General features: G+C 39.9%; 1 protein-coding gene across 1 annotated transcript; it reads right to left on the reverse strand.

Annotated features, from left to right (window-relative positions):
* Window positions 1-26,473: 26,473 nt before the first annotated feature.
* On the reverse strand, window positions 26,474-114,728 carry pcdh1a (protocadherin 1a). The gene is made up of 5 exons (XM_070983312.1): window positions 114,162-114,728; window positions 105,375-106,187; window positions 102,238-104,424; window positions 47,155-47,374; window positions 26,474-30,435 (listed from the first exon to the last, which is right to left on the reverse strand). Exons 2-5 carry the CDS (start codon window positions 106,167-106,169, stop codon window positions 30,065-30,067), a joined length of 3,573 nt encoding a protein of 1,190 aa, XP_070839413.1. The 5' UTR covers window positions 106,170-106,187; window positions 114,162-114,728; the 3' UTR covers window positions 26,474-30,064.
* Window positions 114,729-130,587: the final 15,859 nt, after the last annotated feature.

Genomic DNA, 130,587 nt, shown 5'->3' on the forward strand with positions numbered 1-130,587 from the left:
AATTAAAAATACAACTTATTGAATGCAAATTCTTCTTAAGGAAGGGAGAAAAAAAGTCTGATCAAAGCATCTCTGACACATGAACTCAATATCAAATCTCTTGTGACACAGTAGTTTGAATCATGTTTATGCATTTTGGCTTGCACAACAATTGTGCAACATGGTCATGAAGCTTTTGCTTCATTTGACCAACAATGGTGTTGCAGCTATGGTAGCAGCACCTTTTTGAGTATGTAATTTAGATATAAAGGCAATTTGTGCATTTTGCAGTCTTTTTGTAACAAACCAAAAAGAAAGACATATGAAAGCAATATGTCTACTACTTTTGCAGTGTTATGTTTTTCCCACACCTTTAATAAAAAGGTTAAATAAGGATAGTAGAGTATTCTAAAGGGCATGCAAAGATGGAATGCAGACTTTACTGAAACAGTATTTATGAGAAACTACCAATGTAAATAACCCCAATGCCATGCTCTCTCAAGGCATATTTACAATTATAGAATTTCACATCATATAATATTGAAAGAAAAACACATTTTACATTCACTCCTTTTTTTAATGTGGGCTACACGAGAGGGTAAAACTATGGTGAGTATAAGACGTGATGCTTCAGCTTCCCTCATTGAACAGATTTGCGTCCCATATGTCTAGGGCAACAAAAGAGAGGCAAACAGAACCTTCAGCAGCGATACAGGAAGCAGACGAGATGCTGAGATCTTAAGCATCTAAAGGAATAGGCTCAATTCCAAAACACAGCTTCAGAGTTGCAGGGAGGAAGTAAACAAGCAAGAAAATCCTACTGGATGGGAACTGAGGTGAGAGGTTGGGTTGAAGAAGCAGACAGAATGCTTAAAGCCTATAGATAGAGACAGTGATATTCAATTACGGATTTTCTAATTTACTTAAGACGTGAATGGAAGGGGAAAGAGGAGGAAGTGAGTTTATTTAGTTGGGATCAGAAAGAAAAGGGTGAGAGTGAGACCTTTATTTGACGACTACTAGACACATGAGGTTAGAGAAGGAATGTGAGACCTTTAATTAGACAAGATCGACAGTGAGAGGTTGTGAAGTCCAATTAGGTATGTTAGAAAAAAAAGAAACGTTTTGAAAGTGAGATCACTCAACTGAATGGGACTTCATTAAAGCTCAAAGAAAGCAAGAGATGGACAGTGTTTTTTAAATCACTATGGGCGACATTTTAGATAACAAGTGATTAGTTCTTTTGTCTGTTTCATTAGTGAATGAATTTCCTGTCAATTTAATTTTCATGATACAGAGCGCCCTATTTTTTTTTTTTTTTTTTTTTTTTTTTTGCCAGAGCAGATCAAGCTCAGTGACCTTGTAAAGTGACAGTCTCACTGAGCAAAGGCAGGTATTTTCCTGCCTGAACCCATTTGGTAATTTAATGGCTTTTTGACATCAGCAGAAGCAAAATGTGAGGGGAGCACACTAAAGGGAAATGTCAATACAAATCGACCAATTTAGCTTTGAATATTATGTTGTCCAATGCTTTCAAATGTCTTAGCAACAGCTTCCATTTTGTGCTAGCTTTAGCTGGGGAAGGCACAACATAGACATCTGAAAATCAGCACAAACCCCTCAGCTTTTTTGATAAATTCCTCAGATTGTGGCCATTAAATAGGTTCTCTCCATGATAAGAATCATATCGTGTTATATGTGGCTATTACTGTGAAGAAAAAGAAGAGGAAAAAAAAACTTCTCAATGTATAAATAATGCTCTAGTGAAAGTCTTGGTTGCAAATAAATAGCTAAAGATCTCATTTGTATGCTATTGGAGGAATAGAATACAGACAGTGGTCTAGAGATGCATCATGCATCAAATCTTATTACTTTATTAAATGATCAGCAGTTAATTAGCCAATTGACAACTGGATGTGCATATGACAGACTGACACTATGACGGCAAAACAAAACCAGATGGCAAAAAAGCTCCTTCAAGCTGATGGGAACAGCAGTCTGGACACTATGACACATTACACATTGAACCTATTGTTATTACAAAAATATTGATTATAGCCGCTGGAAATGAACATCCACTTGAACATAAGTAACCTGTGCTGTCTCATGTTTAAGTAAATTACTGAGGGGTTGGGTTACTGGATGAGTATGGATATTTTATCCCGACAGTCAAAGTGATCTTGAAAACAAAACCTTAGCTGAATAATAATAATAATAATAATAATAATAATAATAATAATAATAAGAAGAAGAAGAAGAAGAAGAAGAAGAAGAAGAAGAAGAAGAAGAAGAATTTTTGTATAGTACGAAGTGCATGATGAATATAAAAACAGGGATAGAAAACTATTGTGAAATGAGACAGAATAAAACCCAGTTATTAATAATAGACAATGCGACAAACCCCTGAATAATAGTCACCAAGTTGAAATGGAGAATACAGAATGCATGAAATCAAGTAAATGCGACATTTTGACAGAAGTGCAGCAATGCATAGGTGCAAGACAAAGCAGAAAGGCTTCCAGCAAGTCATAGCAAGTTAATGGCTTAAGTGAAAACATAACATTTTAGATTTCCTTTGATAATATTTAGTGAGCAGTTGTGTCATCCACATAACTATGGAAACACACATTGTGCTTTCTAATAATGTTACCAAGTGGCAGTATGTGTTGTGAGAACAATAATGGGCCAAGACAGCTACCAAAGGAGATGTCATATTTCTCAGACACATGATCTCCAAGACTCACATAAAACTTTCTCCCTTTGATGTATGTTTTAAACCAGTTTAACACAGTCAGAAGACCAACCAATGTTCTCAAGCCTGACTGAAATTCCTGCAGGATGTTATTTTCTTTAAGAAAGGAGTTAATTTGCACTGAAAGTATATTTTCCAGTAACGAAGGGAAGGTTGGATATTGGCCTCTGTTTGGTGAGTGCATTACCATCTAGGTTGGGTTTCTTTAGTCAAGGTTTTATAAAGGCTGCTCTGAAGGCATCTGGGAAGATGTCTGTATGTTCAGGGTCAACACATGAGATCCTTGAGTTGGACTCACAGCTCAGTTAATGCCGTAAAGGAGAATTTTCCCATGTTTACTTCTTTTTTTACAGGATTTGTCGAGGTCATCTGTGTATACATCAGCAGCAACGCTGGCTCTGATTGGAGCTATTTTGGTCATTGGGAAGGGGGGCGGTGTTGCACTTACATTGGAAGAAGTTCAACTGACAAATCAAACACAGACATTAAAAATGGTTATATTTTTGATATTTTCTTTTGATGTGTTTTCAATGAGAGAGTTCTGATTTTTTTCTTCATGTCCGTCTTTTTTCAATGACAACTGTTTTTTACGCTGTTTTTTTTTTTTTTTTTTTTTCAATGTCACTGGTTTTCAGTTTCAACTTTCACATGGAGTTCAAAAAAGCCTTCTGACATAGACACCATCTATCCAGCTGCCCTGCACTATCCAGTCAAGCTGTGGCAACCCGAGGAAATCGTGCACTGTCCAATTGTGTAATTGTGCAATTCGACATTGTGCACTACGCAGCAGGGTAGCTCAGCGAGACCTAATGTGACACTGTGTGGTTGTTATGGTCAAGAAGCTTAGACTCATCTCAATCTTGGGACCTGTGTTCAATTCCCACTAAAAGCAAAGGGATTTATTGAATTCAATTATGCATTTAGGCCAACAATAACTCAATTAAAAGAAAAACAAAGACAAAATTGGGACCGCCACCATAGTATTGTTCATTCCATATTATGTCCTGTTGTGGTTTTTTCCTGTCATTAGCTGGTAGTACACAGCCGTGATTCCTCTGGAGACCAGAGTTTGAGGGTACGCATAGTGTTCTGACTCATAACGCAAACTGTTGTTCAAAAGGAACATGCTTACCTCACTTAGTACAGTTTACAACTTTTTCAACTGTGTTCCAGCATAACCCGTTCATCAGGGACCAGTTTCTGGATCCATAACACCTGCACTATTTTTGATTGCTGTTACTGGCAGGCACTGTAACTACTAGTGCACCTCCACTCATTTCAGATGAACTCAAAGTCATTTTGTTCTGGAAAAACGCCTGTTTTCAACCAAGTATTTTGGAAAATAAAAAGAGGCTTAATTTGCAGCACACAGTGTAACAGTGTATGCGAGTACTGGGACAGGAATTGGATCACTGAAGAAGTTGGTGGTTATAAGATTTCTTCAGTATCATTGATTCAATGATAGTTGTCAGTGCAGCCAGTGGTACACAGCAAAAAAAAATTAACTGTTAAATGAATGAATAAAAATGAATACTGTTAGCTGTTAAACAAAAGGTCAGTGAACTGACCTTTTTGGCTGCTGCTGCAGAAATGTGTAGCAACTATTTCTGAAGAATAAGCAACGGAAACAGCATTGCATAAGAAATATGGCAGTTTAAAGTTAAGGCAACTTCTGAACCGTAGCCCCTGAATACTTTGAAAGCATGAAAAAAATTGCTTGTAGTGGGAATTTAGCCCTGTCTGAACATTGAAAGTCAATGGTTTAAACCACTAGGTTGTGAGAACTGACTAGCAACTAGCCTCATTAGTGTGTGCAACCCGACCCACAATTTCCTGGTGGGCGCGGCTTGACTGGATAGCGCAAGGCAGCTAGATAGGTGGTGTCTGTGACTGTGAGGGGAGGGGCTAATAAAATTTATATACTGGCATACAAACGAGAAAATGTCACTTTTCTGGACCTGAGATCTATTCTGAAGCTTCTGACATGACTGCACTGGCTTCCAGTTCACCTGAAACTCCCAAATCAGAAGTATGCTAAGCCACTCTGCTGTTGTTTTTCCAAATAGAACTGGGCTGGCTTGGGCAGACTTCTGCAAACGGCAGCTGGCTTGACAGCAGTCTCGGACATGGCCACACATCTATGGCTAAGACTTTCATGAGTTCACCTGCACTCCAAAACCACATGTCTGTTTGGCTGTTCTAGCCCCATAGACCCCCTATCAGCAAACCATCACACAGAGAATGTGCAAAAGTGCCTTCCTCACTTAGGATTCTCTCTTAAATTGAGTCTAAATACTGTATTTATGAGAGAGTCTGGTAATGGCCGTGCAGTGAATGAATGAAGTCCTTATCTCCCTGGAAACCACTTTGGAATTCTTATAAGGTGAACTAATCATTACCTCTAAATGAAACATTAGAATGTTTGCCCATAATAATTTCAAAGCAGTGGGTTTAATACACTTGTTTACAAAAAGAGACCAATATCTAGGTACCAGTTGATCCTTTTTTTTTCCTTATGCAAGAGCAGAATGCACCCCAGATGTATTTTCCAAGAGACTGCCAATTTGGAGAAACCTCCATCACTGATTAACTGGCAGTTTGTATTCTTGACAGAGTTTCTCAAAGGCCTCAAGGTATTGCTGTTATATAGATTTTTTTTTCACCAGAGACATCAACTTCTTCTCCAGTCAATATGTAAGCTACTACTTACTTCTCTGTCTGCATTTACAGAGATGACTCACCCTGCCATGGTCCCTCTGTGCTCCCGTGGCTCCATTCAGTATTGTGTACAAGGGCATCCCACTCAACCTCATTTCACATACGCAGCTCATTCACTGCAACAAAACTTCTCTGTACACTCTAATTTTCGATTTACATTTCAGAGTCTCAACTGGCCAGGTACTTGACAGGCCTCACACTTTTAAAGCAGGGGCTGGCAATGTCGGAGAACCCGGCAAGAATAAGTTAATATCCAACCAAAAAAATCCCATCCCCTACCTTCAGGCCTCCTTCCAAAGACATTCCCCCAAAATACATGAACATAGAGGAGAGGAGCACAGTGCATCGTTGTCATCAATATCCAACAACTTCATGTCTTATTCACGTGTAAGAAAACTAATGTTATCATAATGAATGTAAACAATGACTATTGTGTCACTTCAAGCCCTTCAACTGTTTTGACCTCTTGCTTTATTCCAACATCTTTTTGGTCATAGCCTTTCTGCTACTGTCTTTTCTTGCTTTGTTTAGCAGTGTAAGCTGTTTTAGACATAGCAGTTCGCTCGAACTGGAAATTTTGGGCTATTCTTTCTCTGCCATTCATGTACAATTAGCTCACTGTAACGCTAGTAATATATCCTCCTCACCTTGTGCCCTCATTGTGTGTTACCAAAGTCCAGTCATGCACAATGAGCGTACGGGCAGAGTGAACATAGATTGGCAGGTACATAGGTCAACTAGCAGGTAGGTCATTTCATTCTAGTTGATGAAATTATTGGCTAATGAACTGAATGTGACTAATATTTTGTTTGGTTTTATTCTTAACAGTTTAAAGAATAGGAGCATGCACTGCAAAGCAGTCTGAGGTGATTACATGGGCATACTAGGCCTACTAGCCAGTGGGTGAGGGTCGGCAATATGGCCAAAATTTGATATCAGGGTATATGCAATTTTATCATGCTACAGTAATTGTTCTGTAAATTCTATTAAGAACCATATACCGGACCATACGTTATCAAGTGTTTTTTTTTTCTTCTTTTATTTGGAATTTCCTTATAAACAAACTGCCTCACATGAGACAACACTCAAGTTAAAAACAGAAGTCTCAAAACAGTAACACAGACTGTCTTTCCAAATGGAAGCAACACAGAAAACAGATAAACACAGATATAAGAGAGGTGCAGTGTCACCACCAACTGTCACTCTCAGGTCACGTGAGAACATCGTGAGCAGTCCTGCTGACCAAATCATGTGACCTTTGAGGCAGCTAGATTTCTACATTGCGGTGACCACCCCGTATGAAGTCTGGTCAATGTTGTCAGAATCAGATCTGGATATTGTCCAGAGTTGCCCTTCCACACATGGAACATATTTGTCCATGTCGGGCATGTTCTCTGGAAATACGAGAGGTTGAACCTGTGTAGGAGGAGGATTCATCCGTAACGATGACTGTCTGCGCGACTGATGACACTGGTGCATAGTCCTCTCCATGGATATTTCCAAAGGCAGAGATGAAGCACCTGTGCAGCCACTACTGAAGCAATACCCAAAGACAGTCACAAGGGACAGGAGGAAGAGCTCCAAGTCAGTATGTTACAACATTCGCCCATGACTTGAATATTCACAGGCTAAAGACGCTGCATACTGTTAAGTTTATAGGCATTTCAGCCCTCCAAAGAGCCTGGAGAGTTTGATTCAATTCACTGGATTTAGGAATTGGACAAAGGCAACATATAAAGAAGAGAGCGGCTGAGACCTTGGAGACGGATAATAAAGGAAATTTCCTGGCAATCTTAGAGACCATACCAAGGCATGACGAGTCAAGAAAAAGGTTGAAGTCTATTCAGAATGCCAAATACAAAAGCAAAGCAATTCAGAATGAAGTTCTCAGCAAAGCCTTAGGTCTCGCCTTGAGGGACATTGTGTACTTAATACAGTAGGTGAGAGAAGGTCTCAGCGAGACAAGTGCAGTTTTTGAACAGATGTTTTATAGCCTTCTTAGAAAATGAGTTAAATGAGCTTGACAGACAATTCTCTAAAGAAAACAATAATATCATGACTGGTATCCAGAGCTTGAATCCCTCGTTGCTACAAGAGAATGCTTTGTTTTTGTTTGCTAAAATGTATAACATTAACAATGAGGATCTCAGAAAGGACAGTGCAGTTGCATTGTGGCATTACTTACATTGTTTATCAAACCATACAAAAAAGTCCTCATTGAGCTATTCAAGCTGTACACAATTGCAGTTACAAAACCAGTAAACACAGTTTCACTTGAGTTTCTCCACTGTGAAATAACTCAGTATCGAGGCTTGAAGAGCAATATAGCTGACAATGAATAATTATGTAATTGAATTGTAATTGTAAAATCTACTCAAATCTTTCCAGTCATAATGTCCAGAAAAAATCATTCCTAAGTTAGATGCGAGAATATTCTGGCTGTATGTCAGCCATCCCTCTCGCTCCTCTCCTGATATTTCCACATCTGACTCTGATCTGAATTGATTTTCAACAAAACCAAAGTTGGTGGTGATTATTGCAGCGGTGAATGATGAACCAAGAAGGTTTTGGCAAGGTTTTTAGGTTTTTATTTTCTTTGTCTCAAGTTTGAATTAATGGTGTTATACAATGATAAAATTATTCTTTCTGTTAATGAGGTTTGGTGGCATTTGCGAGAGCGACATAGCGGCTGTTTCTGTTTAAACAATAGCATCTTACTCTCTAAAAAAAAACGTCTATCTCTGTAGGGATCCTTTCCATAATGTTGGCAGACACTTATAATATCATCAAAAACAGACACTTTTAGTGGAGTTCATTGACGGCGTCAACTCACAAGCTGACGGAAAATCACTCGAATGAATCTTAACCTGAGTATTTCTGTTTGCTTCCTGAGATCCCGAAGAGGAGTTTTTGTTGAGATAAGGACTCTTTCATTGGTAGTTGAACTCGTGCTTTGTATTGAGCACTGACTGTCTCCTTGGTAGAGGTCTGATAGCATTTTCTAGTTCAGTATCTAGTTATCATTGTGCATTTTCCATGTTTTTTATGAGTCTCTCCACACTGATATACGGTCATAAATATAACATTATTTTTGTAAAAAAGATAAAGATCTTTTTTTTCCTTTCAAAGGTGATAGTGTACCCTAAATCCAACTAAAACAACTTTAATGACGCCTCAACTCCTTCACCATACTCTTAGCTCATATGAGCCCTCAGACTTCAGCTCTCATTTCAACACATTTAATTGCTTACACTCTATTTTGTCCCCTTTATCCCGTTCCCACTATTGCAGCTTTTCATACTCCATCTCAGCTGCTCCTTCATACAAAGTTAAGCCAGCAATGGAGTTTACTCCAGACATTATTAAGCAGTGCAGTTTAGCTCAGCATCAGCTTTTCAGCAGCCAGCAATCCCACTGCAATGTCTTCAGAAAATACTCTCTCTCTCTCTCTCTCTCTCTCTCTCTCTCTCTCTCTGTTGAAGATATATGACCAAAACACAATGTTTCCACTGCATTTAATAACTCTAAAGCCAATTAATAAAATCAAGCAGAAAATGGCTGCAGCACTGCACATCTACTGCAATGTCCTTGAAACCAGTCGTAAACCACAGACTGCAGCACCAGAAATAAATTTCTGATCATAGGACCAGAAGTAAACAGCTGACTACACAACTGGAAACAAACAAGCAGCAATGGGACCAGAAATAAATGACTGACCCACAGAGCTGGAACTAAACTGGTGATCACAGGAGAGTAGATAGATGACCAATTATCAAGCGGTGAACAGGCAAAGCTCCAAGGGTTTGACATCCGTGAGCTGAGTGTGTATCCCCCTCAACAAGCCGGTGCCCTTTCGGCTGCCTCTTAAAAGACTTGGTCGCTGTGAATTTGCTGTCTACACTGACTGTCCCTGAGGAGGTGGGTCACTTCCTTCTAAAGGTTACATTCTGTCACTTCAGGGGAGAGTGTCAGCTGTTTGTGAAGATTACAATCAGCTCGTGATTAATGTACAGTAGGTGTGTGTGTGTGTGTGTGTGTGTGTGTGTGTGTGTGGACAATGACAGACCAATTAAAGGTTTAGATATGGAAAGTACAGTATAATACACATAATGATTTTTTTCACACAATATGGAAATGACATCAATATGTTTCTGGCTTCTGTTTAGGGTAAAAGTGTAATGCAGTAAGGAAGCAAATGGCATCTTAGATGTTAGATAATATACACTTAGCTGCTATCTAATACTGATCCCAACTGAAAGCTCATCTCAGTACAGATAGTGCTCGTCGATAAATGTCGGACTGTGCTTGAACAAATGTTCAAAATATAGTAAAATCCAAGGTCTCTAGCACATTTTATCAGCCCCAAATAACCAGTATTTAAGGCTATGTTAAAATTTGGAACTTTCAAACTCATCAATGGATTATGAACAAAATCAGCGTGGTTCAAACAGTGCAGCATGTTAGTTATGAGACTGGTAAGCACTCTCAAATTAATCTGGCAATAAAAGTAAATTAAAGGTTTCTGCAACCAAGTAACATTAAGTCTCACACAGAGATAATATGGCATTAGGATAATGAGTCAATCAATTATTTGGATCTGCTCGAGTGACATCGGCTCCCACCATTCAGCAAAGTCAACTCGTTGCCTGCAAAATGTCACTGGCTGTTTCTATGTCACACAAGATTCCACCTTCACAAACCTAAATACCCTCAGAGAGAAGACACGTAAAGGAAAAAGGAATTACAACATCTCCCTCCTCGAAGAAAGTGAACCATACCCAATTATTCTATCACCTAGAGGCCTCTAGAAAAAGTTGACGAATTGTATGAGGCAGGTTATTAGTTTTAAGTGTCAGATGATTGGGCTGTGAACCCAAGGAACTATTACAAGGACTAATAGAGGGAAAGCTAAAATTCCTCCGAAAAGCTCCCTAACAAGCATTCTTACTTTTTTAGTCAAATATAATGAAACAATTCAAATGTTGTAACAGCTTTCTTTGTCAAATACCTCAAAACTTTCACATTGCAGTTGATGCACCAGGCATGATGACACAGGCAGTGAGAAGAATAACTTAAGTGTGAGAACTACTACTGTACTTTTAATTAGATTTTTACACTAGATCTACATTAAAATTACCATTTGAAGCTACTGAAGGTTACTGTGATGCTATGAATTACTCACCAAGAAAGATTCAGCTAATTAGACTTAATATTTAATTACAAATCACTGCCTGTAAAATATAATAAGCCAAGACTATCTTCCAACAACAGACTGTAATGCTTGAGGGCATTACAGTGTTCTACACATAGCTCCTGTTTAACATTTCATTTCTTCTGTTCTTACAGAGGACTTTGCATGTGTCATGCTATTTTACTTGCGAGCAAATCTTGAATCTTAATGAATGAACATGCTCTGAAACCTTGATCTTTTTTTCACTCCTTCACTTTTTAGAGCAATGAGCAATAATGCTTTTGACTCTTTAGCACATTATCTGGATGATATTTATTTATTTACCTATTTTTAGTCTTTATTGGAATCTTGTTTGTGCCTTGTTTCTATCTCTTCTACTTCAGGACAGACATGCATATTTCATGCTCCCTGTCTGCCTCTGACTTCATTTACCCCCCTTGCTTTTGCGAGGAGCCTATTCTGGCCCTTTTAGTGGTTCTTTACAGCAGCTCGAATTACTCAGCCACATATACCTCTTCCAATCCCTCCTCCAATCATTTCAGCTTAGGCTACTTTCCATTCTGATCTCTACCTGGTTTGAACTGGGCAACATCAGTCTCAAAAATGTTTTTGCCCATAATTGCACTTGACAAACAACCCGCTGGCCCTAGTAACTGTTTATTGACTTGTCTCTTTACAGTGTGCTGCTGCCCCTCATGGTGCAGTGCCACTGAAGCTGTTTGAGAGGCATAAGGTGCTGGCTTGCACCCATCCCCACCCAGGTGCCACAGTGTGTAAATGCAATGATGGATTTCAAATGTCTTGAGAGCTGCAGGGAATGCTGGTGGTTACACAAACTATCCCATAGCCAAACAATCTGAACTTCTGTCCCTGCAGGGTTTCACTGGGCAAGATACTATTTGCTTACATATACTATGGCCCTCTGGCAGCAGCAGCAGCAGCAGCAGCAGCAGCAGCAGCAGCAGCAGCAGCAGCAGCAGCAGCAGCGAGAAAAGGCTCAATAAAAAGATGAAGAAAAGGCTGATTTGTGTTTGCAAGCATGTATAGCGTGTGCACTTGTGTGCCTGCTTACTCCAGATTAGTCCAGTTGCATAAGGCCTGTTATTGATATGGCTATTGCTGCTTTTGGATAGTTTTCACAGTCAAGAAAAATATTCAGGTCTTAATGAAACACCATGAATTTTCTAACCATATATGCATGTTTCCAATAGAGTTCAAGAGTATCTTACTGAAATCCAAGTGGAGAAAAAAAAACTTCCACCATGACCTCTGATGTTGACAGCCTTTATTATTCTGCCACTACAGATAGTGGCAGATATTATAAATGCACAGTTTAGGCTTCTAATGGAAATGAGTATGAGAGAAGGGAGAAACTGCTAATGTAGTTAAGACATCTGAAGACGTCCATGTATACGCTGAAAACGTCTTAGGCGAAAGCAAACTGTGCTAATTCCATTTGGACCTGCAGTGGTGGCTTATTAGATTACTGCTTAAATGTCATGTTTATCAGGTTTACAGATGTAAATGGAGAGTATTAAATGTATCCTTTAAGGATACAGGGAGGTAGTGAGTGAGTGAGCTCGCCCTTGCTAGCAGAAAGCTTGTGTAGAGTTTGGAACAGTTGTAGCTGATTTAATCTAAAATCGCTACTGGCCCAAGTGCCTTTGAGTATGTGGGTGGTTTACATTAAACTACATGAATATTTGGTGCTGCAGTCAACCCAAAAAGTATTTGGATAATGAAATACTGTTTGATATTTTGGCTCCACACTCTTTCTACTTCAAATGTTCAATGAGATGATGCTAATGAGGTTAGTTGGTTTTAATTTTAAAGTGTCTTCAAATTCAAATTAATTTTCAATGAAGCACTTGTTCTTTCGCTTTTATTTTACTGTTCAAGCCATTATGTGCATGTGGTGCCTGGAGACACAAGTGCCTCTCCATGAACAAGGGGCTTGTTGTGAACAGAGGCCAGCAGCATTGAAGCAAGGCTCACCTGTTCAGCCTAACAGCCAACTCTGATCTGCTCTGCCCTGCCAAGCTACACCACAACCAGCTGGTAGCAATCTTCAATTACAACACCTGAGCCGCATTAACTCATCAGCCCCGACCCTGAAAGCCAGCAGGTGCATGAGGGAGAGGTGCAGGGGGCCCACTCACGACTGTGGACAAGACTTGGCTCATGTCAAAGGAAATTAAGTTGTTTTATTAATTTCCTGTTGTGGAGAATTTTGTTCCCTTTATGTGGAAATTGGAGATTCATAGTGATGGAGTAATGGAGCTACCCAACGTTGAATGAATGAATGATACAAAAGCAGTGGGGCATTCATTATGGCTTTTAAGAATGCTGGATTTGCAGAAAACTCTGTTGAAAATGTGGACATTTTAATTTTCCATTTAAGTCATAAACCATTCATGTAATAGGAATTTGCAGCTTATGGTGTAATAATAACTCTAACATAATACAGTTCCCATTAATGTAATAGATTTTACCTGCCATTGATGTGACAACTTTCATCCTCTCCGCATAACAAATATTACATTATTGGATTTTATTAGCCAAAAATGTATTTCAGTACTGGTGACAGTATTTAATTACAAAAGTTGAGATTTTTTATGTATAATAACTAAACCGAAGCTGTAAAAAGAAAGTAACTGCATGTCTTTCAACATTTGCATATTTGGTTTTAAACTAAGAAAGTGATCATTTTAAGTAATAGGAAAGCATTAACATCGTGGGAAGTTATCATGTTAGTTTCGTTTACAGCCTTTAGTGTTGATAGGATTATTTTGTAAGAAGTAAATCTTCAAGATGAGCAGCCTGTTACAGCCTGCACATATTATTACACCAGTAACATGCAGCAAAAGTCAAGGATCAATTCCCAATGGCATTCTTTGAAAAGCAACGTGCGTGGGAAGAAAATAACCTGTTCAAATTCACAGGGTGGTAAAAGCACAAGAATATTCTGACCAATTAATTCTCACAATCAAAGAATGAAATATAGCCACAGTGTACTTACAAGAGGTGTTTTTATATTGATATCCTTGATTAAAGTAAACCTCCTGTCCTTCAACCTTACAGTGATTATGTCTTTTCTTTGTAAAACAAATCATTACAACAAACTCAAATGCAATCTCACTCAGTGCTGTGGCATCATAACAAATCCTTGATCTTGGTGGCAGTGTGCCACATCACTTGAATTAATTTTAAAACACTCTCAGACATTGCCTGTATTCAGACGAAGATTTATTGAAGTGAAGATATTAACGCTGAAATTTATTTTCTGGCATTTTCGGAGAGGAACGGAGGGTGACAGTTAAATTTGATGGTTCCGTGGACGGTTTAAGGGTTTGGGTGTTTGAGGAGTAGATTTGGCAGTCTGTCTTCTGGGTTATGATGGATTAATTTAGTTCATCTACAACCCTGATTCCAAAAGAGCTGAGACGCTGTGCAAAACATAAAACAGAAGTGTTGCTTAATCTATTTGACATGCACCGAATTGAAAACAGTACAAGGACAAGATATGTAATCTTTTACCTCATAATTTCTTGTAAATTTATAAATATATGCCTATTCAGAATTTGATCAGCATGTTTCATGATTTGGTATGAAATGGTCATCCTGGAAAGTCATTCACAAGCACGGATGGAGCAAGGTTCACCACTTTGTAAACACATGATTGTATAAAAGGAGATTACTGCATGGGCTCGTTGTTGGTGAAGAGTTTTATTTACATTTTTATGTGTCCCAACTTTTTTGGAATCCGGGCTATATAACTACAGACGGTCGAAGTCTCCAAACCATAAAAACATCCTAAAGATGGGTTGATTAAATTGTCTTTGAGATGGATGTTCTGATACTGTGACATTTTATGGTCCATTGCAATGTTCAAGACTGCATGTATCTTAAATTGTTCTGAAATCAGCAATCACATTGACCTGAGTCTGTTTGAGGGCTTGTCGCTCGATTACAAAAGGTCTGTCAACGCAAATGGATAGCTTGTAGGTAATTCAGTAATGACTGAGAGTGTGCTCAGGTGGGACGTAATAGAGTGTTAAATGAGTGATGCAAGGCTTCACAGGCTCAGCAGACTAGGGAGAGGTTGCACCGACTGCTTTCAGAGGCGGCTGATACAAGTACAGTATGGGGCCTTTTTCCCTCCGTTTTTAGTATGTGAGAGAGCAACTGACAGGCAAGATTAAATTAATGATGATGTTGTACATGAAACATACCAAGTGCACTTCTCAAGAGTACTTATTCACTTAAAGCAAACGTCCTGTAATGATGATTCAGTTAAATTTACTTCATCAATTTTAATGCAGTAATAACATCCTCAGTTAATCAAAGTGAAAATGCTGGGCAGTAACATAAATTGCTGAGTGTGATCAGACTTAAAGACTTTTAACTGTCATTTGCTCCACCTATATCATTTATATAGAAATGGCCTTGAATGGATGAGTAAAAACCGCTCTGTCTCTTTCTCCAGTCCTTGAAATAGTAGTGCACACACACAAGGATGCAGAGTTGGATTATTCACTCATGCAGTTTCCTCCTCCTGTGAGATAACCGTGACAATGTCTTAAACATTGTTTTGCTTATTTGAGCACAGAGCAGGCTTGAAAAAGCATCACAGGAACAACACAGCGTCTGCATGTTACATTTGTATTTGTGGTGCTAAAAGACACAGATTTTCAAGTCATTCATCAGTATAGCAACCATAGTGCAGGCTTTTAGAAGCATAGCTCCCAGGTGCATGGTTTATTATATAGAGAGCAGATGTAGCTTGAAGAAACATTGCTATTTGAAAGTATTTAATTGGAGACTGCATTTCAAGACAGCCAGCACTGCCGCTGGTTTTATTCTAATTGCCAGCAGCAACGCACTTAATGAAGCGAGTGGTGAAGAGTGTGGATAAAAGAGTGAGAGTGACCAGGTTTCCAAGGCAACAGCAGCGGTGGCTGAGTAGTGTTTTCATCTTGAGGAAAAGGCTACAGGAGAGCAGTGTTTCCCTGCAGTGCTTCCTGCAGCTCCATAATGAATATCTATACAGTAATGGATATATTCGTGCAAATGTTGCAGAGCAGAAAAATGTACACAAACCTGTAGAGTGCTCTACAATCCACCAGAGGAATAATTTTCCACCAAACATCAAGATTTGACTTGTGTAGTCCATTGCTGAAATACAAGAGTGCTGAAATACAAAAGTAACTCTGCAGGGAGGGAGCTTTGGAAGCGTTCTGTCTTATGATTTGAACAAAGAAATGGGTCATTTTTTGCCCTGCTTATCTCACAGACCTATGTCAATGCTTCTTTTTTTTTGGAATCCAGAAGGTGTCCATTTGCACTGTTTCAACCACAGATGCCCACAATGGATCATCATTACCCTTGCAATACAGTTCTGAAAGCTAACCTGAGCCCAATTGCCCCAACAAAGTATCAGCTTTGGGGGTTTTGGTGCACTCCTTACTCGGGTCGTGTTCAGGGTTGGTTATTTTCAAATATCATTTACAAAGAAATGGTCTGTATCCATGTGTGTCATGTATTCCAAGTAGGACACACCATGCCCAGCAGGAAAAGAGAAAGAGAGGCAGAGCATAGCCGATGTGTTGCATTAGCCTAACGGTCAGTAATGGAAATGGAAATAAAGCAAAAACTTGCTGAAGGCACATCTCAAAATCCCCAGTGATTCAGGGAAAACTTCTACAACATAGGAACATTATGACCTCGTATGATCTATGATTATGACTGTACAAAGTTACTGGCAAGGTTCAGCTGGGGAAGACACTCAGAGTTTAAGCAAGTCAGGGTCTAGCTATTAATGGGAAAAGTGAATATTTAGCTTGATATGGAGTAACAGAGCATTCCAGAACAAACCCAAGTGAGAAGTCTGCCACAACTAAAATATATTTAAGGTACAGTTTTCAAGTTTTAGATGGATTTATTTGTCTATAAATGTCGATAAAAAAAATTGACATTTTAGTCTAATTTTGTTTCCACTTCCTGTCTAATTCTCAGTGGATAGTGGATTACTATAGTCCTTAAATCTATTTCTTACAGGAACTGAGAATATGAAATAACGTTACCGAATGCAAGATACTTCTTTGCATTAAAAGAGTAATTCATTAATTAGTTTTTATTTGTTAATTTTGTTTTAGTCTAAATTATTAACACTTGTTCATGGCAAATTATTGTTAAGGTTAAGCAAATATAATGTTTAGGGAATGATGAACGAAACCATTTGTAGACTCATCCACCACCATGACATCTACACTTGTACACTTACACTATTCACTGTGCTACAAACAGCTTTTTCCTGTTTTGCCCCTGAACATAAACACTTGCTGGTAAAAGCAGACAATAAGTACTTTTCTTTATGTGGAGAGGAGATAGTGAGTAAAGCTGATGGTTTATCAATATAAGATATTACATTTTCACTGCTATTGTGTCCCAGCGGGCTGCAATTTGTGTTATTTCACTATACTGTACATGCATCATACTGTAAGAGGACTTGAAAATTGGCTTAAGAGCTTCTTCTTGGTCTTAGTTTTGCCATATTTCTTCATCACAGAGGAAGAGAAAATACAATGCCATATTGGTCTCCAGTCTCAAATTCTGGTTGATTTGCCTGAGTTTGATATTCCTGCTTTTTAAACTTGAAAAGAAGCTCATGTTACCACAGTTGATGCCAGCCTAATACACTGTAAAAGGAATACGATCTGTAAACTGAATAATAACTCAGACTTCTCATGAGATATGTATGGAATTACTGACTCAATTTAACATCTTCAATTCGTCATCTTCCTGGCTTCATCTTTATTGCGTTGTCAATTACTACATGGTCTCCTGTCTCCCTCACCAAATTCTAGGTGACTCTCCTGAATAGCAAAACACTTCCATGAGTCAAAAAGCAGATAATAACCATAATACTGAGACAGCACATCCCTCAAGTAAGAGGGTCTCCAGCAGAACATAGACACATTAATAATTGATAGATAGAAAGCCAGCACTACATGGCAATTTTGAGATTCCCAGTGCCTGCCACAGGAGAAATTTCAAGCAGCAAATAGGTCTTGAAGGTGCCAGTTATATCATCTTTCAATGCTACAGTGAAGTGAAATGCTGAGCAAGACTAATAAATTAGAAAATTGAGCCCCTTACCCTGAGTTAATATTCACTGGAGATTAGAAATGCTGTAATGTCTAAGTAACAATTTAACCACTGTTACTGAAGTCACAAAATATCTGTAAATTGTAAAAAAAAAAAAAAAAGCTCCGTTCAGGCAAATTCCTCTAAAACATGCTGTAACAATAAACTCTGTTGGAATGCAATTACCAGCACACTTTACTACTTTTGAGTTTGCCTTTTATACTTCAACATCTCGTTAGTAAAAGATATAGGATCCCCGGTCTACCAGGCTGCTATAGTTCATAGCATGCACTGTCGAAATCCTTTTACAAGATTTTTATCTGTTTCTGTCATTGGAGTGGATGATGTGTTACGCACAGCAAGCTAGCTGCCCCATGACCAGCTTTAAGGTTGCATGCTATTGATAATATTGGCTTCCTCTCACTCCTTAGGAAGCAGGGTAGGCTAAAATTAGCAGCAAGTTAAGTATGGCGTCAGAGCTGATAAATTCAGTAAAGTTACTCATGCAAGTGTCTTTGTGAGAAGAGTATTGGAAAAGAACCTTGGAACAGAACAATTGTGTCTCTGCAAGCTCTTGGAACTCCTGCACATCCACCCTGCTGCTTGGAGTGATACTAACTAATTAGATATGAACTACTGCTAACATCATTATTATTGTTAATGTTGCGACATGACAAAACATAAAGAGCAAGGCAGAAAGTGGTTTGTTATTCTTCCCATCTATTGACACAAACGCTGAGTTTATACTCACATTATACACTGTTAGAAACCAAAGATTCACTTGAATCAGCTGATGCAATGGAGTTCAAGAAGCAATCACAACAGGAGACCCAAGAAATGTCAACAGCAGAAAAAAACAAGTGTTTTTAAAATTGATGCAACATTGAGGCAACTCACTAATAACGTTTCTCGGTGATCCAGAGATCAATTACACCCCGACCAAAACAACCTGGTTACACTGATAATGGTCCAGACGATCCACTGCAGTAAAAATCTAAAATCCAAAACATGAAAATAATCCACAGAAAGGTGTTTCCTCCCTTCAGATTAGCAGGCGATGTGTCCGTCTTCCGCTTGTCTTCTGTGTTTTCACCATCACAACTTCCGGAAATGTATCCCGCCAGTTACAGCTTCTTCTGTGTGCAGATGAAGCCGATTGCAACTAAAGATGACTGACGCTCCGAATAGCCAATGAAATTCTGAACTCGCTGATATGACACTTCAGTGGTTTAGATACAGCTCCAGCACCTTAAATGAAGGGTTTCAGTGCTAATAGGGATATTACACACACTTTCAAATGATGAATAAAGTAAATGGCCTCAATATGAAGATATAAAGCCAAAATATGGGTACACCTTAAAAAAGGAATGCAGTGGGCGAAATTTAGATTTCATAAATATAAATAAAGATATTTAGATAGATTAATATATATATATTTTTTAAGGATGCCATTGGAGAAAACTGTTTTAGGAATGTTTGAACACTTGTTTGAACACCTGGCAGTCCCACCCAGTCAGTGGGTACAGAAGGCTGAGGCAGTCCAATGATACGTGCTGGAGAGTCTTGCATGAAGATGAAGAGCAATCTGGCAATGGGTGACAGAGAGCTGCTTAAGTACTGCACTGATTGGTGATGAGTCTCAGGTGTGTGCTCAGGTGATACGGTCGGAGGGCGTGGCTGAGTGATGAGTGGTCCAATTGAGTGTTTTTGACAGCAGTTATCACAATGTGTGTTACTTGTGTGTAGTGTTTGGGATGTGTTACTGGTGACGTGAGTTCTGTGGTTTACTTTCTACTGAATTAGTTGGAGGTTGGGTTTATTTGTCATGGCGAATGTATCTGTAAGGATTTTGGGAGTTGAGATCAAGTAATATTGATAACTATTTGTCCTTTTTTTTTAGTAGGGAGTGATGTTGTCTGATCAGTGTTATTAGTAAGTTTAAAAATGTAACAAGGAGTTGATTGGCTTTGCAGTTTCTTTGGCTACAACAGACATTTGGAGATTATTTTCTTTCTGATTGATTTTATGTGACTGACTAGAATATTAGTATTAGAGATGTATTAGAGAAATGATTCCTGGTCTGTACCATAACTGTGGATAAGTTCTTCAAAGGTGATGCGAGCTGAATTTCTAATTGTACCCGGAGATGAAGTAGTTTGAGATTTCATTGAGAATTTACTGAAATGGATTCTTTTAATGACACTTTTTGCATTGTGTAAGTTAAGTGAGATGTCATCTGTGTATGGACTTGTTCTATGGTCGTTTGTTGGTAGAGTTTATACTTTCAATGCCACGCTCTGGACAGCTGCAGCAAGGCATTCAATGTAGTAGGAGAGATTGGGAATCCTTGTCTTATCCCCTTGTGCATTATAGAATTTGGTGATGTTAATCAATCAGTTGTGACTGTGGCCATTGGTGATTTGCACAGCGTCTTTACTCAGTTAATAAATGACCCTCAGACCACAAATTTTTGTGAAGGAAATGTCCGATGAACTTGATCAAAAGCTTTCTCTACATCTAATGAACCCACTATCGTGTCCTCATTAGACTTGTTTGAGCTACCTGGTGAATTATGTTGATTTTTTTATATATATATTTTATTGCATGTGTCTACCTTTGAGTTTGATCTATGTGTGTTACTGATGAAGTGACACTTTCTACTCTAGATCATAGTGCTTTTGGTGTGACTTTAAAGTCTGTATTAATTAAAGATAGTGATAACTGGAATGAATGGTGGAGTCTTCACTGGGTGTCAGTATTTCTGTAATGCTAACAGTGTTCATATGAAGTGGGATTCTGCCAGTTAAGTCTGGTTAAGTCTGGTTCATTGTCTGAGATATATATATATATATATATATATATATATATATATATATATATATATATATATATATATATATATACTTTATGATAAAATGTTTGAAAGGTATTGTTTCTCTCTTTTAGTGACATGGGGTCGTCACTGCAGAGGATTTTATAGCTTTGATATTGTTCTTTTCTATCTGTTAAAGTTATTTTGCCAGATACTTCCTTCGATTATTAAGATAATTAATTGGTGGGCTGTCCAGAGAATCATTTGTGTCCATGAAGGATCCTTACAATCACCTTAAGAACCTTTCAAATTCTGGATCTCTGAAGAGTCAAACATTAATGTGCCATCTGGAAGACTGTAAAAATGCTTGCTGTGCTCACTTATTATAATTGAATGGATTGGTGTATTAGTTACATCCTATCCCAGAAAGCAAAAATCCATTGAATCAACATTGAGATATGGTCATGGCTTAAAATTGAATCAACATTGATGTCAGACATTGAAAGTAACATTGAAAGTGCTCGTTATGATCAACATTGAAATAATGTTGAATTTTCAATCAGTCTAAACATTGATTCAATATTTATTCAACTACATCATTTTCAACATTGAAACAATGTAGAATTGTCAATTAATCTGAACATAGAATCAATATTGATTCATTTATAAATGCATTGAAATTACATTGATTCTACATTGCAACAATGTTATTAATTAAAGGACCATTACAGCACTTTTCAGCCTTCATCTGTAGGTTTTAAATATGCTTCATGCAAGGCAAATTGCATGAAGCATACGCGATTTGAAGCGTCATTTTGCCGGGCGACGCGATGCGCAGCGCGATGGACGCCTTGGCCGCGAAAATCGCTCTCATCGTGTCGCCCCATCGCGTTATCGCTTCATCGCTCGAGTTGAAATAATTGAACTTTTGCGGCGGATTCGCGTGAAGACGCGCCGCGACAGCCTATCAGCGTTGAGATCGTCATCGACATGCTGACGTACGGACGTGGTTGACGAGAGAATGAAATGGCGGAAGAAACGTTGTTGTTGGGCAGGCTTGTCGAGCGACACGATGACGCCGCAAGGGGTTTTTGTACCAGCGTCAAAACTGGAGCTTCTGGCGCGACGCGATTTCATTTGGAGCGTGATTAAATAATTTTCATTGCGTTTGGTGGGAACGTAGCGTTAGCCTGGCAGGGGGCAAGTAAAGCCTGGTGGCCCGCCAGGCTTATAATACACTGGGGGAAACCCTGAACCCTCAGCGTAGCCTCTGCACACGGACACACTAGCGTCAGCTAGCGTTATCTAGAATGCTAGCGCTAGCTAATGCTAACGACGCTAATAAGCTACAACCTCACGGTAATAATTCACAAAGTTGACATGCTGGTGAAAATACATTGTGTTCTCATTAGGACTTACCAGTTTGTCTTCTTTTGTCACTCGAAGGTAATAAAAGCCACTAAAAGCTGCCAACCGCTGCCAACTGTTGACTGGTTTGAACTGGTTTGGTCTCAGGAAAGAGCAAGTCTCGTGGGCGGGGGCACAGGTGCACAGCCACAGCATGCCATACAGTGAAACCTTGTCTATTTAATGTTGACATTTCAACATTGAAAACCCAGCATCTATACAATGCTGATTCAACAACATTTTTTCAAATGCTGAAATGGTAGCTCCAAAAATAACCAATTTCACCAAAATTCAACGTTGAGTCACTGTATTTTGCTATCTGGGAAGGTACATACAAGTTTTTCACTGCACGGCAATGATTTAAATAAAGTTAACATTAAGTCAAACAATGACTGCCAGGTGATGGTATCCGAACAGCAAAATAAATGATATTCTCAATGACTTACCAGTTTGTATTGCTCGCACACAGAGAAGAACTTTAGACACGGATGGTTGAATTATGGCAACTACAAGCCACAAAAGCGCCTTTGAAAAATGAAGTCCCTTGAGATCTCACTGGTCTTGCAGAGGGAGGGAGGGAGGGGGCGAAGCAGTATCAGCACCACACATTGAAATCATGTCAATTCACTGTAGGGCATTTCAACATTGAAAAGTCATCATCTATTCTACATTGATTCAACAACGTTTTTTCAAATGTTGAAATGGTATCTGTGATTAAACATTGAATCAACATAGCTTTTTCAACCTCAACCAAAAATAACCAATCTGACCAAAATCCAACATTGAATTAATGTCTTTTGTTATCTGGGATATAATTGAGTTACTGCGGAGGAAAAAGTCAATGCAGGAAAATGAGTGATGTAGCAATCCAAAATATGAATATTCATTTACTGTTGGATTATTTATATGCTAACTGTTACCAAGTCCTAACTCCTTCATATATTGTTTTATTGTCTCAATGGATGTCATTTCCTGCTAATTGTTGACTGGTATATTGTTTAGTTAAAGCATGTTTGTTCAATAGAAATGTGCAACGGTAAGGTCTGTGCTAGGAGTAGACAAGTGTCTGGACCCAAACGCTGTGACTCAAAAATTCTCCAGTCTGGATGAGTAATGGTGAGGAAATGATTGCAGGTTTCTCCGATGACACACTCTAATGAGTATTTGCCTCAAGTAGTGTTGTTTGTGTTAGATTATGCAAGCTTGTGTGTATAGAGGTTGTATGTGAGTGGGTATATGTGTGTGAGGTTGAAGAGATCTTTGATTTTAGCGTGCTGTTCATGGTTATCATATTGGCAATTTCAAAGCAGAATACCATCAAAAAAATAAATAAATAAAAAAATACAAACAAACATAATAAGCATAGTGCAAAAGAAGAGAAATGACATGAATTTGAGGGGCGGCTGCATAGGAGTCTCGAATTTGCATGTGTTTGAGAAGGGAGGGTGTGGGGGAGGAGGTTCAAATCATGTTATTACAGTCACTGATGGGTAGGTGTAATGTAATGTGTTAGAAAAGCCATGGTGTTATATTGGGGTCACAGTAAAACTATCTTTCACTGTGTAATTTGTCTACAATAAAATTTGCACATTACTTTTGTCCATGCTGTTTCATGATAGGGTACAGAACCAGTGTGTAGGATTTAGTGGCATCCAGCAGTGAGGTTCCAAATTGCGACCAGCTGTGTTTTCCTCGCTTCACCCTCCCCTTCCAGGTGTGTGGGAGAACCTAAGGTGCCTGCAAAAATCATGAGAAATGTGAAAAGGCACCCTCTAGAACAAGTCTTTTGTTGCTCCATTCTGGCCTACTGTAGATACATAGCGAGAACAACATGGCTGATTTCGTTGAAGAGGACTTGTTCCCTCTGTAGCTAGAAAGAGCAACGATACATTGAGATAGCTCATGTATTTAGACTGTAATCAGTGGCACTATTAACTTAACTGTTGTTAAGTGGAAAAAAAGCAAACCAAAAGAGTCATTCATGAGTCGGTTCACTAGTGACAGGTGAACAAAATGAATGGGGTTACTTTAAAGAGCCAGTCTTCTCATCACTATTTAGAGAGACTTCCCTTTCCAGTGGTCTTCAAGGCACTCACTGGGGGCCAGGTCTTTTGAACCCATCAACTGAATCCCTCTCAAGCTGCTGTCTATTAAGACACAGCTTCTGCTTGCCTTAACATGAGTTAAGAGGGTGAGAGACCTTTGCTCTCTTGGTCCATCCAAGTCACACACTCATCAGCCTGGACAGCTGTGCCATGCTGAGGCAGAGCCCATCTCTCAAACCTAAAAGCATTGGGAGTTCCAGGATGGTACATGCATTGCAATTATGCCCTGTGCTTGCCAAAGCAGGCAATGTGCAACGAACTGGTGCACCGCAACACACAGAAGCTCTTGGTCTCTTATGCTGTCAGAAAGGCTGGTAAAGGGGCTGGGCAATGACATTTGACAAACCTGTGTGGAGGAGATTGTGGTCGGCACCCTGTAACTACTGTATATGCTGGGTGTGTTGAGGTCTCTCTTAAGGTCAATTTTGAACTCTCATCCCAGTGACCTATGACTTTTGAGCTGTCCTCCATTAGTCTGCCCCTTGCCTACATCTTCCACTGTGCATTGTTCTCAGCAACGTACACGCACAGGTATTATTCCCACTGCACTGTGTTATTAATATGTTGTTTGGTTTATACATGGCTGGGTCTAATATTGAACTGAATGTAATATTTGGAGTAAATTTATTCCATGATGGAAGGCAGTGATCCTTAACACCTGCAAGATCCAATTAGTTGTGAAGAGCCACTTCTGTGTTTCCATTTTATATTGAATGTCACCTTTTTAATGTGTGAAAAGCCATCATACACTATTGACATCACAGAAATCTTTATATAACACAGCTATACATTGACTGAAGTCTTAGCCAGAATGCTCACTGGCGGCTATGACTGAGGATGACGTTCCTCTGAGTGTAGATTAACAGCCTTACACAAGGGAGATTGTTGCCTTCATTTCCACAAGAGTTAATATCAACAGTTGTGTCGGCCAGTGCAGTTTAGCAGTCTTAGAGTGTCAACAGCATAAGTAGAAGTAAATTAAATATAGGTGCATTTTCAAAGCCTGAGTGCTGAATATTCTACGCTCGTGAATTATCTGCTTTAGCCTTGCTAGCAGCTTGGCTGTCTGGCAATGTCAGCTGGTAGATCCACCACTTCGCCCAACTGAAATATTTCAGCAACTATCAGATGGATTACCATGTAATGAGGTTAAGATATTCACAGCCTTTGTGAACCTCAGTGATTCTCTGACTTTTAATCTAGCACCATCATCAAGTCAAAATTAATTTTTGTCCAATAGTTTGGTTTATGACCAAATACCTTCATAGCCTGTTGGTTCTACTTTGTGCTAATTAGCAAATCTCAACATGCAGACGAGCGAAACTAAGATGGTAACTGGTGAACATTAATGAAAACACTGATGTTTCATGCCTAAATGTTCAAAGTACAGACTGTGGTGCCCCTTGTGGTGTTAAGAAAACACATGCATTGTATGCATTATTTTGATCATTACAGTGGACAAGATTTTTCTTGTCATTTTTAAACCCCAGGTGAATTAAATTCTGTGCTTTTAAAATTCCTTCGGCCAAGAAAATGCAACCAACGAATACTAAAAGTTGTCGTGGCACATGGTGCTATATTCTCTCTGATCATGTGAGAGAGAATTATACGGTGTGACTACATCACCAAAGAGTGACTCTTCTTGGGATCTGTTTGTGAAAGAGGCCTCAAATTGCTTAATTACTCATGTTACATTACTCTAGTTCACACGTTATTAAATAATATGGTATCTGCGCAACAATGATTAAGTCAATTAAGTTCACAACTTATGTGCTAATGATCAAACACAGTAGAAAGACATCAAGCGTGAACATCCAGACATAGAAAGAGTTCCCCTTTCACTGAATGCTTTCAACCGTAGCTCATTGTCCATTAAAACAATTCTATTCTCTCTGACTTTAAGCAAAGACGCACAGACATCTTGAAATTAACATCACAAGACAGTGGTCTTGTAAGCCTTGCACTAAATGCGGAGCAATGGGCAGCTCATCAATGCTTTAAAGAAATGTTCTGTATTAAGCTGAGTGCCTGATGGTGACTGTGTACTTCTGGCACATTGTTTTTCTATTTGAAGCAGTGAACGCAGGTCCTGGGACTCTCCTACTTCAAGCTCTGGAATGCTTCCCTCTCAACATTCTGGGGCTTCCTGACTTAGAAATGAGGTGCTGGTCCCCGCATGACAAGAATACTAGTTCTCCTTAATGAGCCTGGGTCCTAGAGTGAGACACATTTTACACAATGTAGCTCCAAGGCTGCAGAACCTTGTATAAAAATGCAACAGCCAAACTCTTGTTTAACACTCAAAAGTGATGAATAATAATAGAAAAGAAAGAAAACACTGACAGCATTAATTTTTTCCCTGAAGTGATTTTATTACAAAGTTCATGAGGACTTACAGTATTACAAGAGAATTTGTCAACATGCGAAAACAGAACAAAGCAGAACACAGGAGTTTAACAAACTGGTAAGATAAGACAATCCACTGTTCACAATAAACATAAAAACTGATTAAGTCCTCAGGAGGTGGGAGCCGGTGAATGACTACAGTGCAGGCATAGAACGGCCACATTCACACTGACTCAGCAAAGGTCAATCCAACCAAGGCAAGATGTGCACATCTCAAGAAAACATGTTACAATTTTTATATGCCATCGGCTTTTCTCAGAACTTTTAGAAAGCTTCACTTGTATGTACATAAAACTGTACAAAAACATGGCATCACAAGCATTTTATCCTATATAAATATACCAACAATTAGGATAACAACTAGATTCTCTCTTGCAAAGACATATTTTCAAGGCAATTGTCTTTGTTCTAGATGTGAAAAAGATGAAGTGTTCAGTTAATTTCAGTTCGTTTGGGAAAGGGCCTTTTGAATATGAACCAGCACTGACATTTCAGAAAATAAAAGAAAAGAAAAAAGAGTAAACAGTTTCTACCAATTATCTTTGGAATTCATGCTAAAATCATTGCCTGCCTGACAGCAGACTCAGGGTTGTGGAGATCTATGTACACTACACCACCAACAGATTTCTTTATTTTTTCACACAACCAGTTCGCTAAGAGTCTTTGATCAGTAAGGAAAAAAAAATCCCTTGCCAATTTCAGTACAGTAATTTGTCCATCTGTCCACAGAAATGTTCACCATACGATACACACTACAGAGAGGCAAAAGATACTCAAGTGAATCAACATTAAATCAATGTTAAGTACAAATTAAACATTATTCAACATATTTTTGAGCGTATTAAGGTGTTTCATGATGTCCGCTTACTTTGATCAAGGAGAACCATTCGGTGTTTGAGAAGAAGTAAACACAGTTCATTCAGCATGAGTTCAAAAGAAAGGTCAAACCTGGTGATGTACTGTTCCAGGGGTGAGTAGCAGGGGGTCATTATCGGCTGGAGTCCCGCTCATTAAGAAAGGGGGGAGGAATAGGCCCAGGCTTGTATTTATTTTGAAGAGGACTTAAATCAGACTCCTGTCATTCCGTTCAGAGTAACCCCGTTTATTTCATGTATTAGTGATCAAAAGAGACAATTCTGAAGAAACATCCCATATTCACTGAGCGTACTCAGGTTAAGATTAAACCCCAGAGATGAATCTGGATGCGAAGCAGTTGTGAATCTGAATTGGGTGAAAGCATTGAAATAGATAGAGTTGTGATTGAGGCTATGTGACGCTGGTTTTATCACTCATTGCTATCTTTCTCACTTGTCATTAATTCCAGGTCAGTGATCTTACCCGCTGCTCTGAGTTCGTGAAGCGGCTATCCACAGCTCTGAGAGGGGTGCTTGGGGGAGCCGTGGGGGTTTAATCACAGTGTATCATGGCTGTTGTTTGAATTTTATTTCAGTCGCTAAATGGCTTTGAAAACGGCATAATGTGCTTTCTCCCCCTCAAGGCAGGATAATCGCCCACCTTATTTAATCATGGCCATGTCCAGTAATTTCCATATGTTTCCAGTTTAATTATTCCAAACGCAGTTTTCAATGGCAGCATGATGAGGTAAGTGCTGATAAAAATACCCCTTTTAACTGATTGTAGCTCTGCGGGTGGATTTGCATTATCTGGTGGGTGCCTTGTCCTGGGGGTGTGCTCACACATGCCCAAACTCAGGACTCATTACTCACCCTAATTAGGAAACGTCCATTCTAGGCTCTTCCACCCTTACTCAGAGACACAATCTCACTATTGAAATACTCTGCAGAGGTGAAAGGTATCTACAAATCTAATCAAATCAATGTTTAAATCAAAGGCACCAGCCAGCTCTATGATGTTCTAAGGCAGGCTAGTGTTGTCATCATTAACATCCAATTACTGACTAATACATAGTGTCCTTCAGACATTATCCTTCAGATTCACTTGTAAAATCTTTGTAAAGACAAATGAAGCCCACAGGCATGGCCTATTTTTTATTCTCTGTTCAATAGCCAGAGGAGGGAAAATGCCTAATAATTTATTAAGCATGTTGTCCTCAATACAAGGAAAATCATAATTAAGTGGAGTTGCAGTAAATCGAGCCAGACTCCTTCTATCTAAACTTATGTCTAAGCTCAACAATTTTCTGCATTTGCAGACATCAATTACTGACAGGAAATCAAATATTTCTTTTGAAATCCTTCAATAAGCCTCTGAAATTTCTTGCAACCCTTATGTTTATTGGACTTGAAGGTCCACATTGTCCATTAATTCCTTCAGTGGGTGCACTGTGCACTGAATTCACCTCTGAAGAAGTATATACAGTATCAAGTGAGAAAAACAAAGAACACACTCTCAGCACAGAGCTCTCTTGTAGTTTACATCAGTGTGACATTAACTTCTATAAGTACTCCATCTCTCCAGGGGCTCTCCACACTTCAAGTGCCCTTTCACGAATAACTCCTTTCATTAGATCGACAGGAGTTCTTATGGATCATGGAGGGAAAGGATTGTGAGTTAACACATAGAGCCCGTCTGATTGTCACGATAGAGAAGAGCCTTTTGCATGGATACACTGGTTTCATCAGTGGGGTGAGTCACCGGGTTTTATGTGAAAACCCAATCAGAATGTGTCTAGTGAGCAGAGTGCTCTGCGTTTGGTCATTATGACTCCGGGGTACTGTGGCCAAGTCAACTGTTTTCATGATGAACGATAGGTCACAGTGCTGAGAGTCAGTGGAACATAATGTCAGTTTAAATGTTGCCACACAGCTTTCTCCACCAGTGGCAGAGCTCTACAGGGAGCAGAGGTAAAGGCCATTCTACTATGATTAGGGGTCGAAGGTGTGTGTGTGATTGTGTGGAGCGGATAAATGCCTACTACAATATCGAGCTCCACTTCTGGAGATGATTTCAATCAAGTCTAAACAGCAGCAGCAAAGAAAAGCTTAAATATGCTAAAATTCTGAGGCAATTTTTTTTTTCAGCTTATGCCAGACAAAAATATATGTAGAACACACCATTCAAATGTATTTACAGCACTGTACATTAAGATAGACCATTTCATTTGATTGTTAGTCAAAAGTGTTACGCTTTCTGATAGGGCCTGACCGGCTGTCTATTAAATTATATCTATTAATGGCACAAGAGCACTGATCACAACTTTCAAATTCAAGAGATCACTTCACAGAATGGGACTTGGCTAACTACAACAACATCAGTTACTACTCAGGTAGCAATAACCAACTGTATTTCCTTTTGATCAGTCTGAATTGTATCCTTCAAGATTTTGTATAAATAAATGAGTGAGTGCATCAATTAACTTTGTGGAATTCTTAATAAATATGCTAATAAATTAATAATTCAAGGAGGAGATGACAAAAAACAAGTGTTCATGCCAGTGATTGAATGAGTCACAGCCTATTGTTAACTACAAAATGGGCATTGGCTTTAGCATGTGGACAGCCTGTTTCTCCTTCTGAAGTGGGTGTATCTTTTCTTCATTTGTGCGCCAATCGGATGATGATAATTCCTCACAGGTAAATTTCTCTTTTTGGAGTGTGGGCAGAAGGGGAGGTGGGTGGGAACTCAGAGGCCACGCTCAGGGGCATCTCCTCTAAGGGGCAGTCCTGACTGGCGTCGTGACCACTGTTGGAATAGGCACTGCGGGAGGGCGGAAGGCGCGACCGGTGCTCCTCGCCACCCAGCCTGGCGCTGCCATTTGCCAGGCGTCCCAGGCTCCCTCTCTCCTGGTAAGGCACGAAGGTGGAGAGTTTCGGGGGGTTCCTGGTCTTGCGTACAGGGGAGGGATGCCCGGGCATCCAGCAGGCGTCTGAGTGGCCCAATTCGCTGCACTCGGTTGTACAGTTTCCGGTCATTGCCACATCCGGGAGGGAGCGGATATCTGTGGGCAGGAGAGAGAAACCAGCACCATCAAATAGTGATAAGCATCTGTACAACATTAAAATGTAAAAAAAAAAAAAAAAAAAAAATATATATATATATATATATATATATATATATATATATATATATATATATATATATATATATATATATATATATATATATATATATATATATATATATATATATATATATATATATAAAAAAAGTCGTAAAAGGCATTTGTGAACAGAAATGGTGTCATCTGAAACACCCCATGAAACCCACCCCCCTCCTTGATGTCTTTGCAGCTGTTGCTAAGCAGTCAGCAGCAGTTGCTATGTAGCTGTTGCTATGCACTGTGTAATGAGCACTACTGTGTGTGTAGTCCACTTGCTGGTGGGATACATTCAGGAGATGGCGTGCTGTGTCTATGTCATTTAGAAATATCCAATGGCAGTTTGTCTTGTATGTAATGTTTGTAATACATGGCTGCAATGCAAAAACATTAAACTGCAATGTATAGATTTGATCTGATTGATGTGATTTATACATTTTGAATGTTGGCCCAAGCAGGTGTCAACATAAAGAAAGATGGCAAGAATGGACAAAATACTACAAACACACACTGTCTACATGCAGTTTTTGGATACAGAGGGAATCTGGTTCCCTTTGGGCAAAAGCATTGTTGAACAAACTATTGATTGACAGTGCTGAAATGAGTTCCCTGCCCTTGATTATCATCCATTTTCTATTCAACTGTTCCTAATTAAATAAATGGGCCCATGACCCACTGACCTCATTTTAACATACACGCTGTGAATGCTCCAAAATAAGTTTGCTTCAGCCATCACTCAAGAGTGCCACACGCTTTCTGAAAGTAAAAGTGCACTCAAGAACGCGCGTATTTGTTTACCAGAACTGTGCAGCTGGCACCCAGAGTACTTGTTAAGCAGCCCACCTGTTGACAAGCTAAACATACAGCCCAGGTTTAATGGAAATACCACTCAATTTATCTTTGTTATCCTTTCAGACTCAGACTTGGACAGCCAAATCAATGACTGTGAAGAGAGGAGCAGAAAACTAAGATCTGCAAGTCTGTGGTGTCACCCACATGTAACTTTTGATTGCTGCGATAAACGCATTACTGTAATGCCTCAATGCTGTCCACGCCATGAAAGAACGCGTCCATCACCGATGCACTGTCTTGTTCTCTGGCTGCAGGACAGTGTGTGAAAGAGAGGGAATGTATTCGGAGAGAGAGCGGAGAGCTCAGAGCTGCACACACAAGCTGTACAAAGATGTTGCTGCATGCGAATGATGCAACCACAAGAGCTGACGTATTAGAGGCTGTAGCGAGAGTTCACAGCTAATAGAGAAAATGCCAGCTTGACAGTAAGCCTATGAGACGTACCATCAGTATTGTACTCATGACCAGTGGCAAGATAATTATCCCACAAAATGTCAGACCACTGAGGCTGGAAAAACTGCATCTGGCCCACCAAGGCTTCAATCAATCAAAAGCCAAAGTGAGACAGCTTGTATGATGGCCAGGCATGATGTAAGATTTTAAACTGTTCATTAAAATTAGTGGAAGGTACTTGTTCTCATTTTACTTATTTACGTCTAAAATATCCATTTCTCATGGGTAATCCATATACAATTGTCCCATTGTTTAGAAAAGAATGCATAGCTTGATCTATTGTTGCTGTTAATCTCATTGTTCCAATAATCCCAAATTGCTAGATGTTTATGCTATTTAATACATTTACTTTACAATTGAGCAATGTTCTGCCGTATTCATGCTTAATTATATCATTATGCTTAAGTGGCAAATTCTCTCTGTTTACTAGGCCAATGTCAGTGATTCTTTTCAAATGAATGAACGACACTTTTATGCCTGATTAAGAAAGAAGAAACTGAATTTGGAGCTCTAAGAAAAGACAGGCAACCCAGGCAAGAGCGGGCGTGTGTGCATGTGCGTGTGCGTGTGTGTGTGTGTGTGTGTGTGTGTGTGTGCGCGTGAGCACACTGCCTCATGCATGATGATTGGAGTTTCATTTTCTCAGCTCTGCTAAGAGCGTTGTCTGTATGCATCACTGCAGTGAAATGGACTCTTGCTACAAAAGATGTTCATAGGAAGAGAGTTGGGGAGAGGGTTGCACAGTCGTGTAGGCATCCACTCCAAAAGGATTTCACACTTGATTAAAACCTCTCCACAGCTTCCAGGAGGTTTATGCCACACCAAGCGGCTTCCTATAAAATTCAGCGTAGCTGCACATCTGAAAATCAGTGTACAGGGGGAAAAGGTACATTTACACAGGTTTTCTAAAACACTTGCCACGATTGGGCATGTTTCTATCTTTAGGAATTAGAAATTGCCTTTGCATGTGTGCATATGAGAGAGCTTGGTGTGAATACATGCACAGAGAACTCACAGTTGGCCAGACAAAAATGCAGAAACGGTCCATATTTGCTCATTTAAGGCATCATGTCTTGTTGGACTCATTCAGTTTCACAAAAGAAGGGATAAAAGACATAAAGGTTAACAATGATTGCCACATCCTCACTGACTGTCAGTTCGGTAATTGACTTTAGGTCGACCGTGTTTTGAGAAAACATCATTTGGACTTATGTAATGGAATGCCAACTAAAAGAAAACATGTAATGTAAAACGATACCATGCACCAGTGACAGGAATTAAAGCACATTCTGAACCGTACTCATCATCATCAGCGGCCATAAAATCAGCAATGACAGCTAAATACATCGTCTCGCTTGCCAAAGTCTGCCATTTTCTTCCAACAGTGCCAAAGCACATATCACACGTCATCAAGAGAGAACATAGATGCTCTAATGCCAGCTATTTTAGTAGACCATTACCCTGTCTGTTGGTGTTTCATCTAAATTTTATATGGTTTTATTTAAAAAGTAGCTTTGACATATTGTCAGGTCTTAACAGACAGTTTAATAACATGACAGGTCTATATTCAACTGCAGCCTGTCGATTTGGATGAACTGTTACTAGATGCTTCCATTAGCGTTCTATACTGCAGATTATTTCCATTCACACATGCCTGCTCACAAAAATTTTTCAACATGTAACAATAATAAAGGACTTATCGGGCTTTGACAGCATGTTTTCAGTATCATTTCTGAAAGCACACAATGTTACATTTGCGTGCACTGACCTGCCTGTCACACTCAAATCTATCTCTATAAAAATCAATACTGATAATTATACTTCTCCTGTCTGCCTTTTGCTGTGGCTATTAGCCATCTGTAGCTGTAGTACCCACTTACAGTGTGGCAGAATACCGTCTGCTCCGCACATCAAAACACACTCCCACACTTGGCTGGAACGATCATTGTTTGAATATTTGGTGGCCAGGATGAAGCAAATGAGTCAACCATGGGGTGAAGGAGCAGCCAAAGGCACGGTGGGAAAATTGGTATTTTCTCACCCACTCAAGCCTGTTTTCTCCTCTACCTATACCTGAAATAAATCTGCTCACAGTCTGTAACAAACCCTTTAGACTTTATAGTCTTGTATGTCATGGATGGAGAGCCAAGGTGGACAATGGAGAACAGATGGGCAAACCACAGCACTATTATGCCAGTGGCTGGAACAGGCTGACTGGATTTAGAGAGCTTGTGATTTGGTTTTGAGGAGCGATGACATTTCTTGCTCTTCTGTGCAAAAGAGAATTCTTCTCCTCCACACATGGAGATAGATTGCACCTGTAGCCTTCTCCTTTTATACTGGGGCAGTCCCATCTGCTTGCTTAAAGCAATATCATGAAAAAAGGAAAAAATAAAAACAGTAATTTCCACCTTCTACCACCTTCAGCACCACATCAACACCTCACAGTGAACCTTAGCAAAGCCTCTAAAAGCACCTCCACTGCAGCAGCATAACATGCACTCCACAGTGCAGTTACAGAGTGGGGGTACACACAGAGCTTAACCCCCCGGCTGACAGATACATGTGAGGGGTGGGTTTGCATGCTGCTTGCATCAGGGTGCCAGTGGGAGGTGTTGAGTGTCTGAGGCAGGCTTCCTCATCGTCTGATCCCCTGCCCACGGGCATGGGGGAAGCTGCCTCTTCCTGAGATTTCACACTGCTCCTCTCTGTTTGATTGCAAATGCTGCCTCTCCCCACAGGCTGCTTTCCAGCGTGTGCGCCACACCGCTATGATCGATGGCGGACAAATATGAGAGACCCACTGCTCATGGAGGGATGGCGGGGAAAAACAGCTACTATCGTTTGGGAGTGTGTGAGTGATATTAATGGTATATTTGTGGTCCCTGCTAACAGTTTATGTGGTAAATGACTAAAAAGTTCCAAGAAACAAAAGGAAAAAGAAGAAATATTTCCAGTGTGAGCAGATATTAGTGTCTGACGCTGGCTATCAGTATAATAACTGGGTGTGAATGTATTCTATGGTTGTCATACTCCGTGAAGAAAAACAAGAAACCGGGGTTTTGTATTTCTTTAGCTATGACATGTCAAGTCTTGTTATTCATGTGCTCGGAACAGCTTCTCACAGTAAGCAGAAGCTACCAAAAACAGTCTTTTTTTTTCTCCAGAGGGGAGCATTTTTAAGAGAGGAAAACTTGCTACAAGCACACAAACATAGTGTTGACACGCACATGTACCTTCCTCACTGTAATGGAATACAAAAGAACAATGGTGGAGTTTGTAACCTTCGACTTGTACTTTCACATCTCACCAGCAAAATTAGAATGCGCGGGCTTGAAGGCTTTACCACCTTGCCTATACAGAAAATGCCATGAGAGATGAAGCCGCAGTTAACCATTTAGTCACAACACTGTGGTGCTACACTGTAGATCACTGCATTCATGCTAAAGCCCTCACATACACAGCATCACCTGCCTTCTTAGGGAGCCTTGTTGGAAAAGGGGACAAAACGTGACAACACGTGAATGCATCATTCTACACAGTCCCGCAGATAATTCCATCTCTGGTCTCTAAGCACAAATGGTTGAACCTTTTGGTGGAAACACAATCAATTCTCGGTCAACCTGTGTACAAGAAGGTGACGCAATGATACGAGCTGGTATTGAGGCACAGGCGTCAAAGTCTCCTTCACGCATTCAGTAAGGTCTGAATTCTCGGCTTCCTGAGCAGGCGAGCCTCTTCCTGACAAAGGCTGATGAGTGGACATGTCGGCCAGAGGCACGTCAGAAAAAGCAGCTGTAGATGGTTCAGTGGGTGATGGTACACCTCCTGTCAGTTCTCTCGCCATCCACCATTTTGTCTTAGAGTTCCTTTATTTGAAGACTGCCTTTTGTATCACTGCATTTGACAAAGCCTTAGCACCTGCTGACAGATCACGCTATGCACCAGCTCCTCCAATTGAGAAGTTGATATGCGATGTGAAATGTCAACCAGTACTAAGGCTTTGTCAGACTGTGACACACACAAGGCATCTTCAGATAAAATAGATTCAAAACATTGGTAGAGGACTGGGAGGAAACAGCTCTAAATGATGATATAGTTGCTTTTGTAAGTAATATAATCGTTTCTCTGCTGGTGCACAGAAATGTTTGTGAAATGCTTGTGTGGAGAACAGCTTCATGGCTCTGCCCACAACAATATGTTTGGCTTGCTGGCCAATTACTGACTGGAAATTGCATTCTGAACCTTGACAACAGAATATTGATCTGCAGTGGCTGCCAATGGGAAAAAATAAAGCAAATTATTTATTATGAACATAAGAGATTCAGGTTTATGATTATCATATAAGTCCAGTTACCGGTTTCAAGACTATTCCTCAATTGAATTTGTTCAAACAAGACCAGTTTTGGTTTTGCAGTCAATAACTGGGACTGCAAGGGAAAGCCAAAAAAATGCAAAATAGGTCTCTAAATCTAATTATCTACCTATCAATTGAATATATTACACAACACACAGTACAGTATGTCTTGACCATAGACCCACTTTTACTCGAGTTAACTCAAGAAGAAAAGATGCCTGCATCTTTTTGACTAAATCTTTTATTAGAGCAGTCAGCTTGGATAATAAACAGCATTACTCTATATGCTGGATCCAATCTCATATTCATGCAGAGAGGGCTTCAGGGACTCACAGAAGAATGTGCATGTTGAGTCTGAAAAGCATTAGTTAGACATCAGTGCCTAAATTTAGAAATTTGCATTTGTTCTTTAGGCCAATGCAGGTATTATATTAATGCTGTTCATTTAAATCTTTAGTGTGGGCTGCGCCACAGTTGATGTAGGGTGTAATATGAAACACGGGGATGCTGATTATGATTAAAATACAGCTTTAGTACAAAGAGCCACTTTATTATACATGTGTTCAGTATGTGTAAATACAATTGAGCATAATATATGTGGACAATATTAACCGTTTGGCATTGGGTATGAAAACATCATAGTAATTTGCAAAGTTACACGATAACAACATGTAAAATTGATTGCAAGGACATTTTAGCTGCCACAGGTTTTTATGGGGAAAATGATTTTATAAAGGGTTAAAAAAAAATCATATATTCATGCTAGCTATGTGATAACCTCCTGGCATTATTACATTTAGACTCACTCTGCTTCTTCTACTCTCTGATTCTCTCACTCTTGAAATAGGAAACCTTGCATTTCCCATTCAGTTTTCTGAGTAATTTAATTAGAAAAGCTCAAAGAAATGTAGACTAAATCCCTGTGGTGTAGGGTTGTGACTGGACGCTCAATAGGCTGATAATTTTTTTTTTTTCACTTTTTTTTTTTTTTTTTGCAACTCTGTTACTAATTCTGCACAAGTCTAGGAAGGAGAAGAAGACAAAGTGCAAAATGTTAAGAATACATTTCTAGCCGAATTGACCCTGCTTTGCTTTGCTCTGCTGTGATTGCATGTGCATGCCAACAAGCAGCAGAGGTCTGTTTGTGGTGCAGATTAGCTAATAAAAGAAAACATGTAGGACTTTATTTGGCTAATAATTGGTGACAGCAGTAAAGTTGGAAATGAAGATGGCACTGAGAAAAATCAACACCAAAAATACCTTTTTGTGAAGTTCATGACTGATTTAATGGGAAATATTGTCGTGATAATTAGACAGACCGTTTTATCACCAAACCCTTCTCTGATTAATGTGTGACATTTACTTGAAGAGTCACTTGTCTATTCCTGTCTCACACCCAAACGTTCTTTCTTCTTCATGTCTGAATGTCTCTTTCTTGGTCCCTGCCTTTGAAGCTTTCTTCCCGCTTTAGGCTTTCACATTTGCACTCTATGGCCCTTTCTCCAGAAGTGGCAGCGCTCCATGGCCTCATACAAGCAGGTAGAAGATGATTCATTTTAGTGAAAAGGGAGAGTTCAGTCTTACTCTTAATGTTCGTTGCATTTAAGCTTTTTATTTCCTTGAACCCATATTTATCTAGAAACACTTAGAGGAATGGGCTTTTTCAACTCAGGTCGCAATATGTTACTGTTGTGCTTTTATCTTTGTTTGTCGCCCACATGCTAACCTATCTCTAAGAGGCTCCATTTAACCCATTACAGAATTCCTTCTCTTGATTTCAGCAGAAAGTGCTTTTTATTTTGTACTTAGACCAGGAGAGAGGTGAAACATGGTCATGCCAAATAATGTGCGTACAACTCATTTACAATTTAACTGCCATCAATACAAAAAAAATCAAAGTCTTCTTTCACATGTGATCTACAGCTCCAATTATCAAAGGAGGATTTTTTTTCCTCTAAGGATTTTCCTCTGGAGTTAAGTCCTATGCACCACTTTCATGCTCACTATCTTTCACTCATCGATCTTATTGACATGTAAAACGGATGTCTTCCATGATCCATTTGTTGTTTTTCCTCCCTTTTCGATCAAGATGTTATCTCCTAATTCTGCCTTTGATCTCCACGTTCTGCAGTGTGAGGCATCTTAACTTGGGAGAGATAACATTAGCTGCTAATTAGCCTACACCTGCAGAGTCTGAATAGAAAATAGAAATGGCGAACACAGAGAGTTTTAGACTGTGTAGTGACATACTATCGACATTTTTCCATGTCTTGTGGACTGCATTGCCCTGCCTCTGGCTGCGGCTGCTCCAGGACCACTCTTATCATTTGATCATACATCATATCTTCAAAGTAGGAACCAAATGATCAGGCTCAGGCTGCTATCAGAGTGCTATGTACTCTGGACATATTCCAGGCGAAATGCATATATCAGCATGAGTGATATAAAGAGATAAATGTGATAAATGTTAATACACAGATTTGAATAATAAAGTCACAGTAGGTACATCGTTCGAAAGTATGGACAAACATCAGCATAATCTCACAAAATCCGATCTTTAGAATCATGTAAGCAGTCCACGTAGTGGCTAAATAACGACCCCGGAGAGGCAAAGCTTTATTTGACCATTTACTGTAGATAGAGAGTTACTGCATGACTGACAATTCTCTGGGAAAGTCAGCATAGTAACGCAGTCAGATGGAAAGCTCTGTTCCCACAATGCTCTGAACAATACAGCTATGCGTTTGGAGCAGGACAATTCAAATTTATGACATGATGAAATATGAAAATTGCCTTTTGTGTAGCAGAGAGGCAACAGCAGCAATTTCCCAATGCTGCTCCACCCGTCTATACCCTCTGCTAGACGATAGCTTTTCTGACAAGGCTTTGATTAAAGGAAAGGGAAAAAATATCACATGGAATCAAGAATATGATTGAATATGTAATTATTAAGGGAAACTGCAAATTTAAGTCTTTAAATATGGACTTAAAGAGAAACGCAAAACGCAGCAGGCAGCAGGGGGTCATCATATTGGCTTCTGAGACCAGCATGGTTCCACCCTCCCCTGTTGTTTCTTACTGATCCACTGCATTCGGCTGCTTGTGTTTGTCTTGTATAAGCTTTAGCATGATGAAGAAGGGTCAACATTCATATCACCGATGTTATTGAAACCCTCCAACAGAAATCTAACACAGTTGACCTAATATTTGCTCAGATATGGGAGTAAGCATGTGATGGAGAGACAGGAACACTTGCATCTGGGAGGCCAAGTATTTCGGGTAATTGAAAGAAGACCATACCTGCACTTATGTATTAAAGGGGCATTAAAAAGGCAGCATAAATGTTTTATCACATTCAAATGACATATATGGTCAGGACATCCACTACTTTGTGAGATACTAGAATTAAAATTTAATCAGCTGATTGGTAAATTGGGTCATGTACACAGTGCAGTAGTCTGCATCTGTCTGTGACCCTGGGTTAGCATGGCATGGCATTATTAAACAACACTAAGCATATTCACTATGCTTTTGTGTCATGCGAATGTGGCTTGTGGTGAGCCAGGCTGGAGTGTATGGGAGCCACAGCAATTATAACAATAAAGTGGGAAAGCAGTAACAACAAAAAAAAATACAGCAAATGCACAACAAGAGTAAACATTGCTGTCGTTTTTTTTTATTGTGGCTGCACTTGCCATCTGTTTTTCAGTGCCTGTGGCGGCTGCGTGTTTGATGGGTACCTCATCTCCAGGCTAGATACTGTTAGAAAATAGACAGCTCATCAAGATGAGTGACAAGTGTTGGGGCCTTACAACATGACCATCTGAGAGGGAGTTACCCAAAGGGCAAGAAGGAAAAAAACGCATAATTGCTTTAAGTAAAATAGACCTTTGGCGGCGACCAAGGAACTGCATGAAAATCTACGTGTCTCTGTTACAGCTCTGTAGTTTGGAAGGAGCAAAAATCTGTCACAATTTTACAATGAAGTCAAGTACGCTCTCTAATTAGAGCAGAGATCCAGCAGAAATGCATGGTGGAAAGAAGCTACACCATCATGCAAAATTCTGTCAGAATTACTCTGCTTTTGGCTTGAGAACAAGGGCTCTGTCGGGATATGTTGAGCCAGAAAGTGAGTTTATAAGTGTGCTTTCAAAAGCCACAATTTTTATAACTAGTGAAGTAGTCACTGAGATGGGATCAAAAACCCTGTCGAAACCTGTAAAAATATTCTGATGAGTTTGCATAATGTGGCAGCAAAATGTTAGTTATGTCACCTCAAATGCATAACGCTGCAACATGCTTGGCCATGACGTTAAGCAATACTAATTCGAGTCATTTCTATTTACCTTAAGGCATGTAGAATATTGACTGCATGATATACCATGTTAACACAAAACTGCAAATTAAGAATTGATCCATTCACCAGGAGGATATTTCATTTGTTGAAAGAAAAAAAAAAAAAAAAAAAAAAACGTCCTGCTGCTTTCCATTTACTGTAGTGAGACCATTTTCTGTTTCACAGTCCTCACTGAGTTTGTAAGGTCCTTGAACTGCAGCGAGTTCTCAGATATCTTCAGCTGACTGTAAGACAGCCTTAAAGCAAGAGCGGTTCCATTCCTTGGTAACATACTGGAAATAAGGAAATGCATGTCAGACCCATACAGTACAATTCCAGTCCCTTAAGTGCCATCCATCATTGAAGGGCAGAACACTAGTTAGAGGGAGGTTCAGTGGCCCTCGGTCCCCATCACACTATGATGGAGAGAAGACCCCTGGGGCCTTTCTCTTGATGCCGGCTTGAGCTGCTCGACCAGCTGAGGTTGAAGTGGATCTGGCCCCTAGCCAGCATCCCCTCCCTGATGCACAGCGCTCTACCTGCTCTACGAATCACATCTGGGGTGAGGCTGGGTAAGACCCACTGAGAGCAACAGAGCTCTACCACCACTTTCTATTTCTGCCTCCATAATTATCCTTAAAGTTTTAACTCAGGGTCCCAGGGACCTGCCAGTGGACTCTCAGCTAAAAGGAGCGTCTCTTACAGCCACAAGCTACACAAGGCTAATTTAAATTTTTCTCCATGTGTCTTTATAAACTTGTACTTTCAAGGCTGCGTTTACACACACACATTACCACCTCCAAACCTGCTGCTTCAGCATGCTGTTGCCCAGATTCACTGGCGTGGCAAGAGCAGGCTGCATGCTATCCAATTTTTGCCTAAGTACAGAGAGCCATCCACTTTTGTTGGAGCAATACATGAGAACATCTAAAGCTTAGGGATACTGGCTTAGGCATACTGGCTCACTCATTCATTTTACAAGCTTAGTGCTAAAACCGGACATTTTCTGTGGCAGCATGGTGTTAAAAGCACTATTTACGGAACCTAATGTGTGCTCGTGTGTGTACTTTTCTTTTTGCACATAATTCAAAACACTCATCTGGGTTTTCATCCATGTCATACACACGTAGATAAGAGCCGAGAAGCTTGTGTAGATCTCAATTAAAATGGAGAAGAATCTGTCCCGAGAAAATGTCCCAGAAATCTTTTACGAAATCACTTAGGGTTTTTTTCCCCTCTTTGTCATTATTTTGACGTTTTCATACATTTTCTCAGCATTTTTTTTTAACCCTGACATGCAAAACAACACCAAAATACAAAGACTGATTACAAAAAAAATCAAATGAGTCAATCACATATTCAAACTGTCACAAAGACAGCCCAAATAAGTTTCAAGCTCTGACAAAAACATGCTATTATCACCGATGTTGCCATAGTCTTCCAGTCAGATGGACACAATGATGAAACTACAGAGAAATCACTTTCATGTGTAAAAGAACATAGTATGAAACTGAATGCAAGCGGCGATTTATTGGGATAATGGGATTTCTATTCTGGTTCCATCTAGATTTCACATGTGGTGGCAATCTCTGCCACACAATAATATGTCAGTTCACTAAAAGAAAACAAGCCAACTCCTTACTTGGCTACAGTTAATGGTCTGAGCTGTGATACATGTCCTTTCTCTCACATGGCCCTTTTCAAAGGCCTGGCCTGTCTGCAATCATTTGACAAACACTATAATGTGTGCAGCCAAAGTTTGGGATGAGTGTGTATGTCTCATTGTTAGCAACCACATGAGCGAAAGCACATTTTCAGATTCAAATTGGGCGAAGGGAAATCTAGACACATTCAATACTGTGACGTGTTGACACATCATCAGTTCCATTTTGGATTCAGATGCATTGTCCCATAAAGACATTTGTAAAAGGGCTATAGTTAACCATTGTCCATGGTGTCAAAGCCTAATCCAGGTTAGAGAGTTTAATTCTGCTCCAGTTAGGCTCTTCCAGTGACCTATTTGCTCCGAAATAAAATGACAAACAATTGGGGGGCAACAAACAGCAGCGGCTGATGTGAGCAGAGAATAATGTGTGTGCTAGAATGAGCTCGGGATTATAAGCATATTACTCATGACAACTTGCCTCAGGGGACCACTTGTAAGGACTCTTTTTCCACAGAAGCTTCCACAAAACTGCCAGGCCCATGACCTGTCCCTTTTCGGGTGGTGGCAGTTCCAGCAGTGGCATAGGCTACTGCGCTGGTACAGCCTGGTGTGGTGTCACTCCAGTCAATAGTACTAACAAGCAGGGACTCTGACAAGGCACAATGACATCTGTTGGAGGAAACCCACACCACTGCATCACCACACTATACTGGCAACCGGGCAGGGGACCAAACTGGCACTCATAGGACAAACGAGCCACATTAGTCTGACATTGTGCCTCTCTGTCTGCCCCGTGTCTTCCTCCACATCTTTCCTTATGCTTTAGACACACAAACCGCATATTCACGGGGAATTCAGGATACTGAAGAAGCAACGGCTAAAGCGGTGGTACCCTGTATGATACTGATATGGCAAGCACTGAAAGCAGAGGAAAATCCCTGACAGGAGTTCAAAAAGAACAAATATACAACACTACATGCATCATCTGAGAGATCTAAGGCAGGAAAATCAGACAGCATTACTAAAGAACCTCATTATCATGCAAATGCCATTTATTCCATTTTATCTCACCCTTCTCAATAGCCCATATGGCAGTGAGTCCGCACAGAGGAAGACACAGGGAGACCTCACGCTGGGCAACCGGCCACATCAAAATTCCTCCATCTGTGGTCAATTGAGTTTGTGTGTGTCTGTGTCTGCGTCTCTGTGTGTGCACACTGGTAACTGTCTTCAATCCACCTGTGTCCTATCGGTGCTAGCCCTCATATCGTAGCCAAGATGCCTAACCACTGATCCGGGGAAGACTGATTATTGCCTAGGTTGGACTGGACATGACAGGATTGCCAGTCAAAGTTGTGTCCCAAGAGGTGGAAAGAGGGCTATCACAGGTCCTAGATGAGTCATGCCCAGGCTTCATAGGCAAAAGAAAGTTAAACATTTTATGTTTTGTGGCTCCAGGTGTGTGCTGGGTCTTAATACACACTTGATGGATTGGGTTGAAGTAGATGTAGTTTTCTTTGTTAGGAAATGTAAGTGATGGAATGAATTGAGACCAAATCAAAATCAACTCTGGGATTGAAGATAATTAGAGGTGACTGATGTTGTGTTGTGTTACTGATGTCTTTATAATAATACTGTAAATTGCTTTGATAGGACCACCAGTCAAAATCTGGTCAGCAGTGTCTGAGATATGGACGATGGACAGATTGGCGCTGACCAGGCCTTGATCTTCCTCTGATTTCACTGTGCAGGACAAAATCATGCATCTTGACAGTAACCAGACGTACAAGATAAGCAGTTTTCATGCTGTCTGAAGCAATCAATTTAAAGAGAATTAAAGAGCTCAGTGATTATGATGAGAGTCTATTAAAGTAAAATAGCACTGTAATCAAAATGATTTCGAGATTTGGGGTGTGATACAAAACCCTCCAATGCAAACAAATACATGCATGTGTGCATACAGGTGCACACGCACGCACGCACGCACACACACACACACACACACACACACACACACACACACACACACACACACACACACACACACACACACACATGCATGAATACATGCACAAGCATCCAATGGATAAACATCTCTGATGAGATTAACCAACAGTTGAGCAATGTGCACAATACTCGCGTGAACATAAGAGAGGAAAATACACATGGGGAAACTGAAATGGAGTGCACTCTAACACAGCCTGAAGACAAGTGGAAGGAGGGAGCAGCTTGCTCAGGCATCCAAAAAAAGAACTCCAGAAATTAATTGCTGCAGATCAGGCAGCATACATGACATATATCAGAAATTTTATTACTGTAGTTTGAATCTACTCTTAATTCCAAAGCCAAGCACCATGAGGGAATATGTTGATGTCTGCTTCAGTGAACCAGAGAGACTGTTACAGACCACATACTCTTCCCTCTCTGCCATTCTGCCCAATAAAACAAGGTCATATTACTCCAGTCTGAAAGAATCCTCAGAAGAATACGCAGCACAAAATTCACCAACTGATAGTAATACTGGTAAATTAATAACTAAGAATATATTCTTTGCTAATAGCTAATCTCTGGCTTTAATATCCTAAACAGTAGCATGTTTTGAATAGTCACGTGGACCGGGATGCATTCTCACTGGAATGCCCATCAAGCACCAGCTCTAGAAGCTGACCTCAAAGCAATCAAATCCTGACTGATACCATAATTTCAACAAACAGCCACAAATGAATGTAAAATGGAGCATGTACTACATCCCTCTCCACTGCAGACTACTGACACTTTGTCAAAATGTAGATTTGCCACTGTCAAAGTTCAACTTGTATTACAAAACACACATCCATGTCGATATTTCCAGGGCCCAGTGATGCAAAGGCTGACAGTCTGGGGTTCATATATTGTGTTTTATCCAACTTAAATGGAGTGACACATCATGCTCACCTCCCAATTTTTTGCCTGTCAGTCATCTCTACTGCAATGAATAAAGCTCCGCACCAGTACAACCTGTCACTCTGTCACTCAAATGCTTAAAAAAAGACTTCACGTCACTATTCAGGTGGAGCTGGGGAGCTCTGTCTCGTTTGATTTTTCTGTCTAATCCTTCATTTTATGTGGGCTCTTTGTTATCTCCCTGAAGAGGGAATCACATTTTAATTAGGTCTATCCTTGGTTAGCAGTTCATCTTCGCATCTCCCTGTCCTATGTACTCATCCTATGGGCTTTGCTTCCTTGTCAGAGACTCTTAGTCCCCGCTCCCTGTCACAATCTAACATCTCCCCCATCTTGTGCCATCTTTTCATTCTTTAACTGCTCCATCTCCACTCACAATCTTGCTCTCCTGCTGCTGACAACAAAGAGCACCCTGTCTGACAAACCCTGTTTTCTGGAGATGGGAAAAACACAATAAAGAGCCACACAAACAGAAAAAGAAAAAGAAAATGCATATATTATACAACCTAAGTGCGGAGTGCAAATGGAAATAGTCAACTGTTGGCTCCTGGGCTATAAACAGCTCACCTGCATACGAAGTGACTGAATCTATCTATTAAATGGGATATTAAGCAATCTCTGACCTCTATAGGTCCACAGGGAGCCGCAATATTGGCAGGAAGTATCCTCTCCGCCACACCCACCACCCCCTCCTATCCTGAGTTACAGTGTCACTAATTGACACAAACAAAAATAAACAATACACATTTGCAACGGAGATGAGTAAGCTAGCTAATGAGATCCAACACATCTGTCTTGTAAAGAGGCAATGCATCACAACGCTAAGATACTATACTAATAATAGAAGTTTGTCATATGCTGTTTTGGCGTGACGGTGACACATTTTAGCCTTTGATCCTGCAACGTTCTGCAAAAGGGAGTGCTTGAGACTGAAATAGTTCCCCCCCCACCTTCACTTAAAAATGCCAGAAATCTCTCCGCACCCGGGATGTACAGTCCCATTGATAAACAGTACATCTATGTCTTTTTCACTGACACTGTGACAAAGTAACTGTCAAAGCTGATCTGCAGCTTTATCAAGTCTTTGCTGACATGTGCCCCATTTTGTACACTTACCCTTAAAAATCTATACCCCATGCAAGAAAGGCAGAACCACACACGTTTCGGAGATACAACCATGCATTAATACAATGAGGTAATAATATACAAATATGAGGAGAAAGGGCGAGACGTTCTAGGCGAGCAGTGAAAGTGACTGATCTAGAGAGCAATGCAATGCAAAATGCTAAAATGACATGGAAATCCACCATGTGAATCACTTGTCATAGTGTCTTATAAGACAGGTAATGGATTATGCTTGGCAGCTTAAGGCAGCAAAATTGTTATCATGATACACAGTTCACTTGCAGTCACAGCTTTGGCTATGTCTTTTCTTTTTTTTTTCTTTTTAATATGGACCTACGCTGAGACCATCAGTGTTCAGCCTGTGGATTGATTACTATTCCTAGAAATTAAGGCTCCTGCACACCTAAGCTGCAATGGTACTTGGGTCCAGCAAGCAGCAAGGAAATGCTTTGAGTAAACACAGTGATGCCTGCACAGATGCCTCGGTTCAGATTTATTTAGAGGGCAAATGCTCCATTAGTTGGGCTTTTTAATTAGCACACTTGTAAGAGAGGGTCATTAAGGATGTCTGACAGACGACCTGCTGATGAGGAGGATGGAGACACTGCTAACTCCAGCCCTGATGCCACACACACAGACACATGCACGAGTACAGATCTGCTTAAAAACCAATAACATCTCACACAGTCATCGACAAACACAGCAAGTCAACGTCATGGGTGCCACAACATTTCCACTCTAAAATGGCCCACAGAGCACAAACAAATCTCCCACAAATATCTCTATCGGCAACAACACCACACACACACACAGAGCCTATTAGAGTCATTTACATTTCAATACATATTCATAAAGAACACCGCAGATCAGAAGGGATTGTCATCGTACCATTTTCAGGGTGCTCGGTCTCTCCAATGCTGCCATCTGGAGTGGTTCTCTCATAGTGGTCCTCAGGCAGGGTCAGGGGTCCGATGCGGGGACCAGACGATGACTTGCTGCTGGGAGTCTCTGATTCCTCCAAGCCGCTGTCATAGTAGCTGTGCTGAGAGGCATCCTGCAGGTCCTGCACTGGGTTGGCGGTGGAGAAGGTCACTCGCCGATGGGGATGCTAAAAAACAGAGAGAGACGACATCTTCAACACAAGGAAAGCAGTTTGGAACTACACCTCACTTTTTCTGTGTTTGTGCCATGAAGACACCCAGCAGGTTGTACAGCAACAGTTACGGTTCAAAACACTACCATTTAAGACTGCTGTCTGAATTTTGCCGGCCTTATAAAGTTCACTCTTCAAGAGTCAGAAAATAGGATTAAATATTAAACACTCTTAAATATTAAATAGTCTTTTGCACTATCATTATTCTGAAGATTGTATAAGGTAGAAATATATGAACAGAGTGAGGTTATGGACTTGAATAAATTGAATAAATTGAGACCAGAAATACATACACTATTAAAATATCCCATACAATGCCACAACATTTAAATATCTAAATATGGGGCATGTGTTTAAGTGTGTTGTATGAAACAGTCCTGTATGTGTAATGATTAAAACCTATTTGTATGCAGTGCATATTGAATAAGAGAATGCACTGTACGTGTTTTGATTAATGTGTCTACAGTATCACATTTTTTATGGACACAATCCCACCATGCTGTTAATGTATGTGATGTAAAACTCTGTACATCTCATCTGAGATAGCAGGTACAAAGTTCATTTATTTATCATTTTACAACACCAGGTTATATAATGAAATGCTACTCGTAGTCCCTTCATGCTACTCATAAAACAAAAATTATATAAATGGATGAATAAATAATAAGTCATAAAAATAAAACACTTTTTTTTATGGTGGAGTGCAGCGGATGAATTGAGGAGTCTCACAGCCTGAGGACAGAAACTGCTCTGTGGTCTAGTGATACGGCAGCAGATACTCCTGTATTGCTTGCCAGACGGCTGCAGGGTGAACAGACTGTGGGTGTTGTCTTTTACTATCCACTGGGGCTCCTCACTTCGCCTATACCACTGATGCTCAGTAGGTGGGTACCAATGATGTTTTGGGTGCTTATAATCACCCACTGAAGAGCCCGTCCTGAGCCACAAAGCTCAAAGCAAGCCAGTTTGTGATGTTTCCAGTCAGGATGATTTCTATTGCTTCTCTGCAAAGGTTAACAAGAACTTGGCATTTCTTTACAAGGGTGGAGATGTGAGATGACCATGGCAGGTTCTCTGTGACGCTGATTACCAGGAACCTAAAACTGCGCACCTTCTCCACCTCAGCTCCACTGATTTAGACAGGGGTGTGTGTCTTTGCCTACTTTTTTCTCAAATCAACAATCAGCACCTTGGTTTCGTTGATGTTGAGCAGCAGGTTGTTCTTTGTGCATAATCCTGCAAGATCATTGTGCAACTCATTACTCTACATAGACAGTAATTTTGTACAGTAACTTAAGACTTAAACGTGATATATTACATTTTAAAAGCAACTTGCCCAACACTGCTCTACAGTCTCTGCCGATGTCTCTGCTTTGCCTCCCTGATGGCAGCTTTCAGTCTTGCTACGGCAGTGTTGTATACTTCCTTGTCACCTCACTGAAAGTCAGCTTTTCTGGCTTCCTCTCTCCATTCATCCAGGCTTTCTGGTTGAGGAATGATTTTATTGTCCTTGTGATCACCACATCATCTACACATTTGCTGATGTATGATGTCACTGTTGATGTATATTCCTCAAGATTGATGTGGTTTTCCTGGTTGGTAACACCACTGAACGGTCTGTGCACTGAAAACAGTGCTGTAGAGCTGCTGTAGCTTCATCTGTCCACATTTTTTTAACTTTTACTTGGTTGGTTTCACCTTTTTTATCAGCTGGGAATAAGTAGGCATGAGAAGCATGGAAATATGATCTGATAGACCAAAATGGGGACGGGGGAGGACTTTGTGACTGCCAGGAATGTTTGCGTAAATATGGTCCAGGGCATTTCTTCCCCTGGTGGGGATGTGGAGATGCTGTTGGAATCTATCATTTCATTTTTGCCCGCACCATTTGGCTGTTGCCCTGTGACTGTTAGGAGTTTCACAGAATAATCAACTAGTTGAACAACCAATAGTTGACACTGCACATCATATCAAGACATCTAGACATGCACATCAGACAAGCATGCTGGAGGTTTAGTCCAGTCAGATTGCAGCTCTTTTGTTAACAGCCTCTCAGAGTCAATCAAAGATTCTGCTATTTCACCTACCCCCAGGTTGGTACTGCCTATTAGCCAGAGGTAGGCTGTGAAGTGGAATAGCCTCAGGTCCAAGCTGGGTTAACTTAGCTCTTATCCCAGCTCTTTTCCATACCTTCCTGGGGCAATCGCATCGCTTGGGGTAGCGTTTGGTCCAGGTGGTCTGGCTGGGTGGTCAGAAGATGCCGCGGGCAGTGACTGTCTCAAGGGCCGATGCGCCTCCTTTTCTGACATTGATGAGTGTATGTTTTATTATTATTAGTAATACGTGCTTCGGTAATGAAGGTGAAAAATTAAGAACTTGTACAAAAATATAGAAAAGTTTGAGGGAGCTACTGGCTACTGCATCTGCAATGTAATGCTGTCACTATGGTTATAAGATATCAAGAAGATAAGATGTGAGTGTGTGTGTGTGTGCATGAATAAGCGAGCACAGAATCATTGTGGGGCGCTTTGGATGGAAAGTGCTGTATTGCTCCTGATGAGCAGATGGCACCTTGCATGGCAGCCTGTGCCATCAGTCTATGGATGTGTGTGTGAATGGATGAATATTGACCAGTGTTGTAAATTGCTTTGAGTGGCCGGTAGACAAGAAAAGCTCGGTATAAATACAGCACATTTAGCATTTAGCACAATGAAATAGGTGCACCTTCAGGATACAGAATGTGAAGAATACAGACAATGAATGTGAATTATTGGTTGTCCATCTTATCAACAGCTCCAGATGGAGGTAGAGTAGACAGAAAAAAATAACAATGTACATGCCATGTGTATTATTGTCAGTCATTTTCACAATTATACTCAGAACACTTACATGGATAGAGGTAGACTCTGTATAGAGATGCAGGAAGAGATTCCTATGTATGGAGACAATATCTGTACAATTGTACGAATGTGAAAGCAAACATTATAAACAAGCGTCATAGGGTGTCGCACAGATTGGGAACGTGAAAAGTAATATTATTAGTCAGACAAAAGTTTCATTCTCTAAATCTGCCACTGCTAAATTAATTCTGATGACAATGATTGGTACACTAATCAGTAGCCCCAGTGAGCTACTTCCTATCTCCATATTTTAATATTTCCCATTTCCACAGCTTTTGATGTTTAACCGAGTGGAAAGCTAGACAATATTTCTGCTGTTTAACTAAAGAGGAAGCCTAAGAAGATCTAAATAAGGCTAACAAACAGAACAAAACAGAGCTTTGGAAATATAGTTTGTGACAGTCACTATTTGGCTGGCATTAGACTACATTAGATCTCCTCTCGCTGTTATATACTGATGAGATTTGATGAAAGAATGAAAATACTGATGAAATCTTAAATTTGATAGCTTCAAGTGAGGCAGAGCGGCATAGAATAAATCATTCAAGATCACACCCTTTATCAAATTGAATGGCTTGTAAATACAGTTAGGAGACCATTAAATTTCCTCTTCCAAAGATCAGTTTACTAATGGCTACTTACCACCAATCCACAACAGAAAGATGACTCCTTACAGCGGACAGGCAATCGCACTCTTCCCCCCACCCCCACACATGAGCAGCTCTCGTAAAAGTCAGGAAAGCACTGATACAGCAGAACAGGCCTGCCTCTGCTGCACAAGTCAGCCCAGATCAATACCACGGTTCTGTGCTTTCTACCATTCAACCACTTTTCTGGCAAACAAATCCATGCTAGAAATCATTCGAACCATCAGCCTTTTAGTACATACACACCAGATATTGAGAAATGCTTTTAGAGCTTAGGAAAGTGCTATCAACACAGTGTCCTTAATGCTGTTAGTGGGCTTCAAAATGCTTCCAGAAACCTGTTCATCTCCCCATCATCTCAACCAGTCATATTTTTCTCACTGCACTGATGCACTTCTTGGTCTTTCATCTAAACAATGATGACTTGAGTTCTGGTGTGCATCATACTGTACGTGTTTCACCAAGCAGTACTACTGCATCAATAAATCATACAGTTATGTGTAACATTTATTGGTTGTTGAGCTACATTTTCAGAACAAAAATGAAAGATTCTTGAAACACAACCAAACAATGGCTTTTTTGTGTTTCTGATTTGGATGCTTGGTGCAAATGAGAACAGGAGGGCAATGCGAGGTTTTGAAGCATAAAAATATGACATTTGTTTTCTTTCTATTAAACATGCTCTTTGATTGGTGCATCTATACACAGTAACATGTTCAAATGAAAAATGTGCTTATGAGCAGTGCGTCGAGCGGAAAATACAAAGTAAGAGCACACTGTTTATCATTACTCACAAAGAATTTAAATTGCATTGATTGTTCTCATTCACATTTTGAAAAGACCACAGTCGGAAGTGTGAAAATAGACTTAAGAGGAAGCCTCAATAGAGAACTGCACCTACACACCAGACAATAGTGAGTTATTCTGCTATTGTTTCTTTGATATTTCAGTACCAGACCGGACAAGACAAATCATATACTTCAATGGTGCATTCTTAAAATGTGATTGGAGGTTGTCGAGGCTCTGTGATTATTTAAATGTGAGGGGGCATTTAGTTGTTTAAATATGGATTCTTGCTTAAACTTCTCCTCAAGGCATCACTCTAGAGAGTCAGCATGTTTCCTGGGTATGATAACTAGCTAAGGCTGCAGAGATGGGAAATAGATTCTCCTTTTAGTCAGAGCACAAATCCTTTGCTAGGCCTTGGGGGCTGCAGGGATGCAGCAAGACGGAAGGATGGAAGGGGAGGCTGAGCAGGAGCGGGGAGTTGGTCAGGCAGACATGGGCCACGCTTTGGCTAGAGGGGACGAGCAGAAGGATTAGATTCTGGGAGACTGGAGGAGGGAGAGTGGGATTGTTTGGGCATTGTGGTAGGAATAAGGGGCTATGGGGCTGAGAATGAAAGAAGGGACATTTATGATGACATCTGAATTCATAACCCCATTTAGATTGGGCTAAAATGGCCTCATTTCTACCCCGCATATTACAATCCCGCAGATGGAAAGAAACAGCAGGACGCTGTCTTTACAAGGGCGCCGAGACACATTTTAATGTATTAATACACAGCAATCATCCGCTAACTATGTAGAGCCCCTTTTTCTCTGTCGGACTATTATACAAACTAGTGCCTCAGAAACATTTCAGATGACACAAGGTCACAGTTGAATATTTCCATTGATACACTGGTATGCCAAAAGCCAGAAAGAGAAGCTATCACATGGACAGTAATGTGGTTATTTCCTATTCATTAGTGTATACATGATTTCATGATTTATACAATGGCAAGCCACTTCATTAAGTTAATAAAAATATTAAAAGAAATGCTGTATGTCCACTTATTTGCCTCAAGCTATTCAATGCCAGAGATCATAGTCGTACTGGAGTTACAGTAGCGACACCCCAACCATCCCATGACCTTAACTGATGAGACTGAGCTGCTTTAATGCCTTGAACATAATGCTTTTGAGAAAAAAAAAAAAAAAAAAAAAAACCCAGCGCACTGTACACCTACACTGAATCACCGCCTTGCCTTTATTTCCTATCTGCAAGCTCACAGTTACCAAATAGTGGCATTTGAAAAACAGTCAGTACTTGCACAAATTGCACTATGAATTATTTGAATAACTATGAATCGCATTTATATGAGTGGTTTGCACACCATCGCCTTGATGCAAGTTCGCTCACTTCTTAAAATTCCAGTTTACACAGCAACAACAAAAGATTATTTTCTCCACAGGTGAAAGAAAAATGTCTGTATCTCATGACCATGGCTTTTAAAACTATTTCAATTTTCGAAAAAGTTGAAAGTGAAGGCAATGTGTTGACTGTGATCAATACTTCCTTCTTTATGTGGATAAAGCAACATGCAATAGCCTAAATATTTTTTTCCACCCTGAGGGAGTGGAGGGCTTTTCTGGATTATTTGATGACAGACAGAATGTCATATTAAAAAGCCTTGTCACGGAAAACAAACATTCTCTCGGCACTCAAGGAGAAAAGGTACACTAAAAGCCTTTTGATGTGCTTGCATTTGAGGTTGTTATGTAAGTTGAGTGTACTCATTGTTAATTAACAGAACTATTGATGTAATATAAAAACGTCCATGAGAAAAGACATTTGATTTCAGAAGCGCTGCACCTTCTCTCCCTCTCATCCTCCAATTGATTTGTACAAGCCACTATAAAATATAGGCACATGCCTGGAGTACGTATCTAGCTGGGTGAATTCTAAAGATCTCCCTTCAGTTACTGGTGAATTGTACAACTTCCGAGTTTCCTACATACGAGGCCTGACTGATATTATCAGATATACCCTATCATAATATGACATAACATAGCTTGAAACAACTGTTTATGGTTAAATTGATAAGGAGCAAAATAGTCTGAGGCAGAAAACGATACGTGATGATATATGTGAGTTAAATCATGAGCTGAGGCTTAAGGACACAGAAACCTTCTGGTCGGAACTTGAGTTCATTTTAGGCTATGTTGAGATTGGCAGCCCATATCAGATTTTTGGTGCACTGAGACATCAGAATATATATTTCATTCATCAAAACAGATTTAACCCGCATTCATGGGTGGTTTGATATCTGATTTAAACACTGGCATTCAAATGGACCTTTACATCAGTTGCATTTTGACACATAACAGTGACGTCAAGTCCAGAGAGCTGTTAGCTGCGTTATCTGGCTGCGACTGCTGCAAAAAACATACATCAACCACCTCTGTCACTAATGTTGTCTGGTGTGATGAAAGACTTCTGCACTGAGACAAGATATTGCTATGGTGTGAAGAGTGAGAGGATACATCTCCATTATTCACCCAGCCTGCAGCTTGCTGTTTTTGTGCCTGGATCAGAAAAATGCACCACCAGTTTGTGAACGCACTCACGCCTATGTCTTTTCCACAGCAATTGATGCAGATGGGATATCGTTAATGGTTCTGTCTAATCACTTGCAAATAGCAGTCTGGACAGTCTGTCCGAAAGATTGGATTTGAAGTTAAAAAATAATGTTTTTGCCTGCAGCTTGAATTAAGGAATATAAAGGGATTCCTGGGGCAAATAGCTGTGCCTAAGCAACAAGGATAGCATTTTGGTGACTGTGCAGCATCTCTATTGTCACTGCTGATTTGCACCACTGATCCCTGATGGGACAGACCCCACTGCTGTTGTTCCAGTTCCCAGTCCATTGTGAATGCCCTGGAGCTACCTGACACCACTCTGCCGTCAGGTGCCCTGTCATCCAGCCAAGCCTTGCTGATTGCCAGTGCAGAGGGCTGCTGGTACTTATGCAGATGGGAAAGCTTTTCCATCTTCTCTGCCACTTTTTCAGCAGACTTCCAGCAGAGTCGCAGGTGAGTTAGATTTAGTCTTTGAATCTCTGTCCCACGCTTCCACTTGCGTTTGTCTTCTGACTGATCTGTGCGTGAACATTTGGCGATCAAGCTGGCGACTGCATCGTCAGTTCTTAAACGATCTTGTATATAATTCCCTGGCGTTCTGTATTTCACAGTAAGCAACAGCTTCATGGTTAGTACAAATGGTGCGACTACATACTGTTTAAAACATATAGTGTAGCGGCAGCAGAACATTAATATAATAAAAGGTACATTTAATAAATCAAACTCAAAAGATGATGTTATTATTAGAGAAGAAAAGTACACTGGTGGTTCCTCTACACAAGTCCCCCCCTTTGATATGAATTTTAATAATAGTACATCCTCTAATATCTAACTTGAGATTTAAAGCTTGAGGAAGCGTCTCATCTTTGAGGCGTTAACCTCTGAATTTTAAACAAAGTGCTCGATACCTCTTCTATGTCACATTGATTACATCTTCATTTCTGCTGCTCCGGCTGTTTGCTAAAACATATTTGGATCAAAGCAAGAAATTGCATTATTTTTATGAATTAATCATGAAAATAATCATTTTTAGTCATCAATCCAGTTATTTATCTTCAAATGACAAATAACAACATGTACGAGATTGGTGTAGAAAAAATAGATGAGATGCTATTTGCAGTAAAACTCATCTAAATTTCTCCAGTTATATTTCATTGCTATGAAGACTAATTTTTTCCATAAGATGAAATAATCCTCAACAGAGCAAGTACCTTGCACTGCATTTAAAGAGAATATCGTGTTACTTCCCATGTCCAATGGGTAACAATGTATTTGTCACACTTAGCTTGCTGCCAAATGTTATATTCAAATTTTTATTACACAGAGGTATTGTTTAAGCTGAGTCACTGAAGCAAGTTAGACATGCTGAATATTCAGAAATTCAGTTGGAGGAGGAAAGACCAACAAGCACCTGACTTTCTTAATTTTGAAGAAGACACATGAACGTAGATAATAACCAACTAAATACAATCATTACTGTGTTGTATAGCAGCATGGGTGCAGTTTGCTAGTGGACAATGTGGCTTCTGCAAAGACAGTTCGGGTGCAGTATCTTTTCTAATCTTCAGGAGGTAAAGAATGTGTGCTTCCCACCGCTTTTCACTGGTTGTGAGGGTAAACAGCTATAGTATACTCAACTGGAATACCTTTGAATTCTCAAGCTGCAGGAAACCTATGTGGCCCTGTTTATCAATCCTGAGTTGAGGTATGTTGTATGTGAACTGGAGCTGGAACTCAGGCTTTCCTATTGAATCACAGTTATGTGTCTCTCAGATATTATGAAATGGGTTTTCTGCCCATGTTAAAGGAAACGGCTGATGTCTCAGTGCCCCTGTGATATGAAAAATTCAATTTAAAAGGATGAGAAAAAGAATGGTGCACGGCCTATTTTCATTCCCCCACACTAAGAGATATGAGAATGATGTTCTGTTGTGTGGAGGAAATGATGCCAATCGTACTGCAGAGAAATTCCTTCATAATTCAATTCAATTTCTTCTAAATCCCAATGGCAAGCTCCTCTGCCAAAGAGAGGCAGAATGACAGAGACAAAAGGGGAGGGCTAGAGACTAAGATGGAAGAAGGACTAAAGATTGAGACTGAAACAATGGAGAAATAGAGACAAAGTCACAGAGAGCAGCCACACTTGCTGAAAGGTAAGAGGAGGAGACAAAAATACAAAGGGGAGGGGAAGTGGATGGAGGAAAAATGCTTTAGCCGTGATTAATTTTGATCACTGTGGCATTTTAAGTATAGCCAACTAATTTTCTCTAATTACTTCTCCGCAGCGTCTGACAGAAGCAGAGAAAATCATTTTTTGTTGAGATCTAACGGGACAAACTGCTAATTTTTGTGAAGCGGCCTTCAAGCTGCTCGACTGGTGTACAGTAAAGCTGCGGCATATACATTTTCTGTTATTCTAAGTGTAGCATCAGCTACAAAATGTGCATGTAAACTCTTTGATAGCGACTGAGAGTTCCCCGAGTGTGGGACCAAGAATTTCCATTTAGTTACAATGTTTGTGAGCACATCCTGGCTCTGGCATTTGGGGCGTGTATGCAGGAATCAATGAGCTGCTGCCTCTGAAGGCACAGGAAAAATGAGCTGCACCAACAAATATGACAATGAAGAAGTGCACCTCTCAGTGTATGCAGCAAGCATAAAACCATAAAGACTGAAGCAGTTGCAAAGGAAATGCATATGGAACTGTTTTTATTTTCCACTCCACCATTATGTCCTCCATTCTCATCCCATCTACTGCTCTCTCCTCTCTCTCTCCCCCTCTCTCTCTCTCTCTCTCTCCATGCACACACACAGACACACACACACACACACCCACACAGTTGTTTTTGTAGGTGCAATAGCTCCAAGGCAAGCAGCGTGGAATTGGAGTCTTCAAAGAGTCTTGGATTATCAAAGAGACACAGCTACCAGAAAACTAGGGGACACGCTGGAGAGGGGGAGGGAGGAACATAAGCGAGAGGCGGGGAGGGGGAAAGAGTGCAGAGGAGTCAGCATGGGTTTGGGTGGAGAATGAAGTGATCAGACAAGGGAGGGGTGGGGGTGAGGGGTGGCTAAAGACCAGAAGTCCCTTTGTTCACGTACTGTTAATGGAGAGGGAAAAAAAAGTCTGGAGTGAATGCATTAAAAAACAATCACATAGACCTTAATGGTCTTGATAGGCAAGACTGAATTCACATTCTTCACTGTCTGTGCCACCACCTATTCTGGAAGGTTTTTTGTTTTTTTTCCTTTTTCCTTACACTGAGAATTTCCTTTCAATGGGCGCACTGGCCTTGAAATACCATAATGTTGTCACAAGAAAACCAAGTATTACTGCAGCAGACCCACCATGTGTGAATATAGCTGCCACATCTAATGACAAATCTGACTGTTCACACCATTCCATATGACAGGATGTGGGAGTGCTGGTGTGAATGCATCACCCTTCGACAAAAAGCTCTCCGTCAGCCCCTCTGTCCCACAATGAGCTATGGGTGTCTTTTTTCCCATTACAAGAACACATCTCACTATAGAACACATTTCAAGTCAGTGTATGAAACGGATTCTGGTCGGTTCACTGCTGTCAGCCGCGGGGCATCATCCAATAATGATACTGTCCCACTGCCACAGCTACCGCACGTAAACCTCCCACCTTCGCTGACCTGGTTTGAACTAAATTAGACTTATTTATTGTGTGGTGAAAGTGGAAAATGCCTCAAACAGACAATGTCAAAAACAAACCAAATCCAAACAGTAGTCTTCCTCTCTGTGCACAATTCTTCTTGAAAAATGTGGCTCTTGGACTTGAGCAAAAGTGAAAAAAGTGATTTTGGGAAATGCCATGGCATTGTTTTTCTGACACGGGCAGAGAAGCATGAGTATGAGAGTGAGGGTTGTGTCACTGCAAAAATTGCATCTGCACCTCTGTCTACACAGACCACAGGTGCAGGTGTTCTGCGCTGGCTTAATGGCATCAGTTCATGACAGCACACATTAACATGAACATAACCACAAAACTGCAGAATTCAAATCCAGAAAGTGGAATCTGGACTGCTGTTTCTGAGCCACAGTTAGCAGATATAATGCAGCGTGTGGATAGTACACATGCAGAATTAAGAAAAGAATTTAGGTTGAGAGCAGAGACAACTAAGGAAACTGATTAAATACCTGCCAGTCTAAGCGACCGTACAGCAGACTGTTATTTTAACACAGTTTTTATCCATTATCTAATAATCATTTTGTGTGTGCTTCAGTCAAATTACTATTGATTCATTAGTAACAGTCATTTCTTTGAGTTTGTGTGGGTGTAATGTAAAAGTCAATATACACAATGATCCAGAGCTGATTAATAATACACAATATATTTTGTTTGATTGGTATTTTTCTTTTCTGACACAATGTAATAAAATGATGGAATGGGGAAACAAATGTAATATTCTTTGGTGTCAAGAGATTTGGAGGGGAGGGATAAGCTTCGGGGAAGTCAGAGAAAGGATCAGTGGTAAAACTTAATTGGGAAGGGCACAGGATTAAAATTTTGATTGGTTTAGGGTTTAGATGGTGATGCCTTTCTACTGACTCTCATTGTCTCAAGCTGTGGGGACTAAATATGCTAATATGAGCTCATAAGAAATCTTATAGAATGATTTTTAGAGTTGGCGGCTTGTGAGCGGTGTGCTATTACACACACTGGAAAGGAATCAATGCTCCAAAAAGAGAAACAAAAAGTAAGTACAGCAGAAATGGAGGAGACAATATAGAGGAATAGAAGAAAAGAGAGTCAGAGTACAGCACAGAGAAGATGGAAAGGAACTGCAGAAGATTTTCTCTGCCACAAAGAAGAACTGAAGGAGAAGGGGGACAGCTCGGCACGGCGGTTTGGTAGAAAAAGAAGCAAGGTTAGAAAAAATGTCATCAAAGACAAGTGATTTTATGAAGATGCCCAGATAACTAACAGCAGGAGGGTGAAATTCCACCAACAAAATAGAATTAATATCACCAAGGAGGTGCTTTCTTGATGGTTCCTGTTTGGGTGGGTTTGCTGAAGAGGAGTTTTTCACTTTTAAGAATCAGACCTTTTGACCCTTTGTTGAGCTGTAATAATGCACAACAAAAGTTTTGTCAATGAAACTTTGAGTTTTAAACACTGAATAGCTGCTAAATTTCACCAAGTTATTCAACTCCCCATCAGGTTCTTAGCAGTTATATGAGTTTTAAACATCTTTTTAGCATCTATTGAATAGCTACATTCTAACACTTCTTTGGTCTGACTAAGGAGTCATGAGATTTTGACCTTAAAACTTCATTTATACAAATGGCATTTGTCGTCTGTGTTGTTACTTTTCAACACATCGTATTAAGTACACCATTAGTTGAGTATATAGTTTTATTTCCCCATTGTACAGGGTTCAACTTCAGGTTGACTCATTCAGAGTTAAAGTTTCATCAGTTTCTCTTTGAGTGATTAATCTGTACAACACTTGGTTTGTTATAGTTGCTCCTTAGACCCACGTATTAACACTCCCTTGGAGGCCAAAGTATACTTGCAACCTAAATAATTTCCAGCAACAACAACAGCAATTGCATTTACAAGTGTTGTGAATTAGACTGACTACATTGGACCCTGGAGTGAAGCCAGCGGGGTGCAGGGTAAGTGAGAAGCATGAAAGACCGAGACAGACTAATCTTTGTTCGTGTTAGGGTAAGGGCTGGACTGTGGTTCTGTTTACGAGGTTACAGGCAACAGTCTCCTTTATGCATGTCATGTTTTCTTGTTTCGCTTTTATATATACAATATAATATATACTATATGACCCTCGTGATAGCTTGCAAACTGCAAAGATAGCAGCAGTTATCTGGATATTTTTTAGTTGTGAGAATCATTTTCTCCCACCACAACTATGGATTCACATCACCACCCGTGAAAAACACAGTGACAGTGATTTTAATACTTCCAGAAAGTTGGTTTCAACTTAAAACCTGACACAATCTGACCTCTGCAGGATATTTTAGGTGGCATATATTTGCACCGTGTGACTCTGTACCTCTGAAGCAAGAACATCACTTTCCTCTTTTTTGAAGCTCCTCTGGTGAGAATCAGTCAGTGCTGCTCTGGCGTGCAGTTCACTCCTTTTAACGGGAATGAAAAGGAGCTGATTTTACTTAGTTATGATAGATGCCAACTCTTACCACAACTATGACATGTAATTCATCCTAATCTGGCCTCTATTACTGAACTGCAGGTAAAAAAATCTTTGGGTCAAGCCCAAACGATCTGACACTGCTAACTTGAGCCGTCATCTAGGCTTGAAGTTTGAAGTCCCTCATTTTCTTTACCAAAAGCAAGAGAAATCAAATTTTACATAAATATCTGGCATTTTGTCAGATCACATCTGGTCATGCTCTATAATGATGCAGAGCAGACGCTTTGGCAGCTTTGCAAACGGCGATATCTGTGTGTGTTTGGCCCGTGGGTTCAGAGCCCTCTAATGGTCAATTGCAACTATATTTTTTATTTTCATAATGTCCCTGGGGCAAGTTTCCAATTCAATCTCCAACAGCTGTGGTCCTAAACAAAACTGAATTAAAGGCAAGCAGGATTTAAAGGCAATACTTTAACAGAGTGACATGAAAAAGGAGGAAAGTCAATGAACCAACTTCCCCCCATGGTGGCGGTGAGGAGAAAGAGGTCAATGAGACACACTCATTTGGACCATTTGGATGCATGCTACAGCAATAAATATCAATTTCTACCATGTTTTTGGTATCAGTTCACAGCCTTGTTTGACATTTATTATGGCTGATTTTAGCAGTTTACATTTTCAGTTTGTTTTAGCTTGTGAGCAGTTGCTTCAACTTTTGTGAAACCAATCAATATTTACTGTTTTTAAGCCCAGAGCAGAAGTTGCACAGTCACCACACCTTAATAGCTGTCTGTGGGCCAGTATACAGTTCACTTTGTCCGTGTACTCATGTCAGCAAGGAATGGTAAGCCCAATTGAACAAGGTTTATGTCGACCACCCACATAAATGTTCACATCCTTCTTGAAGTACATACTCATAGCAGACAGTAGATCATCAATTAGCAGTATTTTATTTATCTTCATCTTTTCTCCATTCCTTATAATATTCAGTAAAATAAGCATCTTCCAAATGGTCTCTCACAACAGACGTATCAGGAGTTAATAATGCCAGAAGGGAAAGATAGACAGAGAAGATGGGCTGATGAGGGAAGCAGAGAATCAGACATGAGAGAAATTAATCCTCAATATCCACTCCCTGCTGGGTACCTTATTGCCTCTCAAACTTCCCATCTTCAGAGTTAATATCTCTATTGCTGCAGCATCTGGCTGAGAAGCATGCATATACTTCCATTTGTTTGAACTGCAACATAATTGGATTGGGGAGAGGGATGAAAAAGCCTTCAACCATACTTAAAACTTTTTTTTCTGGCTATGCTCTAATATGTGCACGATTCTGTGCTTTAGCGTGTGTGCGCATGTGGACGCACATGTACATGCGTTGCTATTAATAGCATCTCTCATGGTCTCGCTTGTCTCGATTTGTTACTCTGCATCCGAGATGTCCCGATTGGCGATACATTCCGAGAGTTGGACGATTTCGGAAGTGTGTCTGCATCTCATTCTTGCACTCAAAGTAATCCTTTCGATGCAACTGGATGGGTAGCCCTCATGCTCCTCCATCTTATCAAGGAACTGAAAAATCATGCTTAATTAGATTCATAGTGACCTTTTTCATCTATGGCTACAAGCGCCCAGTCACTGCCGAAGCAGGATGTGTTCTCAACATTGATCTCTCTGCAGACCGGGGGATTGAGGAGAGCCCGGCGTGGTGAAACGAGGCAGAAAAACAACATATCAAAAATCATCAGATGAAGAGATTACTCTGTTTGAGTGAGCTGCTCTGTGTGTTGAGGTCTTTAGGAGTTTGCGTGTTTTTGTGAGAAGAGCTCCGTAATCCACCTACTGCATCTCAATCATAATGCAAACAAACTCACAAACAAGTATCGAGTCCTGCCCTCTGTCTCATCGCCCATTTGCCAGACATGCACATGTAATCCATCTGCATTTCTCATTCCCAGATCCTACCTTGGATCGCTTCTCCTTTTACATCCCACCACCCTGCTTTCCCCTTTCTGCAACAGCAGTCTGCAACTGAGCAATGATCTTCCTGTGGGCTTCAAACAAAAGATGACTTACAACTTCCATCCAGATCCAAAAAAAAAAAAAAAAGAAAAAGAAAAATAGATGCCCTGCTGAGGAAACCAGAACATGGTCATCTGCTATTTTCCAGGAGAATGTCTGCTTACAAATTTTCAACACACATGCTTAAGTTTACACAGCGCTAAATGCCACTCATACCACCAAAAAGAGAGCTTTTAAGACCTCTAAGCAAACTGCTTTGACCATAATTACATAGTGCATTCTCATTTTGAAATCTGAAAAAAACATTAGCAGAATTTGCCGTCGTCTCTCTGCAGCTGTGGCAATTCTGTGGGGGAATACACTAAACACAGTTGATACAGATATGGTATGATATTGATGACAGATTTGATTAATCTACTGATGGAATTTTGGTGGAGTGCTCCACAATGGGCTTTAGACAGGGCCCCTAAGCGGAATATCTAGTATGAATACTCTATTGCCATATCCTTTCAGAGCTCATTTGAGTCATATCTGACATATTTATGGCTCATCATGTCATATCGTAGCCATCAGAGTCCAAGCACCATGAACCATTTAAATACTGTGGGCCATGCTGTCATCTCCTGTTAGTAACATATGTCTGATAGATGCATAAGAAGAGGCACTCAACTTGATTCTTTCAAAGTGCTGCAGAGAAGCTTGAGCACAGAGTTGGTGAATTTTCTGGTAGGAATGATTTTTGCAAGAAGGCCTATTTAGCTGAATAAACAGCTTTATATTAAATGTAATGTGTAAGGGGCAGAGATGCTGGCAACATAGGAATGTACACCAAACAGGAGCCTGATCTGGATACAGAATGGCACAATATCTTTTAAAAGAAGTACAAGTTAAGAGTTGCACTCAAGAAATCTATAATGATCTTTTGTGTGCACCTTAACAGAGTTGCCTGGCAACAGAACTGGAGCTCTGCAGTGAATTTAAGTGTCAAATGAAATACATTTGTAATCCAAAGGCAACATGGATTAAATTTTAGACAGTAGGAGTACCTCTTGGACAAGATTTCAATAGCTAAGGTGGGCAAAGTGAATTGGGAAAAGCAAATAATTTTCTGCACCTTAATAACATTCAGAACGGCAGCACGCACCTGAATATTGACGGCTGAATGAGCACAAAATAAGCACAACTAATTAACTGTATAGCTTTAGAACGGGCTGTCTTAATAGATACAGTATTTCTCCCGCCTTCAGCTGGAATCTATGAAATAACACCGGGGTGGACATGATGCTGATAAATCATGATAGCATATAGATCAGTGTCATACCTTTTTTCCTCTGAATTATTGATCAACTCATACGCAGAGCTGCTGTTTGAGAACATTTCCTGATAGCATTTGGCCACTAAAAGCCGCTTGATGAATATCACATCAAACGGGGGTTCGAGGAAAACAATGCTTCTAATATGCTTTATGTATGCGCGAGACAAAAATCGGAGAAACACGCTTGCTGCCCCCACCCCCACCCCCACCCCCACCTCTGTCTCACACACACACAAATAGATGCAAATGTTTTATAAGCAATCTGCTTATTTTCTGCTAAACAATGTTAAGCATTTACACAAAGGGACCCAAATGAGGCTCTGATTGAAGATAGAATCAGTGCCCAAGCAACCCATCCCAGAGCCTCTCAATCCCGCATATGCATGATTAATACATCAAACAACATCAATTCTCCTTCCTCTTCCACTTGTCAATGAGACCCAGACACACACACACACACACACACACATATATAGACAAACCCCCACACGTGCACACACACCCACGCACGCACAGACACAATGTACCCAAATCCTTACAGGACTGCGCATGAACACACAGACACTGCCCCCTCCATCATGGTTAATACATCAAACAGCATTAGCTTCCTGGATTCCTGAAGCTTAGACAGACACGGTTCTGACAGCCCATGATTCCTCACTGGCTGCCTCCCCCTCCAGCTTCCCCACTTTCTTTATTCCCTATGAAGTCTGTTTGGGTGGTTACAGAACATGCTGCCAAAATAGATTCACTTACATATTACCTTTGCTTTTTGTAAGCTTGTATAATGTCATGTTAGAAAGCCATCTCCACAATAACATGACACTGCAGAGGAGCTTTAGAGGCTTGCGAGATGTAACAATAATAACCACAAGCCCTGATCAACAAACTCTAATTTTCATACGATTTCCATATTCTTCTGACATCAGCAGGTATTTATAACCACAGATATTCAAGTTGCTTTTATGACATCAGTTCATGGAGGCCCAGATCAGCATAAACCCAACAAGGCCATCAAATGCATTCAGATCTAACCTTTACAATTCAAATATTTTCTTTTTTCATTTTTGGCATGTCATACTGTAGCATCAATGATGGCTCACTGAATGAAGAGAGCAGGTGGTCTTATAGATCCTGGTCTAATAAAATGGACATTCATCAGTATATCTTTAGCATAAAGTGCTCTGTAATTACCATGAGATGCCCTATCCATACAACGCAATCCTGCATACGATGCATTTGGTTTTATGGTGCTTTCAGTGGGATATTGATTGGATTTTGATTTTAGAGATCCGAGCTGTTGTCTTTGCATACATTAGTGAAGCAGAATCTTTGCCTGTCCTGTAATTAAACCTCAACCACAAAGGAAGTATGAGTTGCACTATACCTCCCCGAATACTATCGACAAACTGCCACTTTTTGTGATACTGTCAAAATCAAATGAATAAACATGCTGTTCCCTCTGGTCTCCATCTGTTTTTAATTTCACTGTGTACTATCACAAACACTATAGCAGGCATATCATTTCTGAAAAAGACCTGCAATTTAAAGGCCAATATTGACCTTATTCCAATACAAACAACGCCATGCTGTTATCTGTAAACTGCCGTGGTATCTTCTGTTATCTAATCTTTTTTTTTTTTTTCAGACTGAACAAGTGATTTACGAGTGAGCTTCTTAGGCAGCAAAGACAGATGCTGTGCTGATAGTTTTCCACAATACTTTCAATAGCTTAAAGCAGTAATGTTAAGGCACTTAGCAGATTGCTCCATGATTTTGAATGGTATCCAATGAGTATAGCTCCTCAATAAATACAAAAACAAAATGAAAGGAGGTTGTGTGTGTTATAGATAGCCTACTGGGCTGCTGATAGTGTGGCTTAAGTGCAGAGAGACTCACATGTGGTCTGCTATACTGCAAATCCTCAAAAAGAGGATAAAGAGGCTTTAAAATCACATTTACAGCACAGGAGCAGCATCCCACTGATAAATACAGATCATGGTATTTGACCCTGTCCATCAGCGCAGTGAAAGGCTCATGGCTTCTACTCTATAGAGTCATAAACCAGCCTTTGTCACTAACAGATACAGGGCAACACTTGGATAACTCTAAATAATGGCTCCAGTTTGTGAGGCCAAGGGAACAACTGGGGGCAACTCAACTGTGATTCTTGATTTTCCAAGAAGTTGTGCTCAGTGATTTGACCTTTCAGTTGATCTATTAAATAGAAAACATGGTCTTGATTGTAACTCTCAGACTTGTGTTTTGAAAAAGCCAGAATGCAGAGTCTGTTGTGAAATATGTTGTACTGTATGTCACACAGATCAATAGGCTTCCTAAAAGCCAGCGTGCCGTATTTGTTCCCTCATAACATTCAACAACAACCTTAAATGTCAATACTGATCACCATCTGCTAGACATTTTCAATACTACCTGAAAGGAATTAACTTCACAAGATTACAAGAACCCAATGGTAGCAGGGCTATGGGTCCTGCTCCTATAGTCCTATTCTTATTGCTGAAACCAATAACCAATATTATGTTTCTAAGACGCTCCTAAGGTAATATGAAACCTGTGACCTTTATTGGGCAAATGCGTCACAACAGGCTTTTTGGTTAATAATACAAACAAGATGCCAACTGTGTGATTATCTTTGTCTTTGCACAAAAAAAAAATAAACTGCATTTTAGTCATATCTGGCAGAAGATAGTATTTTATATTTATTGATCATTATCACTGCGCAGGGTTCCAAGTGAGAGCTGTTTATGAATTCATAGTTCTGTTGTCTTGGAGAGAAAACACTCTCAAAGCTATAATGGAAATAATTAATGAATATGGAAGTGTTATTTTAGGGATGAGTTTGTGTGTTATAAGCCCTGAAGTTTCATTGATTGGAAATATTTTATTGTACCCACAATAAAAACTGTGGATTTGGCTCCCAGCTGTCTGTCTACCCATTCATCATTCACATTAATTGGTCTGATTTCGACAAAACAGCAGAAAATAATGCATGGCATGAATTTGAGCATTTTCAAAATGAAACGATCTGGCTCGAACATAAGCCAAACTTCCCAAAGAACATGCATGCATGCAGAGACAGAGCCCCAAACAGCTGCATCTCATTTCATAGAGATCCACATTAGCTTGTCAGAGGGGAATTAAATAATTAAACTGGAGGGGAAGCACCATACATGAGCTGACATCTCATTTTTTTATGTGACAGATACACAGCACAGAAAACTCACTGAAAAGAGTAATGTCACACACTGGAGCATTTATAATTTGCAACTCTAGTCCCTTGATGGGCTTTTATAAAAACAAAACGAATATACAGTGCAATGAAAAAATACATACAAAACACAAACTCTGAACAGAAAATACAAATAATAATGAAAGTGAAAGAGGAGTAGAGAGAATTCTAGGGGCATTGCTTGCCTGATCACTTCAGAAACAGTTGAAAATTAGCTTTAAAGTGGTCCCTGGTAAGGAGTTCCACATATTTACCCCATGAATATAAAAAATTCCCAAAGTAACTGAGCTAGAAAGCCTGAAAGGTTTCACCATGTCCCTGAGCACATGGAGCAGTCACATAAACATTTCTAGATACAGTAAGTTTAGCATTGCAAAGTCAATTAAGCTGCCATGATTAATGCATTGCAAACATGGGAATAATGGGGTCTTATTGGCTTGCCATCTGAAATCTTTATAGCATGAGATCTGCTGACAACTGATTATCTTAAGAATCTTGATTATCGTACAAGATGCTTGTTATTGTAGGGGACACAATTGCCTGGATGCACCAAACTACTGTGAACATGAAATGATTAATAGAGCCTACTGTACGGAAGTTAGCTTTTGCAAACTTAACCACTATTTCTACCTGTTTCTAGATGAGAATCTAACATGAGACCAAGCTATTTTTATATGCTTTCACAGTCAATTTTCATTCACTGACTTTAGGCCAGAACCAACCCCTGGGTAAAAAGCCAATCTACCATTTCCTTGGTGTCAAGTGTTAGTTCAACTTGCTATAGATTGCAGAAGCTGCCCCAATGTTATGCAACAGGATAGCTGTGGTGGTGCTAAAATCCAAATACTGTGGATCATCAGACGGGCCTCGGTTGATAACCGTGTTATTTGATGGAGATAATGAACAACCACTCCAGGAATTCAGCTGTTTTCTTCCCTCAGACATTAGAGGCATATGAGAAAAAAATAGCTCTATTTCCCTGGTGGCATTTTAGTGACATTTTGATGTGAAGCGTCTCTGGTGAGTTGGGCAGAAATCTAGTATACGCTCAAATAAAAAATCTTCTGCGTCTGATAACCACCTTGTATCATCTATCTGAGTTCGATCGCCGAAGCCAAAATCCAGATGCCCACCCCGAATCGATAAGAGGAAATTGAATGTGTGTTCTTTACCTAATCTTCATGGCGTCTGTCTCATAACTAAAGTGTGTTTTCACGTTGTGCTGGTAGCTACTGCTGCTCCTGGGCTGATGGAAGCGGTGGCAGGGAGGTTAAGTTTTAGCGTAAATACAGTCACGGCAGGTTTTCACGAGTGTTGGAGGTGGTTTGTCATGCTTTTCCACTTTCCAAACCTGAATGAGAACAGACCTGGATGACTCATTGGCACTACAGTAGTAGGTTCGTGCCTTATTTATGAGAGCTGGTGGTTTTCTCCCGCGTGTCTCCTAGGCCCAGTGATTCATGAATGGACTAGACAGCCTGAGCCTGCAATTGTGGAGGTGCACTGGGAGCAGTGGATATTGAGGATTAATTTCTTTCGTGTCAGACTGTTATTCCCAACCCCCATCAAATCCATCTCTCTCTTGCTCTCTATCTACAATGACTTTCCCATTTCTTAGTTTAATAGTGTGAAGCACAATTATTTGTCCACTGCCTGACAAATGGTCTGAATATTACGATAGACCAAGCCTCTGATATACTGTACTATCATAAACTGTATGAAAAATAGTGGATGAAACCACCCTGACATCAGCCATTGGTTTGCGGACTGCAGTTTTGATGCCTCCAGTTTGCCATTATGGCCGTCAGAATCTTTTTTTTTTTTTTTTTTTTGGAGCCACAAGTGACCATTTTTGGACAAGGGAGTGAAGCTGGAGGGATATGCATTGGCACGCCTCTATCCTGACTAAAAACTCTTGGTAGTGACTTGTCAGTCACAAGGTAGCTACACCCTAAAGCATACTCTGATTTATTGTCTATTTTACTCTAAATGGGACCATAATTTACAAAATGAACATCAATGTGAGAATTTACTTTAGGAATCATGTTAATTGATTTCTCCGGTGCCATGGTGTTCCCATGTTTCTGAGGGACAAGTTGGAGCGCACATGGAACACCATGGATCATGGACTACCTCACCAACCAATCGCTTGAGGATACATGAGGACACAAGACTGAGAGCCTGCCATGGTTGTCTGCAGCATGGGGACCAGTTGTGGCTCCATTCCTCTTCACTGCAGACTCCACCTGCTAAAGTTCTCCGACAAATGTGCAATCGTCGGCTTCATCACTGCCTCCAGATCAATGCAGGGAAAAATCACAGAGCTGGTAGACTTCCGCAGGACCAAGCAATGTCCTCCTGAACCAGTGAACATCCTGGAAACAGACCTTGGGATGGCAGAAGCTCAAAAGTACATGGGTGTTCGCCTGAATAATAAAAAGGACTGGACTGACAATACAAATGCATGATCAGTTGAGGAGACTCTTTTGGAGTGCGGGGGCAGTCCTGAAGACATTTTTTTTTTTTTGCTTCTATGGTGGCAGCAGCCATCTTCTGTGAAGTCTGCTGGAGCAGCGGCATCTCGACTGCTGACAGGAAGGGACTACACAGAAAGGGATAAGAAGGCAAGCTCTGCCCTGGGATGCCCCCTTGACTCGGTGGAGGTGATGGGAGAAAGGAGAATATGGGCTGAGCTATTATCCCTGATGGAGAACATGTCCCACCCCATGCAGGACACTGACAGCACTGGGCAGTTCCTTCAGTGGCAGTCTGCTTCACCCGCAGTGTGTGAAGGAGAGATACTGCAGGTCCTTCCTTCCTGCTGCTGTCAGATTTTACAATCAACACTGCTTCCTGTAGACCATACATATCGAAACAGACAAATTCACTCATGTGCTATATCAACGTAATGCCATCAACCATTGTCTGTTTTACTCTATTTTCCTTATTATATTGTTTACTGATTTATCATTCCTTTTGCCCTTTTTTTTTTTTTTTTTTACTGATTCTTCTTACTATTTCACTGTCCCATTTGCTGCTGTAACAGTGCAAATTTCTCTGCTGTGGGATAAATAAAGGATAAATAAAGGATCATCTTATGTTATCTCTTATCTTAATAAATCAAGTGAGAGGTAAGCTCATTCTGTCATAAACTAGGCACAATCTGATTTCTTTTTGCATCCAGTGTAGTTGGGCCATTACGAAGAATGCAGGCTTATACTGTAACACTTCTGTGTTGGCTTCACTTCACTCAGACCAAGTGCTGTTCACTATTCATTATACTGTCTATGTGCAGCATATATAATGTTGTGGGTGGTGGTAATGATTTACACCACCACCAGTTAAATTCTAGTTTGTTTCTTAAGCACACATAGGGTTTCATTACTTGCACAGTAGAGCTGCTGACCTAATGTCCTGCACAGTGATGCTATCAAAGGTTCAAAAAGTGAAGGAAACAGTATATTTGGCAGAATTAAAAATGCAACTTTGGTCAATTAAGTCCTGGCTAGCATGATCTTAGAATTATCTCACTGATCAAACTGCATTGTCCTGGTGATCAAATAGGGAATAACCATTGGCTTAAATGCAGAGAACGATGCCACATCCTGTCACATTTGGAACTGTTAGACAGTTAACTTGAAATGTGGTGCGTGTCTCCAGTTTCAGTGACAGAGTAGGTGTCCAGAGGAATCTTTGAAATAGATGAATATGTCCTGGTTTCAACAGTACGTGTCCCCAGATATTCCGTTTTGGCAGATTGTTAAATATTCCTTTCTGCGTAATGTTCCTTCTGCATCCTGACCCACAAAAATCAAACCATAAAACAAACAGCTATAACCCCATGTGGGGCTATTTCTGCAGCTGTTGATGGTTGCTCAGCTGCTGACATGCCAGTCAATCACAACAGAAATAGTTTGAACCATCCTCACGACATTGATTCTGAAGCAACTCCTGCTGTCTGACAGGAGAGATTGCTGACATTTTGCATTTCACCTCACCAAAGGCAAACTGTTCAACAAAGACCTCTAGCTAGAATTCCTTTATCTTTGGCTCATACTTGGCAACTTATGATATTCAGAAACAAAAACGACACGGGCTCTGTTACTATATCTCTGCTGCAAATAAAGAGAATTTTAACCTATTTTGAAAGTGTAATGGTCTGCATGATTCTAGTTCATTTCTTTGTTCCTAAGAAAATCTATTATCTATTATGTACTATAGGAGTACAACTTCGTGGTTACTTGCATTTTGTTACATGGGTACAGATAACTACAGGATGTTGTGCTGCACTCAGCTAATGAGAACAACCAGTAGAAAAGATTTCTAAAGGGCCAAAAAAACATATTTGCATTAACTATATAAGAAGCAAGTGCTGCACAGTTTAAAAGACAGATGACGCTATTTTGTACTGGCCCAGGCAGTTGTTGTTATTAGAAAGCTTCCTGGCTGATCAATGTGTTAATGTGATTTATAAAGAACAAGAAGTATTGAACTTGGCAATTTATAAGGGTTGTACAAAATGACTGCAGAGAAGCTCTGTGCACACCCACAAAAACCCATTTTGTGCCACTGGTAGCTTTGATCTGAGAGAAAACAGATGCAGATCTGCACACATCCTTTACATTCTAATCCCATTTTGTGGTATAATCTGTTCTCCCATAGTGCTCTCATAGTTCAGCAGTCATTGTCAAATCTTGCTATTTTGACTCAAGAGCACGACATATCATGATTCTATCTCAGATTTCAGCAGATCAAGGTTGTCACCCTCTGCTTCACATTATCATTTCTGACTTTGTTAAAATGATTTCCTGAAAAAAAAAAAAAAAAAATTACAACGCTAGGATTTGACACTCAGTTATGAAATGAAGTATTCAAGCTTTTTGATGCACCTCTCTGGCACTGTTAATATTTCAAGATCAGCTACTGGCTTGCTGAAAGCTGGAGCTCACAACCCTTGAAACAATGCTATGTACACCTGTCTTCTTATGTTGTCATGGTGAACATGGACTGGTCTGTACTATATTCAGCGAATAAATATCTAAGCAATTTACTCACAGACTACGACACCGTGAGAAAGAGCTCTGAAGTGCAATGTTACCTCCGAACACGTTTCTTTTACTAGATATGGTTATTACGGATGGTGTGTCGAAGGTACAATGGAGCAGATGCTGGCAGTGTCAAAGTGCAGACTACCAACATCGTATGATAACAATAACCTATTTTTGCTAGTTATATAACAAATACTCAATTCTAGCCACAGCCACAGCTTCTAGCCTTGAACACATAAAAGAGTAAATATGGATTATGCTGATGATAAAGAGAATTCTTACTGGGGTCAAGTGAAAGGTTTTCACTTCGGTTGCCAGTCACAGTAACAACATTATCCAACTTTGTATAATGTTGCCTCAGACATGGAATGACATGTTTCTACTGTGGCTCTGCTAAAATGAATGTCACATTAGACAAGCATCTCTACGGATGATTTTTCATTTTTGAGAGATAACTCCCACTGGAAAGAAAAAGAACAGTTTTCTTCCGTCTGCAGTCAGACCTAACTAAATAGCCAGGAGGGTTATGATGAGAACATAACCAACAGTACTCGGATAGCCCTGGAGCTAACAGTGGGTTTATCATAAGATAAATATTAGAAGAAAGAGATGGAATAATTCCAAGCAACTCGATGGCAGCAGAACAACATGACCCAGCCACTCTTTCACATCATGACGTCTTCTCTACAGCCAAGCAAAATAATAAGGCAGAATTTCCTTTCCTCTTCCTCCCATGTCTCACTCTCTTGCCCTGGTGCTCCGTCACTCACTGTCTGCGGTCTGTTGGGTGTAAGAGCATGTCTGACACATTTCCATTAGTGGAGAGACTATTCAATTACCATAGCTCAAGATATTTAAACCTTACCAATTACTGAACATCTCCCCTTTAAATTATGCATACGCTGAGCTGATAAGGTTGTGTGTAGTGATTTCTCCTTTTGACACTTTGCAGTGTGTTCTGCTGTGTCAGACGTGCTCCCACAAAAAGAGAGAAAGCTACATATTTGTTTAATTCACACGTCCGTGCAGGCCTTGGATTCCACGATTATATTGGACATCTGCAGTCTGTATCCACAAGTGTTGTGGCCTAAAAGTTGCAGTCAACAGCTGAAAGGTTTTTTTTTTCAGTGTGAAAAATGTGAGGATGGTCAAATTTGTAAGCTTTAACAATATGCAGTACATGTTTCTTGGGTGGTAAAGTGCTGATTTCGCAGTGGGCCTTGTGATCACAAAATTGCTAACGCTTGTTAGTTTTCTCTTAAACAAGTACTAATCATTGGCTCCAATTTTTTTATGCCATATCCACTCGACAAATTGTGCGTAGGGCCTACTCTCCAAGAGCATCTGATCTCTTCTCTCGTATCCTAGCAACCCCCTCCATTTCAAACATTACAGTAACATTCACACATCCTCCTACTCCCACATACCTCTCCCCACTCTCCGTCTATGCTCTCCGCACCTGACCCAATACACAGGTGAGCAGCTTACTCCAATCTCCTACTAGACTTTTTCCTCACCTTCACCACAACCCACTCATTCTGGCACCTCTTCTGCAGAGACACATGCATAAAATAATGAACACAAACCTAAATGTCCCTCTGCTTTCCTCTGTCTCTTCTCTAACTGTGTTCTACATGAACAGGAAAGTTCTGCATTCATAACACTTTGGTTACATGCTGTTTAGATAACGTGCAAGTGAGATGTTTCTATTTTCAAAATAGCTTTCTTTCATACTTGGAATTAAATTAGGCATCCTGTCTGTACGTCAGATGAAGAATGAGGTATGCTGCATTTAGAAGGAGAATCTGTCAAGTGATTGGACAAGAATTCAAGGAAATGAAAGACAATGTGGCAAAGTTATAAAGCATCTGCAGGAGAGTGACTAAGAAGTTTCAGTGCTAGCTGAGTCATTCGAGTTCTATAGTAATTGAATTATTATTGCCATACAGCTGTTTAAATGGGTATACGGATGATGTTTATGGGTTATATTGTACAATTCTCTAAAATATTTGTTCCTCCCTATTGTCCTCCCTTCCTAATAGATAACATTTTTCCACTTTATTTCTCATTAAGTGTTGGGATAATTTAGCAATGGAAGCCCATCAATGTAATAAATCTCTTCTTTCTTTTGAAGCAAGTTGCTTTTTTATTTTCGGTGCTATTCAATATTCCAATTCACTCAAAATAGTGAACACATTGTATATTATTTATCACTTTCCTACCCATGTCTAGCCCAGCCCTGTAGCAGCTTTCCTTTAAAAAGCAGTTTTTTAATGCTCTCAGATATCATCAAAAATGGATTTGGCAATAAAAAACTGTCAAATTCTAAACTCAAATTTCTGTTCTGCCACACATAAAATATAGCCCTCCGTATGTGTCCTGAATAAAACTCTTATTAAACATATTAAGAAAGTGTATAATTTCATCAACAGGTCTAATTATACTAATGCTAATTATAGATTTGACTGAGACAATGTTAATCCAAAAAGTACTTAAATAGATTTGATCAATAATGCAAATATGCAATTAATTGGTACTAAAAGCTTAGTTAGATTATATTCTTGTCTCTCAATGTGTGGATGTGGGCAATGGGAAGCAGAAATCCACGAAAGAGACATTACCTCCACACTCCAAACTGGGTCGGAGTCAGACAGAAAAAAACTGATGAGCTGTGTCATTCGCTCGTTAGTCCTAATGAAACAAAAAACACACGTGTCATTGCTTTCTGCCGATGATGTTTGATAGCTACCCACAGGTCTGCACGTGACATCTGAAATTATACTGTCAGATTTACAAAACAAGCAAGGCAATTGCAGAGCTTATTGGTAAGATATTAGCTAAAAGGCCTTTAAGTTCATTGTTAATCTGGCAGTACCTTTCACTCAAAACATGCCTATGCTTAATTAATAACTGTACATGAACAAAGTTTATAAGAGACATTGTTGCAGCAGCGGCAGCATGCTGCCACACTGAGATGAGTGTCACTAACATATGAGTCCTGACTGAGTCGTGCATGTTTCAAAATGTCAAACACGTTTAATGTGTCACTGTCACACACTGTGCCATAGCCAAAGGGACAAAAAGGTGGTTAGATCACCTTCCAGGTAATTCTCACTTAATCCATGTGTTTCTGTGAGATCCCTTCATCTCCTGAAGCAGTGGGTACAGTAGAAGCTTTGACCTTACTGCTGAAAAAAATCACAGAAACCCTTAATAATCAGAGCCAAGCCCAAGGAAATACTGGAATAAGTCCTGAAATGCTCAAGGCAGGTGAACAATTAAGACCATAATCCTTTGCAGGATTCTTTACAACAAGGAATCGCTTTATACCAAAACTGCAAAAAGTCGGGGGCATCAACTCACCTCTAATCTTATCCTGGAGAAGATGACAAACCAAAGGACCATTTTGGTAAAAAGAGAAGGCTGATTTCAGGGAGGGGAAGAACTAACCACTGACATTTTTGCATAACATCAGATATTGGCACAGAGCTCTGACTCACATTGTTTTCATAGACTCTTTCCATACCAATATCCTGGTGGTATGGGATTCTTGACATACTGTAACAGCAAATATCATCAAGATGTAGATTAGAGGTGTCAAGTTGTCTGCAATGGGGCTGTGGCATATTATTAAATACATGTCAAATGTAAACTGAAGGTGTGAGGCGCATTCTCTTTCTCAACATATTCAATCATCACTGTTGTGACTGGAATGAGAAAAACACTTGAAAGTGCCAGATGCAGGAAAAACACACACAAACACACACACACACACACACACACACACAAAGACTCAGAGTGTGCTTATTTTGTCGTCCTGCTCCTCACTGGACATTTTGCTAAACAAAGTAAAGGCTCACTACAAACTCATAAATCATCTCAAATGAGTGGAGAAGATTAAGGACTTTCATAGAACTGTGTCTCCAAGAAAGCAGAAAAATTGAAGCCAACGGCAATGGTATCCTCTCGTGAAAACCTTATGCCTTTCATAAGAATGAGGAAAACGAACTCTGTTATGCGTTATTACTTGTGAAATGAAGGAAATTAATTGAATTATATTCAAGTCATAAGGGTAATTGTTTCTGAGTCAATGACTGTTTCCGACAGTGAGACAGACAAGCTAAAAGACACAAACAAGCTCCCAGCTGGAGAGATGTATGCACAAATTCACAGAATCAAGCTAATTGCAAATGGCTATAATCGAATACATACCCTGACAGTATTAAAACACGCTGAGCTCCACTATCTCTGTGCTTTAATCACACTGATTTTTATCTAAACCATAAACCAAATGAAATTATCTAATTATCAGAACGAGACATCTCGCACACCTATGCAAAGTTGACATTTTGACTTAATCAGCGACAAACACAGAAGGACTGAAAAAGGAACAGTTCTTATTCTAACCCTTGCTTTTCCCTTGAGGGAATAATACACAGTTTGCAATGCTAAGCATGGCTCACACGTGAGGAAACTTTATTAAATCAAAGATGGCTCATCCGTGAGGCATCACAGGTGTCACACAGACACATGCAGGTGCAGCGTGTTCCAAAAAACATGGTTCACATTTCTAACCTTTGGTCACATACAATGCTATGCTGCAGGGAGGACAGGTTCAAAATTACAAGTACATACTGTCTAAACGCAACCAAGTGCCAAGCAAAGTCATGATATGAGATACAGTGCTCTGCTACTAATAATAATCATTAAAATTAAAGAAATGTATGCGGAGTTAGGACCAAAAACATAGTATTAAATGCATGGAGATCACAAAACGCACAGCCTTTACGCAGCACTGTAGTCAGACAGAAGGCTTATCACACACTTGCAGCACATTATATTGATGTAAGACATATGCTTATCAAGAACATACAGAACCACTATTAAATGCATACACTCTTTCTAACATATTCTGGGGCTGGGGGGCTCTCAAATACACCCTAGAATGTTCAAGTTTCTGATACATTGTATTTGAGCTTATCCATCTCTGCAGACAGCCTGCTACCCAGTTAACGAGGTGGAAATAGTCAAAGGGAGCACACAACTGAGAAACGATATAAGAAGCTTCTGTCAGATAAAAATATACTGTTGTGAATGCGTGTACTGTGATATAGAGTATATCACCAGTGCAGATCAGGTAATCATGAATCTGTTTTTCGTTCTTTCCTTTTGGCTCACCATAAGCTTAAAAGCAAATTACTGACTTCATTTCCTAGGTAAGCATTTCTGGCCACAAGAAGCCACATGGGGAGAACTGCAATACCTGCGTGTGTGTTCTCCTAGAGGTAGTGGAAACTTTCAATAACTTTTTTGTAATCATCAAAGCACTGGAACTGCCCCTGGTAGGGTACTGCAACCTAATACCTGATGACTGGAGATAGCTTGAAGCTTTCAGTATAACTACTGTTCGGTCTAAGCGCAGTCAACATGAATGGTTGCACAACTGTAATTGGTGAAATGAGGACCTTGGTTTCCGTCTAGCATGCCAGTTTTGTTTTGCCTGCTTCCTGAATTGCACATGGCATGTCTTCAGTCTCTGTTAATTGCTTGGGATACAGGGCTTTGTCTTTGTCGGCTCAACAGTGAAGGGGCATTTTTCTGTCGCCTGCACCTGTTTGGACTTTGTTCTGCATTAGGAAGAGAAGGCCATTAGGGCCTCTTTTTTTTAACGGTATAAAAGATATAATTAGTCTTTATTTGGTAGTCAGTGTAGACACAGAGAGCAAACTTGGGGAGAGAGTGGAATATGACGTGCCACAAAGGTCCCATGGCCAGGAGTCAAACCACAGACATTGCAGTTTTGACGTATGTAACATAACATTCAGCTATCGCCGCACCTGAAGCACATTTTCAAATGCAGAAGAAGTTGACCTACAGCAGTGATGAAAAACAACCATGTTTGTTCTTATTGTGTTCGCTAAGTATCATAATGGTCTAGGTGGAAACAATAATTAAAGGGAACAATTTTGCAATTTTGCAAATTTTGCAAACATGTAAAGGCTAATTTTGTTGCTTGTTTAACCTCATTCATACAAACCTAAATTTGACTGGAAAAACACTTCTTTTAAAATTTCCACATCAAATTCAACTTTTATATATATATTTATATATGTTTTTCAGTGTTTAATGTATTTACTGTATAACAGCAAACTGCAATTTTGGGAATCTTTGCAACCTCAAATCAAGTACAATACATGGAATATATTTATACTTGTAGTGCCTTTAACTAGTGACACAGTAGTCCACAATGCTTTGCTCTACATTGCATTCGCTGATGCACATTAAGCAGTCATGCAATGTTGCTGGAGCTGCCATGCAGGTGTTGATCTGCTCAACCACCTGAGCAACTGTCATCCCACATGCAAGTGAGTCATTCCTCATGAAAAAACTGGCGACTGCCAGCTTTCAGCGCATCCAGAAATGTCAATCCCTATAAAACGTAAACACAACTTAAAAAGACACATTGTCTGCCCTTGGCGGCATATTCATATTGTATATGTGTCCTTGGAACTCTGCATGTTTTATTAGAGAAAAATAGGTGAAGGTGCTGTCCAGAGCACTGCTTTTAAATGGGATAAAGGAGCCAATATGATTGGCCACAGTTGTTAAGAGTTCCTAACAAACCCTCATAAACACACATATTATGCATTAAAACTGATTTATTCCTATTACAACCCTTCTTCCATGTGCACACAGGAGTGCTGCATCCCTGAAGCCACAAAAAAAAAAAAAAAAAAAAGGTGTCGCCACTCCCCCTACATGCTGCATTCTTGGCTATGTTTTCTGCACTCTGACTCACAAAATTTGCACCCATGGACTCCTTCTGACTAATCACCTATAAAGCCTGAACCTAAGAAGGTAAATAGGCTAAATCATATTCATACCTTGATGCCTGACTCAGAACTCAGAACATATACTATAGCACAGATCCTGCTTGTGCATATAAAAGTTTATTGCCAAATTCTGCCGTCATGTCAAGGGGCCACATTACCCTACTTTAGTTTCTGCACACTGATGCAACACCTACAAAAAGGGGAAACGGTATTTTAAAACTAATGCCTGTTTCTTTTCCTTTGATTAATAATGGCTTAGTTAATTAAATTGTAACTCGGTCTTACCCCAGTTCCAGTACTTCAGAACATCTGAGAACTGAGCATCTTTTATTGGGCATTAGTAAATTAAGAATATGTAAGTGTATATTTGGTCTGTGAAGGTTAAAGAATTATGCATTTTTAAGTAAAAAAGCACATTAATTATGTTCTATCTTCATCTCACCAAATATCTATCCTGTCTTTAAGGGCTCTGGGACTATTTCAATGGCGAGGGACTTGCACTCCAGAAACTAAATGCTGCCTGAGAGGCTGAGTTCAGGGTGAGACAGTCCCATAAATAAGCTGGAGTAGATGGGAAAGAAAAGCAAGCTTTTTAATAGTTATATAATATGCGTTCTTCATGCTGGCAGATACTCTATTAAACATATCACTTGACAGCAAAATATGCTAAATATAAGTGCTGTCAACAAAGTCAGTCATATGTAATCTAATACTGGATGGCAAAGACTGAATGCAAAGGTACATGCTCAGCGTTAAGGTAATGAATAAATTTATCCTTGATTGTGGTTAATATTTTTTTTTCACACTATACTAGGTTTTAAGTACTTTCTAAAATGTGGTCAAAGTCTCAGTTCAATTCACCTCATGAATGCCATGGGCTTAAAGCAACTTTTTTTGCAGCTCATTATGAAAAAGGCAGAAAAGTGCTGCTGTAGCAAGCTGTTTTGTGGAAGAATTTCTTTCTCCAGGTGAGTCTCCATTTAATATGACTTTTGGGGATGTGGGGTGCTTTTGATTCTGAATACATTGCTTTAGTTCTGAAGTTAAAAACAGTAACAGCATGCAGCAAGCAAACCTGAGAAGAATCTCAATTTACAATATGAGATGCACATTTCTTTGATTATAACATATTCACAATGTGTGTTCACAGAACAGTGACCACAGCTGCAGCAGATGCATGCTGTTTGAACTGAAGTGGAAGCTGGACAATTGTCCTACTGTAGGATGCCCTCAAGCTCAAACTGTGCAACCATGGAAATACCAATGTGCTTGGCAAAAGAAGCCTTAGATGCAAACCCACTCCAGCTGTGTCACCGAACCTCTCAACAGCTGGATTCCAACACTCGAACCTTGGCTGGCCTCTTTAATGAAAGGGAACCTATCTGCTGCTGTTTAAGTGCAGTGTTTTATCACGCTGAGTCTAGATCGTCAAAAAATATATAAAAAGAAAAAAATATATAGATATTCTACAGATGCGCTTATCAAAGAAATAGCAAGTAGTGCTATGATCTGATCAGGGTACTTTCTTCCTGCTCAAATGTGAAGCCCAACTGTGAGCAAGACTTCAAAGGGGAAAAAGAGCATTTCACCCTTCTGGTTGCTAGCTAACTCTAATTAGATTGAGCTACTGTAGCTAACCTGCAGCAACAAAGGGGATAATAAAGGTAGAAATAGAAATGGACCAGTGGAAGCTACTGATCCTTTTTCTTTTGTAATTGTTGACAAAGTGAAACCAAACTACAGAATGGAGCTAAAGTTAATGTTACCAGGAGACTCCAGAGGTTTTTTACTTTGCACTGTTTTTTTTGTTTGTTTGTTTTGTTTTGTTTTGTTTTGTTTTGTTTTTTGGAGCCACATTCACACTAGAGAGTGCTCTAAAAAGACCTAAATCCAAAACCTGAGCCCGATGTGTACAAACCCATGATAACTGTAAATACCTAAATATGTAGATGTGTTTCAAAAAGTGTCTCCATAGGTTGAAAAAAAAAAAAAAACTGTTGCTGTTGTTGCTTTTTTAAATATGTTACTATAATCTTGTTCACTCTTCGTTGCCAGGGTACCCAAACACACATGAAAAATGTTTGCCTTAATATTTTACAATGACAATAGAGCTGATTAAAAAACAAAAAAAAAACCAAACAAAAAAAACCCCATTGCATCTGCTTGGCAACAGTGTGCAAATTCTTGGCCCGTGACACAGTATAATTCAGTTTAATAGTATAAGAAGGCTGCCAGTTATTCTGACCTCGGGATAGCAGAGCCTGCAATAATTCTTGTGGCAAATAATTAGTTTTATCACACAATGACATGGGTCACCCATAAGGGCTTGATTATAACAAGAGAACAATATAAGAAAATGTGCGGTTCAGTGGAGCTCTCAAAGGGGATTGCTTCTTCATATCTTGTCAAATTCCAGATGACATTTCATATGACTGCAAACCAGAAACAATCCTTCCCTGTATGAGCTGCTGCAGCCTCTGAGAGTCATTATGTTGAGAGCTGAAATTCCACACTGCAATGCTTTAGTCCTTACTCAAAGTGCTGTGTTTGTACTGACACTTCGCAAAAAGGGAGAAGAGACGGAAATCAGATTTTTCAATCAATGCTGTTTGCAGGATTTGCTGGAGTGAAATATGCAAATGTTGTATAAATGTGTTAACAAAATATTGAAATTGTATGAAGGCATTAAGAGCTGTCTTGTTTGCTATTAATCTTTACCTCTAACTGATTGACAGTTTTTATTTCAGGTTGTATTATTCTTCACAGTTTCCATTACCCATAGCGAGCTGTTTTCTTAATGGCACTGTATATTGTGCCTGCCCAAAGGAAATGGTGTGGCAAACATGCGCATTTTGCTTTTTTCCACTCTGACTCCAATCTGTATGGTATTGACCATATGTTGAATAATGTAGCCTGCTATTTGTTATTCCAATTACATTCGGTACACAGTATTTTTTAGCTCTGCCTGATGGATTTGCACTCATCTAATGTGTGCAGCGTACTGCTGCTTAACAGACTCAGAATTTGCATTATAATGATTTAGAACACCAATGCATTTTTAATGCTTATAAGCAAGAGTGTGCACTGTGGCTTTTTTCACAGAATCTGTTTACTCCACCACTTAACTGTGTATATGGTCATGACATTTGAAGCAACTCCTTGGAATAAAATTTTCCCCTACTTCTCTATGAAATTAATCATGATGAAAATGTTTCTTAGCTGAAACACAAAGACATGCATTTAACTAGATTTTGAGGTGAGCCGCTGCATTAAAATTACACTGACTCTGGTAATAGCTATGGCGCGACTGATCTGGGTGTAAGCTTGCCTTTAAGAGAAACTTCTAATTAATAGTTTGCCTCTTATCAAAGTTTTTGAGACCCGATGTTTAGATACTGATCAGCTTTTGACAAAACTTGAGGGATTTATGCACGTCACTGCTAAATTTAAGCATTTTCAAAATTACACTGATCACCTCAAGGGGTGCATTAAAGCACTCATTCCCTCTTCCAAGCATCACACATAAGATCTCAGAAACCACAGATTTTGACAAAACTCGAGGAAACAATGTCAAAACTGCTTCAGAGCACTTTTAGATGTAGACATAATGAGTTCAAAGGGCGTGCTATGCTTGCCATTTGATTATCCATATATTAATAAACTGTAGTGCCGTTCTAAAGATTACATGTGGAAGAACAGGGAATGTCATAATACATTCATCCTGCTATTGATTTGTGTCCAGCAAATATGTCCTACATTAATATTCAGACCAGAATTTAAGTTGAAGAGAAGGGCAGCAAAAACACACAAATCAACCAACCATACTATAGTTATGCAAGCATACAATATCCGGATATTTGCATATAATTTCAGTACTAGACTGTCACTCAGTCTGCCTATCCAATAACAGCAAGTGGTATTGTAGCTCAACAAAAATCTTTCTGTGGATCTCCATGTGAAAGTATGCATCTGCTATTCCTTTTGCATTTTCCTGCTTCTTATCATTTAAGAGGCCACCAGCAGTGCATTAGAAGGTTCATACTGTATGTGAAATACCAACACACGGCGGCTTAACTCACACATTGCACCCACAATACATGCAAGACGGTCAGTCGAATCTCTTAAGGTATTAGGGTGGCCCTAAGCCTTTATCTTATCAAGTTTCAGTCTAATACACAGGGGGTGGGGGCGGGGACAAAAGGAAGCCAAGCAATTAATTGTCTTCTCTGCTTGGCATCTCATTTCAACACCCCAGAAGGTCTATTACAGGAGCAAGACAGTCATTAAACCTCAACAATAATCACTGCTGAGCTGTGCCTTCATTCTTCGTGCTTCTTCAGTGTCTCCTGCTTAATGTTACCTGGCTATGACAATTCCATCCAGAAGCAATAAAATTTTGATACATGCACGGCAATTTATTGCGTGTAAATGGCATGTTAGTCGCATCAGTGACATGAAACAGAAGCAAGTAATTATTGTGTGCTACAATCAGTCTATCTTTTAAAAGGACTAAATAATCCACTAAAATTGCTGCATAATAGATTGCAGTTTTTCTTTCTTGTTCCGATGCAAAAACCTCCAGTACTTCTCAAGCAACGGAGCCAAAAAAAAAAAAATAGGGGAAGGTAATAGTGGGTGGCAGCGAAGTGAAAGAGTATCAAGAAGAAGAAAGAACAAAAGTAAACTAAAAAAAAGTAGGATGGGAAACTGAGGCTGAAAAAGAGCTTGGTAGGTGAAATGAAGACTGGGGTTGAGGGCTCTCAAAAAGAAAATGGTGGGGGAATAAGGAAGAGTCTGAGGGTGGGAAAGGAGTTTGAGAGGAATAAAACTGGCAGTTGGGGAAGAGGAGATGGTTCATTTGTCATTGTCAGATCAGTTTGTTTCTCCTTCATAACTGCAAGGACGAGATCTGGCCCACAACCCAGCCCCCGATCCTCCCCATTCTTAAGCCAACCACCCATCACCATCTATCCTCCAACCTCTGCCAACACCTGCCCTCGCTCCAATCACTGGAGATGAGGATGCAACCCATGCTACAGTGCACTCTGTACACACACAATTTTGTCTGCTTGCGTGGACATGCTCGCTGAGCTTAATCGAATGCACGTCCCAGCAACAATAGCGACCTATAGCCTGGAGTAAAATCATCTATCCAAAGGCATGTCTGAATGATATTAGCATTCCTTTCAGAAGCTAAATTAATCAGTAATATGGGTTTTCCATGCATTCGAAGTCTTTTACAAAGCTCACATTTTAAATAGATGATGAATGTTTGATTTACATTGAATATCATACGAATACAGAACAGCTGCTTATAGCTCAGTTTGACCATGCCCTCTCTTTCTTCTCTATATGTACCTCCTGCAATGGCGCGGAGGAAACATGCTGATCTAGCACTCCTGGATGCATCACAGGCAGAATTTGACAAACTTTTATTGGCTGAGTGTCTACCCCAACCTGAGCCCTGTAATGAGTACTGTGGTGGTGCCTCCTCAGTAAAAATCTCTCAGTTGGAGGTTAAAAAACACTTTCTTTGGCTCATGAAGCGTGGTGTAGTTGGCAGTCATGCTGCATGTTCAGTCCTTGGTGGGTAATGTGTCTATGCATCTTTCACTAGTTGTAATTAACCCGAATTGTCTGTGGTTTGTAGGTAAGTCTGCAATTACTGCACCTATCTGCTGCTCATGCGGTTATCTGACAAGTAATTCAGTTTCCAAACGATAAGAATGGTCATGAGTGTTTCCATGAGGATACCATTTGTTACTTTCCGGTCTTTCTTTTCTTTTACTCGAACTGTGCTTTTCTTAGAGCTGGACTTTTAATGTCTTTTATTTCTTCACGTTCCTTTGATTTCCTTTCATCATTCATTCACAGTTACAATACTAACTGTGTGATGGATGATTCATCTATCCTTTATTTTACACCCATATAATATTTCTATGTATGTGTACTTTAACAATCATGAAAAACCAAATGACTATAATTACTGTAGCTATATGCAACAACTCATGTTCTTGTCTTTAAGGATATATTAAATATTTAAACAAATATAAAACTTTTTTGAGACATTTGCTTAGTTACTGAGAGTTAAATGAGAAAATCAATATTACTGCATTCTACACATTTGATAAATACTGCAATAACGTTCTGATAATTCTTTGGCTGTGTCCAAATTACACCTTCATTCATTTATTCACAACTGCTTTTATGATAGAAACTTGATATTTTACTCAATATCAAGAATTAAATTGAGATTTCAGACACTTACTGATCAATGTATTTCCATTGATAGTACACATGTAGAATGTTCATTTTCATATCTATAAAATGGTACACATTGCATTGTGGGATTTTTATATGCACAAAAATGACACGTCATTAATGACGAAGTGTCTGAAATCTTGATTTATTGCTCACTAAAGTAAGAACAACAGCAGGGGGTGGGGTAGGATAGATATAATGCACTTTATAGCAGAAAGAGTGTGATTTTGGACACAGCTTTTAAGTTTGGTAGATGCTGGTGTGTGCAGAATGAGACTCGAGGGTCAGAACGCCACACAGAGAAGCAGACTTGTTATTAGATACCGATATGACACACCGGAGGGACAGCAGGAGGGCAAGAACCGAAGATGGAAATGGTTTGATTTCTTCATTTTGGACTGTTTGTTTGGGCTATTTTACCATCCATTCTTTTATCTATACAACATTAAGATTAGAGCAAGCTGGCCAAAGCCAGAAGAGGCCTACAAGCCAGATGGCTACGATTACCCTCAGGCTCACAAGAAGATGTCCAGCAGCTACAGATAAGTCAAAGCCATTGCCCCCGGCCACAGAAACAGAACACACTCACAGAGGGACAAACTGGAACAACCTCACCTCTTGAATTTCAACATAAATTTCCCCCAGTAGATTAACATAAACTGCATGAAAACAGCTATGTGACATGCTGAGTTTAGCTTAGCACAAAGACTGGGGCAAGAGGGAAAGACAGTCCTTGTCAAAAGTTAAAAAAGAAGAAATTTGTTCCAAAAACTCCGCAAATATCTTATTTACGTTATTAGCGAGCTAGCAAGCTAGTTACCATTACATCTAAAAGGTTTTAAATAGTCACATAACTGTTGTCAGACACAGTAGCAGCCACACAAGATGCTTTGCACAGCCAGCCGTAGTTGGTGAAGAAATAGTTCCACAGTGTTCCAAAGCTAAATGCTCCCAAAACCACAGTTTTCTAGTTTTGTTTAGGGCTGCAACAACTTGATTCAAAAAAGAGTTGGCAACGAATTTGATCTCTGATAAGTTGGGTCTATGTTATGATGGACAGCAACCTCTCCTCAGGGGAGGGGCAGTCAGCTAGACCAGTGATCCCCAACCCCCGGGCCGTGGACTGGTACCGGTCTGTGGGTCATTTGGTACCGGGCCACACAGAAAGAATAAATAACTTACATTATTTCCGTTTTATTTATTATCTGAGTCTGAACGATGCTTTATTTTGAAAAATGAGGTTTCTCTCTGGTACATCTCGGTCACGTGACACATTGCCACTGAAATTGTACAGTCAAGCTAGCAAAATGAGCAAAAACAGACATTGTTAGAAAGTTTCTTTGCGAAGGGAAAAAGGCCCAGTGAGGGGGCAGAGGATGAGCCTACGACTTCAAAGAGAAAGAAAGCTGCATTTAACAGACAGTGCCAGGACTCCGACTTAAAATAGTTTTTTTATTGCAACAGGTGATTCCCACGCACCAAGCCCGCTCTGCATTATATGTGGCGATCGACTCTCTAATGAGACAATGAAGCCTTCAAAACTGCTTCGCCACTTGCAGACCAAGCACCCTGCGTTCCCTCGTTGCAGAGAAACAAGCTCAGGGCTCCCATTGATTGAGCGTTAAGGTCAGTTAGATTTTTCATGCACTTTTTACAAATTTTTGTGGTGTATCTGTATCATATTTTGAAGGCATGTTTAAGCATTACCATAGCGACCAGAAAGCATTAGGGGGCAGAGCATCGATGTATAAAGAAAGCAGAGGGGCAGACGGTCATATCATTTTATTTTGATGTATTTATCCACCACACCTCAATGGTCGGTCCGTGAAAATATTGTCTGACATTAAACCGGTCCATGGCGCAAAAAAGGTTGGGGACCACTGAGCTAGACGATGCCATTAGATTAGTTTTGTTTGTGGAAATGCTGGAAATAATGAAATTGATCTTATTTCTTTTTATTCAATTAATAATCGAATCATCAAAATAATAATCTACAGATTAATCTATTGTTAAAATAGTCCTTAGTTGCAGCCCCACATGTGTTGAAAGCAAGGTGGAAAGAAGACAGCCTTTATGACTGCAGGCCGTGGGCTGTTTCCCCTGCTTCAAATCATAGCGCTAAGCTACAGCAACACATCACAGAGCTTCCTCTATGCACAGAGGTGACACTGATGTTCTCATCTAACTCTTGGGAAAACAGCTAATAAAAACATCCTAAAATATCTGCGTATTCCTTTAAGGTTTTTTACAGGTGACAAGCTGTAGCCTGTTAGCATGTTCACAGGGGCTGCTCTGGCAGCTTGATAGTGATAATAATTTACTCAAGGAGATTGAAGCTACTTACAATCATATCTAAATGTAAAATGAACTAAGTCTAATTGCTTAATAGTCGTCGTGAGTGTTGGATGTGTCAAAAAGTTCTCCGGTTTAATGAAAATTTGACACAATCGTAATTGTCCCATGTCACAAATGTTAATGAAAATCTTGGCTGTTCCACTAATAAAGTAAAACCTTTGTAGGAAATTTTGATGTAACCTTCTGATTCACATTGAAAATGTTGAGCACGTCAACATTAATGAGATTATTTCCTTGTGACAATTTTCTTTTATTCCTCTTGTCTTTTCTTGCTTCAGTTAAAAGGCATAGGAGCAGTGAGGTCTCTGGAAAAGTAAAATGAATGGCCACATTACTGCAGTCTTAGGCCCATTCATTTGGCTTTCACTAGCTTATGCATTCCAAAATCTTAATGTTAACACTAAAGTATCTTTTTGGATTAGATGTTGGTATAAAGTCACACCTGTCAACACCTGTTTCATACAGCCATTTCTCATTTTTCTTTAAACATAACTGGGCTGGGACCACGTCACTGTTAATTTTTTGCTCACTTACTCATAAGTAAGCTCTTGGCCAATTAATTATATCATAAGTTACAAGATACATACTGCAAAAGGCCTTTCCGAATGCTAGGAATGCAATGTCATAGGTCCGTAAGAATTTGAATTTACATAACTTCTTTCAAGCAAAATATTCATGCAATTAATAGGTTCGTAAGTTATAATATCTGTCGCAAATGACACTGTAAAAGACATGAATGTGACAAAGAGAAAGTGATAAAAGAAAGCAAAAGAGGAATGAAGAGAGTATAACAACTTGTAATGTGTAAAGAGAAATGTGCTCTGTGGAACACTTAAGGCGATGTGGTTTCCCTTCTTAGGAAGTTCATCTACATTTTTCTAACACTGTAAATAACAATGCTCATACAAATACCAGAATATATTATATTATACTGTATATACAGAATTATGAATGGATTTTTTAGCATGTAACCCTTTATGGGCAAACAAGCAATGGAAAACGAAAGCAACTGAAGTGTATTAAATGTACCATGTAAAATAATCACTTATACAGACTTGTGTAATGTGTGTAAAAACAATTCAACGAATGCTTTTCTTTTTCATCTGTTCATCCATCATCAGCCCTTTTTAAATAATAACGTACAGCAATACAACAAAAACAAAAAAATGTAACGTACTTGAGTGAGTGAGACGAGGAAAAAAAAAAAAGATGAGTTCCCCAATTGCTGCTGTTAACGAAAGCATGGAATACATCAAATTAATCATAACCCACAACAGCTTCTCACAAAGAAAAATGATTCCTCAGAGCTAATTAAAAACCATTAATTAGGCAGTGCTCCAAACTGTGTGTGGCTAACTTTGTTTGACAGGAGTATGCGGTGGAGACATATAAATATTTAGCTGCTGAGGATGTTTATTAAAATGTCATAAAAATCTCCCAAAAGACCACCTTTTTAACCACAAAAATGCACCAGAAATAGCAATTTATGGCCAAGTCAGGGATTCACCTTTGACTTGATCTTAGATTTAGAATTTCAAACTCGCTATGAAAAATGTTTCTGCCACTGGAAGATTTGGGTCAGACTCATCAAACGTAATAAGCAGTGCTCCGATCACATGACAGGCAGTATGCTGAAACCTCTCAGCTGTACGCAATTGTTCCAATCGAAGGAGGGTGAAAGAGCTGCCATTTGCTGAAGAGCGTGCTCAGGCAGTTAGAAAAGACTGAGTGAAATCTCAGCTGGGATCTGCTTTAGCTAAATAATGCTCATGCTAATTCATATTTATTGTGATCATTTGCATTAAGCGCTGGTTTGCTGAGTAGAAAAATAATGTCACACCCATACAGTTAAAAGAGCTGTCATCAAACATAACTTGGGCATGATTCAGACGTACTGACATATTACTAAAACTTACATTTCTGCAGCTATGTCGCAACCACCTGACAAAAAATGCTTGACACATGAACCAGTGCTTTTTGTGTAACAGTATACGAGGCATGGTCCTGAATAAATGTCCTAAGGAAAACATGGTGTTTGAAAGACAAATCAAATAAGTTTTACACCATCTGTAACTGTGCACCTTTGTGGCTGACTGGCCTTAAAGGTGTCTCTGGGCCAGAGCACTTGCCTAATGGACCTTAATGGGTTTTATGGTGCACTGCAGGCTTCTAATGGGGTAGTATGTCTGATGGAGATGCTGCTCTCCAGTCCTCCAGGGTCCTGTCTAGGTTCCTAATGTGACCTGAAGAGAAGAATACATAATGTATCACAGTCTCTCCAAGTCAAAGGTTAATACCCAGAGTTAAAGAAAGTGGAGATTTTTGGGGGGTGAAAACAGGGAAATGTGAGGTTATAAGAATGTGTAAGAGCAAAAGACACGCAAAGAGAAGCCAGGAGTTAAAGCAACGGGGGAAAAAAATACCATGGCATATTATTGAGGGACACTTTGGTGTTAAGCTGCTTATTGATAAAAGCACTAATCTGCCTGGCAGAAGGTAAGGAGGCTGGGATGTGTGGTGATATAATATCTAAGCTAAAGGCAATGCCATCAGGGAGCTGAGCCTCCACACAGCTTTACCTAAATGCGTTACTCATTTTATTTTATTTTTTTTACATAAAAGACGGAATCTGACCATGTGCCACTCGCGGAAAGATCATAAGCTCGAGGAAAAATGAGAGCAGACCATTGTGAACGAGTGGATTTTCATCAGATATTTCATCAGACTTGATCGATAGGGAGAGACAGTCGGTTTTTAATACATATATAGATCACTAGCATCACTATAATTATTTTCCCTCTACATCAAAGAGCAAGTCAGCATTGCTGGGCATTTTGATGACATCAAGAGGGCTCATGTTTGGCAAGCAGGGCAACCGCACAGAAAGTTCATTTACAACTGCCATTCATCAGGAAGGCTTCTGTCACGGGCCCCTCTGGCCTTAAATCGATACATCGTTACATTACTAAATTACTAAAAAAATGTTTTATGTATGTTACACTTAAACTGTGTAAATGTATGAAACAGTTTTTGGGATAAGTGCTGTTAATTATTAATCTTGTTTTGGAGGGGTTGGGGCAAATGAAATCTACCACATGGTTACCAGGAGATTGGTTCCAGGTCAGCAAAACAACCAGATTCAATGAGCCTGATGCCAGCAGATCTCTATGTCTCCTCATTATTTTTCATTAGCAAAGGCTAATGCTGACAACATGCCAGTGAGGTTAGCATGGCTTCATACGTATAGCTAGGCCTGACCGTTGCTTTTGGCAGTGGTGATGTTGGCATCGCCAGTGGTTATATCAGCTGTTGTTAATTAATGTTAATTCTGTAACTGCTACACTTTTGTTGGTTGGTTCATATCCTCTCTGCAAGCTGCTGACTGTAATCTGCCAAAGACACATCACTCTTGAACATCACTCTATGTGCTGCAATGTGAGAGCGCAATGTAACTTTTTAAGCTTATCAAATCAATATTTTTAACCTCTCAGACCTGAGTCACGACCTCCATTATTTGCATCTGGCAGAGAAAAATCAAGTATAAAAGTCAGTACTTGACAGCTGGTATTTCAGCATGTCAGAATAATCAGTCAACAATCATTTCATACCTTCTTTTAATGTTGATTCATTTTGGAGCTACCACTAACAAGTCGTATTTCTGGCTTCTCACCAAACAAAAGGTGATGACAGATGTAAACTGAATCTTTGAGGTGAAGTTATTTATAACTTTACTTGCTTGCAAATGTTGAAAGCAATAGTGGATTTGAAGATTTGCTAAGTGGATCTGATACTGGACTTGAATGTGATAAAATGCTATCAAACCCCAACCCTACCTTGCCATGTTGCACCAATCCTGGTATATACAATAGTGCCAATAAAATCTATCCAAAACAACTGGAAGTGACAAGTTTCACACTAAGTCAGTCTTTTCTTACACTGAAATTAACAGTATTCACCCAGTGGTATCACACTCTGTTGGCACACTTTACAAGTTTTGTAATGCCTTGTTAAAAAAAGAAAGAAAATCACCTCTTGCCATTGCAGCGAAGAATATGTGGAAAGTTATAGATCTCAGTTTTTTACTGGTAACTGGGAGAAAAGGCTTTGCAGATAGCAATAGACAAGAACATGAATTATACTTTTGATACTGACTTTACAAAAGGTTGCGGCTCCCTCTGGTACATGGTCTTTGCCCAGAATCTACACCTGTCAGCCCTGCCACACTAAAGCTGGGCCAACCAATCTTCAAGGGCCAAATCACTCAATCTAAAGCCCCATTTACACCCGATATTAAAATGGGATCTGTATCTGGCTAATAAACGATCTGATCTTGCCTTTGCATTTACACCTGGTATTTTAAAAGCATCCTCATTATCCTCACTGAGGATTCCTTCCTGTCCCGACATTTTCCTCATTATCCCCAACGAGGATAATGAGAACATGAGCATAAAATGAATTAGGGAAAACTTTAGAGAGTTTGTGAAGCCCTGCCTATAAGAAATTGTTCATTATTTGTCCCCTCTTGAAAATTCAGCAAATGTAATACGTTAAGTTATTCCTTTGTATAAGGCATTGTGTCTGCTTGGCCCGTTGTAGTACTGGCGTGGAGGCTTCTCTGTGACTACATAAATTATGCCTTGTTGACAGCAGATAAGTACCACGCACCCTGTTACACAGTTATTCCTTAGTGTATATTATTCATTTCCCACCCATACTGCTTCCATTTTTTCACGCAGATCTGTCGAACAGCATCTTCTGGTGGTTTCGTGGGACAGAACAGACGTATAATCAGTCATTAGAACCGTGTCTCTTTCAGCCTTCTCGTTCGGTCGCTCTTTAAATTCGAACAACAACCTACATTTCATGTTTGCTAAAAACAAATATCTGTATCAGTGTTGCGTACAGATGCCAGTACGTTGTATGCATTGGTTTTACACCCACCTCAGATCCAACAACAATGCTTGCCAGACTACCTTCAGATGTGGTCAGGCAAATACGACCACAACATTCCTTATTTGGAGAACGTGTCCTGATACAGATAGCATTTTACTACCAGGTGTAAATTAGTTCCAAGAGTAAGGTGCAAATGAAATCAATCCTAATGTCCTCATTCAAAGAATGGTTCTCTCATTAGGGCGAGCCTGCTAATTGAAGTCATTTGCCTCTCCGCTGTCTCTCCTGCCCTCACCATGTGGATCTTCCCTCTAGTTAGAGGCTTTTTCACTGGAAGCATTTTGAATCAATATCTCCTCTGTTACCTAGAGTAATGTGAAATGTCAAAATATTCTGCTCACATGACTGCTTGAAAATAATTTCTCATCATTTATTCTAATTTCTTAATAAAAATAAGACACACAGGAGAAAAATAAGAGAGTTGTGGACAGAGTGCAAAATGCATGGCCACTGGGCAGTGAGGCACTCTATATCTAAATAACTAAATCGAAGAATTAATGAAAAGTAAATAACTATATACAGAATACATATAGACAATCCTTTCCAGTACAGTAAATCTTGTCAATGTTATTCATACTGTAATTCTAATAACTCAGTAATTTATGTATTAATTAGACACATTTTTCAGTAAAAGCCCAATTTTACTTAAGCCTGATGATAAGTAGCCTCTTGCCAGATGTGCACTTGAGGTGCTGAATATGTAAACCCAGGCGTGTCCAACTTCATATCCACATCATGATTCATGGATTCTAACTTTGAGTTAAGTCAAATTTTAATCTTCTCTCCTCAACGACCTGGAACCCACCAAGAAGTCTGGCACTGCCATTAGTCTGCTGGTGTTAAACCAGAAATCTGCATGCTAATGAGCATCACATACATCAAATAGAATTTGACTGGTTAAGTCACAAGAATTTATAGAAACTCTGCCCCTCCAAGTTTCGACAGTTGATTGGCCTGCGAATAGTTAGGATGTATCCTGATATTTAGGCACTCCAGTCTTTAAGTCAACATGAAACAAGACAGCATCAGAAGGGTACATGGAGGATGCCAAGAAATTGCAAATGTGCTGAGTATAGCAGGCAATCTGTACACCCAGCGTTTCCGCATAAGCCTTGATTATTGAGCTGTGCCATCTTTTATACTGTGCGGAGCCAGATCGCACAGCTGACATCCGTCTCCGTGTACTGTAACTCAAGGTAACACACACCCCTCTCTACCCTGGCAAGATACTTCAAAGGATGTCTGGGGATGTTATGTGAATATTTTTGGCCTCAATCTCCACCAGCCTAGTGCAGTTTTTAATAGCAATAAGCAGACACACCAAAGAAGATATGAAGGGGTGGAGTTTGAGGATTTTAGGCACTAGCCCACTGGAGTTGGGCAGTGAAGTGACTAGATCAGTAAAAAATAGAGTAGTGAGATCAATTTGTTGTGGTTGTATTAATGTTATTAGTTTGAATTTGGTCATTATTGATCTCTTTTTGTCTGTTGTAGTGTCGTCTTGTCCCTTACTCAGTTTCTTCTCACATAGGTTCTACAAAGGTAGTGTTTGCAAAAAAATGAAGACACCTAAGTTTTGGATGAGATCTGTTCTGTGTGCTGCTTTTCGTGTTGTTGTGTTGGCTAGCTACTTTCGTCGATGAGCTAAATGTCTAAAAAGATGCCTGCCTGCAGTTGCTTAAGTCTGGCTGCTGGAGCTATGGCAGCAGTTCCAACAGGCAGGACGGCACAAATCCTTTGATTTTAAGGCCGAGCTGAAGAAACTGAATCAGAAATGAACAACAGAAATGTTATTATATTGCCAACTTGCCTGATGAGCAATAGGCAATTCAAGAATGTTTCGGATACGTTTTCGGTCTGTGTTTGTATAAATTAGTAAGTTACTGTTAGCATGACGAACAACATCAATAGAGAGAAAGAGGAATGCGGTTGTCTATAAATGTTCATGTTTTTAAATAAAACTTTATTTTTTTAAATTGATTTCGGTATTTTCTGTAAATATTTCTATGGGTACAAAAGACAAAATCATTTCAGGATGTGTGAAGAATATTTTATTATGCTCTAACTTAATTACTGTCCCAAGGGGAAGTTACCAGTTCAGGCTTCGTGTTCAGCCATCCTAAACAAAATGAAATTAGAGGCACACGGTATTTAAAGGCAATGCTTCAGCAGAAAATAATGAAAGGGCTCTGGAGTCTTTGGCTTCATTTTCTAATGGGAAAGAAAAGAAGTCTGGATGGGAACAGCTCAAACACTAACAATTCACAAGGCCTGTGTAACTCAAAAGTGTAATGCATGATGTTTAGTATTTTCCTTTGTCTTTTTACAGACAACTCGTGGATGAGGAAAAGGACTGGGACTGGAGCACACGGCCTGTTTTGCAGCCTGTAATTGTGTAAACAGACTAATGTTTCAGCACTACAATGTCTAACTGTCAACCAGGACAAAGACATGAGACAAACACATGCGCAGTCCATCGAGACGAGGTGTACAGTTGAACTCTGGTTGGTGTTCTTTTGTTCCTGATGTGACTAGACTAGACTGCTTGTACAATTAAAGGCTGTAACTCAATCAGTGTGCTCCAGTCCCTTGTTTCCCCACAGAAGTTTCCTGTCCTCAAAATGACAAGCATCTTGTCCAGCTGGATATTGCTGGAAGATGTGTCCTGTTTCAACTTGTACTAACAATCTAAACAAGCCTTTTATTATTTATTCTTCTGTGGTACTATCTCAAAGTAACACTTCTCTAAGACCTTATTCAGTCAAGCACACATTATGTTCTTCTTTGTATTATCCTCTATTATATGACCTGCAACTAAGTCCCTCACCAGCAGCTGAATATGCAGACAATGTTATTCCAAAGGTGTCTGTGATGGAGTCCAATTCTGTCTCACTCACAAACACTTCTATTGCTTTTATCTTATTTCAAATGCTGACTGCAGCTCAGTCGCACACACACACGCATGGCATTACATCAAGCAAGAGTCACTGTGCGTCCTGCATCGTCTCCCTCCTCTTTCCTCTCTTTCAGGTTCATATGCAGACACAGCCTCAGACTGTCTCTCTCCTGTCTCAGTATATTCAGGAGTGTTCCTTTTGCTGTCAGTCCTCCCCTGCCCACAGTCTACATCCACTGTAGATCCCTTGACCCTATCAACTGTCTACCAAGCAGCTCCTCATTAGAAATGAGTCCCAGTATTTGTAGAGGATTGCTCACCGCTAGGTTAAATTAGCTATCAGTCCAACCATTACTCTCGTCACCTGTTTGTCTGTTACAGTACCTGTCTGAGGTCTGTCTTCCTATTTGCCTGCTACCTGTATGCTATGCCTGATGCCCAGTTGCTTGAATCCAGTATTAATCATGGAAAGGTGGAGAGTGTATGGAGCACCATAACAAACAAGTCCACTGTGCACAGTATTTTGTGCCCTTGTGTTATGTGCTAAAGTGCAAGATTCTCAATTAAAATTTATTGAAACCAATGAAAGTTTCCCCCTGAGAATCTGCTCCTGCCATCTTTATGACTGTTTGATCCAGCCATGACTTTGGCTCCATCAAGTCTGGATCAAAGTACCTTGCAGTCATTATTGGCTCCTGGTATTATACAGTCCCATTAGTGTTTCTTTCCATGACAGAAACACTGCATTGTCTAAGCCAAAAATAATAATAATCTTCCAACAAGCTTTTCGGTGGGTGTTTTAAAAAAGTACAGTTACCGTACTCATGTGACCGTTCATATATACTGTACTTATTTCATTATAACATTACATAAAATGCAGAATTCAAGATAAATTGTAATATGCCTAAATGCTGCTGAAAAACCTTAAAAATAGATACTTGCACATTATGAAAGCAACAGCCACTGAATGTATGGAGTCACTCACTGATTTAACTGATGGTATGTAGGTGTGTGTGTGTGTGTGTGTGTGTGTGTGTGTGTGTGTGTGTGTGTGTGTGTGTATCTATATATATATTATTTATATATAACAATACACTGGGAAATTGTAGGTGTTTTCTAGGAAGTTCAGTTACATAACTGTACTAGCAGCAATTCTCAGAGGTATTATGTTCCAATTATAAAAATACATTGAGTACTAGGCATTCTGTATTATGAACTATGGTCACTAGACTATATTTAAGTTGGTTTGGCAATCCAACATGTGTAGCACAGTATGGGCCAACATTTGCCAACAGTGCTGTTTACATGTGAAACAGCAGCAGTACTGGTGACCAAACAATTTCAATACAATACAGTGTACAGCACAATGTATGGAATCACACACTTATGCTATAAAACGGTAAAAAAAAAACAAAAAAAAAAACATGCAGCACAGGCAGGGTAAATTATTCCCTCATCTACAATGTTTTTTTTGTTTTGTTTTTTTTTTAACCTCACTTTCCTTCTAGCCTTCCTTTTCTGGGTAATCATCCAGGGCAAATATGTAGTACACAAAGAGCTGTGTGTGTGTGTGTGTGTGTGTGTGTGTGTGTGTGTCGTGCCTGTTTGAAAAATACTGGAAGGCAGATTGGAAACAGAGATAAGAAAAGATAGGAAAATAAGTCAACTGCACTCTTTGCTTTCCCAACTAAAATGCAGATGGCATATTTTCGATGATTTCTAGGTTTCACTGGTCTTAAGTACAGGTAAGAGTGAATAATGTGTCACAGTCTTGTAGAACAAGTGCAAATTTTGCCTCTGGCCTCATCTGTAATACACCTCTGCCGAGTTCAAACAGCAGTATTGGGCTAAATTGGGCTAATCCCAGCTCAAAGGGATGCCTAAAGTTCACAAAGTGTGGGCCCTGCTTAACAAAGAAGCAGGTTAATTAAGACTCACAGTGACTCACTCTATCCCTTTTCCTGCTCGAACAATCCACTGGAGTGGCTTTAGGTAACTGCAGAAAGGAATGGGGATGAACGAGTAGCCCACAGGGGGACAACACTCATCCATTTTTGATAAATAAAGCTTTTGAATAGTGTGACTGTATATTAAGGATGTATTTACTGCCCTTCAAATAATCATGATTGCTGTGTAAAACAAAACTCTACGTGTTTCATACCACTCACACTGCGTTTTGTTGTAATGTAGGATTCTCATTAAGTGAAGTGTGAAAAAAGGTGCTAGCTGTTACACCCAAAAGGACTAATTATCAGCTGTAATGGCCAATGTGAGTCCCAGGTTTCTCCAGCAACCATCATGCAATATCACACATTCAAAGGTGACAAGGGGGGAACTAAAAACTACTGAAGGAGCTTCTTGCTGCAAGGCTTACCATGTCTATATATATATATATCTCATATGAATGTAAATGAACAAAATCACTCGTAACAGCTAATTTGAATGAGTAAATTGGCATGCATGCTTGTGTCATGACATATTGCTCATATAAATATTATTAGTATTATAACATTTATATGATGTAGTGTTAGATTTCAATCATAATTCAGCAACAACTATTATTTCCCTGTCTATTGTCTACTGTAATTTATTGCACATGACGGGCTGTAAATCTTGCATTTAAACAACATCATTATTGCCATATTGATATTTATTCCTCAAAAATATCCACACTTTCCTGTGCATAAATACTGACCGAGGCTCAATAACAAAATTGCAACATACACCTGGGAGTGGTTTAACTTGCCAAGACCCTGAGGAAAATTCCCAATGTCCCCACTTTAATTACAATATTACCCAAACAGGTGCAAGCAGTATGGAAGCAATTGTAAGGACCTTTGTTCAGTACAGGGAAACTGCAGCACCCTATCGTGGAGACAGCTCATCCTGTTTGTTTCAATCCAGTATTTCATTCTGGGTTTGTTTGATGGTACATTTGCGCATGTTTTTTTTCTTACCAAAGAAATTGGCTTTCTTATCAGAAATAGTAGACAGAATGGCTCAGGTATATTTTTACTTTCTAAGTGTTGTTAGGCTTTCACCACTTACTGTAAAATACCACTCTTTTTTTAATTTGCAAACATTTCCTTAGCGTTTGCTATAATACAAAAGAGTGTTGACAAAGGAGCGTGGAGGACAGGAGCCTGTCTATATCAGCCTCACACGGGCTGTCATCTTTCTCTCCGCTCGTGTTGCAGCAGTGCTACATCTGCACAGAGGCTTTGGAACATTCGGCGGAAAAAGGCACTGTCCATGGTTCTGAATTTCATTGGTTCTAGACACATACAGTACATGACAACCGCTGGTTACGACTGTGGTTAAGGGTTTCGGATGTCTAAGTCTATTCCTGTCTGTTTTTTTCTTTTCTTTCTTTTTTTTTCTCTTTTTTGGGAAAAGGATTTATTATGAATTTGCTGTGAGGCAATGGATATTTTTTGCCAAACTGCCTTCAACTGTGTTTAGAGGCAGTATGTCTGTTGTACTATATTAGAGCCCGGAAATGGCATTTCAGGAATTCTGTTCCAAAGTGGGTTAATCTAAAGCAATTACAGGGCTGAAAAATTCTCTACAGACTCTTGGGAGCAGATCAAAATGTTTCTGAATTGATAGCAGAACTAGCTCCTAGTGTAGGAAACAAAACAAATATTGCTTTGCACATATAGCTGGCACATGCTTAGATAATGCTGTGATCAAATTAGAACATCTGAAACATCTGTTGGGTTTTGGCACCCTCAACAAGCCATTCTATACTATACAGCATTTAAATATTATGATATTCAGCCTCAGGCTTTTCTCAGGATGGACTGATGGTGCAGACATTCCTATAAAATGAAAATATTCTCTGATGAACAAATCAATTATTTGTTGGACAAACCAATTTATGTGTGCAGTATACATTACCTAGAGTTAAAAAGGTGCAACAAAGGTACATCTAAACAGATATTAGGGCACGGATACACCCACACAATATAGTAAGCATAACACTTGTCCCTGTTATCAGTCTATGTACATTTGTTCGTGAAATAGCACATCCTATCAAATCTGGTGATTTTGCCCATGCATTCATTTGCAGACATATTTGTGAATTAGGGTCCTCTATATGGACCCTCAGGACACAATGCTTCCTGCTGTCTCTAATCTTGACGTGAAACTTAAATGACTAAATGTCTAAACCCAAACCTGACCCTGAACTGATTAATTCTAACCAAAACCCCAAAGACACACACACACAGAAAGAGAGATACCTTTTACAGTTTCCAGATCAGACTTTAGTTTGTTGAACACTAACTCAGATTTCCCCCAACAATATACTGGTATTCATAAGTAAAATGCCTCTAATTTAAGCCTTGGAGAATTAGAGAGAAAGAGTGAAAATGCTGCAGACAGTTACAGAGCTAAGCTTTGAGGTACAATCCTTTAAAAAAAGTTTTATCAAAAATGCATATTACATTATGTGCACTCATAATCTGTTAACACACAAGCTGTCATTTTCAGACACAATATCAAGAAGTTTAGTACAAACCTAGACACCTGACCAAGTTCCCAATGAAAAGCCATTGTCAAGTATAGCACAGTTAATTAAAGCAAGGACACCACTCTACATCTGTCACATCACTTGGCAGTTACTTTAATTATATATTTTGGTCAATCTGTTCTTCCTGATGTGAGAGGGGATGCCATACATGAGACAACATCTGCTGAGGTATGTCACATGAGCTTCAACATCTGTCCATGTTTTTACACAGCCTGTCAATCACTGGAGTCATGTCTCATACGCATTTATGTTATCGTATTGAGAAACCACAAACATTGTCAAGAGCTGAGGGCTCACATCTGTGCTGCAGTTACAATTAACACTCTTTAACTAAGCCGCAAATCTACGCACAAACACAGAGATTGGCACTACACACAAATACCCAGACACACCCTGTGGCTTTCAGTCATTTTGGTCCCTTATGTTGTCCATCAAGGAGACAGTGGTGACTGTTCTCTAAACTGACTCCACCCACATAGGCTTGTGATCACCTAAGCTGTCAGCTAGCATCTGCTGAAACTACCAGCCAGCCAACTGTGAGACTGGCTCTGAAGACATCTCCACAGAAAATGTGTCACCTGCACATGTTCAGAACGCAGTGGCATATTTCCCATTTATATGTTTTTGCTAATTTTTATGTGGCAAACTTTGTCTGCAAAGCCTCAGGGAATGTCAAAGTGTTTTGTATGTATGTCACTATGATTCAATATATAATTCATGTTGAATGAAATTAGATGGTAAATGACCACATCAAATATTTTCAATGGCAAAATGACCATTTTCAGAAGACTCTGCAGAGACATGATTATTGCATTGTTAACTCATCATTATTTGTGTAATTCACAAACATATTATTTAGTACCCAGTAAAGATCTATCATATGAACTGCTGATCATGGGTGGACTACATTTTTTTGAGAGGCAATGCCCCTGTAGTAGGCAGTCTTTGGATTGCTCTTTGAAGTTACGTGATGCTGTTTCAACCTCCTACTGACACTGGGGGATTTTTCCTCATGAAGACTGAAAGTTCAGTACAATAGTTACTGGGAAAAGGGAGATGGATTTCAATAGTCCACGTAGCTATCTTAATAAACCAATGGGATCACAAAATATGGGCATTTTGCTGTGCTATACAGAACATTATACTGTATAAGGATAATAGCAGTCAGCCTTATCCCCCCCTGAACACACACATACACACACACACACACACACACACACACACACACACGCACACGCACACGCACACGCACACACACACACACACACACACACACACACACACACACAAATACATATCTACACTTGTCTAGCCTAAGACACACATTCACACACTTGCAGATGACACAGAAACCTAGAGACACACTAGCTTTCTATCCCTAGACTCTACAATTTTTCCGTTCGTAATCCCCTCTGAGTCTATTAATATTTCTGTTTCCATGGCGATTCGAGCTTTGCCAAATGTTGTACAGATAAGGGGAGATAAGAGCATAAGGAGCAGAGAGATAAGAGCAAGTGACCTGCAGAGATCAGAGCACTAGAGGTCAGGCAGAAGAGCAGAAGTAAGTCTCTGAGAAATGAACCTTCGCTGCTCAACTCTACCGCCAACCTGATTAAAAAAACAAAAAATGAAGGGCCGTCTAAGTTTTCTATTATTGCAACACCTGAACATATGTGTGGAGTTCAGAATTTTTGCATCAACTTCTTTGTATATCCAATTTCACCCTGCAGAGCAGTTACATGAGAATAAAACGAGTAGTATGACAGCTTGTTACAACAGTCAATATTAGGAGAAATAAGTGATATCATATTTTGTCTACAACCATGGAAAAGTTTAGCGACAACCAGAATTTTGGTGAATTCCATGTCATTTAATTTTAAACAAGTTAGAAACAGTTTAAATGGGAGCAGATGTTTGGTCTCCCCTTAATGTGTCATTGCTCACATTATGCACAGTTATTCAGATAATGAAATTGTGAATAAGAACAAAGTGACAGTAAGAAATCTGCAATACATTTATATCATTTTCCATTTTATGATCTGGACTCACAGCATTACAATAGCAAAAGCCATTCAAATTATTCAAATTTGATAGCATGTTATTGTCTTGTAAGTAGATCATGATATATTACTGTATCTGACAACATAATCCCACATGAGGGTTGTTCATTCTGTAAGATGTTTTAAAAATGTTGCTACCATCTGTTCCTCTAACAGACCACATAGACAGTACTTATATTTTGTAAGGCATAACATACCTGTTTGTTGTTGTACTTCGGCTGGCTGGTCTTGTAGCTGTAATCTGAGTACTGGTCTGAGCCGGTAGAGTTGTCATCTCCTCCCGTCCCCACAAAGGTGTTGGTGGCAGGAAGGTCCTGGACAGCCTGATGCTTCTGTGAGGCTGAGGGGGACTGGGCCTGCAGCTGGATGGATGGTAGAGGGGAGTTGGAGCGGTAGTGCCGGCCTATATCAGGGCTTCCTGGCGAATATGTTAAGGGCAGGTGTATCCTGGGGCTATCATTGACTCCATCAAGGTTGAACTTGAGACTCTTTTGAAGACTGACCTCCTCTTCTTCTCCAAGTGGTTTTGGGGACTTCTGGGGTTTTCCTTTCCTTCCTCGTTTGCCTTTGGCATTCTTTGGTGCCTGTTTGGGTGCATATAAGTCCTTTGTTTCCTTCTTGCCAGCCTGATACCCACTCTTAGTTTCTCTCTGGATGCGATGTCGAATAAATACCACCACCAAGATCAACATGACAACACCTGCCACACCAGCAAGGCTTCCAAACAAAATATTACTTCGCTGTGCAGCAAAACCATTGTCAGGATCACCAGCAATGTCCCTGTCCAGTGGAGTGTAAAGACTGTGTCCAACTAGGGCCTCTACTAAGCTGACATTTGAAATGGTTTCATTCACATAGATGTGGACCAGGGCAGTGGCATGACGTGCAGGCTTCCCCCTGTCACTCACTCGCACCACTAGGCGATGTAGTCCACCATGTTTTCGGGTCATTTCTTTTGCTAGAGTGATCTCCCCACTGGAGGGGGAGATGCGAAATAACTGGTAAGGGTTTCCACCAGCAATACTGAAGACCAGCTCTGCATTAGGCCCACTATCCAGGTCTTCAGCTTCCACAACCTCAACATGACTGTCTGGGGAAGCGAGAGGTGACAAGCGCCTGAAGGATGAATTGGAGGGCTTAGTGATAACAGGGTCATTGTCATTTTCATCCAGTACATTGATGGTAACACCCACATATGAAGATCTGGGTGGCTCCCCTCCATCCACTGCTTTTAGACGAAAAGTATAGCTGCTTTCTTTCTCTCTGTCAAAGGAGATGCTTGAAAGAATGGTTCCTGTTCCATTTTGAACAACAAACTTCCCTCCATCAGGCTCTACAGAGAGGTGAACACGAGAATTCTCACCTTTGTCCACATCCAGGACTGTCACCATGCCAACTGGACTGAGGGGAGGCATATTTTCCAAAACTGAAAAGCTGTAGCCACTAAGCATGAACTTTGGGTCATTGTCATTACGGTCAAGGACTTTTATGACAACAGTTGCTGTTCCTTTATGAACAGGTGACCCTTTGTCTGCGGCAGTGACCCGAAACTCATAGTTTTCTTTATGCTCACGGTCAAGTGGGCTTCGTGCTCTTACTTCACCCGTATTTGGGTCAATCTCAAACAGACCTTTGATGGATGAGTCTGCCACAATATTATAGAGGAGTTCTGCATTGGTGCCGCTGTCAGCATCCAAAGCTGTAACATCCAAAACCTTCTCTCCTGGTTGGTTTTCTTCTGCAAAATCTACCTCAAACAAGGTTGGGGAGAATACTGGGGAGTTGTCATTTACATCAGTCACCTGCACCTTCAAAGAGTTTGTACTAGAGAGTGCTGGATTTCCAGAATCCACAGCCACAATCTCTACTCTGTAATCCCTAACCCTTTCGTAGTCAAGAGGAGTGGTGGTCTGTAGGAAATATTTCCTTTTGTTGTCACTGGATGAGTCGCTGGCAGGGCGGAGCTGGAAGGGTACATCTCCTGCGACCACACAAGTGACCACAGCATTCTCTCCCTCATCCTTGTCAGACACCTGCACCAAAGCAACGGCTGTTCCTACTGGCATGTCCTCTGAAATGTTAGCCACTCCTTCACTGTGTGTCACAAGGCCAATCCCACGAATCTCGACAGCTGGAGCATTGTCATTTTGGTCAGTCACCTCAATGGTTACAAATGTCTTAGAGCTTTTAGGTTGAGGACCCTTATCCCTTGCCACCACATAAAAGGACAAGCTGCTGATTTCCTCCCTGTCCAGTGATCCTTTGACATAGATAATTCCAGAAGATCGATCAATTCGTAAGAGTTTCGGCACTGGGTCTACTGCTTGGTGAAGGGTGTACTCAATTTCTCCGTTAGGACCCATGTCCGAGTCATTTGCTTTGACCTACAACAAAATGAATTCTGTGATTAAAGGCATGATACAGTATGTGCTAAAATTTGGGGTTAGAATTAAAGGAACTCTAGGAGTAGGATTTTCTGTACTAATCATTGGTCAATGAATAAATTAATCGGATTTCAGATCATTTCAAAGCACAGCAAGTGAAGCTTTATTAGGGTATATTTCATCCTTGCATTTCCTCTTTTCTTCTGGTGGTTATGTCACCGGCCTTTGTTTCCCATTTCTTGTATTTCAGACAATGGGCTAGAGAAAAGGTTTACATTTAAAAATACAGAAAAATACTAGGGCTGCTATTTCTTTCATGACAGCCTGTACGATTTCACAGCGGTATGTAGAGAAAATCCTACACAGAGTATCTTGTGCCTACAATCCGCCATTGTATCTCTATTTCTGCAAGTATAATAGAACAAAAGCAATAAGCAGCTTAATTACCTGTACAAGCATAAAATGCTAATACTGTAATACTTCTAGTATTACTTAAAAAATGCACATTAGAATAGTCTGAATGAAACAACTTGAATGAAATTCATTTTAAAAACACATTTTATGAAGATATGTGAACTGATGGAAATAGGCTTGGCCTTGGTTTCCCGAGAGCTCTGAGACGAAAACATTCAGAGTTGTAAAGCTATTTCTCAATATTTTAAAGCACAATGCCAGAATAAAAATATCTATCTTTGACTTGGATTTACACATTAACACTGAATCTGAGGAAGTAACTCAGCACAAATATGACGCACAGTCTCATTTTTCAAAAACATCTTAATGAAATAGCTGAGCAGTGCCGTTTATTCGTTGCTGAATGTAAAATTCAAAACAATACATCAAGCAGCACAAACAATTTTGGTTACAATTTAACTTGCTTCAGACTGCAATTTGATTTAAAATGAAAGAATGAATTCTTAAGAGAAAGTATATTTGCATCACAACCTTACCTGCAACACAGAGTGCCCCACTGGACTGTTTTCCGACACTTCCGCCTCATACGTGGACTTTTCAAACTTGGGAGAGTTATCATTAGCATCAGTCACAACCACTCTCAGCAAAGCGCTGCTGTAGCGCTGAGGGTTTCCTCCATCCACTGCCTTGATGGTGAGGTCATAGGAATCCTTTAACTCACGATCTAGGTTGCCCAGGACAATGAGCTGTGGGAGCTTCCCCCCTCTGTCATCAGCCACCTGTAAACCAAACAGTGTTGCTGCATCTGGCCCGGCAGTTAGAGCATAATCTGCAACCCCATTCCTTTCCGAGTCCCTGTCTGTAGCGAGAGGTATGGAGAATAGTGCCCCCATGATTGTGTTCTCAGGGACAGAGATGGTGAGCACAGAAGAGGGAAACTGTGGAGTGTTGTCATTGATGTCCTGTACCTCGATGCGTCCTTCAATGAGTCGTGGGCTTTGGTTTTGTATCAGATCAGTCACTGACACCTCAAATTCCAGGTAGCAGGGTTTACCCTTAGCCAGGGATCGACAGTCTCTCAGGGTCTCTCTGTCTATGGGAATCTCTGTGGTGAAAATGTCTCCTGTCTTTCCATCGACACGAAGGTAAGGGGCACCCACCTCCAGCTTGTAGAGATGACCCGAGTCTGGCAGGCCCTGGTCTGCTGCCAGGCTACCAATGAGAGTGTTGGGAGGCTGCTCCTCCTGGACCCGGTACAGGATGCTGCCTTCAGCAGAACCAAAGTGCAGCACCAGGACCCAAAACAGCACTACTGGTAAATTCAGTTCCATTAGGTCATCAGAAGATGCCTGCAGGATGAGAAAGAAAGAGATATTTGTGTCAAAATGTTTTTTTCCTTTTGGAAATCATGTCTTCAGATTCAGCAATAAAACGCTTTGTAGCTGTACGAGCTTGATACCCAATAATTATTTATCTCTAATTATAAAGGAAAATCACAGAACTCACATCAGCATATTCTTAAGACCAGAATGATACATTTAGTCAGCAGGAAAAAAAGACTGTATTCATTCTATTGTTCTGTTATAACTCTGCGGCTGTAAAATGAATTATTTTTGTCAATAAGTTGTACCAAAAGCGACAGCAGGCCCAGAAGCACAATATAATAATTAGACAACAACAACAAAGGGAAAAGATGCATTCCTTTAAAAATGCAACCATAACTATATCCCAACAAGTTTTTTTTTTTTTTTTTTTTTCTGTCCTACAGCTTCAAGGGTTTCAATGAATGCCTCATCTGTGCAAATTTCATGTAGAAATGAATGTAGGAAGACAAAATTATATCTTGTGAGCTTACACACAAAACAAACTTGAGGGCCAGTGTGGATTGTTTCAGCTGCATAATCAAATAAAAATGTAATACCAAGTAAGATTCAGCACAGCCTGAGAGACTCATTATTTTAGTATTACACTAATAGACATTGAGTGGTGAAGCAATGTAGCTCAAAAGTAACCTACGGTATCAGGCATACCCTAAAAATAAATCCTTACAAGCCCGCCAAGATATTGTCTAATGACAAAGTTGAAATGTTTGATCTATTTCATTACTAGAGAGGCCTCAACAACAAGGGCATGCATACTAAGGGCCAATCAGGCAACGAGGCTATTTCTTCCAATGCAGATTAAGCAACTTGGCCATTATCATCACATGCAGCTTGCAACAATGCACAATGCAGAAATTTCCATCCACGCTCCATTGCTACTGGCTAGTTCAAACACGGTAATCATTATGTTTGATTCTGAACCTTTCAACTCTGTAATTACGACCCATTATTTTTGTGTCTTCTTTGATCTGTATTCCCTCTAGCTAAAGAATTCTGACTTTTTCATGCTACAATGATTTTACACTATAATTATTTCCTCTGTGTGTGTGCGTGTGTGTGTGTGTGGGGGGGGGGGGGGGGGGGGGCACGTGTGGAGTTCTATTGGTAATTGAAAAGGAAGCAGTCATTGAGGAGGCACCAAGGTCCAGCGCTCGTGGGTACAAACATAAAAGTGATGTGTAGTCAAAGTTACCTTACATACAGAAGAATCCCAATAGAAAAAAAAAGAAAAAGAAGAATACAGGTCAACTGTTACCCTGAGTGTAAGGATCAGGTGGGATCAGTATCCTTAGTTTGTGTGGTTGTGAGAAAGACAGAAATATAAATTAATATGTGCAAAAAGTGTTAATCTGAGCTTAAATCCATACATTCTACATCTCCTCACATACAACAATGTTCCAGAGAGAAGCAAAGCAAATGTGTATTAAGCTAGACAGCAAAACACAAATATACAGAAATCCAATGAGAAATCCAATTCCTTTTGAATACATTAAAATTGGAAGTGCAGGTTATTGATGCACTAATTGCTCAGTTATCGATGTGTCCCTTTCTACATTTGCAGGGCCAGCCTCTAGTCAATGTGGCGTGAATGGTGAATGTGCCTTCTGTGTGTTCATGTGCACAGGGGGAAAAAAAAGGCAGGCAGGAGTAAAAACATAATCAGCGGGTACACTGCAAAACACATTTCTTTTCCCTTAAACTGGTATAATTATGACAGGTCATTCTAAATCACACTGTATATGTTTCATACAGTGTTGCTGTCCATCTTCACCTTGAACATCAGCTTGTAAAATGATGTCTAATCACTCATATTTACACAAGCATTTTTTTTTTTTGGCTTATTTTTTATTCAAATATTCACTGTTGAATTTGAGTTTGCAAAATAATTTTTGCAAAATGGCCATTTAAAAATGAAAACCAGAATGTTTTGTTTAGCTGTACCGTGCCTGACATTACAGCCACTTCCAGAATGAATAGGTGTGCTTTGATAGTGACATGATTGTTATGGTTGATGACACTCATGACTTAATGTCTTCCAGTTGGCCTCATGCCTGTCTTCCAGATGGCACCGTGCCTGGCGGCCACAGTGAATTGCTGTTCTTTTTTTTCTTTGTTTACATTTAGATTAAAATTCATGTTGTTTATGGAATGCATGTTTTCACTCACAGAATCTAATATCGGTTTAATATTATTGACATCATGCCTTCGGGTTTTTATCTCACATTTCTCAGCTATCTCACAAATATTTAATCAAAAGCTTGACAGCAATCTTTTTTTCCACCTTATCTCAAAGCACTGTAAGTAAGGTGGTGAAGTGAAACTTGTGCTGAGGTTTTTCACTGGTAGACCACTGCATGTCTCACCGAGGTTCACCACCTGAGCAGCACAATGTATAAATTAGAACTGCTGAACACAACTAGGAGTGACATTCCCTGCATCTCAGCACTTTTTCTCTGAAAACCTTGGTTATCATCTGCCATCCCAGATGGTGTGGTAGACCCATAAGACTACAAGCTGAATGAGGCAGATCGCTCTGCATAACTCAGCATAAAATCAAAGGGGGGAACAGGAAGTTAGTTCTTCCAGTGTGCTGAAATGTGTCTGTCTTATTACAATCCTGGCCAACCACTCTAAAATCTTCTGTAAGGACTGAATTCTGCAATAACAATGCCAACAAGTGGGGCAGATCAGATATTAAAACTGGACTGGGCATTGAAATCTTCAGGAAGTGTGGGGCGAGGAAAGTGAGATGCTTTTGGCAGCACAGTCGTGGTTATCTGACAGAATCACAACAGAGACTGCTTTCATTTGTGCACTGACTACCCATTATAACTATAAAATCGCAGAGCTACATAGCAGTTGCTTACACCAAAGGACAGCAAAGACCTAGCTAATGCTTGGGTGACCTCTACTGTACTACAAGTTGCATGAGTGGAGTACACACTGTACTTCCTTTATGCCGCGCTATTAGGGCTCTGTACAGCCTAAAGGGCTCATACTGTAATTCCCTTAAGCGCTGTTTGCTGCAAAAAGCATCCTGCACAAATAGACAAACCAACAAACACATTGAGCCAAACACTTATGGAGGTGTTTCTGAGCAACAAATATTCTGGTGAAATATCTTTCCAAACACAATCAAGGCATCCGCTGTCTTACTGAAGAGAGAACTTTAACTCTACCAGTGAAGCAGCATTCAGCACAAAGCCTCATGCTGTGATCACGCAATGGTCCAGATGGTTCCAACATTGAGAAAAACTGAAGGCAGCCTGTACCACAGTATGGAGGTGGACCTTCAAAGACAGTCTCAAACTGCCTGATGGGTCTGCTATTTGCTATATCTCCTGTGAAGATGTTTAACTTTGCAACAAAGAATGCAGTCGAGGCAATACTGCTCAGTAATGGAGTTTAAGACCCTGAGGAACATCACAGCATAGGGCTGCCACAAGAGCACTGCCTGGCCAAAACCCAGCTTATTAAGACCATCAGGGGTGCCAAGTTCAAGTACAAGACCGGACTAGAGAGTCAGTGTTTCATGACTCATGCTCAGCATGGACATCACTCCACGGACTCACAAGCTGCAGGAGAAGCTCACCCAAGCATACCCCTTCACCTGCCAATGACCTCTATAGATAAGAGTGGCTCTAGGAGGGGAAGAAAGTCTCACTCCTGCTCACTGTGTCACCTGGGAGTCTGTTGTCACCGTTAATGTTTTGCTGAAATGCAGAAGTGTTGGGATTGATATACATGACTGTTCTACCCAAAAATAGACAAACAAGGCAAATATTGTACACATATATATATACACACACAGTCTATTTATATATGATACTATATGCATCAAACAATACTGTGTGAAATGTGATTTCTGAAAAACTGCACACCTCTCTTCACTACAAATAGACAAATTTCCATCAAAAAAATAAATGAATGCAGGGATTTTTTTTCTCCTTTGTTTATACAACCATATAGCCTTTTAATAATTTAAGAGCAGTGGATTTGTTTTGTAACAAAATACAAAATATGCAAAAGAGGACAAAGCATAGATTAAGCATTCACAATCAGAATATTGGAATAGTTGTAGCAACTTCAAAAGGAATAGAGAGAAGACTTGAATTTCACCAGTGGATGCAGGAATAAAGGGGTCTCTCTTCACATCGAGGCTCCCTCCCCCTCTCTTCTGATCTCTCCCTTACCTCATGCATCTACCCATTTTCTCCAATGCCATCTTGAACAACTGTGAATTACCAAATTCCTCCTAGCAACCTGCCTTCAATCCTCTATCCTCTATCTCCCCAAAGGCTCAGTGCCCAGTGCCAGTGTTGCTGCTCTGCTCCTCACCGAGGAGAAGGTGTAAGACTTCACTGGCAGCTAAATATCAGTCAAACTGCAAGGTCTGATTGAGTCTCAGCTGAAGCCCTCACACAGCGCACCACCCAGCTGTACCCACTGTTCAAGAGAACATTTCAACTTCTACATGCCTACAATCACTGACCTTTCCTTTGACAAATTGCATACAATTGGTCTCATTCTCAAGAGGGATACAGCTTTCTGCCATAATGAGGCCAGGGCTGCTGAACCAGTCATAACAATGACCTCTGAGAAACTGGAACCATCTTAGCTTCCAAACATGAAAAGCCCGCTCTTTGACCACCAGGCGTTTGGTCAGTGGAAAATGCTGAAATATTTGGATCACTGTGGCCCCTATGGTAGGATCCTCTGCATTTACTCTGACTTAGAAACATCTAAAAACTGCTCCACATGTGTTTTGCCCCCCCAGGCATCTGTCAAACTGTCATCAGAAATGTTAGCATTTCATAGGTGGGAGGATCAGAGGTTAACTGGTGCACTCTATGCCAGGTGTTATGATTTCCATTTTGAGGAGAAAAAGTTGCTATGCACAAGGCATCCATATTAAGTGAATCATAATAGCTGTGTGGCTATCGAAGAAATAGCAACTCCATTGCATGATGTCATGTCAAGTAAGTGACGTAAAGGACAGAAGAAACAGAACAGTCAGCCTGTCCTTTGGCCCAACAGAGTGATGGATGGATAGATTATAACAGACAATAGATACAGTGAAATACAAAAAGAATTGGTACACCTGGGCCAGTGGATCCTGTTCTGATATTTTATCAATTACTTAGATTATTAGAGAACCATAAAGTTAAAAAAAAAAAAAAAAAAACAGAAGTAAAAGTGTGGAAGGACCATCACATATTTCATCAGTCATTTATCACCAAAGTGACATATCATCATCAATTTATCATCATCATCATCATCATCATCATCATGTATTTCCTGTATGTGACATGAACATTTCACCACTTGTTTGTAAAGGAAAATGATTTGCAATTATATTGTATCAAAATCCATCCATCCATCATCTATACCGCCTATCCCTTTCGGGGTTGCGGGGGGCTGGAGCCTATCCCAGCTACAAGAGAGGCGGGGTACACCCTGAACCGGTCGCCAGCCCATTGCAGGGCTTGTATCAAAATCAATTCATCTAATTAATTAAAAGGAAGCATAGTTTATATACACACACACACACACACATATATATATATATATATATATATATATATATATATATATAAGATGCTATGCACATTTGGCTTGAAGTAGGAGAAATAAAAAAGACAGAGTTGGCTGCATCCATGAGAGCGCTTGTCACAACACGTTAAAAACAAAGGTATGTAAAAATAAATAAAGAAATAAAGAACAATATAATTGTGTTGCGGAGCATGTGAGCCTGTCCTGGTTACCATAGAGACAGACTATCTACTGGCTGAGTCAACTCAGTGACTGACTGGGTGACACTTGCTCTTTAAGTTGGCTGCTCCACAGGTCCAACAGAAGTGACTCAAGCAGAGAATCCACTGAGGCTTAATTGTAAATTACTAATATGTCAAAGGGTTAGATTGTGTCTGCTAAAAGAAATCAGAGTATAGGAATGCAACTTATTTCATATTAATTGATTGCTTTGCAGTAACTGCAGGGACAATTATGATCCAGCAGCTTTACCAGTTTTCTTGCCCCTCTGCAAAACCTGCATTTTCACTCGTCACTGGGTACAAAATCTCTACTGTAAAACGTGCATCCCCGCTTTGCTAGAGTGTGGAAAGATAAGGGATGATTTAATGATTTTCCCAGCTGATGCGATTTGATATATTGGCTGACTCTGTGCCTTTAGCTAGTATAACAGGTAAAATCCATTACCCTCACACCAGCATGATTTATGATGGGTAGTCTCACAGCTTAGGTCTCCTTACAGCTGATCAACCAATACAATTTATGGCAACATGTTACTCTACACATTTCTAGTGACTGGAGACCCTTGCTATTAGTAATGAGAAGCCATGGCCTTTGGCTGGAAACACTTGCTAAGGGCACGGGCATTTGCTTTAGCTATTCACAAAGGCTGCTTCACACAAAAAACCCTGGTGGAGGGTCACTCCTACCATAAAATAATCCCATTACATACACTGAGATCAAAGAGGCTGCATTCAGACATCGCTACTGTTTAAAGGGAGATAATGACATACTGACACATAGACTTTATGTTCGTTATTGATCTGTGTGTGTGAGAGTTCCCTTAGATTTCCTCACAGGGATATTTTACTGCTTTTGTATCATTTTGTGAAAGTTCACTGTCTCTGTTAAGCAGTCATGTCAGAGAAGCCGCCCGCACCAGTTTGGTGAATTGATGTATTTACCAAACAGTTAGGCTTCTTTCAGCAACTCCATTACATGAGATTAGGGCACAGTATTCACATGAGACCACTGGAAATATGTTAAGTTCGTCACTGCTCAACTATGTTTTCATGGCAAGTGAATAACGTTATGAAGGGAAAATACAGAGGAAACTGAACAGACAGCCTGTCCTTTTGCCCCTTATTCATCGTTCTACATGCAGATAAATAGATAGATAATACTTGCCCATCGACAGAACCAATTCTCACACAACTGCTTCATAATCAGCTGACTGATGATCACATTCATCAGGTTTATGTCTTAGGGACAGTTTGTCAGATGCGGGCTATGGGCCTGTTTTGATCTACTCTGTTTTGACGGTTTTGGAGCCTTATATGTGTGGGAACTTGGACCGACCTCACTATGTGGAGCAGACTATTAAAATGAACCTGGTGGTCGGTGGAGTGGCGAGAAACAACACCCCAGACTCTCACTGAAGAGCAGAGAAGATTACCCGTGTGGGCACGCCGGTCTCAGATCTTTTTTCCCTCCAATTATACGCATCAATCTCTCCATAGGAAAGCTGCCGATTAGTTATTAACATGGCAGGCTATACGTCAGAAGTGTTTGCGCAAAAAAGGAAAAGAAAAAATAAATCGTTAATCGTGAGTAAACAGCTCCAAATAAAAGATCCACTAATACAGGCAATTAGTACGATGTTTGCAGCTCGTATAAAAGAAAAGGCGAGAGAGGGATGATGCAAATGGATCACATTTTCTGCTCCACAGAATCATAATGCTAGAGAAAAAACGCAATTAGTCGATCGCCAGTAGAGATCCGACTGACGCGTATGCACTCATATTGTAAGTGAAGTGCAATGATATGCAGCTAATGACTTCGAACCATCACTCACTCTACTCGGATGTGCTTTGATTGCAGTGCATCGTCGTATTAATCCTGCAGCGCATCATTACTGTGGGTGACAGATCTACACTGTTACCTTTCCACCGCTGCGTCCTATCAACCTGTAACACGGAGCCGCAGCTGTATCGGCTTGTCAGTGATAAAGTGCACGGCGGGCAACTTGTTGTATAAACAGCTCATTTGGGCCGTGGCCTGCGTTATGAGCCGTCACTTCAGACAAGTCGGGCACGCTTTCAAAAGAAACTTCATTCGCATCGCAACAGCAAACCTCCAGCAATGTCGCCCAAACGAAACAACTTTCTTGGATGATTTTCATTTCAGTACCTGAGCCAGAGACTTCTCCGTGAGCGCTTGACGCGTATAGCCAATCCGTCCGCAGCTGATGTGTCCACCGGTGATCCCAGAGGCAGGTGTCTCACCCTCAAACCTCCGTCACAGTGCTGACATCGAAATAACTTCAGCAGCCACAAAATCCATTCAAAGCATTGAGAACTTTCCGCATCAAAATGCAGGATACTGTGTCCACCGTCGTCCGGCACTCTCGATCACAGATCTCTGCCCGTGGAAACGTTAGTTAGGAGCTGTTTGCGTTGGATTCTTCTATGATAGAGCTGGGAAACGAGGAGTCTCATTCCACGGGGATCGCCTACTGTGTGCCATTTCCAATCCTCAATAACTGATCCCTGCCAAGATATGCACTCGCTGGCGCATCCCTTCGGTCCAAGTTTCTCGAGCGCTTCCCCTGATATAAGTCGGCTAGAGCGCACTCTAAGGACGCACTGGATGTCTAAACGATAGCGGCAGAAATGTCATTTTTTTTGCAACGTGAAACGGAGTAGCCAAACAAGAAGCCCATCTGAAGCATTTCCAGAGAGCAAGTGGTGAGATACTGTGGGTAGGTTACTTGCTCCCCTCTCTCCCTTCTCTCTCTACTCATCAGAGCGTGGGAGGAGGTGGGGCTCCCATCCACCGCAGCACACAGCAACTTCACACTCAGCATCACATTATGCCCGGGCTGTCGACCAGGAAATTGTGTGATTCCTACAGCTTAAGAAGATCTCATCAAACTGGGTCACCTCAAATAGGGGACTGCACCTTAATAAATAAAGTAGATCCTGCAGTCTTTTTATGTTTTTAATCCTGACTGCAATACGACCAACGATGACGAAAGGTGCACTGATTGTACAAATTGTCTAAATTTGATGTAACAGGTAGCCCGCACTGACAGTTTACCTGTTGATATGTTTTCCATGTAGCAAAATGAATGGCCTAAAATGGAAGCTGGTGACCACAGTTTATTCATTTGGCGCCACCCTCAGGCGGCTATAATAAGGAAGGGAAGTAATACAGTCCTCTCCATCAGATGAGGAAATTAAGGGAACTGAATGTTAACATGTGTTTGATGTTGAAGTAATGTTATACTTGCCAGTGAGGACTATCAGTTGCACAGGAGGAAAGGCTATACTGTTGGTGTACACTAGAATGCATTACTTATGTCTGACATCTTCTGTTAAAGCTGCAACAGTGTAATTAAAAAAAAGAAAGAAAGAAAGAAACAATGCTTTTGCTCAGGGCTATAAATCAGCATGGCTCAGCAGGGAGCGAAATCCATCCCACGCCACTGTTATTCTCTTCCTTTCTTCCCAAACACTGATGCAAGTGATCATAACTACTTAGGCATAAGCAATGGACCAGGAGCAATGAGTCAAACACAGGTTCTGTCACAGAGGAAAGCCTTAAGCAATGTCCTCCGGAGAAAACTTGATTTCCTATCTTCCCCAGCCATTCTGAAGCAAGAGTTTATCTGAGTGTTTCCAGTCTGTGATCCTTTACTCCTCCCCCATCTCTCATTAGCTGCAAACACACAGCTGTTGGGTTACCTCTCCAGGGCTCCCATTAAGGGCTGCCACTCAGGCTTACTGTGTCCCTGAGCCAATCATATTATAGCTCCCGCCCACGCACCGCCACTGCTATGCTGCTCTTCACCAGCCATACAAATAACATTTAAGTATTTTCACAGGTGGCCCATAAGTTGTCTGAGAGGAGAGCACATAGAAAGAGAGGAAAAGAACATTAGTGGAACAGAGGCTGGCATTTATTTACATGTGCAGCCATAGCAGGCAAAATCATGGAATCAGGAAACATTAGAACAGAGAGCGACAATTTGAATCAAATAATTAGATTTAATTTCAATGTTTTAAAACCTCATTTAGGATGTTGCTGTATGTGGCTGCAAAAAAATTAATTAATGAAATAATTAATTCAAGGGTCTTGGCGGTTAACAGAAATGAAGTTTGATTATCGATTTCTTCGTTAATTAAACATTTTCTCTCGAATTGTGTTGTTTTTTTTGTAATAAATCACATAAATCAAATTACAAATTAAAGGCAGGCTTTCAAGATAATTACACATAAAGCCACACATTGTCGACTTCATTTACTGAAATTCATGCATTTCTTAAACAGAACAGCCGAGACAGACTGAGGCCACGATTCAGCTGTGGTATTGTCCGTTTCAGGTATAACTGAGCGTGGGCTGAAATGCTGCTTTATTTGATGTCTTTATTAGTCAGTTTAAAGAGCTCAAGTCTGTTTGATTCCCACTCACCTTTTCCTGGTGGCCATATTTGAATATGAGAGAGGTAGAACCAGGACAAGGCGAGGGTAATCGGTGCATCAGAACAAAAGCAGAGAATGCCCTCAAACTCTCCCAAATTCCCCAAAAGAGTCTGCCCACCATGCAGTAGCTGGCCAGCACATTCTCTGTGGCCAGTGCTCTGAATATTACAGCTTCATACTTTGATGAGGAACTGATTCTTCCAAGTCTGACTTACCAGTATACAAACACTCAACAAGTATCAACTAAATGCCTGGGAAGTTTTTTCTCCAATATATATATATATATATATATATATATATATATATTTGGGACCCATCTCTGTCTTTGTCTATTGATGCTGGAAACCTTGAAGCTCAGCTCACTTGAATGCGCCCTAGGCAGACAGAATGTTATAATTCTAAGCTCACGGTTTGTTTGCAATTGCGGCACACAACACGGCATGTGAATGTGATCTGTATACATTTACATCTATTCTCTTATCACATACCACACCTGGAGCACCTTTCCTCCCCCTGCAAACACACACACTTTCAGAGGAGGTATATAGAGAGCAAAGACAAACAAAGACAGACGCAAGGATACGCACACACACGCGCACACACACACACACACAACAGAAATGGGCATACATCTAAAGGTAAAAGACTACAGATTAAAAAAAAAACCTGCAGCAAACGTTTGAAGAGTAAATCCACACGGTAAGAAAAATGAGCACATATCTGCTACTGCACTATTTACTATAGGTACAAAGGTTAAAAGATGCTGAACGTCTGGACAGATTCCCACCAGTGATGTCACAGCAGGTGCTTTTGCCTTTGCCAGCTGATGGACAACACATGACATCATGGGGTGTGGCCAGAGGTGCAACAAAGATTAAGGCCACAAGCATCAGTACACCAGCATTTTTCTGCCATATGTGATTTGGTGTGGACTTACTCTTTAAATGTCACAGGAATAAAAATAGAGTCTGAGAGATTTCATTCTCAGCTATGACATTTTTCTCTTTTCCCGGGCAGACACTGCGACTCAAATAGCTGGATCGGTAATCGTATTAAAAAGTTGAAATAGTTTGCGAGGCGAGGTAACATCTCAGCGCACAGCGTCGTTTGGTTCAAGAGCTGAAGTTGGATAGAGCCCGGTTCAAGGAGAATGACAGTGAGCGGTCAGCACTCAGAGCAGAATAGGCACTCAGCACCTCATCACGCTGCTGGCATTTGTAGCACGCTGTAAATATGCTGTGGTACCTTTACAAACAAGTGGGAAAAGCGAAAAACAAAAATGCTTTGGTGGGATAAACAGTTAAAATAGAGAAGTAAAGGAAAAGAAAATTGACAGACTGAAGTCATTCATTAAAAGTAATTGTTTTGTTTGCTACAAGATAAATTGTCACAAATAGTTACCTCATGGATAAAAGGCTGAAATTCAGCTAAAAGTCCTGGATTAATGGTTGAAATGTTCAGTCTCTACCCATAAAGTGGCAACGGGCTACAAATGCAAACTTGATCAAACAGACTTCAACATTGGCAGTTCAGCTGTATGAAACAAATTCTGTTTCATATAATAGATTAACAGTGGAATAACTGTTGAATTCAAAGGGACACACATCCATTCATCATTCTCCGCTGTAATTCCAACACTTAATCGCAGTAACAGTTTGATCATAAGAAGCAACTCTCTTTTGTTCCCTGCCCAAGATTTCCTACATGACTCATTTCTGCTTTAGTTCCATGTTCGGGTGCATAGTTCATGTATCTTCCTAATAATATAATTGTGCATGGTGCATTGGAATGTTTTTTTTTTCTCAGCTGAGGAAATGGTTTCATGATGTCGCAGCGAAACGGATCTTATTTTGGTATCACTAATTCATCACACAACTTTAAACTCCACTTGGTGAGAAGAGTAGGATGTGAGGATTATTTACAGCAGAATGGGAGCAAAGCAGGCTGAGCTTTGTAAACCTTCTTAATGAACATGTTGATATATCATTATAGAAATCTCAATGCCGCTTTAAACAAATACAAATTCCATTTTGTCTTAATGGGACGTACGCTAGATTCAAATATTTAACAGCGCCACAAACACCTGCTTTAATGTGTTTGCATTTTATCGGGGATGTTTCAGATGAAGTTGTGTTATTTCATCACAAATTTCTTTTCAAAACTCCACCTGCTAAGTCTGATGCTTTTCATGGCCACAAGAAATAGAAAAATGAAAAAACATCGCTCTCTGAGGGCTGACATGACGCAAAGACTGAAATGTGTTAATGGACAACTGATTTCCTAATGGCACTGGCATCTGAGGAGATTTAAAAGAGGTGTGTGTATAAAGCTGTCAGCAGCGGATGAACAACTCACTGTCATTCCTGTCATGATTGTGATTTTTTTTGCGTGTGTGTGTGTGTGTGTGTGTGTGTGTGTGTGTGTGTGTTTCTGACTGGCAGTTACAAAGGCCGAACAATTTACCCACTAATAATTCAACCAGCAGCTGCCAATTTGGTTATCACTTCACCTCATGCACACTTGTTTATCTTTTCCAAACGATGTCATACATGAGACAGACCGGCTGACTGATGTGTGGAAAATAAACAGGAGAAGAAGAAAAAGGGGTCAGTAAGGTGACAAAGGCAGCATGAGAAGGAAGTCAAGGGTGGTTATGGTCATAGGTTAAAGCTATACTTAAACCAGCACATTTATTCCTTCTGCATGCAGCCTGACCCTCAGTTCCCTCTAGCATCCCACATACAGGTACATCTATGCCTTTATGCTATCGTCAGCCTTTGCGTCTAGCTCTTATTCACTGTGAGAGTATACACTGAACTTAAATCAAAACGAGAGAGGGAATTTGGACTTATGTTTGGCCCCATGTGGCTCGGTTAATTAACAGAATGGGCTCTCTCGAGCAAGCACGGAGTATTAAGAGGAAGGAGGATCTGGATCACTCCTTCCTCTTAAAGAAAATGCAATATCTGAATTTGGGAAAACAAGGTGCTTCAGAAATAGTCCCCTCATCTCCACAACAGCTGGATTTCAAACAAGCAACCTATGAATACGTTCTTAAAATTAATATTATAGCACATTAGTGTGTGCGATGAGCGTATTGCACCGCAGGGGGAAGTAATCCTGTTACTGTCATGTAAACATGTCTCTATGTCTTATACTTATGCCTCCTTATCATATTCAGTGCATTTATTCCTGATTCTATGCAGCAGTGCTGGATGTCAGTATTTCTTTTAAGGGGGTTGGGGGTTGCACTGTGCATAACCATGCCAGGAGCTACACTAGTTTGCATTCCCTTCTTTTTGTTGTTGTTCATTGTTTATGTTTGCCACTGGGTTGGGATTATAACCACATGATCCTGACAGTTAGGCATGCAATAGCAGCAACAATAACATTTCTGATAGTGAAACAGTAGGCTTTAAACACTCCTGCAGTCAATTGCTGCACAGCACAGCTTCTAACCGTACACCATCTAAAGGAAGTGAGAATGTCAGAGAGAGAGAGAGAGAGAGAGAGAGAGAGAGAGAGAGAGAGAGAGAGCAAATTAAGCTACTTAGCATTTTGGTTTTGCTTTTTAAAAAGATTAAATTGTGTACAAAGCCATAAATAAATTCTATAGATTTAAATGGATTAGCAAATGGTAGCATCCATCTAGTTGGGCAGTTTCAATCCAGAATTGACTAAGTGAATAGCAGATAGCTATTTTGTCTCATTTTCCAAACTTTTATAATTATTATTAGTAATTTTATATTGTGCCAAACCATTCCGCTGATTACAGACACAGTGTAATGGCATCGGAAATGTTTCAACCCGATTTTCATCCTTCAGTTGATGTAATTGTGGGAAAATAACAGAGTTCTCTAAGCTCTTAGCTTTAATATAGGTATAGCATCATCCACTTGGCTAGATTCCCACTGAGTAACTGCAGAGTTGAAACAGATGATTGAATAAGGAAAAAGGGGGGGTTAAAAGATTAGACATCTTGCTCCAGATGTTTATTTGCTCATACAGGTCCAACCCAAATGAGAAAAGCAGAGCAGGAGTCAGCTAGCACGCAAAATAACATCATGTAAAAGCAGATGCATGTCGGTGACTGAGCAGACTGAAAAAATCCACTTCAAATTTGTGCCTTCTTACATTTTCAGACGTGAAAAGGCGTATTTGTCTAGATTCAAGTGAGCAATATATGAATGATGTGCTTTCAATATAACAGATTTCACCATGTTCTGGCATCAAATCCAATACTGCATTGGATGATGTGTAAAGGTTCCATGTGATGTGGTACATTATTCCATATAAAAGTTAAAAATGTCTGGGAGATGTATGGGTTGTAAGCAGCAAGACTGCCAAGGACAGATGAAATGCCTCTGTGTTAAACTGTATTGTTATTTTCATTATTAGATCTGGGTAAAATGGGTTCTCATTTCCATGAGATGTTCAAAATCAGATTCAGGCCTCCAAATAAATTTGGGCAAGGGCTAGAACAGGAAATCACTTTTCTTTCCTTTTTTTTTTTTTCCATCATTGTCAAATGATTAAAGCCGACTTAATGAACACCACATTTATACATATGAGATAGTAACGAAAACATGTTTTCCCATTTGAAGCATGGCAACAAAATGGCCTGCGTGTGTTTGTTTGTGTTTGAGCACTGTCAGTCATCCTGTCACACAAACCCCGCTCCACGCAGTAAAACAGTAATAGATGAGGTGTTTCCTTAGGAACAGCAGCCTAAGACCTCACCTGCCAGTGAAAGAAGTTGACCCATTCACTGGTTCATTGGTTTAAAAAACGCTGCATTCACTAATTGCCTTAGCTTGCTGCAGATATTGGCTGAAGTGAGAATAAATTATCTGATGATTGCTGAAGCTCACCCACGCAACTTTACCCAAAGGCACTGTAGGCAGGTAAAGAATGACATTACATGTTTTTCAAGTTTTCAAAAACTTGATCTCGAACTTGTAAGCCACCTCAATATCTAACTGTTTTTATGCCAACTCCAGTCGGGTATGAATTTAAATTAACGCCATAATGCTATTAAACATACAGGTTTTGCACACACAGTGCTCCTATTGCACTGTTATCAACAAAATCACAAATATTCTGTGGTAGCATATACATTAATGGTATACTGCTGTTCTTAAACATATACTGTAGTAGGTTTGCAGCTTATTTATGTGCATTTCTTTATTTTAAAAAATATAAACTCAACTGATGGGAATAATTGGTAAAAACACAAGTACATGTTCTGTATGTAAGAGACAGTCGCATCCAACACAGTCAGCCAACCTATGAATAATTAATCAGCCAAAGCACATCTGAATGCATCATAGCCACACACATTAAAATAAAGGCTTTCATTTTTCTCCTCATTCAATTAACTACCTATCTTTGAGTTAGATTACCATCCAAAGAACATCTTAAATAAACTATTCTATTCTTGTGACTGCACATCACCACGGATGTTCACACTTTCTGACCCATTCCTGAACAATCTGTTTTTAATAATAAAACCATGTCCTTGGTAATAAATACCACATTTGTATCTGCTATTCCTTTTCCCAATTCAATACCTGTGCGGCTTCACTTGGTGTCTAGACAGCACGCAGTGCACAAGTTTTAGCAAGTCATCATTATTTGCACTTTACTCTGAATATATAGACTAGAGTTCAAGATGTGTACGCCTACAGCTTTTCATCTGTCAGACCTGGTGAGACTATTAAGCAAAGTCATATGAAGCCGTATGGGTCAAATCCACAGTAATCGTCGATGCTCTTTAAGCTTTGAAGTCTTGTGTAAAGTTGAGTTCAGTTTCTCATCTCAGTGTATTTTTCTTGTGGTCCTAATCGCTGCAGAAAAATAAAATCACTGTAGTCTAATAGTGTATATTAACTAAAACCTCTGTTGCACTGTTTATTCTGTTTGTTCCAGGTTATAATTTGGTGCAAACTGTGAAGGGCTGGCACAAACCTCAAGCTAAACAGAGAAATTATTTGCAGGGGGTGGACACAATAACAATCTAATGCAATCTAATTACCTTGCAACAAAGACCATCGTGGTGAAGCTTATACTATTGTCTGGTTTTGTTGAGGTGGTGATTAGACTCTATGGGGATTTTCAGGGCTGTTCTTATCAATGCTGTATTGGATTTCCTGTTATACAAGGCATTTCTACTACAGCCTGTCCATAAAGCAGATCTTTTTTATAGATTCATAAAACAATGGACACCTGCTATACACTGCATGCATAGGTAAGAAATGTGTGGTAGAACACATGGTTATACATTTTCACTCTGGCTGGTTTATCTTTTTCATGGAAAATGAATAAAGTGCAGCGACTCTGGAATCATCACTGGGTTTAACGTTCAGCGTCTAAACGAGAAACTGTCTTATTAACAGCTTTGAGGCCTATTGAGACCGAGAGGGGGCTGATAAGTGTACTGTAGGTGGCATTAAATCTGCCATCCGTGCAGTCTTTCTGCGCATTCCAAAACAGAAGAGGAGCTCAACCAGTCCTAAACTTCAATGTGTTCAGCATGATCAAATCTTTATGATTGTGAAAAGGTGACGCGTAATAGCTCCAGCTATTCTTAAGTCCCATAGCTCAACGAACGAAAGCCTTGATGTGCTATCTTGCGGCACTAATGGATATACCATTTAACGAAATTGTTGTTTTCCTCTCCTCCTCCTGCCAATATGGCAGACATCCAACAGAAGAGACGCAAACCCAGCGTTTTAACTGGTGCTGACCATGTTGGTAATAAAGCAAAAAGAAATAATATGAGAGAAGGCCTTTAACTGTGTATACCCTCGTGGTCTAGGGTATTTTGGTTGAAAAAGATTCTGCGAATGACATCTATATAAGAATATCCACTGGCTGAAAATGAAAGACATTTTTCTTGCTTTATTGTGCATCCAAATAGCTTCTTGAAAAATACAGAGGCTAGAGGCTGCCAACAGAATACTTTAGGGAAAAGAGAGAAGGCAAAACATCTGGCCTCCAAATTTTAATTAGACTTACTATTGGGATTTCTTTCATTTTACATACTGGGGTATTTCCTTCCCTTGAGGACCTTTTTTTTTTACAACATGATGTGAAATAAAATAATAAAATATAAACTATTAATTTAAAGTGGAATACCATTTATGTAGGAATCTATGTTCATTTCTAACAGGGACAGAACAGATCAAGAACAGCAATTCGAAAAATCTTCACATGCTATGATAATTGATGTTTCAACATCTCGAGTCCAGCACTTTGTTCCAAAGCCACAGACTACAGCTCGGACTTTATTATCATCTTGACGTCTGAAGCTACACTGTAAACAAGTTATTTTGTCAGTGTGTTTGTTTGATCTGAGATTTTATATGCTCAAATTAGACTAGTTCAACTAAAGTGCAGCTGGCACCGAAGCAGAAAATGTACTCTTATCTATAGAAAATGCCCTAGAGTGAGCTCATATCACACAGGGAGGAAAACTGCTGCTTCACTGCTCTAAATGGGTTTGTTTGAGGCATTAATCTTTCTCCAAGCATTCTCTGGGCAGTCTCTCAGTCACCATTGTACATTGTATTTCAAGACTGGCCAGCCCTGCCCTTGCATAAGCTCAAGTAGGCATACCTTTATTTTATAAAGAGAAGCACTTGGTAAGCCTTTCTATTTAGGCTATAATGTGCAGCTCAATAGTGCAAAGTCCAGTAAGTTTTTTTTCTGCTGACTTAAGCTTTGACGTACAGTAAAAAAAAATCTTCATTATCTCTGTTCACTGCGCCATAGCCTGCTGAAGATGTGAGACTCAAGTAACTGGTTACACAAAGTGTGTTTAAAGCAGTTATTAGGACTGTGAATCATGAAAAATTTCAATATGTACAATTTTCCAGCAGATATAGTATCATTATACCTTATGAGTCTTTTACAGAAAAAGTGTAAATTTTACACATTCTGTATTTTTCCCATTTATGAGAGTTTCTTTTGATGTATCATTTACTGCTGTATCATTTATACACACAGTAATTTCCCACTATTTTTCTGAATGTGACAACATTCTGAACTTGATACTTGTCACACAAACAGCATATTCTCGCTGGATGCTCTGAAATAGGCCTTATTCTGAATAAAGCATTTTCTTATTAAGACATGTATGTCGATATTATTCGGGTTTAGAAGCAAGTCAACAGTGTGTGAGGCTAGGGGATACATGCTCAAAAATATCTGCATTTCTGGTTGGAAGGAGAGACACTATACCTAGACTTTGGTATCAGTAGGTTTTTGGATATGCACAAATATCACAATCCTGACCTGTGTTTGCACGGCTCAACAATGTGTCACCGGTGGACAAAAATGGCTGCATGTAAACGGGAATATTATTGGAGAAATCACTTTAATTACTCATGTAAACAGCTTGGTAGTTTGTTGCCTTTTTCAGAATAAGGGCAAAAGGCAGAATATGTGTGCATCCTTCTCTTTCAGTCAGTCTTTGAATCCTAATATTTCATTACATGCATCATAGTTGCAAAATGTTTGTTTGTAAACGTTCTGCCATTGACCTGGCCAGGTTCAATAAAGGTTATATGAATAAAAAAAACTGACACACATAAGAGTTACATTCCTAATCCTATGATTTTTCTGCTACATTCTTTTTCAAGTGGAGTATTTTGTAATTTAATTTGTTTCATAAATAAATATATAGATAAAAATTCATAAAATTTGACCTTAAATGACCAAACTAAATAATCTAATATTACACAATAATTAAATAATGATTCAATTCTAAAAAGTTCTCTCTGTGCAAAGACATGTGATGAAGAAACCAGGAGATACGCTGACTTCTTCAATTTAAGCTCCCCAGGTAGGATGTTCTCAAAGCCTGAGGGCCTAGAAAGCAAAGACTGAATTGCCTTTGGTCTTCAGTCTAGACTACAGAATGGCCAGGGGGGTCCTGAGGTTGTCAGGTTATAAACTTGCTCAGGTTAAAAGATCACAGACAGCTTCCCTCAGACATACCAGAGCGTTCTAAGTAATCCGTACAACCTAAAATCAGTAACTCCAACAGAGACAACACGTAACGCTCACAGACAAGCAGCCAAGAGAAACTAAAACAGAGATTCAGGATGAGAGGGTGTTGTGAAGTTGCTCTTTTAACGACTTCTTGTCCATAAGTCTTTCAAAATGAACACAATAGCTTAATGTCTTGTCATAAATACTCTTTATGTGACTTGTAGGTTTACTTAACAAGCTCATTATTTGGAAGAGAATGGTTTCTTTGTTCTTGCAAATCTTTAACTGTTCCCATCAGCTTACTTAGAATAAAAGAGTGCTCATGCTTTTTAATGAGTTTGTGAATGCAGATGAGGCATTTGAACGTATCCTGGATGGTTTCTGTAGTGGAGTATATTTTATAGCCTGTACTTTTTACTCCTTTACATTTGCCATTGATTTGTTACAACCAGTCTGCTCTGATGCAGGGATTGAGTGTAAGTGGAAGAGCATGCGAGGAGCTCCTCTCCTGCAGGTGCCATGTTGCCAGCTGCCTGGAAGAAAAAGAAGCCCCACCTGTCTCTTGACCACAGTGCAGTGATGACGGAGCAAAACGCAGAATAAGAGGCAGCTTCCAGGGACTGCGTCTGGCCACAATAGCCACAACAAAATTTAGAAAAGACAACAGTTACATGGTGAAGTGCCTCCTGAGAAACACTGAGAATGCCCCTTTTATACACCTCTCTTCTAACGGCCATGAGCACATAGAAGCTGCGCACACTGTAGTTGAAAATGTAGATTGCCAGCTAAAGTTAGCTATTAATGCTGCTGTTAATTTTTCATGTGTGGAACGTTAGTCTTTGATGTTATGATAATGATATTAACTTAGCTTGTAGCTTGTGGTCTGTTGGGCTTTGGAATTGGTGTGCTTTAGAAAGCAGTTACCCTAATGTAATGCCAATTTTGATGTTAATTTTTAAGTAAGTTTGAGGTTTTATCCACATGCTGTCTTTTCAACACATTATGACAGATTTATTGTTTACGAAAGAGGAAGGAGCGCTGCATGGCCCTGATCGCTGATCTGACAGCTGCTCTTTGGAGGTGCACGTGGGAGAAGATTGAGGAAGTCTTGCCTAATATTAAATGGTGCAGACGACCACAAACCAAGGAACTCTGTCTTCAGGTGGAATAATGATCATTTATTCCTCGAGCATATAGGCAAACAAACAGATGGACTCGTATACCTGGAGTCAATACGCATCGGTCTGTTTGTTTGCCTATATGCTCCAAGAATAAACACAGGGAATGATTGGAGGCTGTGACAGAATCAGGAAAAGAAAAATGTGCCTTTGACAACTGAACAATATTCACTGCCCTCAGGGAAAAATAGGGGTTCCTGACACATGACATAATCCAGAAAATGAAAGTCAAACTCTGAAATGATGGTCGCATAACAGGAGCTGTTCCTAATCTGTACATAACTTACGTTAATTATTAACTAAAATTTCCAGAGATGATTCCTTTTGTGTCTCGTGGATTGATGGCATAGGACATTTTCAGAGGTGATTTTGACAAATTGGTGGCCAAACTGAAAATATCGGTTTGCATATAAATTGCACGGATTGTCATCTCCTGCAAAATGAGTCTTTTTTTTGGTTTGTTTTTTTTAAATTGGCATAAAGAAAAACGTGTGCTTGCTGAAACTGTGGCTGGTTTTTGCCAGTATGCCAGATGGGCTCTACAACTGTAACTCTACATGATTTACCGACAGAGAAACAGAATTAAGATGGTTTCAAGAGGCTTTTCTTTGAAAATGTAAGGATGATGGTACTTCAGCTTTTGAGTGAGAATGAATAATTGTGACTTTCAGACCTATCCTGGGTGAACCTCAGGGACACAGATTAGCTGTTTTGTGAGCAGAAAGCTTTTGTAATCCATTGTTGGAGTCCTCCACCACCCATTGTGACACTTGTGCCAGTATGTATTAAAGCACCAGTCTGTTCCACAGGGTCACACTGCGAAAGGGGTTCAGGCATGAAGTTATTTTGGAGATTATATTTGTGAAGGATGATATAGTGACTCTGTCATATCATGAGCATGAGCATTTTGTAGGGTTCTTCTACTTAACATTAGATTTTGAGGCGTAAGATATCATGATGGAGATCATGAGGAGAGCCATTACCATAAGAACTGTCACTCTATGCTGTTTTGAAGTAGACGCCAAGATACAGAGGAAATGAGAAGCTTTTCATGTTTAATTAATAATGCTAATGAAACTTAATTAGAGCAGCTTATGAAAAATGCATTCAAATGAGAGATGAGCTTTATCCTTAAATAACAAGCCTCCTGTGCTGGATTTGGTGTCCTATTACATGCTAATTAGACAGCACTAGGGACTGTTAATGAGCATAGATCATTTCAATCTTAGCACAGCAGGGCCCCCACCAAGCGCTTATGACCATATATGTGCAAATCTCTTTTCATATGTATGTCTGGTCTACAGCATATACAGTTTATTGATATCTATCTGGGCAACTGTTCCTCTGGAACATACAGTTTGGCTGCAGGAACAGATAGGTCACTGTGATTACCTCTTATTCAGCAAAAACCTGAGCCTAATTTTGCGCATGTTTTGCCAGTATTACTTTTATCAAATATCTAAAATTGAATTCATTTAGTCTTGTAAATCTGTAAAACTGTTTCTCTGTAGCTGTTGAATTAATGAGAACTGCTTTTCAACTTGGCAATTTTTCATTCAAAATCAGCTTGCAAAGATTTTATTTTTCCAAACAAAAAAAGTCAACATGGTGAACTTACTCTTGTATCTCTGATGTGAAATTTTTTGTAAACTAATGTATTTTAGTTCTGATGACTTATGTTTGCTGCACTGGAAACAAGTTGAGACTGACAAGTGCACCGTGGGTAGCTTCAGATCATTTGGGCATTCGACAATCCTTTGGGAGTGTCTATTAAAAAGACCTTGCAGGCTGCAGGCTATCAGTTCACAGTTTACAGATCTGGAAAAAAAAAAAAAATCTTCAAACAAGCTTGTGCTGTTCATTTGGTGTTCACTGAATCCCATCCAAAAGTACATTTTCAGACACGTATTTTGTACCTTTGCACGCAATTTTGTATGTTAGTCATTTCAATTATTCACATGTGGATTTCTGTACTTTCATCTGAATGCAAAATGTCAAAAATAATAGATTTGTACTGCTAGAAAGCATGTCAATTGATCCATGCTGTGTGCTGACAGAGTATGGATGGTCTTTACGCAGACAGACAGTGGTGAACTGTCACAGTGTGTGTCATCTCCAGCCTTCTAACAGCTTACTAACATTACAGCTCAATTGTTGAAAATGCCTGTATACCCTGAAGCTAAGGGTCTATTAAATCCTCCTACACTGTGATCCTGTTCCTACGCCTGATTCTATCTCAACCTGTGAGGCTTTTGGTCAGCAGCACCTATTGCAATTTACCTCTCTTGAATTCCAACAAATGAAACCCTGAAAAAGGAACAATGCAGCCTTTGAATTTTATAGTTAACACATGACTATTTATACCAGCTGATAAATGACTAGTATGGAACATATACATAAACTAATTAGCTATATAACCGGTGTATCTGTGCTAAAGAAAGAGAGGGGGTTGGATGAATGGGTGGATGTGTGCGCTCTGTTTTACACTGTCAATTTGGCAGACGCCTGCAGGGGCTGGTGTGTTGCCATGGTGATATGAGCAAGGCATGAAAGAGCAGCAAGGTTTGCCTAACAGGACCAGTCTCATAAGGACTGATAAAATGAGAACCTTTCTTTAAGAGCCTCGCATACACTGTGTGCCTGTTCAACACAACCCAGAGCGTCCCTCTTCAGCGCAACATGATTTATGAAATAATTGAACGAGACCATCCCATTTAATGCCTGAATCAGTTTAAAGCCTTTTCTTTTTCTCTTTTCACTCCAGTGTACATCTATTCTACGAATGCTAATATTTTAACACTGCATTATAAAATTAGCTACAAGTTTTATCACTGGCCATATATTGCCATTGGAAAACAATCATCTTTAAACTGAGAGTACCTGCGAGTAAGACTGTGAATAATTATGGCTGGTAATATCCTGGGATGGAGAAAGATTTTGTTCAACAACCCCTGTGGTTGGTTGACTGATTACAGGTCAAACTACGATTTTGTGAATAATTATTGCTGGTGATATCCTGAGATGCAAGCAGTTAAAAATCAAGACAAATGGGGATATTTCTTAAGGATTCGTGGCCCATTTTAGGCATCAAACAGTCAAATTATGTTGGTCTTATTATTTCTACCAAAAGACCACTGCAGTTTTTGCACTGGTGAAATTGAGGAAAGGCATCACCAGAGAGAATTGCATGTTTGGTCTCATCCACCTGTTTTATTAATGCAGGCTGACCACTGTGACAACTGTGTCTGAAAGTTGTATTGGACACATGCTCAGGAACAGTAAGTGAAAGAGACAGACAGACAGCGTGAGGGCACGCAAGACACATAAGATGGAAGATGCATCATAAAGTTAAGCTACTTCACCAGAACTCTGCTCAGCACGGAAGACACAAAATAGCAGCAACGCAGCTACCTGTGATTTCTCACATGACGTCTTCTCTGTTTCCTGCAGGTCCCTCCTGCTCGTTTTTCCCTGAATTTTAATTAATTTTCACAGTAGCTCCAGTCCAGGGCGATATGATTGAAGCAGCCAGTAATGCTTCTTACAATAAGTAGGTGGTTACATTATATTTTCTATTTACAGTAATAATCTCGTCAAAGGAGTTTCAAAGTCTCACATACTTACTTTTCATAACACCTTCAATCACTGATCTTTTTGCTGAACTGACAACATAAGACTGTTCCCATCCACTGTGCTCTGCTAATGCCAATCGGATTATTACTGCCTCATGACAAGAGGGGACGAGCTATCAACAAAAACACCACTGTCTGCTGTCCTGGCTCTACAATGGTGGAACGATCTCCCCATTGACATCAGAACAGCAGACATGTCTTCCATCGCAGACTGAAAACTCATCGCTACTTGTTTTGTTTTTGTTTATTTTTTTCTCACTTTGTTGAATAAAAATGTTGGAACAGGATGTTAGTTCATTAGAGTATAAATGAGAATGATTGCCACAAA

This window comes from Chaetodon trifascialis, chromosome 16 (assembly GCF_039877785.1).
Source record: "Chaetodon trifascialis isolate fChaTrf1 chromosome 16, fChaTrf1.hap1, whole genome shotgun sequence".
NCBI lineage: Eukaryota > Metazoa > Chordata > Actinopteri > Chaetodontiformes > Chaetodontidae > Chaetodon > Chaetodon trifascialis.

What these genes read in the sequence shown, in the direction of transcription:
- pcdh1a (XM_070983312.1), bottom strand. Translation starts at nt 106,169, where the DNA reads ATGGAACTGAATTTACCAGTAGTGCTGTTTTGGGTCCTGGTGCTGCAC. An exon ending in CGAAGTACAACAACAAACAG is followed by an intron (nt 47,375 to 102,237) that starts GTATGTTATGCC and finishes TCTGTTTTTTAG; the next exon opens with CATCCCCATCGGCGAGTGAC. An exon ending in GACCGAGCACCCTGAAAATG is followed by an intron (nt 30,436 to 47,154) that starts GTACGATGACAA and finishes TCCTGCCCACAG; the next exon opens with ATATCCGCTCCCTCCCGGAT.